The sequence below is a fragment of the Lygodium microphyllum genome, chromosome 9 (genome assembly GCF_053477565.2).
Source record: "Lygodium microphyllum isolate KBCC chromosome 9, Lygodium_microphyllum_v1.1.10, whole genome shotgun sequence".
NCBI lineage: Eukaryota > Viridiplantae > Streptophyta > Polypodiopsida > Schizaeales > Lygodiaceae > Lygodium > Lygodium microphyllum.
In genome coordinates, this window is record NC_141143.1 from 91,720,772 (window position 1) to 91,864,950 (window position 144,179).

Here is a 144,179-nt window from a genome sequence, read left to right on the forward strand (position 1 = left end):
ATGAGGGTTGGTAGAGAGAGAGAGAGAGAGAGAGAGAGAGAGAGAGAGAGAGAGAGAGAGAGAAGTCAAACCTTAGACCACGGAAAGGAGAAACGCAAAAGGCGACGAAGAGACACAACTTGATCATTGCTGGTCCTCTAGGCTCAGAGCCCTCACTTTGGACTCGTCTGACTCCTGTGGCCTGCCTCTTGACTCTCGAAGTGAGGCTTCAAGGCTGGTGGGTTGTGACAACTCGTATTTTATGGATAGAAGTCCGAAGAATATGGACCCAATGAGTCGTGACTGTTCAATGCTCACTGTTCAACCCTGATTCCTGAAGTCAATCTGTGAATAGGGGGGTATTGTTGTTTTCACGCTTTAGGTCAGATGGACTCGCGACCGCCATTCAAGAAGGAAAATAATGCAAAATAATGAAATGATTTTAACCCTTTTCCTAGACCTGAAGGGCGAAGGGCCAAGGTCCAAGTTGTCTCGAGTCTCAACCTACCCCATATGAGTAGACTTCATTTGAAACCTTTACTCAAATTTTTGGGTTTCACTTTGATCCCTTGTCCTCAAATTTCAAGACGTCCAAGGTGGTGGTTTGATTTTGGGCTAAATTCATTGATAAATTTCAAGCTTGCTTGCGTTGCGGGTAAAGTTAGATTGGTTGAGGAATCTTCGAGAAGTTGAGACATTGTTAAAGTAGTCGCCTCGAAGCAAATATACACTCTGACCAGTTTTGTCTGAATTTCGAAATTCTTCGTCCAGGCCCCACGACTACTCCATTTGTTCCCGTTTCCTGTATCAGGTCACACTACGTCTTGCCACGTGTCTCCGGGCCCCACACGGCACTCAGGCGTATTACACCACTCTCCCTTTGGGCCTCACGGGGCGCTCAAGCGTATGCTCTACTCCCCATTTGCGCTCACACTCAAGAAGCTCTACTCATCAACAGCAGTGCTCTCTCTCTCTCTCTCTCAGCACTCGCGTGCATGCTTATATATATCTGTATCTCGCGCACTCGCATGCATACTTATTACACAGTCTGCAACGATGGCATCGCCAAGATGGAAAAACAATACTAGCCATGCCCCCCCTCAGCGACGCTCTGCTCCCCCTCGCGCCCCGGCAGCTACCCGCTCCATGAGACAAGGCAAGGTGTCCTACGTCAACCTTGAAGGAGGCTATGGCTGGTTAACTCCCCTGGAGGAGCAGCAACAGCTCCAAGCTGCAGATCATGGCCCTCACCCGATCAATCCTAGTCCGTCAACACTGAAACTGCAAGAGCTGGATCGCCCTGATCAAGCATGCCATGATGTGCCGCTGCCCCTGCCTCCTGATCGTCGCAGCCCCTCTTATAATCATAACGTCTACTTCAGGTTGCCTCCAGCAGCCACAGCTGCAGATGACGTTGTTGCCAATGCTCATCAGACGGGCGCCCCACCTTCTACCACGCACACGGGCCTGCTGATGCTCAAACCAGGTGATGTCCTTGAATTCATATACAGATCTGGCTGTCATGCGGGGGCTGACAAGCCTCGTGCTGCATTTGCCCGCCTCGTCTCGGCCTCCCATCGGAGCTCCACCGAAATGGCTTCTTACCTCACATTGCTGCTCTGTGTCTGTTTACAGCATTCCCGGCATGATATTGTGCTCCGTGCCCTCACCATGGCTCCTCATCCGCTTCTTCTTGTGCTCAACTACCCCAGTCCCGAGATGAAGATGACCCTTCTCATCCTCAAGCTTGCCACGGCAGTCGTGCAATGGGAGAAGGCCAGCTCCCTCTATTCATCCAAAATAAAAGAGTTCTTTCGGTTCTTTAGTCGAACCCAATTTCCCAGAACGCTCTGTGAAATTGTGGAGAAAGCTAAAGAAGAGATGCATTGCCAACAAGCACCTAATGTTCCTTCTTGGTGGTTCAGAGGGGAGAAAGCTACAAAGAAGCTTGAGCAAGAGTGGGAGAAACCCTTACAAACGCTCTTGGAATCAGCTGAACTAGTTCTCTTGAGACTTCTAAGAGAGCTTCCTGATAATTTATGTTCTTATCTTTCCCTCATTGGAAGTCTTGATATGAAAGAACCAATACGAACAGAACAATCTGGCAGCAAGAAGCTGCCATCATTTGCAATGCAAGTGATCAACACCATAGCACGGAGCTCGGCTGCCAAGCAGGATGATCCAAATGAGAGCTGGGATAAGCTGTCCTTACTGCCTTTGAATTGTGAGATCAAAACTGCATTAGATGGACTTGCTCGTCCCATTACCCTGCCCGTGGCCAAGCTCCAAGAGAGCTATGAATCTGCAGAACAGTACATAGACACCTACTTCCGCCTCTTGCGAGAGGATTCATTTGCTGGCTTAAAGAAAGGCCTCTCCGACTTCAGAAACGGGAGGTTGGATGCACGTGACATGACTGTATGGACTCAAGTGACAATAGTAGGAGTACATTTCAGCAGCTCATCCCCTGGAATGGTGCTAGGCCTTGCTCTGAAGCAGGGCAAAGTTAACAACCAACGTGCAAAGCCACCCCTTGATGGAAGCCTCCTCTGCATATGTGACAGTGGCGGCACTTTTGAAAATCCTATATGGGCTATTTCTAGTAGAAGTGAAAAAACAAAGAAGAGGGGATCAACTGCTCTGTTTGTTGAGATTCTGGAACAGGGAACTACTGACAGTGCCTCTATCTCATGCTGGGCTCGTGTGCTGCAAGCTCCTACAATGGTTGTTGCTGTGTCGCCGGCATATTACAGGGCATATGAGCCAGTTCTAAGGGGCTTGCAACAACTGGACCCTAAAACTTTACCATTCCGAGAAGAGCTAGTGCATGGCAAATCACCAGGAATGGCTCCAAGCTACCTCAATGACAACACATGCTTAGATTGGAGCTGTTTCCCGCATGACACGACTAAGGTGTTTGGAAAGCTGATAGGAGGGGTCACAGAACTCATTTTACCAACCCTTGAAGGATTCCAAACTACTCTGGATGCATCCCAAGTGAAGGCAGTAAACCACATTCTAAGTAATCGCCTGGCAATCATGCAAGGTCCTCCGGGAACAGGTAAGTTGGAGTTTTCTCCTTCATGTTAATGCACACAACATACAGCCTGTTTCTGCCTGGTGATAGCAGGGGTAGCATGAAAATAGGGTTTAAGTTCCGTAGGAATAGGTCAGCTCACTCGGTTTTGCAAAATACTTGAGGTGTGTGAGCTGCCAATAACACAGAGAGAGCAGTCCAAATGCTGACGCTTGGATGAGGATGATGATGCCAGATATGAAGAGCGTTCCCAGGCTGCAAACACAAATACCTGGGATAGAACTGGATGATGCCAGATATGTAGGGGGGGCTAATGCCTAGATGAAGAATGCTGACTCCAAGCAGGAGATGATGACGCCAAGCTGGGAGAAGCTCTCCAAACTGCCAAATGCAGATGCCAAAGTGACTCTAGATGGGGAAGAGGTGATACCTGCTGGTGGAGATGCTCCTGGAGTGCAAAACGTAAGCCTAGAGATCTTGTCACAAGATGTGGGGGAGATGATGCCAGGCTGGGAGATGAAGGAAGGTGGCCACAGACTGCAATGTCCCCTGGTAGGGGTACGAGCAGCAGTGGTGAGGAGAGAGAAGGGCGTTGGAGTGATGAAGAGTGTGTGGAATGAATGAAAGAGATGGATGATAAATGAGGGAAGAGGTAGCCTATATATAGGCCTCAGGTGTTTAGGGTGGTGCCCCACTGTGTGGGCGCCTGATAAAGTGCCTAGAATGAGGGTGCCAGTCCTTTTTGGGGCTGTTAGTGTGAAACCCTATCTGAAGCGAATAAACTGAAGAAGTGGTTTCTCAACATGTAGGAGGGATGATTTTCATGCAACAGAAGAGGGGCGATTCGGGGCTTGATGCTGCTGGTCATTCAGGACATATATGCAAGTGATCAAGACTCAATTTGCGTCCGCATGTGCAAATGAAAGGTCAAAAGTGCTGAAGTTGGAATGGAATTTCGGTAGTAGACCCTAAGTAAGCTCAACTATGGCTACGGCATTTTTGCTTTTCTAATAGTGGACATAGCAAGCAGAAGAATGAAAAGGGGAATGAGGTGTTGAATTAGTGGGTGGCATTGGGTAGGTAGGTGGCTGGCTAGGTACTACATGCAGCATCAAAGTGTTAAGCATCGTGACTCTAGGTGGTTGACCCTTAAACAGTGTTTTGCTAGTGTTTGGTGCATTTTCTGAAATGATGCAGGATGGACCACTAGGCATTCATATATTAGCAAGCTGTATGGCCACTGGAGTGATGTGAGGGGCTTGATATGTGCAGCTTGGATGGGATACATGTCTCATGGATAAGTACCCTTGTGTATGGAGGAGTGGGAAAGTAGAAAATATTTGTGTTAAGGATGGGATTAGTGGGTTTTGTGAATGATTAGGTGATGCACCAAAAGCAAAGATAATCAAAATAAGCATGTGAAAAAGAGGTATTACTTGACCTTCTAACTCTAGATCCACCCCTTCTTACTTTCACATATTGGTATGGGTTTGGGTCTCCTGGTTACTTACACCCATAGCCTGCACAGGAAGGATTAGCAAAATGAAAAACATATGTACCTACCAATTTTGATATGAGTGGATTCATTGGAGATGCCATGTTACCCATGTTGATGTGTCTTGTTTGTGCTAGGAGTTTTGGATTCTTGTCAACTTCAAACTCCAATTGTTGTGTAACTCCCTTCAGATTGTAATCAGTCATAGGGATGGTATTTGGAAGGAATCCAAGGGGTATTAACAAGAAGGGTTCCAAAGCAAAAGATTACTTGGACCTGCTTCTTTTGACAATTTTTGTTGCTGTTGTGACGAGACTAGCCTTGTTCGAATTCGAAGATTTACGATACCACTTCCTTAGAGCCGTTAGTGAGTGGAATGTGAGCATTGATGAGATAAACACTGAGAGGGAATGCTTCCCTAAAGATAGCTGAGAAATCTTGGAAAGTGTTTTCGCATGCTCTTGAATGCCAAGTTTTCTTGATCAAGGCTGAGGTGTTAGTCAAGTGCACCTAGCTTTGATACCATATAAATAAATGCTAGGGCAAACACAAAGAAATGCAGAAAGTACGACAACACAATGAGCATAGTTTGATGAATTCTCAATGAAGATGAATGAGTATATGAGTGTAAATGATACAATGGGTCTCAAAATTTCGTGTCTGAAGGACTAGGGCAGAGGTAAGCTGAGAGTGGTGTTGGAGATGTTGTGAACAGCTCCAAGAGTGTGTGCTTGTGACTGATCTTAAAACGTAGCAATGACGCTCCACTGGGCTGATGATGATGTGGGCAGCAAAGTAGGCAGTGAAATGCAGTTCTTCAGGCAGCAGGGTGTCGTGGATGACTTAGGCAGCAAATGCGAGGCTGGCTGTCTGAAAGCGCAGCCCCACAGGTAGCAAAAGGTGACAATGATGATGATGTCAGCTGGTTGACCTCTTCAGGCAGAAAATGCACACTGCTGGTGTAAAATACAGGTGCAAATTCATTTGGGACAGGCTGGGGTGGTAGCAAAATAGATTGGTGATGATATTCTTGGGCTCACGATGATGGCAGCAGCTGGGCAGAAGCTACACCAGCAGGGCAGACCTCCACCAGGGCTGGCAACCTCCAGAGGGTGGCAATGCAGCAGAATGGCTGGACAGCAGGGCGATGACCTCGAGATGAGTAGGGAGCCACATGGTGGCACAGGGCTGGGGACTTTTAGGCATTTTGGCTGCTGGTAGAAGTAATTGCCTTTTTTGTAAGTAATACATTTTGGGGTTGTTTTCAAGGAGTAAAACTAGGTGTTAATGCACGATAATTTTGTGTCAATGCATGCCTTAATTTTGGTGGCTTAATGCTACCAAGCACATTTCTTTCTAGGTGTTTCTTGACCTCTCCCATTTTCCTTCAAGGAGGAGGATTACCAACACAACAATACCAAGAGTCAAAGTGTGACACTTGTGGGGAATGGAGGGGTGCATAGTGCATGGGTGGCATTCTTGGTAATGAACCACGAGAGTGATATACATCTGGGAATAGCAAAAGTGAGCTAAAGAGGGCCTAAAGATGATTGAAAACTTGAAATAGAATCAGATATCCTATGGTGGCATGGAGGAAAGGTTTGAACACTTTAAAGTGCTATGACCTAGATGAGTGAAAGAATTGGAGAGTTATGGGAGAGAATTGACAATGGAGGGTACCAAACTCATGCTCTGAAAGAAAAGGTATAAATGTATTGGGTTGAGTGCTTTTCCTTATAGAGCTTCCTCTTGTCAAAATGAACTAAGTGACCAGAGAGACGGTAGGGTTTGTGAGGGAAAACACAGTGTGTACGGCAAACACTGAGAGAGAAAAAAAACACAGAAGATGATGAAAGACGAATCATGCTGATGAAGTGAATCTGATACAAGGGTGCCGTAGCACAAAGGAAGCCTTGGAGTGTAGGAAGATCGCTGAAGAAGCCTCCGAGTCTGCAAACGCAAGATGAGGAGGTGTCGCTTGGAGTTGGGAGATTGCTGTCAAAGGGTGAGGAGCCTCTGAATCTGCAAACGCAGGGATGAAGAGTGGTATCTATGAGCAAGGAGATAGTTGATGAAGCCTCCATCTGCAAACGCAAGCCTGATGAGATGACGCCAGGTGGTGAGGATGAGCCAGATGCTGAAAACGCAGATGAAGACAACCTCTAGGAGTGAAACGCCAGCTGTGGAGCGACATCAGAAGGGTGGGAAGCAACCAAGAACCAAACACAAGGTGCAATTGCCTCTAATGAAGGTGACAGCTATTGGAGAGAGACGCTAGATGGTAAGGAACCTCCCTAGTAGCCAAACGCAAGAAGGTGGAGCCTCCAGAAGGGTGGAGGATGATGCTAGATAGGGTGGAGGCTGGCGCCGAGAGAGTGTGGACTCCAAACGCAAAATGTAGGAGCATAGAAGATGCTGTTGCCAACAATGGAGGATGGACACCAGTTGAAGAGGAGCACACTGGCACCATAAATGCAGCCAATTGGAAATGAAGGCTGGCGCTAGGAGAGTGTGGAGATGGTGGTAGGAGAGGAGAGAGGAGATGGAAGAGAGTATCAGAAGACTGACGAAGAGAGAGTGGGAGTGACGGATTGAAGGATTAGCTGTAAGGAATGAATGAGAGAGTGGTCTATAAATAGGCACATTCGGTCTAGGGTGGCGCCCCTTTTTGGGGCTGCAAATCCTAAACGCAAAACACAGAAATGCAAAAATGCAAACTATAGGTGAAGGGTTTCTCAACACCTCTATGCGCATATTGTTATTGACTTGTATCTCCATGATGACTTACAACTAGTTCCTGCATAATAAAAGGACCAACAGTTAGAGAATTGGGCTCATACAATTCAAAAGGACTATACAAATTTGCCTCCTGGCCTGGTTGAGATGAATACTTTGAATTGCAAAGATCGTTGTTCTCCCCCAATTGAGAGATGGCCATCCTTTGCAGTTGGTTGCCACAATTGAGATGCACCTTGTGAAGAAGGAATATGACAATGATGAAGGATGGGCCTTAGGGAATTGTGTCTAGATGATGGAGTGTTGTTCTCCACATCAAAGAGAATAATGTTGCCTCATCACCTTCAATGAAGGAGAGACCTGATTTGACCCTACCGGATCCCAAAATGGAGGTGTTTGAGGAATCATTAGTTAGACAGACTTTGCTTGTGCAAACCTAGCTTCTCATGATAGTCATGCAAGGCACTCTTTAGAAGAGCACTGGTGACATGACTAGGGTTTAGCAAGAGAACATAGAGAGAGTATTAACACAACCAATGCAAAATGATCTCAGACAAGAACACAAATAGAGAAGAATATGGATGCTGAAATGAACGAATGATGCATGAGGGAGAGAGACAATTGTGTGCTCAAGGAGGGGAGGATGCGAAACAGCCACTCTCTCTTGTTAGGGCAGGCTGAGGGGGAGTGTTGAAGAGTGTAGCTCTCTGAGAAACCATCCTGACTTCAGCAAATCACCAGCCTCCATGTAGAGTGATGTCCTGGGGTTGCGAGAGAGCTGTAAACAGCAGCATGCAGCAGTCCATAGATGATGGAGCCTCCAAGAGTGAGCCAGCAGCAGGGCGGCATCTGGATGCAGAAAATACTGCCTTCAAGAGAGTGCAGATTGCAGAGCGGCAGCTGGATGATGGAAATGCAGCCACTAGTGAGCACCAGCTCCAGAGGCTAGGTGGCAGCAGGCAGCATAAAACACAACCGCTGGATGCTTGGAATGTAGGGCAGCACCACAAGGATGAGGGTGCAAGCAGGTGGTCCAAACATTGGTCGCGGAGAAGAAGAGAGATAATGATGATGATGGGAAAAGAGAGCTGGCACTAATGTGGAATCAAGGGATGAAAATGGCGTGCAATGAAGTCCCTTTTTTGTAGAACATTTTGAGTTTTTAGTCTTTTCTAAATTGAATAAATGCTTTTTGGGACTTTTTTAAGTGCTAGAAAAATACCAAAAATAAGAATAGGCTTCTCCAAAAGATTATAGTAGGACCTAGGGGACTGGGTTTGGATCCCTTTGGAGAGAGATCCAAGGATGTTCCCTTTTTCAGATACACCACCAAATTGGATAGGAGGATCTAGATGAGTAGGATTAGAGTGGTGCTAGTTATTGCTTAGCAATAGATTCGATAGGGAATTTGTTAGCATTCATGTTTTTCATGCCTTGTTATCTTTTGCCTATGAGCCTTAGTTTGAGTCAGATGAGGACTTTAGAAGCTTTGATCTGTCTGTTACTTCTTTTGACAGAGGAGGTAGCTCATTCTAGAGCGCTCAATTTATTGCCTTTCAGTGCTTTTTCTCCAGTCAGGATTTTGTGTGCATTTTCCGTGCAGTTACTGCTTTCCACAATTTGTCTATACTTGTCGGACGTTGTCCACCCTTTTTCCGGGTTTCTTTTTTAGCATATCTGGCATTATTACCAAATGTTGGTCAGCCATATTTTTGGCCCTAGATTTTAGGTCAGCCAAAATTTGGGGATATTTGGCTATTTATAGCCTCCCCCACTTAGTTGGCGGATCATTCATCACATCTTCCTCCTTCCCTGGCAGGTGCATACTTTGACTCCGTCATCTTCCTCCGTCCCCAATGCCATCGTTGTCATCGGTTTGATCTGGTGCCCTCATTGACGCTGTGGGTTGCGTGCAAGGACTAATCAGTCTTCTTTTACTTTTCTGTTTGTATTAGCACTCTTTCTTGCTCAACGTAGATTTTATTTTTCTTTTCTTGTAGTCTCTCTCTGTTTCCTTGTCTCTGTGTTTCCGTTCCTTTCCATTGCGTGCTCTCATATGGTATCAAAGCATGGAAATGGATTGATTGATTTTGGATGTGTTGGAAGCATTTCAAAGAGTGTTGGGATGGGTTGAGTATGTTTGAAAAGCTCATTATGGTCATTGTTTGAGAGAGACACAAAGTCCTTGATTCTTACAGAGAAGGCCATCCACATTTACGTTTTGTTGAAAACACAGCTTTCTTCTTGAAGATTACAACTTCTTTGTGCAGGTGACAATAGTTCTCCCCCAAGCGGATTCTCTACATAGACTTCCATGTGATCCTGTAGCCGTTTCCTTCTTTCTCGGGGCTGTCTACCGCCAAAATGCAAATTTTTTGTGGGTGTCTTGCAGGATTTTGAAGATATCTTAGCACCAGTTTCACGGCTTTGATGATACAGATGAGAAGCTTTCTTAGCACTCATCTGAATGGCGGCAAGATTATTGTGTAGATCGTGAAGAACGGAGCCATCGAGCTCGTTTGTTTGGGAACATCTCCTTCCAGTTCTCTCCATCTCTCACAGAAGGCCCGTTCTAATTGCCTTTATATGCCATTCATGGCACCCTCTATATAGCTGTCCGTACTCCCTTCTTTACCCAAAGAGGACTGGCTTGAAGGTTCAAACTACTTGCTTTGGTCGTGCAAGATGGAGTGTATCCTTGATACCTTCGATCTTTAGGAGTTTGTTACCTGCCCTATGCCCCGTCTAGTAGAGGATCCCACCATTGGATCATCGATGGATCGTGCAACCTTATGGAATCAACTCAACTTTGGAGCTTGATCTTTCCTCCTTATGAGCTTATAGGATTCTGTCCTAGTGCATGTGCGCAGGTTGCGAAAAGCAGCAGAAGTATGGACAAAGCTTACTTCTTTGTATTATTAGAAGACATTTGCCCACTAGATTACTCTCGAGTAGAAATTACGGATGCTCACTATTGATGATTCTTTTTCCATGAATGATCATATTAATAGGTTGGAGGATATGATGGATGAGCTTGCATCCCTTGGTAGGATGATCTCTTCGGAGGATATGGCTATGATTCTTTTGACTCCATTGCCATCTTCCCCGTTTGATGTTTTCTACAATAGCCTTCTTACGTTGAGAACCCGTGAAAAGCTTCTATGGGAGGAGCTTGCCCCGCTTGTTTTGGAGCATGACAAGCGTGCTAAAGAGATTGCCAGTGGATCCAACTCCACTAAAGCTTTTGTTACAGGTTCGGAGTGGGGAAGAAGAAGAAAGGAAAGGCGAAGGCTAAATGACAGGAGAGTTTTTCAGGCTCTGACTCCAACTCGGAGAAGCCTAAATGCCCATATTGTGGTAAGGGTGTTGAGCTAAAAATGCATTAGCATGACTTAAATAGCCCCAAAACATACTTAATTAATGAAAAAAATCTATTATTTTAAGAAGAAATGTAATCCTAGAGAGTTATTGTGTCCCACATGCAAAACCTTGATTTGGATGCCCCAAACTTTCTATAAATAAGCATGTAGTCCACAACTCTTCCTCAATCTCGTTTTGTTGCCCACACCCCGTTTGTGGAGGATATCATGCTCAGAGTTTCCACCAGTCACTTACTACCATCTAGTGCTTGATTCTAGCCTTCCTCTTGTCTTTGCAGTTGTCGCCAAGTCCAAGGAGGTGTTGTCTACAGTTACCTGCTATTGTTGCCTATAGTTGGTGGCTATCGCCATTGGCTGTCACCATCTTTTCTGTTCTCTGAATGTTGCATTTTGGTTTTTTGGTTATAGCCTTGACATTCTCTCACCTCTGTTCTTGTGTTTTCATCTCACAGCTGTTGTGTAGGTTCTCTCTTTCCTTAAGTATTTGCGTTTTTAGTCTTTCTCTCTTTTGCATTGCCGTTGGCATTAGATCCAATCTTCCTTGGCTGCTTTTATTGGTGTCCGACACTTAGAGGCTATTCTTTGCTACAATTCTAGATCTGTTTGGGGTACGACACACTCTACAGCTCGTAACCTGTGCCTTGATAGTGTGTTTGTTGCATGAGCACTGTATATTCATTATTCATTCACTTTATTATTCATAGTGTTCACTATCTTTGAGCTATCCTAATCCTAACCCTAACTGTGTTTTGAGTTTATTAGTCTATGCTTTGTTGTACAATTGGTTTCATACTTTTTGCATTTGGGGCATTTTTTCACATGGTATCAAGGCAAGGTACTTTGAGAAACCCTGGTCTTTGATTGGAAAGCCCATTCGCGAAAGTAATAACAACAAAAGGGTTAGATGACTTCAAACACATTTATAACACCGCTCCAATCTTCACAACAAAAATGGACAGAAACAATTAGGAGTGGGCCTCTCAGCTTGCTACTACCTGATTTGATATGGGCGAAGAACCATCGGACTACCATGGAGCCCACAGACCTTCGGGCTATCTCTTTGGGAGTGCATCCCAAACATGCTCGAGTGTGGATTGTTTGGTATCGTAGTTTGTCTCTATGGCATTATCTAGTGCCATCCGATCATTCTGTAGTGTCCTAGCCGACATTTGGACAAGGCTATTGTGTCCCAGTGTCTCCACCTACACCTATGGTATTGTATGGATCTATGTCCATTTCGGTATCTCCGCAGCAATCAGCACTCATTGGACATCAACTTCTTATTTTTGCCTATCTACCTTTACCCCCTCCTGCTTCTTATCCACCACCACCACCATCTTATCTTCCATCTTCATGGACACCTCATGGTTCTAGTTTCTCATCGCCAAGCATGCATTTAATGACAAGGCTCGTTTTAACGGGTCAAACTACACCACTTGGTCAAATTTGATTAGGCATGTCTAGACTCTTAGAACCTATGGGATTTAGTGCAAGGGTTGGAACCCCAACTTGATTCCGCCCTTGTTCCATATGCGGTTGTCCGCTCATGAAAGGCTTGTAATGCCTGTGCTATTGTCGAGCTTATGCAGGGCTTGTTGCTTGAGTTTCACTCTCAGCTTCAGCATTTTGACTTAGCATCCAAGTGTCGGGCACATTTGATTCATCACTATGTGGCTCAGGATAGGACCCGTCGCATCAATTTGGATCATGAGCTTCAAAACTTCAAAATCACAGATAAGGATGACTTGAAAGTCAAGTTGACCGAGTATCAATCTCCTCACTGAGTTCTTAACCACTGGGGCTCCTAAGTCCTTGGATGATCAGGTTACCTTGTTCCTTAACAAGTTGCCAAGAAAATATTTTCATTTTATGTAGCAGGTGAATATCCACTTTTTATGAGTTTGAGTGTCAACTGTTGCCTTATGCACGGTTGTTCGATAAATTTCATAACATGTCCTTGATAGACGAGGTCTTGTTAAATCTTCTCAGAGGGGGCAACATGGCAAGGGCATACAAAACTCAAATCAAAATCAAAATCACAACATGGCTAGTGAATCCCAAGAAACCAATCAACCTACATTTAACTTGGATAGTAGAATATACCTAAAAAGAATAAGTATTGTTAACATTGTCAATAGGCTGGCCATTATGATGACGAGTATTGATCTAAGGCAAGAGACACACAGACAAAATCCAAGAATCAGACATCCGCACCCCAATCGGGTAACCCCCAATAAAGAAAGCAGGGTGGTGGCAACCCTTAGCAGTAGGGGCAGTGGAAAGGCCAGATCCACGTTGCCATTGGTATGTCATCACACTCGGTGAACTACTCAACTCCAAAGGGTTTGTCTGATTGGTCTGCAGAGGCCCATATCGTCTCCTTAGAGACATCAGATGCAAGTCTCGTTCACATCTATGAGTTACCTCCTGATGAGGTGCCTACAGAGGTCCACTTTTATCCCTTTTCGGTCACCCTAGGAGTAGTCAACTCTAGATCCGCCATAATCGTAGCATTGTACATGGTAGTCTCCAAAGGTACTTTTTTCCTATGCTTGCATGTTGGCTTTGCTTGTCTTGCTTGCTTATCCGTCTTGCCTCTCTCCACATACTCTCCATATGATTAGCACCCCTCTCCCCCTTGGGAATCCCTAGGCACTTATCCTAGTAGTGTGTGGGGTTTATTTGCTTGTTGTAAAACTTGTATTTATATTGGTGCTACAGGTCATGGCAATCGAGTAGTAGGTCATTTAATTGAGGGTGGAGTATGTATGTGCAATTATAGGTACAACTCTTAATGAGTTGTATGCACAAGCACAACATGGCAATTTGGTGGATTCATGCAAAGGGAATTCAAGGAACATAATTCATCCATGTGAAATGCAATGATTGGAGCTTGTGCTAGGCATAGTAGTAGCAATTTGGATAGAAATATCTCCATGAAGGTCATGGGTAATCCATCCTTGTTTTCTTATACTTTGGGGCATAGTGACTCAATGGGACGAACATTGATTTAAAACCTTCACTTAATCCTAAATCTTTTGAACAAATTGCACCAAAAGTCCTATTTAAAAAAAAACTAACAAAAAATCACAAAGTCCATTCCTGATTCCATCCGCCCTTGCACGACTTAGTAGGCTCGTGGGTAGCTAACACACACCCTTGGTCCGATGCCTTGGTCTCTTTGGGGTGATTACTTGGGCTCCCTTGGTAAGATAACCATCGCCTCCATAGTCTTGGTAGGTCACTGGAAAGCCGACGTGCACCCTTTGTTTGATGCCTTGGTTGCTTGGGGTGAGACGCCTTGGGGTAAATGAAAATATTCATTAAGGACTTATTTCTCATGGCTCAATTTTGAGCGCGAGAGGGGGTGTTGAGCTAGAAATGCATTAGCCTCACTTAAATAACCCGGAAACATGCTTAATTAATGGAAAAAACCTCTTATTTTAAAAAGAAACGTAATCCTAGAGAGTTATTGTGTCACACATGCTAAACCCTAATTTGGGTGCCCTAAACTTTCTATAAATAGGCATGCAATCCACCACTCTCCCTCAATCTCGTTTTTGCAGGTTTCAGGAGCCGTTCTTTGCTACCCACGCTCCATTTGTGAAGGACATTGCGGTCAAAGCTTCCACTAGCCACCCACTACCATCTAGCACTTGATTCGAGCCTTCCTTGCATGTTTGCAGCTGTTGCTAGGTCCTAGGAGTTGTTGCCTAGAGTTGGTTGTTGTCGCTATCAACTGTCAGTTGTTGCCATCTTCTCTCTTCTTTGAATCCTGCGTTTTGGTTTTTTAGTTTTGTTGCCCTGACATTCTCTCACCTCTGTCTACTCTATTTGCATCTAATAGTTGTGCAAATTTTCTCTCTCCTTAGGTACCTGTGTTTTTAGACTTTTTCTCTCTTGCACCGTGGTTTGCATCAGATCTAGCCTTCCTTGGCTGCATTTGCTAGTATTCGAGACTTGGAGGTTGTTCTTTGCTACAATTCAGGATCTGTTCAGAATATGACACACTCTACAATTCATAACCTTTGCCTTGATCCCACAGATACAAGAGTTCGAGGTTCAGTATTCACTGCATGAGTGGTGTATATTCATTATTCATTCACTTTATTATTTATAGTGTTCACTGTCTCTGAGTTACCCTAACCCTAACCCTAACTGTGTTCTGAGTTTATTAGTTTGTGCTTTGTCGTATGATTGATATTATGTTTTTTGCGTTTAGAGCATTTCTTCGCAAAGGAGGCACATCCAGAGGAGAAATGTTGGAAGAAGTACCCTCACCTTTGTTTGGGAGCAAAGGATGGAGCTAAAACATCCGAGCCTTCTACCTCTACTCTAGCGGTTACCCATGAGTCAATGTTCCTCCATATTGTTGAGTTGGAAGAGCTTTCTTTAGTGGTGGTTGCCTCATCTTTTGAGAGGCAAGATCTATGCCCTTCTGAGGGTTCGGTCATTGTTTGTGACATTTATTGATGCCTAATTGTGGTGTTGGCACTTTGCCTTTGTTTTTTGATCACGCTTTGAGCTCCCTTTCATAGGCCCTTTATGTTCCACACTTGGGCTTTTCACTCCTCTCAGTTTATGGCGTTACTAGGCTTGGTACCTAGGTTATCTTCACCAAGCAAGCCGTTTGTATTGAGGATTCTTCTATAGGGACTGTTATCGCGACAGGTTGGCAAGAGAGTGGGCTTTATAGGCTCTAGTGCTCTTCTCTTATGCAAGGTAATCTGAGGCAATTGTCTATTGCTACACCCATTCCCATTTATGTGCCATCTATTCGACAGGTTTCTTTTCATCCCTCACCATCTCCTCCGATGGTTCTCTTGTACCCCCTATCCCTTTAAGAGGGGGATGCTCTTGGTGATGCGGCCGTGGATTTCCTAGCCCCTAGTGTTTTAGAGGGGGTTTCCCAGGATCGTGAGGAGTTTCTTCATTGGTAATCTACATCGACAGACTTCGTCGACATTGGTATTCCTCTTGCCACCCTAGGATCCGTTTCTTGCTTGGCCTTTTGCCACATCTAGGATTTGAGAGGGGGTGTTTGTCATGTCTTTTCATCTCTTGGAGCCTAAATCTGAGCTAGATGAGGACTTTAGGAGCTTTGATCTGTCTGTCACTTGTTTTGACGGAGAAGGTAGCTCATTCTAAAGCATTCCCTTTATTGCCTTTTAGTGCATTTTCTCTAGTTGGGATTTTGTGTACATTTCTTTGATAGTTATTGTTTTCCATAGTCTACCTACAATTCTCGGACATTGTCCACCCTTTTCAGGAAAATTTCTAAGCATTTTCGACGTTAGTATTAAATGTTGATTGGCCATATTTGTAATGTCTCCGACATTTTTTTAATAAATTAACCCGTCTTTGGCATAACACCTCGCATTTAAACTCCCCTTTGCGCGCGCGAATACTAAGTATGATAGTAACATTAGTTTGTAAGGCTAGTTAGTATTAAGGTTAGAATGTATGTTTTAGTTAATTAAAACAAAAAAGAGAAAATGAAAGAAGAAAATGTACTTGTCTCTCTGTCGCCGCCAGCTCTGGGACTCTCGCCATCTCTCATCGTAACGATCTCCGTCCAACTCATCATCATCATCATCATCACTCACGTCTTTATCCTCGTTCTCATCGTCATCTCGATCTAGCGGCCATGCAAATCAAACAGTTAGCAGGCTGCAAGCATAATAACCTGGAGAGGGAGAGGGAGACCTCACCCCCCTCTCAAGTATATAATATCCCCCCCCTAGCAAAAGAAACGCACCATGATCAAGGCCATCATCATGCCGGCACAGAGAGAGAGAGAGAGAGAGAGAGAGAGAGAGAGAGAGAGAAGCTCTCAAAGAAGGGATTCACCCTCACGGATACAGTCGGCGCCATCATTGCATGCTTCCCCAGGCAGAGAAAGAAAGAAAGAAAGAAAGAAAGAAAGTTATATTAACGTCTACAACAGGCCAAGTTGGCCAATGAGACCAAAATGTTGCATACAAAATGTCTGGGAGATTTCGAAAGTCCCAGTGAAGCTAACATTTATGCTATGTTGAACTAAATTGAGTAGGTACAAAATGATATCTAGACTAGATACAATCTAGAGGTACTCCCAGTGCGGTGTGGAACTACTCTTGGAGTGTTCATCCTAGGATGTCCCGCATGGGTCGGTCTAACATGGAGAGACTAAAGCGGCGGGGCAGGGTCCTCCGATGGCGGCGTAGTATCCCTTGAATCTTCGACATGTGTCTTCTGCCGGGACGGGGGCCAGCGGGGCGTAGGCGCCGAGCTTTGCCTCTCGCTATGGCTATTTCTAAGGTGGTCCCCCGGGGTTGGAGGGCCGGTTGGGCCGGTGGGGGCTCGGTGGTGGGAAGGGTAGCTGGTATTTGGTAGAATTCGTTGAGTGTGCGTTGGTTGGTGGCTCCTTGTCTTTGCTCCGTGGTTCGTAGGAGGTGGTCTTTGTGGGATAGTATTTCCAGTAGAGAGAGAATGAGAGAGAAAGAGAAGGTTCTAGAACCTTCTAAGGACTCCCCCCCCCCCCCCCCCCTTAAGCCTTGTTCTTGCTCATCCTTCCCCCTCAGTTAAACCGCGGGAACATTGCCACTATTCCCTTCAAATTGACGGCTGCCAAATTTCTAGTAAAGCTATGGGGTTCCTTGCAAGGTTTGCACTTTGAGGAAGGAGGACGAGAGCTCGCCCGACGCGATCATGGCATGCAAAAGATGCGCTACTCGAAGTACGAGTGTGGGAGTTGCGAAAGGGGAAAAGAAGCAGACCGAATCAAGTGGAACTGTTAATGTCTCAACACCTGGGGATCAAAATCAGGTTTTCCTAAGACCCGGGATTTATGTGCATAGGTAAATAAACTTGTCAAGACCCTAGACCATGAGAGGAGGCACTACTTCCAATCCAAAACAAGGACAACTAAATTATCGTGGGTAGCTACAATGTATTCTGGGAAAAATACAAACTTGTCTTGCATTGACAAGTTGAGCGGAGACAAAGCCTCTAAGTCCTAGAGAAATCTAGCCTAAATACCTACCAAGGGAGGAAAGTTCCCAAGGGGGAGAGTAAACAAGAGTGTTCACTCATCATAGACTCTTATGGTGCATCTCAAGGAGGAGTAAGCTGTATTCTTAAAAGGAATACAATGACTGTTGGTTCTAATACTTGGATGGTAACCTTTGGATGCTTGAAGTAATGTTCTAGATGTATGTAAAGAGAATAAACTGTATCTTGAGAAGAGTACAGTGGTTGTTACCTCAATTGCTTGGCTTCTGCCTTTGGGATGCCTGGTTTATTTTGGAAGCCATGTTATAAGTTTATGTGAGGGTAGTTGTGGAAAAAGGATGGATTGAGCAAGTTATTGCTGATATAGAAAAAGACATTTTTTCTAAGTAAATGATGTTAGGCTGGTTGTTTCAGCTTTGGTTGATTTCCTAAAGGATACTTAAGGAATGGTTGTGGTTTTGGATGTTAATCCAAGTGGTTTTGCGATTGATAATTTCATGGCGGGGTCTGTGATGACAAATTGCCATGGGGAGAAAAGGATGTTTTCCTAGAAGATGACATTTAGTCTGGTTGCCTTGATTGTGCTTGATTCCTAAAAGGATTAATTAAGGAAGGATTCCTCTAGTCCGACTCCCCCGGCTAGCAGTGATGCCCTATACCAAGGGGGATAATTTTATTTTCCGTACTGAGAGCTTGGACCGAATCCTGCTACGAGAGGTCTCTCCGCAGGGTTTACGTTTAGGAGAGACAGTGCTAAGGGTGCCTGAGGGGACATAGGCTGTAAATCCCTTTCACTGCCTAATCCCCTATGTGACTCAGGATGGGATCCTGAGGCTCTGGATATTAGTTACAGGGCAAAATCTTGGTAGGATAAACCTTCGAGTTTTTATTTCCGGGATACGGAAGGATTATTTCTGCGGAGGCAGAAAGGGACACTTAATTCTCCTGTATGGGCGGGAGACAAACATTAATCTGAAGATAAGTTAAGTAAGTGTTTTATCTTGTCTTCGTGTCTGTGCCCTAAATTACATAAAGGAACCTGTGATTAACGGGTTAATTAAGGAAGCTGCTTTTATGTGTCAAACATAATGTGGTAGGTAATTAGATAACTAAAACAACCCTCGAGGGAAGCGTGGTGGATGTGACCGTCGGGTCCATCCTATGGCAGGGTGGTCTCGGTTAGCCGAGAGCTTTCCTCAATGGAATTTATTTGATGCGAATATTAGATAGACAAGGACCTTAGAACTTGTAAGTTAAAAACTTGATTCATGCCGTTTTAGGGGACCGAAATGGGACTACGCCTTACAGGCAGAGAGGTTGAGCGATGCATCCCTCTCGTTTCCCATTCTCTTTGAACCAAGTGCGGTATAAGTCTGCCTTGGTCCAGTTGTATCCACGCAAAGTGGAGCGGCTGTCGACTGACGCTAGAAGGCTGTTAGGAAGATTCGACTACTAGGAATCCGGACTTCAGGTCGATCCTAGTGGGAACAGCCGGATAAGTTCTGTTGCGAGGCAGACTCAAGAGACCCTAGTTGGCAAACCCCGTGTCATTCCTTGGGAGTGCCGGGTGGCGTATTCTAGATATATCTCTCGATGGACTTCTAAGACGTGTCCTGCAATTTGAGGAGCGGACGCGTTACAATATTTTTTGTTCCAAATTTTAGGTCAGCCAGATTTGGGGATATTTGGCTATTTGTAGCCTCACCCACTCAGTTGGTATATCATTCATCACATCTTTCTCCTTTCTTCGCAGGTGCACACTCTGACTCCGTCATCTTCTTTCGTCTTCGGTGGTGTTGTCATCATCAGCATGATTTGGTGCCCTCATTGATGCTGTGGGCTGCATGCAAGGCTTGATCAGTTTCCATTTGCTTTTCCATTTGTATCAGCATTTTTTCTTGTTCAGTGCAGATTTCATTTCTCTTTTCTTGTAGCCTTTGTATTTCCGTTCCTTTCCGTTGCGCACTCTCATAGAATCTTGTCGATTTTCACGGTTGACTTCTAGAGGAGATTGGGTAATAGCTTTAGACGTAGGAATACTTTGCTCTTTTTGTGGTTTTTTAGCACATTGCAGCTTAGTAGTTCGGCACTTGACTTGGTTATAGCGTGTATCTAGTCTCCTATGTTAGAGATTAAGAGCCAAAGGACACACGACAATACCATTTATGGGACTGCCCTAGGGTCTCAAGATGTTTGCAAGAGATCTCAATATATGGTAGAAGGAAGCAATGTCACAATATAGACGATGGTAGTGATGTGGGGGACTGTAGCTTGGGTCATAGATATAGGCCTAGCTTATGGCTATGAGTGTCACGAGGACATGAAATTTTGTTTGCTTTACTTAACATTTGGATTAATTTTTAATCAAATGTTTAAGTATGTGTTGCACATGTGAAGTGCAACTTTTCTTTTCCCCAAGAAAAGAAATTTCTATTAATAACACCTCGGTGAATGACCTGAGGTAAAATACAAAGTACGAGAAACTTTATGAAGAGTAATTAAGTACATCACAAATACAATGGTTGTGCGAACAATCAATCTGGTGGGCTGTCATGCCAAACCATATGAGGGATAGTATGGAAGAAAGTGCTTGAATCTTGTGTTCGTAGAAAAGCCTCTCTTGGCTTCCTAATCCTCTTAGAGTTGCCTTGCATCCTCTCACATCTCTCACGGAGAGAGTGAACGATCTCTGTCTACATCCTTGATAGAGTATCTATTGTGGATACATCCAAAAGGTCAATAACGTGGTTGCATCTTGCAGTCCGAATATACTAGGCTACGATACTGGCAATCATTTGCCATCTGTGGCAGTGTCCTTGAGTCCACTGTGCCTATGAGGAATTTGGAGTGAGAATCCTACTTAGATGATGTCCAATAATGAGAAAAGAGTAGCTCCCTTGAACATCCTCATGGCAACATGTTGGGCCTCTATTTGTGACCCATGCTTACAACCCCCCAAGTAGCCACTATGGTCTCTGCTAGGCCATGAAATACTATCTTGAGGGCTGTCCTTCAAACCTCATGGGCTCTAGGACAGTCCCATAGGCAATGTCTTTATGTCTCCATTGGATCGTTGCATCTTGCGCATGCTACTGGGTCCTTGCCGTATCCAAGCAATGTATCAACTGCTAGGCTCCTATGAGCTACAAGCCATAGGAAGAGAATATGTTCCTAGGCCTGAAGCTATCATATTGCCTCCTCCAAAAGTCACATAGGAACTCTTCTATGATTCCCTATGGGAGGGATGTTGCTGGTTGTGCTTTGATCTTGCTCATCTGTATTCTCCTTCCTAGCCTGGTAGTGTAGCCAAAGAATGGCACATCGCAAGGTCTATCAAGGAACGGATCCCTCCACACGCACTCTCTTGGAGCCCATTGTAATCTCTTTAGAGGTTTCCTTTGGTAAGCCCAAAGATAGGTGGCTAGGTTTGGGTCAATGTGCCACTCTCTCTCTCTCTCGAAGTGAGCCATTACTCTGATCCTTTGTGTCTGGAGCATCCAATGAATATTGCTTGGTTGAGGTTCTCTTGCTAGAGAGGGCCATCCTCCTCAACCATAAAAGTGAATGTCCTATCTCTACTAGTTGCAAAGACTGGTAGAAGAATGCCCCCTCTGGAGAAGAAACTGATCCAAGTCTAAGAGGTGCTTGTATGTGTTTGCCAATCTGGTGGAACTCCCTTCGTTATGGCCTCAACCATAACTCTAGCTCCCTTGAGCCATTGTAGTCTCTATCTCTGAGCCTCTTGCAGAAGCTCTTGGAATGCAAACCAATCTCCGACTAATACAACAACTTGTAAAGAGAATCTACCCCATGATAAGTATGTTCTTTGTCCAAGAGTGTAACCAGAGTCTAATCTCCAAAGGTGTTTGAAGAGAAGATGCTGCCTTCTCTTTTCTTCGGCTGGTAGATAGCTAGTGAAGCCTTGGTAGTATAGATCTCCAAGCTTTGATAATAGCAGTTGTGAATTTGACCTCAAAGATCCTCTTTAAGTCCTTGGTCGTGATCTCCTAAAAAATCTAGTAGATGTTGGGCTGCCATGGTCCTCCGTATGCAGGTGTCATAGCATGTAGCCTCCTTAGCAGAAATTTCTTCCAAGGCTCCTTACTTGCAAGTAAACCCCCCATCCCTAACAATAAGCTTAGCCATCAAGGCTTTGCTTTGGCTATCTGGGTCTGTCATCCCCAACCCTCCCCTAGATCTAGGCTATATGATGACATACCAAGCAACCTTTGCCCTGGCTTGGGGCTCCCGGCTGGGCTCTCGTCTCCTCCAAACCAAATGAAGTTCCTGATAAGGTGCTACACTTGGCCGATGCATGACTTGGAGAGTGTCCAATAGGAAGCGATGTACCACATAGTCGCAACAAGGACCTAGTTGGAAACCACTACTCTTTGTGCTAGTAAGAGTCTCATTGATCTCGAATAAGAAGCTTCTTTCTTATGCTCAAGAGGAGAGGTACCAACTATTGTTTTGAGGTAATATCAATCCCCACATGGCATCCAAGATATCTCATTGTTGTCCCACAAAGAACCCACGTGAAATCCTCGTGTGGTTTGCCCCTCTAGTTGCCTAGTGTCACATACCCAAAATCCATAGGACTTATGCCAATTAATTAAGGCACCTATTGCTTTATAGAATATCTCAAGTTGACGCAGTCATATGTCTTCTCAAAGTTGAGAAGCAACACAATAAGATGGTTCCTAGATTGAGCCAAACCTTTGGACTCCTAGAAAGTGAAGATGTTGTCCAAGATGCTGTGCTCTTGGACAAAACCTGTCTGTGTGGGGTGGATGATATCTAGCATCAATAAGGCTAATCTGAGACTGATAGGTAGTTCCAAGCAAAGTAATCGGTCTCCATAGTGTGATCTCTAATCTATCTCCACTTCCTTTGGGAATGAGGTCAATCAATCTCTCGAAAAGTCTCTCTCGCATGACTCTTGATGCCATGATCTCCTAGAAAGCTAAGATGAGGCCTACACTAATGAGATCCCAATAGCTCAAAAAGAAGAACTTATCCAATCCAATCTTCTCATGGACACTTGCTTGAGGGCAGTGCCTAAAGCGCCTTTTGCATCTCCTCTGTAAAATGGGCCATCAAGTATTTGCTCATCTTGTTTGTAATCACCTTTTTTGTGCTCTGCCATATTGTCACTCTATCCCTCTCATAGCTTGGGGGCCTAGCAGTGGACCCAAGCAAAGTTGTATAGTATTGTGTAGCTACCAGTCTCACCTCGAAAAGGCCCTATGCAATGGATCCATTTGCTCTCTTGAGTCTTCTAACACCCTTTCTAGAGTATTTTGGACCTGTGGTGCGGAAAAAATATCTGTTAACCATGTCACCAGACTGAGTCCAGAATGAAGCTCTTGCGTGAAATCGATACTTTGATCTGGCTTCCTTCATGGCATCGATCTCTGCTTTGGCAATGTGCTATGAAGGAAGCTAATGATGCTTTGGTAGATCTCTCCTTCTCTAAAAGGACCTCTCCCCTCCTAATAGAAGGAATAATCTCCTGTAAGCTCTCACCCAAGTCGCTAGCTGCTCGTCCAACTGAGAAGGGTCTAGATCTCCATATTTGTGTGACTGACTCTCTAAGATCGTCCTCATAGAACAAGTGCTATGGAATCCTGACACTAGAGTTTTAGTGTGCAAGTGGAATGAGGAATGGTGATGTGGAAAATGATGTGAATGTAGATGGGGATGTAGAGGAGAAGGGTGGGATTGAAATTTGTGGTGTTGGTGAAATAGAAGTGAATGGAATTTCATGTTTAGAAAATTGAAAATGAGATGATGGTGGTTGAAATGATGATGCACCAACTTCATTTTGACTTTGAGAAACAAAGCTTGAAGAAGGAAAATTTGAGTTTTGCCCATACACGCCTCTTCTTGTGTTTATATAAAAATATCTATCCTCTTTAGGACTTAAGAATCAATAAGGACTTTGAAAAATTTCTTTATCTGAGTGTCACCCATTTCATGCTCAAAAGAGAAAACGTTTGAAAAAGATTGAGAAGCAAATGTATGCGTTCTTGGCATAGGAGTAGGTAAAGGAGAGGAGTCTGGAGAAGATAGGCTTATACTCCGTGTTGGTGTTTCCAATAGGATGGCTAGGCCCATGTGGAGGTTCCGCCCTTTCTGCATAATTAGTAGACCGATGCACGAGTTCTAAAGGGAAAAACTCATTTTTACCTTTTAGTTGTTGTTGAGCCCCATTCATAAGAATAAGGTCGCACTCAGCTCATGTGATCTCATAGGGTTAGTAGATACCATGATAATGAGGAGGTAACTCCCAAAGATCCTCTATATGTAGAAGTTATGGATACAGATATGCAAGCTATTGATAAGAAAGAAGACATCGAGGATGTAATCTATGTGCTTAGTAGTATGAGAACCGCAAGGAAGAATATTTGACCAATGAAGCAAAGAAAGGAAGCAATGCTTTTATGGAAGAGCAATACCATCAGAGTGCAATAGAAGTAGTCAAATGTCTCTCCTCTAGTGGGTGAAACTAGCCTTTCTCTCTCGGATAAGGTGGTAAAACTTGATCAAGCACTTATTACAGCAATTAATAATTGATAATTGAGCATAAACTGAAATACACACATTACTTTTACAATCTTTTACAATAGGTACCTTGTTGGTCCCAAAACTGGTGCTCCTTTCAATATTTCTTTAACCTCAATTGCCAATGGATCAATTACAAGACAAGTAATCAGCAACCAATTTGGGCCAATTTCCCTCTGAATTTCACCTAGGACTTGCTCCAAAATTGGACCCCATCTGGCCAAATGTTGCCTCAAATTTACAATGGATGGCTAGGTATCTGAATTCCTTGTCAATTCACAAATTTTAGGTGTTGATTTCAAGTAAGATGCCTTCTTATGATGGCACGGGTCCCAAGTGGCTGGTAAACCCTAATTTTTGCATAAATTTATGGTTTATAGTAGAAATACCTCTGCTGTCCACCAAATATGGCTGAGTTCTTCTAAGAATGGTTGGGAAATGTTGAGATCTCTTTAGAATGGGTTGGAGAAGGTGAGAGAAAGCCAAGATGAGATAAATCTTATTTTCTTCGCGAGAAAAACCCTAAAATCTACATGTTGCCTGCTCTAGCCTGCATTTAATGCAATCAGCTACTGCCAAGCACCTCCAAAATGCTGTCACCTGATTAGCAATATTGTTGCTAGCCCTTGGAAGCTCTCTCTCTCTCTCTCTCTCTCTCCAAGACTGTAAACTAATTGAATGGCTGAGACCTAACCCCCAAAAACGTTTTCTCAATTTGCATGTGCATTTTTGCCAAGTGGAAGTCTTTTAAACCCATTTTTCAACATTACCCGGCTATTTAATTAATTTTTAAAATTAAATAATCTTGAAAATAAATTTCGGCCCTTCTGACCTTGCCCAAAATTAAATATTCCCATCCATAATTAAATTGGCTAGGCCATTTGCAACTTGGAGTGGTCCCCAATCATTGTTCCCTACTGTCACCATTGACACTTATTGGCCAAACAAATGTCCTAGGGTCAAAATTAATACCAACTAACCATCAAAACCCAATTGGCATAACTTATCACAACTTTTGCCTTTGACATCCACTGCATCCTCGAGTTCCTTGGCCTGTTACCATGAAATATCTGCCATGTGCATCGCATGTACTAAACAACCTTGTGCATTTGATTGGTAACTTAATCAAATGTTATCGGCAAGGTTAAAGCATCTCAAAATTTCACATCCTCGTGATAGTCAAAGCCTTGCTTAGAAAGCTATGAAGCCCACTTGTGCTCGGTTCTTGGCATAGGATGTTGTGGAGACTAAAATGGTGAAGTAATGTTCAAAGCCATCTTCCCTTTCTAAATCTATTTCTAATTATGAGCTCTCCGATCAAAAGCCTAGATTTCTTTGAGAGTACCTAGCTCTGATACCATGTAAAGAAATACTCGTCTATAGATAACAAACACAAGCGCACGACAAATCACAGGCTAATAAAGAACACTGTTAGGGTTATGGTAACTCAGAGATGAATACTGAAAAAGATAATGAACGAATGATGAATGAATATATGAATAATGCTCAATGCAGCAAACATACTATGCAAAGGTGAAATACCGAACCTTGAACTTTCGTGTCTCAAGTATTAAGGCAAAGAGTATGAGTAGGAGAGTGTGTTGTGCTTTGATGGATCTCGAAATGCAATAAACAACCTCTAGAGATGTCATGCATAGCAAATGTAGCTCCACTTTGTGTTCCATAGGGCTAACTTCTCCTTTGATGCAGATGCTGGTGTTAACCCCCTAAGATCTTCAAGTATCTTGGGTGCATTTTCGAGTAGTGTGTAACAAATATGTAGGTTCTTCTCAAGGTTCCACAATGCATCAATGACTAATTGCCGTACCATTTGCCATTGTAACATGGTATGCATGGTTGCACATGCCCGATTGCAAAAGTTGACAAGGGTAATATTGTTGCTATTGATGAGTGATATCTGTTCGTCTATGCTAGATGCGATGGCTTCTATCAAGTATATATGGAGTGCTTTGCCTATGTTGAGGGCCATCTTCGCAAATTACAAACTCTCTACAATAGAGAAAAACAAGTGTATAAGCATGGCGGCTAAGGCTTAACCTAGTAACTATAAGTCAAGTTATATCACTTGCATATAAACTTGTGGCGAAGGCTTGAACCTTACTCAAGAAGGCTGGATCAATGTTTGACGGTCACTTGGAGAAGAAAAACAACAAATGTGGCTGAATCTGGTGATGTGGCAGTTGGGCGACAGGTTGGAACAGCAAAACACAGATCTGGTGAGTCATGGTAGTGCTGGTACAGCAAACACAGGGTCTATTGATGATGCCACCAGCTAATGCCAGCACGGAGATGATAAACACAGGCTAGAACATGATCTATGACAATAAAGTGATGATAGCAGGCTGGAAACAGTTGTCAACAGCAGCAGGGGGACCGGACAGCAGGCAATTGATGATGGACAGCAGTGGGGGATTAGGCATTATTTAATAAATTGATGCTTGTCCAATGCCAATTAATATTAGGGCAATTAAATGTCCTAGGAGGGTTAGAACATTAATTGTGAATGGGCACTAGCAAGTTCTTGGGCAGGTTCAAAGGAATAATTAATAGATTTTCAGAAATTAATATCTGAAAATTAATTAATTAATGCTGAAAAATGCAATTAGAAGGCTGCCAACAAGTGTCAAAAGAGAGGCGACTTGTCAAGATTACCCATGCAAACTAGGTGAGGACTATTTGGGGGCTGGTTGAGGGTCATTCCAGCCATTTTGAGGTTGAGAAAGGCAGGAGAAAGGCTGTAGTCTGCAGACCACCTGATTCAGGGCATTTCCCAGCCAGGGGAAGGCAGTCTAGGACTAGGCAAAAGCATCAAGGAGGTGCATAGCTGCTGGCAACAGCATCCAGGGCATCTACAAAATAGAGGACATGGACGGTGAAGAGGGAAAATAGAGACAAAGGAATGGGGGATAGGAAGGAGGCTGGTCATGGCCCACATTTCGGTCTCTATCACAACCTCTTAGGTCTTCACGTCCATCCTCATGATCCACGCTATCATGATTGTCTTTGTGATGATCCGCCCGGTCTCAGTTGTCACTTTGGTGGTCCTTACGGTCTCTATTGTTGAGCTAAAACACACTTTACATCTGATTAACATTTTTAAACAGCCCTAAAACATGCTTAATGAAAAACACACATTTGGTGTGCAGTTTGAGAGAGTTTTAGTAGTCTCTCAAAACCCTAAATTTTGGGGCACCCTTCAACATCTATGAATAGACAGGCTACCCACTATTCAGCCTCATTCTTTCAGTGCAGATTTCAGCCAATAGCCTTCACCCACGTGGCGATCTACCCTTTGTGACTACTGCCACTCCTTCCATAGCTCCTCCAGTGCCTCATGCCTTCTTCCATAGCTGTCCCTCATTGTCTGGTGCCCTCCAACCTATTGCATTTGGTCCCATTAGCCATCGCGAGCGATTATACTATCTTCGACTGCTTGCGTTTGATCCTCATCAGCGAGGTGATAGTTCGTAGTGCCCTTTCTCAGCATCAGGCGACCTTTTGGATCTTGAATTTGGCCTTCCCTTTTGGATGGCAGCTAATTGCGTTCCTCCTCCTCTAGGTGTCCCTTTTATTGCTACGTTTGCAGATTTTTGCTGCCGCCCTCATCATCAAGCATCATCCTTTGTAGTCGCTACAATTCTCTGACACTGGTGATCAATGTTTGGTGTTTCCCGCAGTCCGCACTCCGATTGGTGGTCATCGCACTTGGGATCGGTCTCTAGTGGATGTCACTCTCTAACACTCCATTGCTTTGCCCTTGGGCATTTTGTACACTCTTACATTCATTTATAGCATTCATTCACTTTAGAGTTCCTTCTCTATGTGAGTTTTGAGTTTTTGCATTTTGCATTTTGCATTCAGGGTTTGAGTTTTGCTTGTCACTGTGTGAGTCTTCGTGTTTTAGTCTTGGTCATACATGCTATGTTTCCTCAGTACAAACCCTACCATATGTTCACATCTATTTTATGCTGTTTCCACTTAATTTTGCTAGTTGCATCAGTTTGCCATGTGTATCCTGTAAAACCTGCAAAGAAAGCAAAAGAGAGATGTGAACTGACGTCATCAGCTTCCTTCACTTGGCGAAGAGTTCTGCATATGACCAATCTGACCCGCAGAGGTTGAGGAGAGGGCTGAGGAGGGAGAAAATGTAGCTAGAGATGATAACACAACCGCTGTTAAGGGCTCCATGCATAGCACTTGGCAATGATACCATGTGAGTGAGCAACAAAAGCAAAAGAGCATAGAGAGAAGAAAAGAGCATATTAGAGAAGATGAAATGCAGGAGGAAACCGAAGGAAATCTAAATGCAAAGACAAGTTGCAAACAGTCACCCCCTGCACGTATGTGTGCCATGCCAGTGAGGGTGCTAGTTGATGAGACAGATGATGAAGGTGATGCATGCGATGATTGAGCAAAAGGCTGCAGTTTGACAGCCTTAATAGGCAAAAGATGGAAAAGGGCCAACCTGCTGCCATAAATGCCAGCCGACCTTTTGCCAGCTCAAAATCTGGCCGACCTGATGACCAGCTCGCTCGCAGTAGCTCGGAATTGGCTGCCCATGATGTGACTGATGCAGGCCATGCTGCCACATGTACAAAGATGAAATGCACCTCAGAAATCAGGCTCTGTACATTGTGAACAGGCTGAAAACGGCACTGAATGACAACTGACAACTAATGTATACACATGCAATGGCATGTTAGAGCTCCTCCATCAATTTCAGACTTTGATGGAGATAACAATCATGAGATGATAGCATAACATTGAGAATAATAACGATAATACTGTGTGCTCTTCTGGAAGGCCACAATGGTACAACCAGCAATAAGTTTAGCAAGATGGAGTAAATTTTGGATTCCACATGCATGTCTCTAGGCTATGCTATTCAGTTTAGTCAACCTATCTGTTGATCACATGCAATCAATTGTGCGATTTGGTATGCTGAGTTAGGCAAATCGGTATTTGCTACTGGTTCCTTGGTGGAAAACAGGCTTATTTCAATTCAACCTGCTTCTGCATGCGGACTCCTGTTGAAGAAGTTTAAGGAAAATAAAAGTTGCATTTTGGCACCTTCAAGCATGAGCATAGGTAACATCACATGGTAGCAATTATGACAGCTGAATGAGTCAAACATAACATGCTGGAAGCTGTGGTGATCCAGCAATAAATTCTTTTGTGGACATTGTTGACTGACGTGCCTTTTTAATAATGTCATGTAGGAAAGTCATTTGTCTCAGTGAGGATAATACAGTTGCTACTGTCAGCAAGTACGAAGGACCAGAAGCCTATATTAATAATGACATACAAGAACCAGGCGTTAGACCACATGTTGGAATCTTGTATGCCATTTTGTAATAAGCCTGGGGAACTTGTGCGTGTGGGAGGGAACAGCAAATCTGAGAAACTAATGGACTGCAACCTCCAAACCCTTCTAAAGAAGGTTGATACCATGTTTGCATCAGAACGAGCAAGCAACCGTGAGAAGTTGTCTGAGATAGAAACCAATCTAAGGAAGGCTCTACATGATTTATACAAATCCCGGTCATTCGATGTGGAAGCGCTAATTACGCAACCATCATCATCTGAATTTATACAAAAGCTTCTGCTGAGACAAGAAACACAAAATTGGTCTCCATCAACAGACACCTCGGATGAACAACACAAACATGTATCCAAGGTGCTGAAGCAATGGATGCCAAGGAAACACGTATTTACCTCAATTCAGGATCATCTCTCATTATTAAGGCCTGTCAATAAACAATTTTACAACTTATCCCAGCACTCTGATCTGGGCAGTTCCTTTGAACACAAGGACGACAACTCTGAGGATTCCTCACACAGTGATGATGAGAGGGAAGAGTCAGAAGATCTTTGGCAGGACATCAAATCTGGAAATACTGGACCTAAAACTTGCGATTGGCTTACCAAAGATTTTATGAGCTTTGAAGAGCTTGACCAGGGCATGGATTTACTTCTTCAAGGATTTACTCTGAATAACGTGAGGACCTTTTAGCTACATGTACAGATTATGTGTATTTGACTTCTGAATAACTCTATTATTTTTGGCTACAGTTTGATGCTGCTGGATACTCTTGGCTACTAGAAGCAGACCCATGGCAACTGGCCGAAGAACACCGTTGCATTTTGATCCTGCTTGTAATGCAACAGAACCTTGAAGCAACCACTAAATCATTGCTTGAGAGTAAAGAGGAGTATGATCAGGTTTGCTTGGACAATGCTGAGATGAACAAAAGAAAAAGAGTTGAAGTCTTACAAAATGCTAAAGTAATTGGAATGACTACAACTGTAAGTCCCTCCTCTTAACTGTGAACAGTTTCATTGCCACTGTTTCCATGGCCACAAGTGAAGTCATGAGAGATTCACTAAGCGCATATACTCAGATCTTGAATGTTTTCATGTTGTGGCCCATTGAGGCACCTGTAGCATATGGTGTGTATAAGCAAGCATTGAAGCATCATAGTGTGTAGAGGGATTGCGTACATATCAGTATACATTGCCCTACACTGGGGTCAGTTTTGTGTGATCAGACCGTATCCCAAGGGGGTCATGTCGTATGATCAGTGGGTCCGAATTCAGCAGGTTGATGGGGAAGTAGGGTATACTAAAACCCTCACAGACCCTGCAAACACTATTGAGAAATGCAGGTTATCTGGGGGAATAGAGCGCCAACAAATGAATGTGAGATCCAGCCCGTCAGCAACCAATCTCCAAATGCCACTGTGCAGAATTCTGTCAGGTTGCTTTTATTGTAGCCCAGCACAGAGGCCGGAGTACTTGGGGCATCTGCAATGAAGCTTGGCACTTTAATATAGCTTTTGCTACTCCCACAAGACCTGGCGCAACACAGCTCTTAGGCCATCAGACAAGTTGTACGAAGGCCACTTGGCCCACATGAGATACACACCTCCGAGTGCCCTAGATATGCCAAAGACTCATCCATTAAAAAAGGCTTCAACAAATCCAAGTGCTCTATATTCAAACCCCACGGGGAACTCGTCCAAAAACCCATATGATGAGAGGCATGAGATTTGGTGATGGCAAGCTAGAGTGGGGAAAGGTAATGTGACACCTGACACCAATGGGTAGGAAATGAAGAGGAGTGACCTAATCTTGAGGCTAGCAGTGTAAAAACATAGCAGCCTAAAGAAATATGATGGTGGATATTGAGTTGGTCACCAAGGGGAAGGCCTCCAACGGTAAACCACCAAGGTGAAGTGTGTCCCACCACCAAATTATTGAGCCACCAAAATCAAGACTTGCATTAACTTTTAATGTATGACATTTAATGCCTAATTTTGCTCCTTAAAAAGGGGCCCAAAGCTTCATTTATGTTAAAAGGCTTATTTGTGCAGTAGGACAAATGCCCAAAAATCCCCCATAAACGGTCATGTTCTAGGCATCCCACTCTCTTATTCTCAGATCATTCTCAATTGTTCACTCTTCTTCTTCTCCAACTGTTCCCTTCTTTATCAAACCGGGCTATCCCTTGTACTTGGAGTGGTGGACAGCTGCTGTAGCAGGCAATCCAGCTGTTGCTCAGTCATTCCATGCTGCTGCCCACCTTGGAGAAGGTTTGTTTTGCCCAGTCTGCCTCCAGTCCTTTTGGCATCATTGCCTATCATAGGTGCTGCATTTCAGGCTGCTGTCCATCCTGGAGGCTATCGCCCATCAGTTGCTGCAGTCACCACATCATCAACTTCTGCATTTTCCACTGCTGCTCTTGTTGCAGCCAGTCGCCTACCTTTGGAGTAGTGGCCCACCTTCCTAGCTTCCTAGAGGCTTTCCCAGCCAGTAAACGTCAGTGTTGTGTTGCTGCTGCAGGCCTTGGGGGTCACTTCTCCTTCACCATCAGCTACAGAGGACTGCATTTCACTCCCTTCACTCTCCTATCTACATCTATCTAGTGTCTTCTTTGGCATCCCCTTGCCTGGAGGATTGTGTTTTGCTCCCTCTACAATGCACATTTCTTCTATAGGTGTTGCTGTCTTAGATCACCCAGGATAGTGCAATCATCTTGAGCCACTTTGTCATCATGGAGTCCTTGGCTCACCCCTCAGCCCCGATCCTAGAGACATGGAACCCTAAGGTGCATCATATCATGTTTTGGTTTCATTCATCATTTCTCCATTCTTTGTGTTTCCAAATTTATTCATTGCTAGTGTTTGTCACGATCTTTGTTGTCTCCACTACAAAACCTACTGTTTCTTTACATGGTATAAACTAGAGATGCTCTAAGGACCAAGTATACTCATTTTTGTCAAGAAGACAGGTTGCAGGGAGTGCCAAGACCATTGGAGCTCAGATTCCTACACTTCATTCCACAGCAACATTACAGAAGACTGCACCTTGCTCCCCTTCACCCTGCTATTATAGGTTTTCCATATCGATGTTGTGGCTACTTGCCTCTAAGTTGTAGCATGGGCCACTGTTAACCCCAAGTCAAGAAGGCGGAAGAATGAATGAAAAAGCGAGAAGAAGAGGGAAAACGCAGGCGGCCTCTAAAGCTAAGCTGGGACCAAAAGCGTAATTTTAAATGAAAAGCGCCTCAAAAAACTCCAAAAGTTTGTGTAAAAGATCGCCAGGCTCTCTCCTGTGCCAATTGTAAAGTATTAAACGGGTGTAGGTTAGAGGCACAAGGCTAGAAGGGGGAAATAGACAAAGGACCTTGCCACAATGGCTGGTCATGTAAAAAGGGATGGGCGCCCATGGGGTTTTTAGGGTTTGTATATATAAAGTTCAAAAAGTGAATGGAAGCTCATTCTTTGGTGTATGGCTAACAAGAGCTCCTCTTCTCTTCTTCTTCTCTTCTTGCTTGTGTGTGCTCTTGAGAGAGGGAGTGTGAGTATGAGAGAGAGTGTGTGAGAGCGAGGGATTAAGAGGGTGAAGCTCTTCACCATCTCCTCTTCTCTTCTTCTCTTCTCTTCTCTTCTCTTCTCTTCTCTTCTCTTGTGCGCGCTGCTATGGTGAATGGAGCTTGGAGATGGAGGAGGCTTAAGGATGCTTGAGCTAGCATCTAGGATCGTGGAGCTACCGATGTGTGCGAGAGAGAAGGCAACTCATATCGGCATCAAGGTAAGCTCACTACACTCGTAGGATCGACGGCGCATCGGCTAGGTGAGAGAGAGCCATTAGAGCTCGCTTGGAATGCTTGAAATAATAAGCGGTCAGTGGGTCTTGGAGGTTGAGAGAAAAGCTCCCACATTTTGGTTCCATTGTCGGGACCAACGGATTCAAGCTTGAGCGCTTGAATGCTTGAAATAATAAGCGGTCAGTGGGTCTTGGTAGTTGAGAGAGAAGCTCCCACATTTTGGTTCCGTTGTCGGGACCAACGGATTCAAGCTTGAGCGCTTGCGCGCCTCATATTAAGCATCGAAGTAAGGGATTCATTCCCGAAATGGAGCTTGAGATAGGTAGGAAGGTTGGGTGTTTTGATCTTCAAAACAAGTAAGTATTTTGGGTGGGTTAGTTTGTTTGATGATTGGAAGACATGGAGAAATCATTTCAGTTTGTTGCTTTCAATTCTTGTTGCATTTAGCGTAGGATAGGATTACGAAATCGAAGGGTAGGGTTTGCTGTTGCAAAACAGGGCATAAATTCTGCAAAAAATGACAAAAAGCTTGCTTGGGATGCTTAATGTCGGCAAGTGAGTGATTGGAAGCATCAAAACCTTTCCCAGGAAGGGGTTTAAGAGCCAAGAGGCCAAGGGAGAGCTCATTTGCAACCATTGCAGTGAGAGAGAGAGAGAAAGAGAGAGAGCCCCCGCAAAGATTCGATTCGATCTCGTCATCGGAGAGGCTACCGCTCACCCCAGGTATACCAATCACTTTCCTTGATGGCTTAGTTGGGATCTGGAAGTTTGTGCTTGGAGTGATTGCCCAAATTGTAAGATTTGATCGAAATCGTCGTCGCGCGACATTCGTCGCGCCTTATTCAGCCTGTCCGAGCGGCTGTTGTTAGGTGGAGTCTCAACTCTTGGACCCTGCCATTCGGCCAGCTCGTCCCAGAAATCCTAATCGACCCTTGGTCCATAGTCCATGTGGCCCGTCCGAGTGACGGCACTCGGCCCTTTGATCAACTCGACACTCGATCCAATGTCCACTCGGCCCCATTTACGAGTTCGGCCCTCGGTCCAGGACCCAACTCGGCTCTCGGCCCAACACTTGACTTAGCCCGTCTGAGTGACGCCACTCGGACGCCGATCAACGAAAAACTTTTATACTCGGACCAGTGCGATTCAGCCCGTCCGAGTCACCCACTCGGCCCCTGAAATTCAGACTAGTTGGGCCGAGTGTGTATTTGCCTCGACTTTTCAGAAATTTGACATAACCCTGCTGGAGCTTAGCAACACAAACTGTCGCAAGCCCTCCTAACGCTCAGAACTTGATTCTGGTGCATGGAATAGACAAAATCGTAAGGAGCAGCCGCTTAGCAATTTGAGTGGGCTGTCGCGATACCTAGAAACCTAGAGACCTAAAGGCAACCCGCTGAGCCATAAAACCTTGATTGGACCCAAAAACGGGCAACGCAATGTAACCGAAAAGTCCTAAATCTCGTCAAGACGGCTAGAGAATTGATCGACAAAGCCTATTAGGTCCCAAAACGAAGCGAGGATGTGTAAGACGCTTAGAGATTGTTTACCGCACTCACTTGGAATTTTCGCACTTGAAGTGCACTTAAGGAAAACTGAAAGCTTGATTGAGCACGAGTGCACTGGAAGGAACACACGCACTGAGTGGAGAAGAATCGAAAAATGTATTTAAACAAGTCAAGGAATTCACTTAGATAAGCTACTCAAGGAACCCATGAATAGGAGAGAATCCACAGACAAAGACAAACCATCAACGCGTGAAGTAGGACCAAGCAAGCGACGCAAACAAAGTAGATTTGACAAACCTACTCAACCTGATCGATAGCTTGGTGGAGCATGAGAACTCAACTATGGCAGAAGAAAAGTCAGGTCTAACGAGGAACTCGACTTAGGCGTTTTCCCACAGGCTATTCAGCAACTGGTCAGCACCTACAATGCGCACGCCCGGTATGAGCACCGCGGTCGGACAATAGATGCTATCATCGCTGACTTAGAAGAAGAGAGAAAGCTAGCCCACAAGGCGTTGCAAAGTATAGCCGCATACAATAGAGACCAGCAGGCCAGGAGTCAAAGGCAAAGCGTGGAGTTGCGTGAGGTGCAGCGAGTACTGAACTTAGCCAGCAGAAACCCAATGGATCACGAGAGAGCCCTAGAAGGAGACTTAACACTGAGCGAGCTTCTTATCAAGCGATTGCTAGACAACACCGCAGCAGAGCAAAGTACTGCAACATTGGCAATCTCACTGCTGGCAGGATTAGGAGCAACCCAAGGCTCTAAGAGCCAGTCTAAAATCCCAATAGTCGCAAAGCAGCTCGATAAGTACCAACCCCACGACGATCCATACAGCTTTGTAGAGGAGTTTGAGCAAGTCTGCGAAGACAACGGCCTCAGCGACCTGACTCAACGCTCTCAAGCGTTTGGGCTCTGCTTAGGTGACAAGGGCAAGACTTGGTATACAAGCTTAGATGCCGCAGAGCGAGTAAATTTCAATGGCCTCAAGAATCTCTTAATCAAGAGATTTGCCGAGCCCGGATACTCCGACAATCTGCTAGTATGGCTGATGAATGTCAAGCAGAAAGAGGACATTCGCGATTACGTAACCCACGTGAGGAGCCTCTTCAAGAGAATCCCTACAGGCGAACGACCGACTAAAAAAGCAGTTTCAACCGTGTTCATCAGCGGAATTTGAAACGAGGAACTGTATAAGGCCTTGGTAGCCAACTTGAACTTGCAGCGAGACGTGCTAGCTAGGGTTTTTTAGGAAGCCATCAGAGTTGATGATCAGCTGAAAGAGCAGAGCTCCAGGAGCTCCAACTTAGAAGAAGCTAATTCGCGAAGTTCAGAAAGAGCGTCAGCCTCTGGTGAACGACCAGCTCCATCATCCCAAGATAAGGAGAAAACCACCGAGACAAACCAAGACTTGGTTGATATCAAGATGGAGATAGCTAAGCTGCAAGATATATGGAGACGACCAACACGCCCACACGTCCAATGTGTGTACTGTGGTGGAAACCATTTGCCAGCCGAGTATCAAGACCCTCGGTCGAGACCTTGCGTTAATTGTGGCAAGTTCAGTCACGATATCATGCATTGCAGATTGCCCAGAAGACTTCCGTACTCCCAACCATACGGTCAACCTTACCTAGCAAACAGACTGCAGTCACTCTTCGGAAGGGGAGCCCCATTGGCCCTTCCTGTGCCTAACAACATTAAGCCGGCTGTCCCTAGGGTGGACATAAACCCTACAGGTATACCTAGACCGCCTGGTCCCTATGTGACCCATCCACCGAGTGACGCTCCAATCCACTACATGGAAGAGCCAAATGAGGAAGAGACTTACTTATATCCTTATGTCTCTCACGATGACGAGGGCAACGCAGTCCTTATGGACTATCGACCAGTACCAATGATGGCGTTTGGGAGAGGATGAGATAGAGGCCTAGGAGGGCAGACGCAGAATCCAATCATCTGTTGGACTTATGGTTACCCAGGTCATGTCTCATCACGTTGCCCCGAGAGGGAGCAGCAGAACAGAGACAAAGCTGACCTTAGGTGCGTCGAGTGCGGAATCACCCATCTCTTCGTCGATTGCCCAAAGCGGAAACCTTCTGCAAGTTCAGCCAATGTACCATCTGTTCCATTGGAGCTGTTTGGTGTCGAGAACCTCGATGGGAAGGCCACACCCATCCCGTTGCGGGTCATGACCCGTGCCCAGACAAAGCAGGCCGGCATATCACTACCAGGACCCAGCAACCGTGATGCAGCCTCGATAGGAAAGAAGAGCCGCGGGCGAAGGAAGAAGAGGTCGGAAGCTAAGACTGCACTGAGAATTGAGAGTGCTACAACTTTGCCTCTTGGAAAGAAGGTCAGGACGCAGAGGCAGAAACTTCAGTTTCCAAGACGACCGAAAAGGGAAGTGCCAAGGTAGGGGAATACCCGCATCCAAAGCGCCAACTCGAGGCCATAGAGAAGGTGAAGGACTGGGTGAAAGAGGCCCAAGAGCACTTGAGGGATGTTGAGCCCATCCTAGAGGACGAGATCGATGATCTCCCTAGCATAAGCATGGCGGTCTCACCCCCTCGACCAAAGTCAGGAGATGCAACCGCACTGCAGGCAACACCGCTTAGGCCAAGCCTTGATGCTGCAGGCCCGCAAATCAGTCACAGTCGTTGGCCAGGACTATCCGGTTTAGGAGAGAGACGAGCAGCTGACAGCCTCCTTACCACGCTAGTGTGACCACCCCTGTGACGTTAAGCCTGGGAGACCTGCTTAAGCAACATCCCACCCTATGGTAAGACCTCAAGCAGTGGGTTAAAGGGTCACGAGAACAAGCTGCGGATCTGCATGATCGTGATACAGAAACACAAATACCGAGGCTGCACTCTGTGCCAAAATCCTTGCACGTTAATGCTTTTTGGGAAGGCACCGAGATGCATGCAGTGTTACCAGTCCTAGCCTTAGGTGACACAACGAGAAAGGGGATCGTAGACACGGGATCCGGGGTTAGTATGCTGAGCCGTGCAGTACTACAGACCTGGGGAAACCCACCTGTCGAGACCGCTCGGTTTAATGTCATATTAGCAAACGGCATGAGAGTGAAGCCATTCGGGATACTTAAAAACTGGCCATTCAAAATCGCAGGTGTCGAGTTCTCTGGCGACTTTATAGTCATGAAGGGGGTGGACTACGATATCCTGTTAGGCCGACCTTGGATGCGCAATGCTAGAGTTATCGAAGATTGGGGTAACGGCTTAATCTTCTTAGGCAATAGAACAGAAGCTGTGAGGGTAGAAATGGACACTTGAAAAATCTCACCAGTCGACTTGGATGCCATCTCCGCGATGCTCAAGGATGACCCTCAAGTCAAGAAGTCTTATGGACCCTTGACCAAGTATATCCCATGCCCAGAGGATGAGCGAGATTGGATGCATGTCCTTGCTATAGTCGACCTGCCGTTCTCCGATCAAGAGGCGTATGAGCAAGCCATCAAGATGATGGGCACATTTGACGGCACGCCCTCCGTACTAGTTTGCATGATGGAAGGAACCCTTCTTGGGAGACCTAAGCCCGTCACCTTTCAAGTGCCAAGCAACAAGAGAGAACTCCAGGAGGCTCTGGAATACTTAACGGATAAGCTAGCTGATAATTCAACAACGAACTTCAAACCACTCTAGGATCTCTTAGGCGAATCCAAGTGGCAATGAACCAGGGTGCATGACTTGAACCTTATGTACAACTGGGCCCTAGTCCCTGATCAACAACAAGAAATATACCAAGCCCTAGGAGAGGATGAGCAGTTTGATGCAAAGGACTCTGATAATGAGTACAAAGACTGCCAATCCTTCAGTGATGGAAGTGAGGGTGAGATGGACATGGTAGAATACGACACTGAGGGACATGAAATAGAACAAATACGGGCGGACTCCAAGCCACAAAAGAGGAGTGTCTACAGGATAGAGCGAGGAATTATGCGCATGGATTGTGATCGCACTTGGTTAGAACACGTAGGAGCCATAGGCCTTGAGCAAGCAGGCCTAGCTCAACCAGGAGCGACACCGGTGCTTAGGTCAGAATCACCATCTGAACTGCGACCACCAGGGGAGACCCCCTCTTCTAGCGAAGATGGCGAGTTCGACTCTGAGTCGGACGTAAGCCCGGATAGCGACCCAGAAATACCTAGGCCGCCCAAGACCCGACGCACCAACGGGGACCTGCCCGTCCACCTGAGGCACAGATGATTAAAGTAGAAAAGGACGAAACAACCCAGAGACACACGAACAGATGAACAACGAAAACCGCGGGACCTCCCTAAAAGATTTACGAAATTCAAGAAAGGAGATAGGGTAGTGATCCTGTTGGGTGGCAAACGGCAAGGGCAAACGAGCGAACCAATCGAGGGACCAGCCAGGGTCAAGGAGGTGAACTTAGCCCAGGAAGGGGAGACACCTCGACCAGCCTTCATTACCGATGACTTGACTGAGGAAGAAGAAATGAGTCTTGTCGCTCTCTTGCGAGAGTACATAGACGTATTCGCTTGGTTCTTGGAAGAGCTTAAAGAGGTAGACTAGAGTGTAGTGACTCATAATATACCCATGACACCAGACGCAGCGCCGGTGAAGTAGCGACCGTACCCAATGAATCCAAAGCATGCTCATGCTGTCAAGGAAGAGATTGATAAGCTGATGAGAGCACGATTCATTTATGAAATTGAGCACACGGACTAGGTATCACCAGGAAGGGATTGCAAACAGGCCCAAGCTCTTTTTTTTTTCCCCGAAATGTGTCCCATCCCAAAGCAACCAGGGTATCGGGCAAAGGGTGTGGGCTGCCCAATGACCTATCAAGACTATAGAGGCGATGGCTATATTACCAAGGGAGCCTAAGAGTTTATTCTAGAGAGAATAGAGTATCATACAAAGGGTGCTCGTCGGCTGCGTAATGGTCTACTAAGTCCTAGAAAGGTAGATGGAAACACAATGGACTATCTTTTAATTTTTTGAAGGGCTTTTTTGTGTGTTTTTCAAAAGGTTTATCATGAAGTGAGTGTTTTCTATTGATCGATTAACATTTTCCCAAGGGAGATAGGAATGGTCAGTCCCAAGACCTTCACAAAACAAACCGATCTATCCCAGCTACTATTGGGTGTAGATGACAAAGGAGATAGACTATGTGTGGGAAGCATCTATGGTGGGTATGTGGAGAGGGGAAAAAGAAGTGGAGAAAGCAAGCTAGAAAAGCTAAGCAAGCAAGGGAGATTGCCTTAGAGAGTACCTTGTGCAATGCCATGAATATGGTGGATCCAAAGTCGACCACTCCAAAGACTGAAAAGGGATAAATGTGCACATATGCATGTTTACAATAATAGAATGCCAATGCACTAGAGTTATGCAAGAGGTAATGCAGGTGTGATCATGTTCATGCAAAATGTGATGCAACACTTGCCTAAGTGCCCTTTTACAATCATGGCCATCTTGATGATGTGGATGAAGATACAAAGTACAATACACATAATGTCTAAATTAGAAACTGTAAACGACACCCTGTCACTATTAAGAGAAAAAAGCGGCCCCCTCTCAAACTAGAATGGAAAGCTGGAGGGAAACACTCTCTTCTTGTCAATTTGAAGAAGGTGGGGACGATGTATCCAGGCCGATCCTAGGTAGTAAGTACTGAAGCATCGGTTGATTTATTGCCTTGGTCAATATGTTTGCAAATTTGTCTAATGAAGGCACAAACTCTAGGTGAATGGTGCTTAGCTCAACCTGCTCTCTTGTAAAATGAAAATGGACTCCAACATGTCGTGTCCGAGGTGTGATAATCGAGTTACTAGTTAGTGCAATTCCACTCTGGTTGTTGCAGTAGAGGACAGTCAGTGTAGCATATGGGAATTGAAGTGCTGAGAATACACTCCTCAGGTAGATGGCCTCTATGGAACTATCAAAGAGAGCCCCACACTCAACCTCGGTCATGGAAGCTACCATTGTCTCTTGCTTACGGATGGTTGGCCCCAAGAAATGAGAGTTGTGCTCAATGTAAAGATGTAGCCGCCATGGGAATGTTGGGTGTCCGGATCTCCTACTCAATCATAATATGTGTACCCTTGCAAACATAAACCAGAACCATAAGTCAATCTACAAGAATATGTACACCACAAATATCTTAAAACACAAAGACATGCAATCCAGTGTGACATCCTAGGTATAGTGAAATATTGACTGAGCAAACTAACTCAATATGCTAAATCTGACCTAATATGAATTAACTAAAGGATGTGCTAAGGGGCTGACCTAAGGTATCCTTAGATAAGTGGATAGTTGGATCAAGAGGTGTGGTCATAGGCCATATTTGATCCTATAAATATTGATCCACCAATTGAAGAGCGTACTTCTTTTGTGACTCAAAAATGCATTCTCCAGATCGAACTAGTTCCATCCCCAAAAAGAAATATAACAAACCGAGGTTTGTCATCTCAAATGTAGCACAGAGCTTGGCCTTCGTTTCCGCTATGGCAACAGAATCTGAGCTAGTGATAAGTAATTCATCTTTGTACAACATGATATAGTTGATCTATCTAAAGTCATATTGACATAGAAGTTCGGATCATAAGGGGTAGAATGGTATCTTGGGTTTGAAGGAACTCATCCCTCCTTTGTAACCAAGACAACGGTGCTTGTTAGCCCATACAGAGCTTTTTGCAAGTGAAAAACCTTATCTTTCGTGTCAACAGAAGAAAATCCGGGTGGCTACTCCACATAGACTTCCTTCTCCAGATAACCATTCAAAAAGGCACTCTTGATATCCATTTGATAGATCAGCCAATCGTGATGAGTAGCTAGTGTGACCAACAAATGGAATGATACCAATCACATAGAGATGAAAGATATTCTCCTCAAAACGTTTGTATAGTGGATACAACAGATTGAATTCTTTCTGCTTGACAATTATATCTCTTAAAGGCAACTTGACCATAATTAGCCTCCACAGAAAAAGATTATATTTGATAGAAAAGTAGCCTTCCAAGCATGCAAAGTAAGACTCCTCGGCTTCTTAACCAATAAAGTTTAGTGATACTTTGACTAGAAAGCATGGTTTGGCCTTACCACTCTACCTTGTTGAGGGTTGCCACCACCTTCCCTCCCCTGTTGGGGTTTGTCCGACAAGGGGGCGGGGGTTTTGAGTCTTGGATTTCGGTGTTCTGCCTCTTACCTTTGAATGACACTCATCGTCAAAGTGGCCAACCTTTTGACAATGTTGACAATACTTATTCTTTTTAGGTACATTTTGCCACTCGGGTTTAAGAAAAGATTGGGAACACTAGCTTGATTTTGGGTTTGATTTTTATTTTTGATTTTGATTTGAGTTTTAGTTTTGTTTGCCCTTCCCTTGTTACCCCTTTTGAGAAGAAGCAACGAGAGCTTCCTCTGTAGAGGTCATACTATGAAACTAATCGAATAGCCAAGCGCAATGCAGTAATTGACACTCAAATTCATGGAATGTGAGCATGGTGGGATGTGATATCACCTGTTGCACAAAATGGAAGTATTTCCACAACAACTTGTTAAGGAACAACGTGACTTGATCGTCCGAGGACTTGGGAGCCCCCATGGTAGAGAACTCAGCGAGAAGCCGCTGATACTTAGCCAATTTGACTTTCAAGTCATCCCAATTAGTGATTTAAAAGTTTCAAAGCTCATGGTCCAGATTTATGCAAAGGATCCTATCGTGAGCCACATAGCAATTAATCATGTGTGCCCAAAGCTCTGATGCTAAATCAAAATGTTGAAGTTGAGAATGAAACTCAAGCAAGAAACCCCGCATCAGCTCAACAATAATGGAGGCATCCCTAGCCTTCCATGAGCGGACAACCTCGTATGGAACAAGTGCGGGATCGGGTTGGGGTTTGAACCCCTGCACAATATCCCATGGGTTTTGGGAGTCAAGAACATGTCTCATTAGATGGGACCAAGTAGTGGAGTTAGACTCGTTAAAATGAGGCTTGTCAGTAAAGACATGTTTTGCTGATGAGAAAGAAGAGCCACGAGGTGTTTGATAGGTGGAATAAGGTGGATAAAGAGGTGGTGGAGAGGGATAAGTAGAAGCAAGAGGAGGAGGTGGATAGGCAGAAATAGACTGGAAGTATCCAATGGGTGCCAATTGATGCAGAGACATTGGAAAATGAGTGTTTCCACAAGGTGCTAGTGGAGGTAGAGGCACCAGGACATGTGAGTCCTATCCAAATGTTTGTTGGGACACAGCAAAATAACTAGAAGGTCCACTAGGTAATGCCATAGTGGCAAACCGTGGAATCGATTGATCCACACTTTGTAATGGTTGGGTGACATTCCTAGGTTGTGAAAGTCTCAAAAGTGTGGGGAAGGGAGGACGAGCCTCTATCATAGATGTACCACTCGGTTGGAAAGAAGGAGACCTCAAGGTTGTGCTCAAAGGTGGACCCCTTGATGTGATGTGAGAAGTCATATGATGTGTACTTAATGGAGATGGATAGGAAGGTGCAGTGGAAGTATAGGGTGGGAGATTAAATGGATTGGTTGATGCAGGTGTTGGAAATGATATTGGTTCTTTTTTTCCATTAAATGCTTTAAATGAAAATGAAGATGGTTCACCTACTTCAAAACGACCTTGAGAAGAAAAAATTAAAGCAAAAGAAGGGAGAGAACTTACAGGTGTTTGAATTAATCTTTTGTGCTCATCACCTTTCTTTGAGTTCAAAAACAAAAGTCTATCTTCTTTAGGACTTGTGAACCAATAGCGTGATTGCAGAGTCCCTTCTTCATGAGGATCACATACATCTTGGTGAAAAGAGGAAGTAAACTCAAAAGATGGAGAAGTGTAATTTTGCATACTTGATGTAGGAGTGAATGAAGGTGGAGATGTAAATGGAATAGATAATGAAACTGGTAAAGAGATGAAGGGTTTATACTCCATGCCAGTTTCCATGTTAGGATGGCCAGTCTGTTGTGGAGCTTTCTTCCTTCATGCAAAATCATTAGACGTGTACATTGAATCTAAAGGGGAAAGCTCAAATTTACCTTCAATTTGTTATTGAGCCCAATACATGAGGATGAGATCGTCTTCGTCTCTTGAAATTTTGTAGGGTCTTTGGACTCCATGGTAGACCATTGTCTCTTCGTCCATGTTGGAAGTTGGTAGAGTAGCCTGTGGAATTGACTCCGGCTCATTTCTCGATGGGTTTGGCTTAGGAGAATGAAGCGGTGATGTCATGTTCGAAGTCATCTTGCCCTCCCGTTGTTCTTGCTTCTTGTGAAGGGCTTTTAGATCAAAGGCCTAGGTTTCTTTGAGAAGATCTTAGCTCTTATACCATGTAAAGAAATACCCTAACAGAGAGAGACAAATACAATCATAAGACAAAGCACAAATTGAACAAAACGCAGTTAGGGTTAGGGTAACTCAGAGACAATGAACATAGTGAAGAGTTTGAAATGAATGAATTCAAATAATACAATGCTCATGCAACAAACAAACACACTATGTAGTCAATGAATATTCCCAAACTCTCATGTCTCGAGGACTGAGGCAGAGGTAACGAGGTGGAGAGTGTGTCGTACTCTAATGGATCCTGAAATGCAACAAGGCAGCCTCCAAGGATGTCTCGCAGCAATATACACAACAATGTGGATGCCAAAACAATGACAGATAGGCAGAGGAGAGAGAAAACCGGCAAACACAGCCTCCAGTAGCTGGACAATAAGCATGAAAGCACCAGAACGAGGTAAATGCAGCGTATGGTGTCAAACGCAGCCTCTAGGTGAAGTTGCCAGCTGATGGGGATGTCACAAGGTGCAGCAAACACAGCCAGAAAGCTGCCACCAGCTGCAAACAAAGCCTCTAGATGGCTGGCGACAGCAAGGAATAGCAGCATAAGGCATGAACTGCGAGGTAGAGGCTGGAAATGGACGCCGGATGGGTGATGGCAATGTTGGGCAGCTTCAGCTGAGATGTCCTTCGTGAACGGGGTGTGGGCAACGAAGCTAGAGCACCTGAAACTTGCAAAAATGAGATAAGGCTGAATGGGAGGGCAGACTCTCTATTTATAGAAAATTTGGGGCCTTCTAAATTAGGGTTTACATGTGGGACGTTGAAACTCTCTCAAATTGCTCTTGGTTTAAAAGAATGGTTAAAATTCATTAATTAGCTTGACTTTTGGGGTTGTTTAATAAAAGCTAATGGTAATTTAGCTCGACAGCCATTACAAAAGAAACGTCCGGCCTAGTATAGCCTAGTATAGATAAGCTAGATCAAAGATCCAACAACACACTTGTACCAAGTAGTATCTAGATGCGCGAATCATTGATGGATAGGCAATAGACTGGTAGAAAACTGCAAATGCAGCAAAAGATGATGATGTGCCAGATGGAGAAGGCCCAAAACAGCAAAATGCAGCACTAGGGGACAGCAACTAGCCCAGGCAACAGGAAGAAGGGCAAAAGGCAGCCTTGTAGGAGCTCGCCAATTATAGGCGTCTTTTTAATAAGAGGTTTAATTCATTAATTAATCAAGTTTTGGGGCTGTTTTAATAAAGCTAATGTAGTTTTACCCCAACACCCCTCTTAAGCCCAAAACCAGAACCAGAAAGGGACTATACTTCCCAAGCTCAAAATTTTCTTTTCTTTTCTCCAAGGCATCCCACCCCAAAGTAGACATGGCATCACGTAAAGGATGCACATCGGGCCTTGGCTACCCATTGACCTACCAAGAGTGGCTTATTAGGACTTGAAAAGGGGGATGGAACCAAGGTGGACTTTTCCATTTTTCTTTTTGAAGGCTTTTGATTATTTTGAAATAGATTTATCTTTGAGTGAGGGTTTTCGATTAGTGTTTGTCGTATTGAGTAATTTTTGCATTTTTTGGGGAGAATAAAGGGATTATTAGACCTAAGACCTTTAAAAAAAAAAACAAGCTATCCCAATCACCACCAAGTGTTGATGACAAAGAAATCTATGGAGGGTATGCGGGGGCAATAAAAAAGATAGTGGAAGCAAGTGAGGCAAACTGAGCAAGCAAAGTAAGCAAGGGAGATTGTCATGTGAGTTGTTGCGAATATGATGGATCGAGAGTTGACCACTCCAAAAGATTGAAAAAGGATAAATATGGATAGATGGTTTATAAGATTAGAATGGCAATGCACTCTGGAGTTATGCAAGAGGCAATGCAAATCATCATGCTTATGCAAAATGCTATGCAATAGTGCCACTTGGACAGTGCCCTTGTAGGGGAATTGTTTACTTACCCAAGCACCCTTTTACAATCATGGTCATCTAGAGGATGTGGATCATGATAGAATATACAAAATAATATATGTTTCTAAAGAAATATTGAACCAAAATCCTATCACACTCAAGAGAAGAAGGGTGCCCCCTCTTAATGTGGAAGGGAAAGCCAGAGGGAATCGTCCTCTCCTTGTTAGTTCAAAGTAGTAGGGGAGGATGCACCTAAGCCAATCCTGGGTAGCAAGTATTGAACAATCGGATGACTATCTTGGTCAAAATGTTTGTGAAGTTATCTAATGAAGGCATAGACTCTGGGTGGATGGTGTCTAGCTCAACTTGCTCTCTAGTGAAATGGTAGTGGACTTCAACATCCTTTGTTCGTGGTGTGAAGATCGGATTGCCAATAAGTGCTATAGCAGTTTGGTTATGGCAGTAGATGACAATTGGAGAGTCGCACGGAAAGTGTAGAACTGCCAGTAGTGCCCTCAAGTAGATAGCCTTTGTGGTGCTATCAAAGAGGAGTCGATACTCTATGAAACCAACCTTTCTTGGGTTGTGTTAACCTGATTTAACACCAATCATAATAAGCATAAAATTCACATAAAGTGAACATGCAAATGTTACCACTTAATCTTGGACAATGGACAGTTTGTTGGCCCCAAAATTGACGCCCCTTGCGGTATTTCTTTATCTTATATTGCAAATGAAAGGAGAATAATTGAGATACTTTGCTCTCCTCCGCTAATCCAAGTGTTTCTTGTTGTCAAAACTAATCAGCAAGCCTCGAAACCAATTTTCCCTTGGTTTCTTGGGGATTGGCCTTTACCTCGCTTCTTGAAAGCCAAATTGAGTGTCCCAAATCTGATATTGCTTGGTTGGCCTCGTGAATTTCCTTGAAATTTCTCAATTTCAATTGTTGGAATTCAAGTCCTAGGCCCTCAACTTTGAGCACGCATCTGGAGGCGACTATCAAAACTCTAATATCTGGTTTACATCAAAGATTGACTGAAATCTCTTCCTCTGATGGCTCAAACTGCTAGAAGATGTTGAGATAACTTGAGAGATGGTTGGGGGATGAGAGAGAATGCTATAGAAAGAAATTTTAGAGTTTCACCGTGAGAAACATCGAAAAACTGTTGTTGCCTTGCTCAAACAGCGATGGAAACTGTCATCTACAGCTTAGGACCACTAAAAAGACTACTATCGCCTCTTATATGCTATCACTTGTACCAAAAGAACCTTGGGATGCTATCATCTACTCTTGGAGGGCTCCAAATTGCTATCACTTTATCGTATGATTGATCCATGGTGGCTGCAAATCACATCAAATAGTCTCTTCTCGCTCTCTAACAGCCTTCTCTCTCACAATGGCTAGAATAGATTTCTACTAGCCAAAGATTAGAGCATCTCAAAATTTAACGTCCCTGTGACACTTTGCCTTAGTCGTGGAAGTAGCCACCGTCCCTTGCTTATGGCTTGACCAAGAAGTGGGAATCATGCCTAAAGAAAAGAGGTAGCCTTTGTGAGGATGCCAAGTGTCAAATCTCTAGCCTAATCCAAATCAATGTATTCTTGCAAAATCAAATCATAAGAAAAAGTACACTGAACATATCTCAACACATGCATATAAGTAATTCAATGTGACATGTTTGATATATTGAAATATTGACTAAGTAAATATCTCAACACAAGCATACAAGCTTGACATTGATGCATTGATATATTGTCAATCCAATGTTAGGATCTCCAGTCCATTCCGAATCAGTGTATCCTTGCCTAAGGAAACCATGACTATATATCAAACCATAAGAAAAAGTACATCGAACATATCTCAACACACACATACAAGCAATTCAATGTGACATGTTTGGTGCATTGAAATATTGACGAAGTAAAAAACAGAGCATGCAAGATCTAGCGTAGTATAGTGATACCAGAGAACTTTTTCTACAACAAATCTATAGATATACTCATCGAAGGGTTGATGAGGAGAATCCTTAGATAAGTGAACATTGGGGTCAAGTGGCATGGCCACATGCCATGTTTAATTAGTACAATACTATTTCACTAACTAAAGGACACGCTTTTGTTGTGACACAAAAATATTATTCCCAAATCGAATTACCTCCATTCCAAGAAATAGGATAACTGGCCAAGGTTAGTTATCTCAAATGTGGAACAAAGTTCGGTCTTAATATTTGCTATAGTAGCAAAATTTCAGCTTGTGACAACTAATCATCTATGTACAAAAGAATGTAGCTGATCCCCTCTGAAGTGGTTTTGACATATAAGTTTGGATCATAAGGGGTAGAATGAAATCCCTGAGTCCTAAGAAACTCATCCATCCTATGGAACCATGAATGCAATACTTGCTTCAGCCCATAAAGAGCTTTCCGCAGATGAAAGACCTTATCTTTATAGTCAATAGAAGAAAATTTGGGAGGCTGCTCCACATAGACTTCTCCTCCAAATAATTGTTTAGAAATGCACTTTTTACATCCATCTAATAGATCGACCAACTGTGATGAGTGGCTAGTGCAACCAACAGACGGAATGATGTCAACTGCATAGTGGGAGCAAAGATTTCCTTATAACCTACGCCATGTTTTTGTCAAAAACATTAGACTACAAGGCAAGCCTTGTATTTATCCAAAGTTCCATCAGCTTTCAATTTGGTCCTAAAGATCCACTTGGTTTTGACGACTTTCTTGTGGCTTGGACAATCCATCAAGGTCCAAGTCTCATTTTGATGAATGCTCACAAGCTCCTTTTGTTAGCAATCTAGTCAGCTTGTGTGAGTTTGGACTATGCTTGACCTTACTAGGTATTTTAGGCATTTTATGGTGGTCGTCTTAGTGATTATTGAGGCATTTATTGCTAGCCAACTAGCTACCATATTTGGCATATTTTGGGCTTATTTATTCAGTGGGTCCTCCTCCTCTTCCCATTCAATCATCATCATTCTTTAGGTGGTCTTTCGTTGGAGAGAGGAGCTGGTATCGGTGCCCACACAGCTAGTGACTCACTGTTGTACGCGTCATTCTCGTGTTTGGTATATGGATTTCATTTCTCGAGCACATCTTTGAGTTCTCTTTCTTGGACTATGATGAGGAGTCATTACCGTTGTATTGTATTAGATCACCCATGATCTGAGAGAGGGCATTAGCAATCTAGTCAGGTCTTGTGTGAGTCATGGGCTATGCTTGACATTGCTAGGTAATTTAGGAATTTTCTGGTGGTCATCTTAGTGATTATTTAGGCATTTATTGCTAGCCGAACAACTACCATATTTGGCATATTTTGGGTCTATTTATTCAGTGGCTTCTTCTCCTCCCATTCAATCATCATCATTCTTTAGGTGGTCTTTCGTTGGAGTGAGGAGTCGGTGCTGATGCCCATGCAGCCAATGACTCACTGTTGTATGCATCATTCTCATGTTTGGTATATGGATTCCATTTCCCAAGCACATCTTTGAGTTCTCTTCCTTTGCAGTCAGTGTTATTTTGTTTTCTTTTTCTTCTGTCTTGTGTTTAGCAGTTTATTTCAGTACTTTTCTATGCTTCCCTTGCTGCACCACTTTTGACACCTTTTCCATTCCCTCTCGCATTAAGGATGCTCTAGAGCCTCCCGCCAACTCTTCGGCTCAAAATGCACTATATAATCTACCGTAAAGATAGACACAAAGGAACTAGATTGTGATGAACATGGCATGTTCTATGCTATTCACAAAGCAAAGCTTCCTAAGTGCCTTCGGGTCGAGGCTGTTAACACTTTAGTATACATCCTCAACCGACACCTGATTGTAGTGATTCCTTAGAAAATTCCCTTTAAGGCATTTTTTGGCACTCCGTCTATTATTTTCCACTTCAATGTCTTTGGGTGTCATGCATACATGCACACTCATAATGATAAGATAGGAAATCTCACTCCCGAAGCTAATCTCTTGATTTTTGTAGAGTACTCTTTTGAGGCAAAAGCCTCTAATTTGTTGGATCCTCGAACAACAAACAAGATGATTGTTCACAGATATGTTTTTTATGAGAGGGATATTGTAAATAGCATTGCAACGGTCTCTCAGTCGATCCCTCCTTCCACATCAGAGATAGTGCCATCTAAGATGGTATCTATTACCCGCTCTTGACCCATTTGTAAAGTCTTCAATACCTAGGCCTCTTCTGCGAGACCTATTATCTCACTAGTACCAATAGACCATGTGAGATTCAGGAATCCTTCCACTAGATTCCACTCTAGACGTCCTTAGAAGATTTGCCCAACTTGCTCTTAGACTCTACGCCTCCATTCTCAGAGGGAGAGTTGATAGAGGTGAGCTGGCATGAGATATTGCGCTCTTGTAAAAACTCGGTGAACTCATGGGAGATAAGCTCACCACTAGAATCACTTCTTGTCCAACCTACTTAATGACCAGTCTGATTATGTTCAAGCAACACCCATGAAGAAAAGTAGGTGAATGCATTAGATACGTGCTTTAGAAAATACACCCACATATAGTGAGAAAAATCATTCACTATCAAAAAGAAGTACAGTGCGTCATTAAGGGTAGCAGTGGATATTGGCCCACAAAGATCAACATGGATCAATCTAAGAGATGTCTCAACTCTATGTGTGGTCTGCTGAGGAAAGGGTGTGCAGCACATCCTTATATAGTTATAGGTGTGACAAGCCTTCAACCATCTAACGGCGTGACAGCTCATAGAGCGAGTCATACCCAATGTGTCCTAAGCAATACTGGCGAAGGCGGTCATTGTTCGTAGGCTCCCATGTGGTGGCTAAAGCTTGGAACTAGCAAAACTCTGAGTCCTTAGTGATCTATGTCATCTCCTAGGGAAAGAAACTATGTCATCTCCTAGAGGTTGCTAGGTTGTGCCTTGCCATGAGCAATCACTAAACTAGTTTGAGAGTCTATGGCCTCGGCTGTGGTTGTTGTGAGGAAAACTACTTGCCTCAATCGGCAAAGCTGTTGAACGGATAATAAGTTTACTCCAAGCTTTTAGGGACATAATATACATCATCCAACAAAGCAAGATCTTAGCCCTTGTCAATATCAAACTTAACGCGATCTAGACCATGGATCTTGACTGAGGGGTCGTTCCCACAACGGATATCCTGGTTGCAGGGGCTTAGGAAAGAAAAATGTCTTGGATGGGGGTCACGTGATGGGTGGCTATAACCGGCGTTCCTTTTGTGGATGGGTGGTAAATCCTTGATTACAACTTAATTACAGCAACAAACAATAAATGCAAATCTGAAAATACAAATTTACCTACCGATCTTGGACAATGCACACCCGATTGGCCCCAAAATTGGCGCCCCTTTCGGTATTTCTTTAGCTTTATTGAAGAAGAAGTTGATTTACAATGGGATACTCCCGATCCCCTTCGCAATCCAAACTCCCCTTGACTAGCAAGTCTTTAATCTATTTTGCCCCTTGATTCAGGCACTTAATTGGCCTTCACCCACTTCATAGACGATGGAAATGCCCCAAATTCAATGAGTGGCTAGTCCTCCACTTGAATTTAGCTGAGCAATGAGCATGTTCTTTCAAAGATTAGACTTCAATTTCATATTTGTAATCTTTTAAGTTTTTTAGCAATGGTACCATAGGCATGTTCTTTTAGCTTAGACTTTTAAGTTTAGTTTATTGTTCATTGTTTTATCATTTATGATTTTTGGCATATGTATTATGGATTTTATTATTTATAATTGAATAGCTTACCTCTTGAGCCTTGTAAGTTGCAATTCAATTTCTAATGAGTAGTTTTAGAATAATGCATGATATCTTAAAGTTAAAACTTAAAATGATTTGTCCTTGTGGATTATATACCTTGGTTTTAAGTTTTAACACTCCAGAGTCCACATGGATTATGAGTAAAATATTAATTTTTTTCATGAATTTTGATTTTTTAAATGCCGTTCCCGTTTTCATGTCCCCGTTCCCTAGGTTTGGCGTTCCCGTCCCCGTCCCCGTCCCCGTCCCTGTTCCCCGTTCCCGTTCCCCGTTTCATGTTTCTATGCTTCAACTGCAACCAAAGCCCAAAATGCTTCTTAATGTAGTTATCTTGACTACAGGAGAGAATATCTCATCAAAGTCAACTCCATGTTTCTGCTTGTATCTCTTCGCAACCAATCTTGCTTTGTACTTTGGCGAGGAACCAAAAGTGATCTTCATCTTGTAAACCCATTTGCATGGAAGGGTTTTTTGCCCTTTAGGAAACTGCACCAAGTCCCAAGTGCCATTTTTCTCAAGAGATTTCATCAGTGACAACATGGCTTTATACAATTTCTTGTTGTCCTGTCTGTCCATTGCTTCCTTGAAGCAAGACGGGTCACTACAGTCTGTCAACATGACATAATCAGCCACATTGTTTGTACCAGGAATGAATCTATCATGTTGTCTAGTAGCCTTAGATGATCTCCTAACCCAATGATGATTATTTTGCTGGCTGTTGAGCCTGCAAATTTCCATTTCCAGCTTGCTATCTTGGCATTTCAGCTTGCAAATTTCCATTTTCAAAACTCATGGAGCTCCGAGAGAGACACCAAGGAAAAGGGGTTTCTACTACAAGAAAAACTATCTTGTAACGTCAACAAGCTTTTGTTTCATTCTTTATAGAACCATAATAAGAAAAATAACAAATCTTCACGCAGCATCGTAGTAGATATCTCCCACGGATTTGATAGAATCAACCATAATTTTCAACATCTTCATAGAATCCATCAACACTAACAAGAACACGAGAATACATCACTTTTGAATGGACATAATCATATATGATTCATCTTCATTGTCTTCATAGTTCTCTCTCTCAATCTCTCATAAATAGATACATTGTTTTGATAGAATTGGCTTTGGGCATTTCAACTTGCAAATCAGCATTAACAGCTTGTTGTCCTGGCTGTTCCTGCACATCCAGTGGCTCATCATTATGGGCAATGGTTGGCTGATCATTTTCAACATTATTTTTTGCATTTGCAAGCTCATTTACAGCAGGTATTTGCTGTTGTACAACGGGCACATTTTACTGTCCAAAAGGTATTGCTTCCCGGGATACAACCCTACAAACTTCCTCTGTTCTTTCGGGCTGTTTGTGCATGCGATCTTCCCGGAAGATAACATCATTGCTACGCACTACTTTTCTTTTCTCGGGATCCCATAATCTATAACCCATTTCACCTTCATCACCATATCCTAGGAAGATACATTTACAGGACTTTGGCTCAAGTTTGCTGGGTTCTTTTTTACATATGTGCACAAATGCTTCGCAGCCAAATACTTTCAAGTGTCCATACGAAGGTGGCTTGCCCAACCACGCTTCTTGGGGAACTCCTTATGAGACGTCTGTGCATGTTTACCATAAACACAATGATCACAAGAATAGAAGATTTCAACCAATGCCAAGAATAGAAGTTTTCAGCGAAACAGACTTCTTATGAGACGTCTGTGCATGTTTACCATAAACACAATGATCACAATGCTCAAAATCAGCATAATGAAGACAAGGCAAGTAACCCAAACGAGAAAGCACTTTCATTCCAGATTTGCAATAAATTTTCAGAAGCACTAAATCTTGTGCTACAGTACTCCACAATTGATTACAGCTGTTCCAAGGACAAATACATCGCATTACATGAGAAGTCCCAAATTTTAGCTGCAATTTCTGTTGTACACACACCCATGGGCACAAAATTTGACACACACGGTCAAAAGCCCCAAAATTTTTGTGCTCAAAGTATCAACCATACATCTGCACTATCTTTGACATGCATAGAATAGGCCAATTTTGCCAAAATAGAGCAATTTCAGCAAAACCCCCAAAATTTTCCAAGTGCTAGGTGTCCAAATTGCATGGAATTAAACCCGCATGCACATAAAATGACCAAATGGCGCACAAATTTCGCCCAAACAGCAAAAGCCCCAAATTGCACGGGGTCCAATGTGCATCAATGTCGAGAAGTTGGGTAAATTTCAGCCCAATTTTTGCATGTATATGAAAAGCCCCAATGTTGGAGGCAAAATGTTACAAATTCTTGCAATTTCTGAGACAAATATCACTATTGCGTCTTGCTCGCATCAAATCTAAACAAATCCCCAAAATTTTGAACTGTGCTTACATGCACGAATGCCCATCAATGAGCAAAGGACTTGCTTGCAGGGAACCTTTGAACAATTGAAAATTTTGCAAAAGAAAAGTGACAAATCTGCCCCATTTATAGTCGCCAGCCCGTCGCCTGCTCACATGACTTGCTCGTGACATGGAAAAACGACGTTTTGACTTGCGCCTGACTGCACGAGTGACGTTTTGAAGTATTGACTTGCGCTTGACTGCACAAGTGACGTTTTGACCTGCTCGCGACCTGGAATTGTCGCCTGACTGAAAATGAGAAAGAACATGACGAGTTGACCTACACGGACTCTGAGAAGCGCAAGCACCTTAACCGCAGCTTTGATACCAGTTTGAAGTGAGCGATGCGCAATGGCGATGCAATGTTCGGCGATGAAAATGTCAGGTAGAGAGCAAAACGTGAACAAGAGTAGCGAGTGAGAGTCAAAGAGAGAGATGCACTATGTTCTTGGGTACAATTTGTTGTGTTGTACCTCTTTAGGTTTTAGATAGATGTATATGAAAGTACAAATGTGCTAAGGGTGTGTTCACACCTGTGCATATATAAAAGGCATGATGGCCCTTTATTCCCAACAAGTGCCAAACCTAGTTTGTGTTCTCAAGGACTCAACTCTTGCCTTGAATAAGGATATGCTACACAAAATTTGGCTGTGCTGGGAGTATCAAACGTAGTTTATGTTTTCAATGACTCAACTTTTGTCTTGAAGAAGGATATGCTGCACAAAAGTTTGCTGTGCAATCAGCAAGATCCTATGTCTTTGCAAAACCCCCATCCCATCCAAGGTCATATGAGGATCCAGCGCTAGAAGAACCCCCAAAGTTGTCATCCAATCTTGTAGCGAGGTCCAAAGCAACACATAGCACACAACAGCTTGAAAGCGAGTACAAAATTCATTAGGCATTGATGTAGGGATAATTCTATGAGGAGTCAGACTATTGGGTCGCATAGAATAGACATGCAAGCAATTAGGTGCTACATGTAGTACCAAAGTGTCTGATATGGTGACTATAGGTATGTGTCCTGAAGAAACTGATTGAATAGTGTGTGGTACATGTGCTGAAAAAGTGTAGGATGGCACACTAGCCATAGGAGGGGTGGGAGAGGCTTGATGCATGTTAATGGGATGCCCTTGCATGTAGGCCCCCATTGGTACCATTGTTGTACCGAGACCACCCGATTGTGGGATACAAAGTAGATCTATGGGATACATGCCCATTGGTGTGGTACCCCCAATGTGGTGAATTGTGGAATGGATGAGTTGGTGTATGGAACAGAAGCAAAAGAAATTTATGAAATGGGTGGCATGGGTGGGAATTGAATTGTGAAGAGCGATTTTGTCTTAATGATGATTAAGCACCAAAAGCAAATTCATTGGAATAAGCATGTGATGCAAAGGTATTACCCGACCTTTTACGTCTATAATGACCTCTTCTTGCGTTTACATATTGGTGTGAATTTAGATCTTCATGATAACTTTCACCCATTATCTACATTTCAGGAGGAATGGCAGAAGAACTTGCAAAAGTTGTATTATACATAACCCCATTCACTGTATTTAGTGGATCAAGTGACATTAAATAGCTCAAGTTTCCCAAATTGTTTTGTCCTCTTTCAGTTGGGGGTTTCTGATCTGCACTAACATAGATCTCCGATAACTGACATGCAAACTCCTTTAGATTGTAGGCTCGGTTGATCTACTTGTATGCCACAGGTGATGCGTGAGATGGATTATGAGCATAGGGGCTCACTCCTTGTCATGCTTTCTGTAATCTCTACCTCACAAGCACTTTCTATTCCTCATCAGTGAGCATGTGCATGCTGGTTGTTAGGAGGTCCTTGTTTGGAGAAAGATTCACTCTTTTGTTCTAGGAGTGCATTAAGAGAGTACCCATTCCTTGGACTGATGTCATAGGCTTCGAGTGAGATTGCTTTGCTGATATGGAAGACATCTCTGAAGGTGTTCTTGCATCCTGGAAAGCCAAACTTCATTCTTAACAAGGGGTGAGGATCATTAGCAAGAGCACTCTACTCTAATACCATGTAAATAAATTTTATGGCAAACACAGAAAACGCAAAGTATACAACACCAGTCTATAGAATATTGAATCATAACAAGAATGAAGATGATACCATCAGACGGCTTGGAATCTCCATGTCTCCAGGGATGGGGTAGAAGTGTCTAGAGTGGTCGTCGGAGTTTGTCATACTCGAATGGATCCTGAAATGCAGCAGTAGCAGTCTGATGAAGTCTGATGATGACTCACTGAGTAGTAGCAAATGTGTCTGGAGTGGGTGTCAGAGTGTGCTGTACTCGAATGGATCCCAAATTGCAGCAGTAGCAGTCTAGTGAAGTCTGATGATGACTCAGTGAGCAGTAGCTAGTGTAGGCAGTTATGTAGCAGTAGAATGGAGATCACCTAGGGGTAAGTAATGATGTCAGCAGTCATAGATGCACCAGCAGTCAGGTGACCAGCGGGGCAGCCTCTTTATGCAGAAAATGCGGCTCTTTCTGCTCTGAAATGATGGCAGCATGATAACACTGATAATGGAGGTGAAGGCAGCAGCTGTAGAGGACTGGTGTGGCGATGGGTAGCCTGTGGATCAGGAACTGCAGGGTGCAGCATTTGAATAGTGTCCAAGACCAGCAGGTGGCAGCTGTAGACTGAAAATGGAAGTGCAAAATGGTTGAAAATCAGGTCCCCAGCTGTGTAGGGGCTGTGGACAGCAGGGGCAGCACTCTAAGAAGCTCCACAAACTGAGGTATCTCTGGATAGGGGTGTAGACAGCAGTAAGTGATGAGAGGGCTGAAGGGTAGCTGGCTGAATCCGTGGGATTGAGGATGCACTAACACAAGTCTCCTATTTAAAGAGGATTGGGAGAGTATTTTTCCTACTACCAAAAATAAGCTACTTATTTTTGGTAATTTTGCATTGATTACTTTTTGAGGCTGTTTTAAGGAGACTAAATAGGAGGTTAATGCACCATAATTTTGACTGAGTGCAAATCCTAATGTCAGTTTCTCAAAAATAGGTTGGCTCTCATATAAGCCCAAAGCATTGAGGCTATATCAGCACGACTAGCCAAGCTCTCTAAGAGGGCATATAGGCATACCAGTAGACCAAGATAACAAGCGTAGGTTCCATGAACCCCTTTAGACCCCTGTATATACCACGAATTTTTAAGGTGGCTCTAGCCCCATGTCCTAATCCCCTAAGAAGGCCCTAGGCCAAAAAGTAGGGTTAACTATGTCTATCCAAGATTGATAGATTTTACTTAGATGAGTGGACGTGTGATAGAAAGGCATGGTTGGGATTCTATTAGGCACTAGTTTCTCCAATCATGCACCACTTGTCTAATAGTTGCCAAACGCAAGGAGTGGCAAGGCCACTCTTCAAATAACAGATTCTCTTTTCCAAGAGAAGACAGTAGCTGAGGAGATCAAAGACATATCGTAGAGGCTCAGCGTAGAGTTGGAAAGGCCGTTGGACCACTTAAAACCGACCCATGAGATAGATTTGCTGCAATGATGGTTAGGGCCTTGAAGAGTATGCACTTAGCACTCCGAGAGTCCCTTGCAGCCCCAAAGGAGAGACAAATGTACCCTTTTGTATGGCACCCCTAAGTGACCCTTCATTCTTGTCCTTTGGTGTGTTATAGACTGGGGGACCTTTAGTTCAGGACCAGCTTCTTGATTTGCAGACAATTGACATTTCTGCAGTTCCTTTTGAAATCCATACAGCTGCTCTTTGGGCTTAAAAGGTTGTGTTTGATGCATGTGGACAGGCATTGAGCAAGTTATCCTACCTAAATGAAGCATTCCTTTCACAGATGTTCTGGAGATGCATTCAGTTGGTTTATTTTCTAGATATAGCATTTTCCCCCTTTTATCACTATACAGTCTGACTGGGGAGTAGGATGCAGTTAAATAGGATTAGATGATCCTGTGCAGCTGGTTTCTTACAGGTTTCCTAGAGGAGGATGGCATAGCTTCAAAATGAGGAAGATGCCACTCTTTCTTTGGCAGGTGGCTCATGCACGTTTACCAATTGAGACTTGGCTTGCCAAAGGTGGCCCCCCTCAAGGTATAATAAATGTGTTATCACAAGGCACCACAAAGCAATTGCATTTGGGACTGCCTTGAAATCCACAAGGTTTACTTAACAAGTATGGCTATACATGTTTCTATAAAACAGTGTTTCTAGAGCAGCCAGAAGAGGGGGTACTGAGCATTTTTTCTCTCATTTTCTAGTCTTGGTTTCCTACATGGACTATCATACCCTTTGAGGGGCGTGTGTAGCTTTTCAGACATTTCTAAGTTATAGAAGTATCTTTTCCTAGGGACACAAACAAAGACCTGGGGATCTTTCTGGACAGACATGTAACATAAAAAAACAAAAGACCAGTAGAATGAGACTGCTCTAAGTAGTACTTTAGGCCTCTACTTACAGAATTTCTAATTTCAGTGGTATCTAGTGCAAAGTGTCTGATAAAGCTTGTGCCTCCTATTTTGACCTGCTTTACTTTTGTACAGGGGGCAGCCATGAACCAGGATATTCTTGCTGCAATTCAGCCATCAATCATATTAGTAGAAGAAGCAGCAGAAATTCTGGAGCCTCAGCTAATGGCAATCCTTTCTCCAAGTGTTCGGCATCTCATACTCGTGGGAGACCACAAGCAACTACGACCCTCGGTTAATAGCTACAATTTAGAAACCAGGTATGCTAATAGAAAAGACTGTTTTGCAGGTACATATCGGAATAAACACATAATAAGACAAATGTGTGTCCAGGCATAATTTGGCAGTTTCAATGCTTGAGAGGCTTGCAGAATACAAGAAACTCCCATTTCAAGCACTGGGATATCAGTCTAGGATGCGTCCAGAGTTCCTTCAGATGGTGAAACCCATGTATCCTCATTTGAGAACGAATATAGCAGCAGTTTCAGGCACAAGGAATAACGCTTCAATGTGCATGAAATCAACCATGTATTTCTGGTCTCACTCTTTCGAAGAAGCTACCGATCGCAGCCCCTCTAATGAAGGAGAGGCCTATATGGTAATGGCTTTAGTGAAATGGCTGCTGTCACAAGGACACACCCACAAGGACATAACAGTAATCTGTGCCTATGGAGAACAGGTAATACTTAAGATACCACCTTCCTTACTTCTATAGATCCATGGTTTCAGTACTTGATCTTCATCTTGTAAGATTCAAATACTCTCCTTCTCTTTCCCAAAGCTTTTGCTATTGACTTACAATGAGACCAGTGGGAGTGGACTAAGGATAAGGAGCATGGCCACTTCAATATAGTAGACAGGGCTACAATTCAAAGGAGCTGTACATGCCCATCAATTCCTTGCTCACAGGCAACTGTGCCTCAATGTGTAACTCAGGCCTGTTCTTAAATCCTGCATGTTGCCACAAGCATCAAGCTGCATTTAAATGTGAAAAAAGTAGAATATACTACCTCCAGCACCAATTTGCAGAAGAAGTTTACTGCTATGCACGTCCTGTAGTTGGTGTATGCTGCAATCAGGGCATTCCATGAGACTATATCCTGAACTGGTAGCTTGTCAAATACATCGTAGTATCTAAACATGAAGTGCACAGTGTACATATGCACCAAGTGCTGCCTATGTGCAGATTTCTTTCCAAGCCATGTTTAGTTGCTTCTGAATGTATTTCAATGTCGCTTTCTAAAGCTTGGGTACTGCCACAGGCTTTCAAGATGCAATGAAGATTATAGGAACAAGTGATAACCCCTGTAAGAGCATTTGTTGGAAATAATTGCTTGCTTCTTCAGCAACCCCATGCACAGAGATTTTTGCAATCATTGCAGTCCATGATTCTGCATCATTAGCCAGCATCCATCAAGCACATGGTGTGCTTCTTTAAGCAAGCCACATTCTGCATACATCAGGGTTGTCTCCGTACTTAGCATGGACTGATCCGTACGGTATAGTACGGTACATATCCGTACGATTTAGTATGAAAAAATAGGCACTTTTTGGCCACTCTCCTTCAAGCCTACAACTTTCTTTTTTCCTTTCTCCTTTCTTTTTTTTTTCCCCTTCTTTCTTATTTCTCTCCCCCAAGCCTCTCATCTCCTCTCAAGCCTATTATATCTCTCTCTCTCTCTCTCTCTCTCTCTCTCTCTCTCTCTCTCTCTCTAACCTCTTCCTCTCTCTCAACCATAGTTGCACTACTACCACGTACAAAAGGTTTCATACTATACCATACTTTAGGTATCGTACCTTATGTATCTATACCATAAGATACCAACTTAATGGATACATCTTTTCCCATTTGAACTGCACTTTGGAATGAGCTAAATGCTCCTTATATTAATATGATTCTCCCATGAGATTAGGTTATTTGAGATTCAAACAATTTCTCTCAACCTTCTCTCTTAAAGCCCACAATTCTCTTATTGTATGATCATTCATGTATGATGTATCCACTCCCATCTATGTAGTTGTAAGTTGTAGGTAGCAATAGCGCATGTTGCGTATGCAGCATTAGGTTTTCAGATGTTACCCTCAAGTATTTGTTATGGGAGCACTAGATTGTGCTCGAGAGACTAGACTAGATGCTAGATTTGTTACAAGAATTCTAATTACAAGATAATCCCACGTAGGCACAAGGTACAATGATAACTTAACAAGATATGGAAAATCCCACAACCTGGGTCCGTAGGTATAGACAATAGGACTCCATAGGATATGAAGGATCCCACAATACGGGACTGTAGGTATTTTTTTGCAAATAAAGTGTGGCTAATTATATTACTTAAGAAAAAACCCTGAACATAAATAAGTGCTCATGCTCAACAGACTAGCTGGAGCTGATGCAGAGTCACAAATATATCAAGTATACAAGCCTCTCAAGGCGGTCTAGGGGGGATGGGGGCAAGAAGACATGGAGGGGGGGTGTATCGCCATCTGGGGCTGCCTACCTGCGTCATGAAGAATAGATCCTGGCTGCCCCAAGTGCGCAAGAAGTGCAAACGGAGCTCCTGAGCAGCACGAGACTCGCCCTGCATCTGTTCGCACCGGCCGCGGAGGGAGTGGATGATGGAAGTCCAGAGCTCAGCCAAAGTCGCCTGTATTGAAAGGCTCTCCCTGCCAAAAACCTCTTGATAGCATGCCTTCCAAATGTGCCATCCAATAAGACTCCCTACGATCTCCCATATCTCACAGCGGTTTGCTATGGGCTCCAGTACCTAGCGGTTGGGTAAAGCTTCCATGCCGACCATTGTGCAAGACCCAGCCTCAATGATGAAGATCATGTCTTGCATCCCGGCCTCATACACAAGGTGATAGCCCTTGCTGATATCTTGTCAGCGAAAAGCTTCCCACCAGATACATCCAAGGCTGGGTGCTAGACGGTGGAAAATGCGACATACTCCTCTTCACAAGAGCTATGCCACCTCGCACGACTAAAGACAGTGGGCTGTTGTGGGCAACGTTTACACCCTCCATCCAGCTGCATCTGGGCTAGCCAACTCCCCACCGCTAGTCCTCCATGTGCCAAAAGCCATAGGAAATACAATACTCTCCTCAGCCTCCAGCTATCCCATAGGTGGCGCCAGAAAGTCCGATGGAAGGCATCCGTGATGTAACCGGCCTGTTCACTGGGAAGGGCGGTAGTGTACAACCAAAATACATAAATGCTTTCACCCAATTTACAGTCGTCCACTTTACCTAAACTTAAAGACACATAATCAAAAAGAAATACAGGAAGCTAGAATGCTCCTGTTGCCACACAGACACCCTGTTGGCCCCTAAGTTAGGCGCCCCTTGCGGTATTTCTTTATTTTTAAAAAGAGGGAAAGTACAATGGGCTGTCTTTCACCTATTCTGGGTGAAATTTGACAACATAACAGTACAATTACTGACCCAAAACAAGTTGACCAGGAGGGGAAACTCTGCCCAAGTCTGAAACTTCTGGTCGGAGTGCAGAATTGACCATTTCAGCCTGCTGAAATTACTGGTTCTGACCTGCAACTCTGCTGTAATCACTGGTTCTGACCTGCAATTCTGCTGTAATTACTGGTTCAGACCTGTTCTGAAACCTGATTACAACTCTTACTGTTCCCTGTACTATTCAGCCCTTTGTAATTACTGGTTCAGACCTGTTCTGAAACCTGTTTTCAGTTCATACTGCTCCCTGCACTGTCCTACATCATCTGGGCCGAATGCCCCTTGATTCTGGCATCAATTGGGCTTTGAAATAGCCTCTGAACAGTCCAAAAACAGTACTGATTTAGTGCTGTTCTAGACACCTACTTTGTGAGGTTAACACCCTCACCTGTCCCTGCTGGGAACTGCAAACAACTGCTCCTGTTCCTGGACAAAGGAGGCTTTTGCCTCATGCAAAAACAGCATATTCCACACAGCTGTACTTGAATCAGAAGAAAGGCCCTTGATTCTGCAACATACCCATACTGTCAGGGAGAGAGAGAGAGAGTAGAGAGCAGGCTCAAGCCTCTGTGCATCATTGACAAGGAAGACCAGCTCTCAAGAGCTCTCCATCTGCAGCAATCCTTCTTTCCTTCACAAAATGAGCCTCTCTACCCCAAAAACTGCACGCCAGCCCTCTTTTGAAGAGGTAAGTGCACACGTGTGCGAAGTGGCAGCACTGGAGGATATTTCCCACTCCAGCCTTCCAGTCTAAAATTCTCCATTCTCGGTGCAGAATTTGACCTCGGCACAGACCAAAGGATTGATCCTCGTGCAAAAACGAAGATAATGACGCGAACAGATTCTGAGGTCCAAAAATAGTAACTCCCTAAATTTTAGGAGTTGCTTCCATTGCATCCCACTAGTCTTTTGACCATCTTTACAGACTATAGCTACATTCAAATTTGTAATGTAGCTCAACTGAAAGTGAATTTCCACTGATGGCCCCACATGGACTAATCTCTTGCAGATTTGTCCATCTTCACTTTGAACTAGTCTCTTTCAGGCTAGTTCTTCAACACACTTGCCCATATACACTTTCACAAGTCTCTTCTAGGCTTGTCAATCTACAGTGCCATCAGTCTCTTCTAGACTTGTATTGGACCTTAACTGTCCAATCTTGACTCACTAGACATTCCTGTCCGTTTCACATACTGACCATGCAACTCAGGCATTTGGATTTCAAGCGGGATCCTTCCAGAAAGAAAAACCAAATAAAATATGTAATAAAGAAATCAACAAAAAGGTAATAGTTGTCACAGTCTTGTGACACGTGATGTTGTGCTTCGCCCAGTACCTGCTACACGAAGGCGCCCAGTCCATGTCCTTCTGCATCAGTACATGTGTGCCAATCTTGGTTGTGCACTCTAAGAACCTCAATGGCTCCCGGCAACTGCAGTGGGCGGCCATAGCCACTCTCCAAGGTCCCACTCCAGCTCATCAAGTGGCTTGCTCTCCCATATCCAGAGGCGCCACTCTCGGAACTCCTCCCTGAACACATAAGGGTCCAGATGCCAAGTCTTCCCCTGAAGTCCGACTACACGAATCCTCCTCCAAGGACAATGATCTCCTCATCCTACGCCCCTCTGTCAAGGACTAAACGCCCCCTCTCTTGCACGATGAAGAAAATCCCGTAGGGGGCACCACCTACTATGCCTGTCACTTGTAGGCCTGCCGGTGAAAATCTAGCGGCCCATACCTCGCCAAGCTTTACCGGCTCTCGAATCCGCGGGTCAAGCCACTCCTGAGGTATCGCTGTGTGAATCTTCCTTCTCCTTAGCTCCGCTCCTCTCTAACACCCTGATGCTTGTTGCAACACCTACTAGTCCATGATCATGTACACCTCTTGCCATGTCCTGATACTGTCAGCATGGCCGGCCGCCTAGCCAGCCCATTGGATGTGGGGGCGCTCGCCAATCGGTATCCCATCCCTATCTCTGACCTGGGGATTCCAGACCACTGGTTGGCGGTCTATCTTCTCTTGGCATCCTGGAGGGCTCTCAATTAGGGCCTTACGGAGGCCTTGCCACACACGAAGTAGGTTGCGGAGAAAGGAGGATCTGGAGGGTGTGATCTGTGCCGCCTTGAAGATCCATCTCAAGGATGGCCTCCAATCACCACCAAGCCTTGGTCTGCACTCTTGGAGACCCTCCTGCTGCTGTAGGACCTTCCAAGTCTACCCTCTTATCGTGAGCCCACGGACTACTAGCTTGCCCAACAGGGTCAAGCTCTGGAACTCTGGGTCTATGATCCCAAGCCCTCCCTTAGACCGATGCCGGATGATGGTTGCCCACGCTACCTTGGCCTGAGAATCCCTGGAACCGTCTGAACCGGCCAAGATAAAATTTTGCACTAGGCGGCGAAGCTGAGCTACACAAGACGAGGAAAAACACCAGCATAAGGCGATGTACCATGCCGTCACTAGGAGGACGTGGTTGACCTCCAGGGCTCGACCTGCTAAGGAAAGGCGGGCAGTACTCCAATAGGTCAGCTTCCGCTTGATAGAGTTGAGTACATGAAGAAACTGTTAGGCAGGAGTGATGTCGATTTCCACCTGAAACCACAGGTATCGAACGATCTGTCCTCTGCACACCCATTTGAATTCCAAGTGAACGCCCCACTCCGTGCTAGAGTCCGGGTTCGTAAGAAAACCAACCGACTTCTGCTAGTTGATTTTCGCTTCCTCTCCAATACAAAACACCTCCAGAGCTAGTCTCACTCTCTCCAGCATCAACACATCGTCCTCTATGTATAGTGCATTATCATTTGCATACTTTGAATCTAAAAGCTCTGTCTCCTCCCTCACCGCGAGTCAAGGCCACGTAGCCCGCTCACACGTGACCATAGGAAGTTGGACATTAGTAGGAACAGATACGGGGCCAGAGGACGGCCCGGCCAGACCGATCTCTCCAAGTGAAACTCCTCCCCCCTCCTCAAGATTGGCATTGGCAAGATTGAGGGGCTCTATGGAGAGCCCCTCCTTTTATAGGTGTTGGAGGGTGGCTAAAGGTCTTTTAGAATGTTCCATGATGACATCATCGATGATACAAGCGATGACATGGCACATCTTCTAGAAGATTCTATGATGACATAGCAAAGGTGGGTTCACATGGTTGGCTTGAGGATGTCTTGCTAAGGGTGTGTTCACATGGGGTGTGGATTCATATGGCATGAGCAAGAATTAATCCGTACACTTGATCATAGTATGTCCGTGACATCACCCCCTCCTCTAGTGACTAGTTCCATGAGGAGCGGCTTGGTGGTTTGGTCCAAGTTTTATTGGATTTCTCTTGTGAAATTCTTTTAACTTTAAGAGGTGCTCTTTGGAGATATTTCGTAGGTTCCCAAGTGTGATAATTGATGTCATAGCCTTTCCAGTGATCAAGGTATTCCAATTGATCTTGGGAGATGCTCAAGTCTAAGACACGCTCGACCTCAAAATTCTTCATGATCTTCAATCTAGACAAGTGGTGGGGGATTAGATCTCTCCCTACTCAGTAGTGAGCTATGGTATGCCTCAAGCAAGGAAACATGGAAGATTGGGTGGATCTTTATGGTGTCGGGGAGTTGGAGTCAGTAAGCAAGTGGGTTGATCTGGCCTATGATAGTGAAGGGCCCAAATCTCTGGTGGTCTAACTTGGTGGAGGGCCTTGTTGTTTGGAGGTTATGCCCGAGTAACCATACTTTATCACCGACTTTGTATGCTGAATGTTAGAGATGGTGATGGTTTGCGTAGTGCTCGTATTGATTTTGAGCCTTTTGGATTTGTGCTTGAGTTCTTCATGTATATCTGCTAGGTGTCGAGCTTTATCTCGTGTGGCAGGGTTCTTTACTTGATTGGAGAGATGTACATCTATCCTTGGATACTGACCATAGTTTGCAAAGAAAGAAGCTTGCTTGGTAGATGCATGGATACTATTATTATAAGTAAACTCTACAAAGGACAAGAGCTCAAACCAATCATTCTAATGGCAATTGATGGTACAACGGAGATGTTGTTCCAAGACTTGATTTACCCATTCTGTTTGACAATCAGTCTATGGATGATTGACTGTGGATATCTTAACTTGGACTCCAAGGAGGTTGCAAAGGTTCTTCCAAAAACTAGATATGAATTGGGGATCCCAATCGTTGATGATGCTGTATGGGAGTCTATGTAATCTGAAAATGTATCTAAGGAAGAGTCTAGCGGTACTTGTGCCTCTGATGGTCTTGGTGGTAGGGATGCAATGTGCCATTTTTGTGAACCTATCTACCACAATAAGAATAGAGTCATATTTGTCTGATTTGGAAAGATTTGTTATGAAATCCATGGACAGAAAAGACCCAGGTCGTGCTAGAATGGGCAAGAGTTGTAGGAGGGGTCTTGCTAGAATGGGCAAGAGTTGTAGGAGGCCATGTGGTTTATGACGAGGTACCTTGACCCTATTGCAGGGATCACATGATTTTATATATTGCTTAACTTCTTTCCATATGTGGGGAAACGAAAAATCTCTTGAAGTAAGCTCTAAAGTCTTATTAACTCCAAAGTGTCTTGTTGTTGGGGTGTCATGGCGTTGTTGGAGGATTTGAAGGGAGGCCACGGTTCTTTCAAGGGTCGCCTCTATGGTGCTCAATAGGGCTATAAAGTAGTCTTGCCAAACTATTATGGGAGCACTAGACCGTGCTCGAGAGACTAGACCAGATGCAAGATTTGTTACAAGAATTCTAATTACAAGATAATCCCATGTAGGGGCACAAGGTACAATGATAACTTAACAAGATACGAAAATTCCTACAACCCGGGACCGTAGGTATGGATACAAGATATGAGAATTACACGATATCTCTCGAGAGGATGAACAAGATACAAGACAGAACTAGACAAGATCTCGTACGACGAGATTACAAGACAACGGGAGTATAATGGAAGACAAGACAAGACTAGATACTATGACTAGACAAGAACTAGAACTAAAACTCAAAGTTACTTACTTAGAGGTCTTGACTCTTTGAGCTCCCAAGATTGGCTTTGGCAAGACTGAGGAGCTCAATGGCGAGTCCCTTCACTTATAGGTGTTGGAGGGTGGCTAAAGATCTTCTAGAATGTTCTATGATAACATCATTGATGATACATGCGATGACATGGCATATCTTCTACAAGGTTGTATGATGACATAGCAAGGATGGGTTCGCATGGTTGGCTCGAGGATGTCCTGTTAAGGGTGTGTTTGCATGGGGTGTTGATTTATATGGTATGAGCAAGTACACTTGATCATGGTATGTCTGTGACAGTATTCATCTTATATACTCTAATAGAATTGCTATTTAGACTTGAAATATCTATTCTATTATCCTTAGTCCAAAATAATCAAGTTATTTTTTTTTTCGTACTAATATCGTACCATACCTTATAAAATCTTAAGATACCATTAGTACCTAATTTTATCGTACCATGCCGTATCGTACCTTTCGTAATTGACAACTATGGCATAAATATCCATCAAAGTATTTTCCACGTGAAGGTTCCTTTTCAATCCTCTTTTGGTTGCTTCAATGTGCATTTTTATATCGGGGGGGGGGGGGGGGGGGGGGAGTAGCATATACATGATTGGTTTATGCACTGGAAATCTCAAGGTTGGCCTTTTCATGCGAGACTTAAAGTTGCTTGATGCATCATGATCAGTATGGTTTGGTTTTTTTTGCCCTTACTTCCTTGGACTAAGAAGTCTCTTTTGGAACTCGTTCAACCTATCCGTTTCATGTTGTGAAAAAAAAAGGAATCATTTGGGCTAGGTGTGGATTTCTTGGCAGCATGTCATTACTCCTAAAAGGATGGGGGGAGCAACTTTATTGGATGTTAATTTCCATATGGTTGCTTTGAGATTTGCACTTTTGCAAGCTTTATGTGTGCAAAGTCATCCTTGGACAGATATTACAAAAATTTTCATTGAAAAGACTGGTATCTCGCATGGTTGCATGGTTATTTAAGTTTCTTCCACGAGGTCTATTAAGGTCTCCCAGTCTTTTCACCTTTCTCATTTGATTGCACATCCTAGCAAGAGATTTTACATTTCGCAGTTTGGCGCCCTCTTGATCTTCATAAGGAGGAGAATTCGTTGCAAAGAGAAGTGTTGGCTACCTCCAGGTTGTTGGACTGGCCTGATAAAGACCTACATCGAGATATGTTTAATCTGATGGCTCGCTTGGGGTTGCAGACAGTCCATGATGGTGTCATTCTTGGGCAACCCGTCTTTATTCTTTCCGGTGCATTCGTTAGTACTTTCGGATGTCTCATGGCTATCATGACATTTGGTCATCCTTACAGGAGTAGCTTTTGAGATACTATCCATTCCCTTCATTACAACCCTCATCTCCTTGGCGGGATTGGATGTTTGTGCTACCTGATGATTTTGAGAACATATCAGCTAATCAAATCTATCATCAGATGGTCAAGGTTAAGAGATGGGTCACTAGAAAGGCCAATAAAATATGGCATATTAGGGACAGCAAAAAGAAGTAGAAAGAAAGATTTCTCCAACTCTCGAAGTCTAAGATTCCTTATCAAGGTAAAGTTTTCATATGGAGATTGCTTATTGGGGGTCTTCCAACTGGGGATGTATTGCGTGCTTGCAAGATCTCCTGTGGTTGTTGTGTATTTTGTACTACATGCGATGAGACATCGCTTCATCTCTTTGTCTCTTGCCCTGTTGCTAGACAGATTTGGAGTTTTGTTTCCCGTGTGTGGTTCTCAATGACCGAGCAATAGATATCAGCTTGTTCGTGGATTATGGGAAGAATGCCTTCTATGTTCGCCTTGCAATCAGATCATTTCTTCCTTTTCCATTTCCTTAGATGGACAGCTCTGTCGCATATTTGGCATACTCGAAATGTCTTCATTTTTTAATTATGCCTTAGGTATCCATGGTCATGTGGTCTATATTCGTGGTTTATTGTTATGGCAGAGTTTATTGTTATGGCAGATCTCCTCTATGGTTTCAATTGACCTGGTTCTTCTTGACATTGCTGCTCCTTGGCTGGATATTGTTCACTCCACTCCGGCTATCCTTTCTGTGTGATATTTGTGTGTTATGGTCTTAAGAGGCCTTTCGGCTTAATTTGTGTTTGCTTGGTTTTTCTTAGCTGACCTGATGGTCTGATGTAAATATTGCCATTTAATTCAACTATCTTCACGGAAAAGAAAAGAGAGAGGGAGTAGACAAGGCTTAGTGTCGGAGCATGCACTCAGCCAAACCTCACTCTCACTAACAGGAACAAAAGTACAAGATCATGAAGGCCGGTGACTGCCTAAATAGCTTGTAGGAGGAGAAATAAAGGAGCAGGTCAGCCAGCATAAAACTGGCCAATTGCTGCTGCCGTGTGGGAGTCAGTAGACTGGCTGTCCAACTGCCTGTGCCTGCTGCCCATTGACTGCACACTGCCGTGCTGCCCATCCACTGCCCTGCATGTTGCCTGCCTCCCTAGTGACTGCCCACTTGCCTATGCTTGTGTCTGCCTGCCCGAATACTTCCCAGCTTTCCCACTACCCGTCCAAGAGGTGTATCCTCTAACACTGCCTCTCAGATCTTGGACGAGGTATCAAGCTCAAGGATTTGGAATTCTAATGTAAAGTGGCATGGGGAAGAGCTTTGGTGAAGAGATCTGCCAAGTTATTCTCTATCTTATAGTACTCCACAGTGACTGTGCCATCCGGTATCTTCTCCCATATGTAGTGATATTGGATCTTAATGTGCTTGGTCCATCTGTGAAAGACGAGGTTCCAAAGCAATGGCTATGCAACTTTGGTTGTTATCGGATACGATAGGAGTGGCATGGCTCTAAGGACTGTGAAGAAATGCTAGGGTTTATGTAGAGAAAACACAGAATGTACAACCATGACTAAAAGACAATAACTTAGATAGTGACACAAACCCTAAACGCAAAAACTCAAAATTCAAACTCAAAATGCAAAAACACAAACACAAATAGAGAGAGAAGAGAACTCTGAAGTGAATGAATCAATGATGTAGATGAATGGAAGTGTATAGAATGCTCAAGGGCAGAGTAGTGAATGATGTCGGAGGGTAACGTCCACAGAAAGCGCATCTGGAGTGTTGTAATCACCAGCCGGAGCTGAAAATCGATCACCCAAGGTTGAGGATAGTTTAAGCAGCAGCTGGAATGGAGTGTATTGATGTAGAAATGCTTGTTGGACAGCAAAATGCAGGCTGCCGCAGATGCCAAAAGGGGTACCAATCCGTTACCTAGCTCTAGGGGCTGTAAACATAGGCTGAACAGGTGCAGTCCATGAGATAGCAGCTGGCAACAGCTCAAAAAGTATAAATGCAGCTGCCCGATGGCTCCAAGCAGTAAGGCGGGAGTTGTAGACAGGTCGCAGTCACCAAGGACTGGAGAGCTTGCCACTGGTGGCTGATGGCTGAAAACTGTGTGGAGGAGTGAGACACCTGCACAGAAAAGGATAAGCTGAATGGTGGGCAGCTTGTCTATTTATAAATGCATAAGGATCCTCCTAAATTAGGGTTTTGCTTATGGGACATAGAAACTCTCTAGGACCGTACAATGTTTCATGAAACTTTAGGTAGTTTACATGTTTTGGGACTGTTTGGAACAGCTAATCAGTTCGTAATGTATTTTTAGCCCAATATTCCCTTTCAAGCCCAAAATTGGAACCAAGAAGGGATAGGAAAAAAAGCTCAAGCCCACTTTCACCCCAAGGTGTCCACCCCAAAGTAGCTAGGTAATCGGACAAAGGATGCACGTCGATTGCCCAATGGCCTACCAAGACTACAGAGGCAATGGTTATCTTACCAAGGGAGCCCAAGTGATCTCCCTAGAGAGGCCAAAGCATCGGACAAAGTGTACTCGTCAACTACCCAGTGGCCTGTAAAGAAAATATCCTAACACAGAAGCATAAACAGAAACCGTACGACAAAGCACAGACTGATAAAAGAACACAGTTAGGATTAGGGTTTTAGGGTAACTCAAAGACAATGAACACAGTTAATAAATGAAATGATATGACTACTAATAATACGATGCTCATGCAGCAAACACACTATACAGTGAATGAATACTGAGCCTCGAACTCCTGTATCTCAAGGATCAGGGCAGGGGTAATGAGCAAGAGAGTGTGTCGTACTTCGAACGGATCGCAAATCGCAGCAAGGCAGCCTCCGGATGTCAAACACCAGCAAACGCAGCAGTGAGAAGCTGGATCTGATGCGGACAGCAGTAAGGAGAGAGAAAGACTAAAAACGCAGGCAACAGGTGAGAGAGACTAAAAACGCAGACAAGACAGCTTGTAGGAGAGAGAAGGACTAAAAACGCAGGTAATAAGTGAGAGAAAGACTAAAAACGTAGGCAGGACAGCTTGTAGGAGGGAAAAACTGTAGCGATTGCTGCAAGAGAGAAAAAATTGTCAAGGTGGCAACTGGGGCGTGCAAATGCAGCAATTTGTTAACGTGGCAGGCTGTATGACAGCAATGCAGATGATCAGTAGTCAGTCACCAGGCAGAAACAGCAGCAATTAGAATGTGGAGGGTAGGCGCCAAACTGTAGGGAACAATGATGGACAGCAAGAGCTAAGATGTCCTCTGCGAACGGGGTGTGGGCAGCAAGCTGATAACACCTGAAACCTGTAAAAACGAGATTGGGGGAAGTGTGGAGGGTTGGCTGCCACTTTATAGAAAATTAGGGTTCTAGATTCTCTCCCACTTAACTCTCTCAATCCGCTCCCCGATTTAGGGTTTTTGCTAAAATAAGCCTAAAATAAACATGTTTTGGGGCTGTTTAAGTAGCTAAGAGCAATTCTTAGCACACCACCCCCTCTCAGGCCTAAAATAGGGTGAGAAAAGTAGGCCATTCTAAATTTTGATTTACCCCAAGGCATTCCACCCCAAAGTAGCTAGGCCATCGGACAAAGGATGCACATCGGCTGCCTAGTGGCTTACCAAGACTAAAGAGGCAATGGTTATCTTACCAAGGGAGTCTAAGTGATCACCCCAGAGAGGCCAAGGCATCGGACCAAGGGTGCTCAGCAGCTGCCCAAGGGCCTACCAAGTCCTACAAAGGAAATGGAATCAATGGATTTTATTTTATTTTTTTGAAAATGTTTTGAAAATACATAAGTAATATAGGGGCAGCGGCCGATTAAGTAACAGATAGGAAAAGATAAAGAGAGTTTTAAACCCAAGTTAAGCACAAAACTAGCAAGCCAATCCCTCGCACTCACTAGGATAAGTGCCTAAGGATGAGAACAAGTGTGTGTACGTGCCAATCATGTGGTGAATATATTGAAAGGCAAAAAAAAGGATGGTGGGCTTAGCAAGACAAGCAAAACAAGTAAGCAAGCAAGGGTAGAGAAACTGCCGTTAGCAGAACTGCCATGTGTTATGCTACAAATATGGTGGATGCTAGAATTGACCACTCCAAAAGGCTGAAAAGGGATAAATGCACATAGATGCATGTTTACATGAACAAAATGTCAATGCATGGGGTAATGCAAAGGAAGATGCAAGATGTCATACTCATGCAATATGCTATGCAATGAAGCCACTAGGACAATGCCCTCGTAGGGGAATTGTTCACTTGTCCAAGTGTCCTTTTACAATCAGGTCATCTTGACAGTGCGGATGAAGTTACAAATGCCCATAATACAATACAAAAGAATAAGTAAATGTAATGTCTAAAAACTCTAAGCATCATCACTATCACGATCAAGAGTAGAAACCACCCCCTCTCAAACGGGAAGGGAAAGCAAGAGGGAAGCACCCTCTCCCCGTCAAGTTGAAGAAGTAGGAGAGGATGTATCCAAGCCGATCCTGGGTAGCAGGTACTGAAGAACTGGCTGGTTGACCGCTTTGGTCAAGATATTTGCAAAATTATCTAATCAAGACACAAACTCTAGGCGAATAGTGTCTAGCTGAACTTGCTCTCTGAAAAAGTGGAAGTGGACTCCCACATGTTGTGTCCGTGGTGTGATGATTGGATTGCCCGCAAGGGCAATGGCACTCTGGTTGTCGCAGTAGACAACTGTGGAAGAGTCACATGGAAAATGAAGTGCCGCCAGTAAACTCAGATAGATGGCCTCGGTGGTGCCATCGAAAGAGAGCCTGGTACTCAGCTTCGGCCATGGAAATATCCCTACCTAAATTTGCTTGTCCATCTTTTTGCTCATGAAATATTGGCTGATAATAAAGACAGAAAAATTTGTGTGAATAATTGGGGCATGCACAAGAGAAACAAGCTTGTTCTTAGGGGAAAGCTTACGAGCTTGTCCTAAATGGGCTTAAATTGCAACATACAAAAATGATAAGATACACTTTATACCCAAAAATATTTTTTCCCCTCCTTTTTTGGTAGCACTTTTACTTCCAAGGCTTTAGTGCCAAATACTTTGATGATCTCTCTGCAGTCTTGCATTACTTAAGGAATCGACATGTACTTATTACTAGGTAAAACCAGAAAAGGAAGCTGTTTCCCAAAATATACTGAACTGCAAATGCATAATTGCACATAAATCATATTAAGACTGAGATGTTCACCTATTCTTGTGTGTTCAAACACATGCACACATGTAGGGATACTTCTTGTACCATGTCCCTCCACATACATGCATGTATATGTATAAGCTCATGTATATACATATTCATATACACATCATAGATATATTAAATGCATGCAACTCACAAAGACAACTTAGAAACTTGTGTTTTTGTTATCCAGCATGTCCAAACAATGAAATGTTGTCCATGAAAACTTTTCATGAGGTTTTGCGTTTTGAAGTGAGGGTACTGAACTGAACATTCCATAATCTACCTGCCTGCTCAGGTAGCCAAACTAAGGAAAATGATGCAAGAGGTCAAAGAGGAGGGGAAAGATAACGTTGACGTACAAACAATTGACCGTTTTCAGGTATGACTGGAAAGAGAGCTCAACCAGACAGACATGTTAATTGAAAAGGGACAGCAAGTAAAGTGCTCCCTACACAGTTGTGGGCCTAGCCAGGCCAGCTAGTTGATATTAAAAGGTGCATGCATTTTGGTATTTGAAACTTTTGATCTAGAGTTTTTGAAGGGCACTGCAAGTGCTTTCAAAAAAGAAACTGTGTGCCCCGTAATGAAATGCTTGTGGTAGCTTTTCTCAACTTGTCAGCATTGCTCTTTCATTTGGTTACACTGTATGTATGTTTGCAGGGTTCTGAAAACCAAATCATAATAGCTTCTTTAGTAAGATCCAACTCTGAAAAAAAGATTGGACATCTCTCCGAAAAAAACCGGCTATGCGTGACAGTGTCAAGGGCACGCAGTGGAATTTACTTGTGTGGAGATGCGGATACATTACAATACAGGTCCGCAGACTGGAGAAATTTACTGAATAATTGTTTCAGATCAAGTAACTGCCTGGGTCAAACTATACTTCTAACCTGCCCAAGGCACCCAAAAGACCCTCCTTTCCCTTTAAATTGCAATCAGGCTAAGACTTTCTCTCCAGATCTTTGCAAGAGGCCATGTGCAATACAGCTGCCATGTGGTCATCGGTGTACTGCAACATGCCACACTGGAAATCATGCGGTCTGCAGAGTGGAAATTGAGCACACTTTTCAGGATTGCAAGCACTCCATCACAATACTTTGCTCCCAAGACACATCTAACCTTAAATGTCAAACTGAAATGTGGATCGAACTGCAAAACTGTGGTCACTACAAGAAATGCAGCTGCTGGGAGATTCATCAAAATGTTCCCTCCCTGAGAGAGTGCAAGTTTCCATGTGGGAAAACACGCACCTGTGGTCATCCTTGCAAACTACTTTGTCATCAAGCATGTGAATCTCAAGCTTGTTCCAAATGTACTGAGATAAAAAGAATACAGGAGGCAAAACAGAGAGAACTGAAGAGGAAAGAGATAGAAGATAAGTTCAAAAACATTGATAGCGAGATTGCCAAACTAAAAGCACAAACACACAAAGGTCCGCTATTCATAGATCTGTATCCAGAAGGGGAGACAGCAGCTGAGTACCGCATGGTCCAAGACCGCACTGAGAAATATATTCAACTCGCACATGAGAACCTGCCAGTCGTAACGAAAGTACAGAGAGTTACCAACCCAGAGCTGCAGACGAGATTCCTTGAAGCTCAGAGAGAGTTGGTAGATGCAGTGGCACCCCCACAATTGCTGTTCCATGGCACAGATGATGCAGGAGTAGAAGGCATCACAGCAACAGGTTTCAGACTACCAGCACCAGACAGACAGAACATGTTTGGGAGGGTAAAATATTTAACTCCTTCCTTAAGTCTGCTTGGTATGCAAAGATCTACCTCGCGGTGACTAGGAAATCTGTTCATTCAATGTTTGCAGGGCTGCTACTTTGCAACCGACTCATCCAAAAGTGCACAGGACCTATACACTAAAGGTTCCAAGAAGCTGTTGCTCTGCGAGGTTCTCCTAGGTCGGCCCTGGAGGTATGAGCTTACGCCTAATAGTGGCAATCCATGTTAGAGCATTGCTCATCGTATATAATATATACTCTGTCTTCGAAATGTCTATTCCAGCCTCCACGCAGCTCAACCAGACCTTGATCTCAAGAGAGTTCGTTCTAAGGGGTACGACTCTGTGTTCTCAGTGAGGGGCAGTAGGGGGAGTGGAGGAACTGAATACGATGAGTACATCATCTACAACCCCAACCAGGCGATTCCAAGATACATTGTTCATTATGAGAGCTTGGGTTCCCATACTCGGCTAGAATTCATTCAAAATATCCGATCCAGTGGAGCATTTGGACGCGTGTGCTTGAATGCCTCTCAAACAGGTTATGGAGGCCAGACTGCAGATGAATACCATTTCCGTTTTGCAGAGGCACAGTTCCTGAGGATGTCCTCCGTTCAAGCTCCACAAAAGGTAACTCATATTTACCTCTCCTGTGCTGCATACTGTGATTTTGCTTACCATGCATTTTGTTTGAGCTTTAGTTAGCTCCACATGCACCTCCTGAGATGATAGAACGAAGCAACAAAAGCATGTGTATGTGTGTTGCGCAGTTTGAGCTTTAGCCGATATGCACCTCCTGATACGACAGACTGAAGCAAGAGAGGTGTGTGCTTGAGCTGTAGTTCGTTCCATATGCACCGCCTGAGATGACAGAACGAAGCAACAATGCATCACAAGAGGCTTTAGACAAATTCCACCATCATCGATTACAACAACATCATGAGCTTCTGCCGGTCCTGCTGTGCCTCCCAAGCAGGGGCTCATGAAGTTGAACACCGTAGGAAAACACAAGGCAAAATACCACCTTTTCCCACATGAGAAAATGTCAAAAAGTTCTTTTGCATATGCAGCTTGTGAGATGACAAAATGAAGCAACAACAAAAACTTATGTGAATTTACGCATTTTGAGCTAGCTATAGCTCCGTCTGCACCTCCTGAGATGGCGAAATGACGCAACACAAGCATACTTATATGTATGTGCAGGTGACAAAAGTTGAGTACACTTGGAACCGCGACTTGGAAGAAAAATTCGAGAAGAAGAAGCGACAGTTTCAAAGCGAGAGTAAGCCCACCTCAGAAAGCCTGGTATTCCATGGAACTAAGAGGGACAGCATCGACAAGATAATCAGGGAGGGATTCAAGGTGGGCGGCACAGAAGGGGTACCGATCCGCGTGGGTGCAGTCTACGGGACAGGGATATACACAGCTGCAAACCCTGAGATCTCCATCCCTTATTCTGATAGCTCTGCGATGATGCTCCTGTCAGTGGCCCTGTGTGGCCGGAAAGGTGACGATTACACTCATGGGGCGGCTGAGGATGTCTTTGTGGTCAAGCACCCTCATCAGCTTCTCCCTCGATACATTGTACACTTCAGTAGTCGGAAACCCTAAACCCTGATGGCATGATCCCTCCTGCTACACCCTTCCCATCAGAATCACCAATTCTTGCTGAGATTAAGATTATTGGTGATTAGTAGTCACAGCTAATAACCGTGGATGCCTCAGTGGGGGCTGTGGCGGGCATGGGACATCAGCTCTTTCGGTCACACTTTGGCGTAACGTTCACGCGGTTGGTATTATTGCAAATGTTTAAGGTAGTCTCCATTGCCCACTCAGGAACTAGGTCTACATGTTCAGCTAAGTAGAGGAGCATGAAATTCCATATGCAATTCTTGCATGTTTGTTATATAGCAGTTTTACTGAGGGTTTTTAGATATGTGACGTGTTTTAAAGTGAAGTACATCATTTGTACATAAGATTTAGCGTTGTTTAAATACATGAAGAATTTCGAAAGGAGAATATGTATGCTTATATAGCTCGAGTCAATGATTGTGAGTTTGAACATTCACATTTTTTTACTATATTAAATGAGGTTTCTCTTCTTCAAAAAATAATACTTTTTATATCTTGTTGGATGTCCATATAGGTTGTTGTACCCTGTCATGGTTGCATTTTTCTTACGGATAGTGGCCTACTCAAAATTCTTAGCCTTGTCTATACTATCAACTATTGCTTCTATGTTAACCTCGAACAGCTTGAATTTTTTATGTCTTTCTTTATTTTCTTGTCGAGATTTCTTCGATGTTGCTGATTTTTTTTTTCGATGTTGGTCATTTATCCTATGTACTCCTTGTTGTTTTTCTTGCATCTTACGCTGTAGATGAACTACTTGCTTTTGTGTCTCTACATTGGCGCTTCTAGACTAGCTCGTGGGTTTTGCTTGTTGTAGACGACGGTGCCAGATGATATGGAAGTACTTGAGCTGGTGGCAGGACTTACAGTGGTTGAGGTTGCAAGTTTGGTGCTAGTAGAAGTTTGGTTTCTTCTTGGTTTGCCTCTATCTCTATTTTTGTGAGAAAAGTTGATATTGTTAGTTTTATTTTTTATTTTTTATTTTTTTAAATGTTTGAGAAAAATCCATATTTGAGAACTTGCTTGTTACATAGATTATGTTGCTGAATGGATCAAAGTTGAAACTGTGTTTCTGGGTGTAGGCCTCTCTGCTCAATAGGTATGTGACCTCGATTGTTATTGCAAGATTGTCATGATCGTGATTGTAGTGGATGTTTTTCATGTAATCTTTTAGTATATTTTTACCTTTTTTTTTATAACTTCTATCAACTAGTTGAGCAAGATGTTAAATCCATAATGTAGCAGCTCAATTGGGTATGTTCCGATGTTTGTTCTTGTGTCCAGAAGCGCTTAGGCCATGCTTGTTCGTAGTGGATTGTCAACCACGTCTTCGTATTTAAGTTCGAGTATATCTTTGAGAAATCCTACATGTTAAGTATATGCAAGTTAGTGTTTTTTCAAGTAAAAATGAAGGTTGCGAAGTTTGTAGGAGGTTGTATACCAATTGCAATCTTGTCATCTAATGCAAGACGTCGTTTATTGTCAAGAATTTGAGTGGATGTGACCATCAGTTTGTGGAGGTGGTTGTACATTGCGAAGCCGTTGACGTATGTTGATGGCTTTTGCACAACGATGTTTGTCATTCTCATATTGTTTGTTGTTATGTACCTGTGATTCTATATATTTGTAGGAGGGTTCTCGATCTGGCGTCAGGTGTTCCTATGGTTTTGAATGTATAGTTGGAACATTTACATGCATAGGTTAATGTGGTTAGGTAAAGTAACATATTTGTATTTTTACACATTAGGTATTGTTTAGATTATAGGTACCTCATCTGGAGTGGTCAATGTGGTCAAGGTGAAAGTAATATATTTGCATTTTTACACATTCTAGGTATTGTTTGGATTGTGGGTTTCTCATCCGAAGTCATATTTGGCTTGACGGATGATGCGTATTTGTAAATGAGAAAATGAGGAAAGCACATTAGTATGTTAATAAATCTATTAGTAAGAGAATTAAATCTAAAAAACACATTAGTATATTAATAAACGATGTTTGAAACTTGAGACAGTGTGTCAGGAAAGGTGTCGAAGCGAAGGCAGATGGATTTGGAAGATCGACAATATACAAATTTTTTCTTTCGGTTACACGGGAGAGCATTACGCAGACTAGTTTAGATGTGAATACGCTTCTTATGTGTAAAAGTGCTTTTTGATTGACTGTGGCTCCTTGCGATTTGTGACCAATGATCGCATATGCAAGTGTTAATGAGAACATGGATTTATGGTACTACTTGCTATTTAGTGCCTTACGTTGGTGCTTCTATGTCGTAGGGTGAGGTGTTGGCTCATTGACGAGATCAAGACATAGATTCCTAATATCATTTTGTCATTTGATGTGTCGATATAATTGATCTTATACATCCCACCGTTTACTGCACCTACTATGGTAAGGCCAATGTTATTAGCTATCATTGCAGTCACCCAACTGTTATCTCCTCTATCTCATGGAAGTTCTTGTCATGTAGCCAGGTCTACAATGTTGGCCCATTTGCATTCGTTTGAACTTTGACGGTGTGAATCTGTTCGATTGTGTAGTATTTGTGTAGAATTTACTTGTTGTAGTTGTGAATATATTCATTGTGTGTGCATATGATTGTTGTTTTTAGTCAAAGAAATCTACGTCCTCATTGATTATGCACTGGTGAAAGCATTCATGCATCTCTCACTTTGTTGGACAATGATGCTTGATCACTTGTAGAAAATGTAGGAATGGCAAGTCACGTGTGTCGAACTGAGGTTTGGAGAGTGTTGCTTTCCATGTGCCCAGTACAATGAGAAGGTGATGTGGCATTCGTAGAACTCGATTTGATGGTTACATATAGGTAGTAACTGTGCAAGATCACCAAATAGTATCACGAGCTTCTTGTTGAATAGACTGAATAGCAAGCCAAATTAAACGCCATAATTAAGATTAAAAAGGTTTCAAAGAAATTTTTAAAAAGAAAAAAGATAAGTAAAAAATGATGAGTAGTTGAATGTGTAAAAAAAAGGGATTGTTGCCCTCTTCGCATACAATAGATAGCACATTGTATATGTCAACGCATAAAATCCCAATAATTGTACAATGTATAAAAATATACTTTAAAACATTCAATTTATTTTACATAAAATATTTGTTTCTTAGCTTTGCAAAAGAATATATTCCATTTTTATTGAAAAGAGATTTACCAAAGATTTGTCTCAAACATGCATGTATAAACTTTTATGATGGCAACAAGAATCTAAAATTGTACAAAGCTTTTCGTAGAACATCAAAAAATGCAACTTAGTTTGATTACTTAATATGAAAATGGATTAGCCAGGATCATTCAAGTTTTGAATTGGTCAGTGCCATTAATTTTTTATTACTTGGATTATTATTACCTTATTCTAACGCTAATAGAAATCTATTCACATGTAAGAAATATTATTTATATATTTATATATATATATATATATATATATATATATATATATATATATATATATATATATATATATATATATATATATATATATATATAGCTTTATAACCTATTCATTTAATCATCCATTCAATTTGATAACAATTCTCTCTCTAAATTGTGGAACAATCCCTTGTATATTTTGTTAAGAGAGAGCTTAGAATTTTCACCATTGAAGATAGTATTGTATTATTTTTAATCCTTTATTTTCATTATCAAGGAGTCTCAAAAGTTTAAGCTTGATCCTTGCTAAACAAAGTGTACTTATGGTATGCTTGTGGTCAAGGCTAAGTTACCTGTTCTGCCTCCTCTATATGCTCCAAGCCATCTTCGACCTCCATCCCTTGCAATATCGATCCCTCCATTTACATATTGTTCTCATCTATGTTGGGAACATTGCTTTCATCATATATTCTCACACTCCGAGGAGCTGAAGGCACAACATACCACCATCGAAGTTAGAAAATTAGTTGTTCAAAATCACATATAAGAGATTCAACATTTGTGACATATCTGTATAATTAAAAATAAATAAAAAAATAGTTCATGCACATGTTTAGAATGGATCGGCAAGATAAACATGTCGCATAGATTCGTCCATCTTTTCTCAAAATCTATTTCGAGAAATCCAAATGGACATCGTCAAATGGTTGCCTCAGCTTCTTCCAATAGCATAAGAAGCTTTTGATCATTTTTTAAAGCATCGTTTCTTTGTACGTAGGATTAACATTAGAGGTTGAAGTGTCTTAAAGCCCAAGTATATGATATTGAGAGAAGGCAAGGCAAGGTCTAGCATCCATGCTCTGGTGCGTGAATCAGATGTCGTATGCGTACGTAGCGAGCGCCGAAAGATCCCCAAGAACAAAGAACTCTACTTTTTGCTCAAAAACCAAGAGAGAAGACTTGCACGACATGAAGCAAGAAGACCAATTGGGTACAATCTTCCCCCATGCCTTGTGTGGGTGCTCCACAAAGCATGTATTTAATATATTATTTATCTCCAAGCTAAAAAATAGCCCAAATTTACAATTAGCATACTTTAGCTTTTGTTGCTTTTGTTCAAATAAAGAATAAAGTGGTTGGGCGCTCCAAGAGTTGGGCTGTGTCCAAATACAATGATCAATCATGAATATTTAAATTGTGCGTTCACGCACATACAAAATAATAAATATATGTTAAGAGCTTTAATAAATAAGCATGCCAAAATAAATATTGCCACGCCTAAGATGTGCGTCCATAAAAAATGATAATTTTCTTCTAAATAACTTGAATACATGCTATCGCCCAATGCTTCCCAACGCCACTGCCGCCTGCTCTACACATCCAATTGAAGCATTCACAATGGTTAGAAAATAATAAAATTAAATCGACAAAAGTGAATACCTAGCAGTCTTCAACTACAAAATAAATAAATAGGTTGGAACTCCGTCCTAACCTTAATTTAATACGAGTGTGCACTCTAAACTCATAAACGTCCATTAATTTAAATATGTATTTGGCGGAATCACCTGTGCTATGGAATCATCTACTTGCATATTAAATTAACGAGATGTCCGAAAAGGATAGGTGTTCCCATCGACTTTTCGCACAAGGAATTCACCTTGTGTACGAGCCCTGGCAAATAAATATAATTTTACAAAATCCATTGCAAAACCTCACGGAATCCACTGTAGAATATGTCTCCTAGCATCATGGGATACCAATTGTCCTCAATTGTGATTAGCTCAATGTGGAGCGAGTAGTGAGGGATAAGCACTTAGATCACGAGCATGCATCCGTTGGGCCTCTTAAAAATGATGATTTTTAAATTTTACCAAATATCTAGAATATCTACGGCCAGTTCTAGTGGTTATAACGTCGGTATCTAAAATAGTCTCAGGTTCAAGGACTTCAGTTTCTTCTTTTAACAAAGGAGGATTTTCATAAATGGGGTGGATAGGTAATTGGCCTTTGAAAGGTCGTAAGAAACTGATATGAAAAGTGTTGTGGATTTTCCAATGTTGAGGTAGTTCTAATTTAAAGGCACTGTCATTGATTTTGTGAATGATTTTGAAAGGTCCATAAAATCTAGGAGCTAACTTTACAACAGGGTGTTTCTCAACACTTTGTAGTCTTTGCTTTTCAATTCGTAACCAAACATAATTATCAACTGTAAAATTCATAGCTTTATTTTCTTGTTTGCTTGTTTAGTATATGATTGTTGGGCTTTCGCAATCATATCTTTAACTTCATCGAAAATAGTAGCATGCATGTGGGCAATATCATCAACAGCTTTAACTTTGTTTGACAATGAAGTAAGAGGTGTAGGCAATCTATATCCATAAATGATTTTAAAATGTGCTTTTCGTGTAGCTGTATGTGGTGTGTTATTGTATACAAACTGAAGTAAATGCAAGTGTGTATCCCAGGTTTGTGGTTTTGAAATTGTGTATGCACGTAAAAGATCCAAGATTGTGTTGTTTGTAGTTTCTGTTTGTCCATTTGTTTCAGGATGAAATGCAAATGAAAAATCAATCTTTGTTCTTAAGTTAGCAAAAAAATTAGTCCAAAATTTATTGCAGAATCTAGAATCACGATCAAAAATAATAACTTTTGGTAAATCATGGTTAGTGAAACAGTTTTTAGAAACAATTGAGCAGCTTGAGATGCAGTTAATGTTTTTTTGCATGGAATAAAATATGCATGTTTGCTAAATTGATCTACAATAGTCTAAATCATATTGTGATTAGCTTGAGTGTTAGGCAGACAAGTAATAAAATTCATTGAAATATGCTCCCATGGTCTTTTAGAGATTGGTAAAGGCATTAACAAACCATATTGCTTACCATGGTATCGTTTAACCCTTTGACAAATCAAACACTTGGATATAAAGTTAGAAACATCAGATTTCATCTGTGGCCAATAAAAATCTTCAATAAAAGTATGTAAAGTGGAAATAATACCTATATGGCATTGATATAGGGGACAATGAATTTCGTGCAACACAAATGATCTAAAGGGAACATTTACACATGACATTTTCTCATAAAACATAAATCCATCAGCATAAGTTAATGAATCAATTGGAATCCAGTTATTATTAATTAATTTATTCCAATCAGCTTTTGAAAACTAGGGTCTTGGTCATATGTATCTTTCAGAGGGATAAGAGAATCAAAAGATATCATAGAGATATTATGAATATTTGGTCTTCTACTCAAAGTATCGGCAACAACATTTTCTTTTCTGGGTTGATATTGGATAAGTGGATGAAAACTTTGAATAAAGACAATCCATTTAATGTGTCGATCAGATATTTGTGGGCTGACTAAGGAGATGTTTAATACTTTGTTGGTCAGTTTTAATCATGAATTCAGATCCCATTAAATAGTGTTTCCATTGACATAAAGCTTGTACTACAGCTAGCAATTCTTTATTATAGGTAGAATACTTAAGTTCAGAGGGTTTAAGCTTACAGCTAGAGTAGGCTATAGGATAGGAATCTTGCATAAGGACAGCTCCTATTCCAAATCCACTAGCGTTAGTGACTACTAGGAAAAATGGTCTAGTAAAGTCAGGGAGTTGTAAGACAGGAGCATGAGTTAAAGCATATTTCAGTAAATCAAAAGACTTTTGTTAATTTTCAAACCAATGATACACAATACCTTTCTTTAATAATTTTGTCAAAGGTAATGTAAACAATGAAAAATTTCTCACAAATTTTCTGTAAAAGCTAGCAAGACTTAAGAAAGAACGTAAATCATGCATATTTTTAGGTATCACCAATTCAAAATTGCTTCTATCTTTTTAAGATCAACTTTAATACCTTCAAACGAAACAATAAGTTTTAAGTATTCAATTTGTGTTTGGAAAAATTCACTCTTTTGAGGATTAGCATATAATTGATTCTCTTTCAATAAATTAAAAACCAAAGATAAATGTTCATAATGCTCGTTCTCATTCTTACTGAAAACCAATATGTCATTAAAGATAACAATGACACAATGCTAATGCTTCAAAAATATGTGATTCATCATACAATTGAATATGGTTGGTGTATTAGTCAGACCAAAAGGCATAACAAGGAAATCATAATGTCCAAATTGAGTTCTAAATGCAGTTTTGAAAATGTCAGATGTGTCCAGTTGTACTTGATGGTATCCAGATTTAAGATCTATTTTGCTAAATATTGCAGCTCCTTATCGTTTGTCCACAAGATCGCCTACCCTAGGGATTGGATATCTATTTTTGACAGTGATTTTATTTAGGGTATGATAATTAATGCACATTTTATAAGTGTTGTTTTTCTTTTTAACTAATAGGACAGGTGTACCAAATGGAGAACTACTGGGCCTAATAAGTCCTCAGGTTAACAATTCTTCAACTTGAGTTTGAATTTCTTTCTGTTCAATTTGATTATGTCGATAAGGTGCTTTACATGGTGGTTGAGAACCTGGAATTAAGTCCATTTTATGATCTTTAGGACGTGTGGATGGTAAACCACGTGGTAAGTCAGCAAGCAGAACAGTCTTTTAATTATGAAAGAAATTGTCCATGCCTAGGATGTATCTTATTTTTCTTAACTTCAATTTCATTCACCCAGATTCAATAAGATTTGCTACTTAATCTTAATGTACGTTTAGCTTGTGTATGACTAAGCAATGAAAAATTATCAAAAGTGTGCATACCATGAAATGTGATTTGTTTCCCATGAGAATGAATCTTCATTGAATGCGTGGAATAATCTATATCGGGATTATATTGATGACGCCAAGGTACCCCCAAAATAAGGTCACTAGATTGCAGAGGCACAACTAAGAAATTTCTACGTTTAACATAAAATCGTGTGTACTCCTATCATCATGTAAAACAATCTTTTCTTTACCATGCACAAGATATTTCATCGTTAATAAAGAATGAGGATTTGATATACCTGGTAAAGTATCTGAAGTAGTGTCATTACCGTCATCGTCTTCCATAAAATCTGGCATTTCTTCATGATCTTTATCTTCAGTCACTCTCAAATAGTTTATGTGAACAGTTGGCTTTTTGGATTGACAATTTGCCGCTAGATGTCCAGGTTGATGGCATTTATAACAGACTATGGATTTGGCTTTAGACACATTATTGGTAATAGCAGGAAGTTTACGAATGTTGGGATTTGGTTGAAGAGATGGCTTAGGATTTGGATTTGTGTTTGATGGTAAAGCAGGGGGTCGTGTCCAAGATTTACGGAATGAAGATGTAAAAAAGCGGTTTTGATTGAATCTTAGAAAATTAGAATTGAATTGTTTCGTACCGAAGTTACCATTGTTTGAGAATTGTTGTGGACGGTTCTCTCGTCCTTGAATTTTGTCTTCAGCATCATGGGCCAAGGAAATCGCATCTTCGAGAGTCGTTGACTTGAATATGTTCACTTCCGCATAGAAGTGACCAAGCAAACTAGACATAAACTTGCGCTTATGGGTCACCTCAGGTACATCTTCGAGCATTAGAAGTTGCAATAAAGAATTCCAAAAACACTCGGTATATTGGGAAATAGGCTCGCGATCTCTTTGTTGTTGTAGAAGATCCCATTGTTTGATTGCTTTTTCGTGGAATTGGAGTGGAAGAAAATTCTGCAAAAATTTCTTTGGAAAGTCTCTCAAGTAGTAGGACAATCAATGCTTTTGCAAATAACACTCCACCATAGAGATGCTCTGTTCACTAAATGATTAGTGACACACTTAATTTTGTCTTTTTCGGTATACTGTTTTTCATGGAAACAATAATCAAACTGACTGATAAAAGCAAGTACAGTCTTTCCATCGCATGACCCATTGAAAGTATAAAATTTAATTTTTTTAATTACTTATCTTGGTTTCTTTCCAAATAGATTGCGCTTCAAGTGTCGCATCGATCGTACGTCGTATAATATCTTCAGATTGCAGTCCATCTTGATCGGCAGTAGATCGTTGTAGACTGGCCAATTAAGCTTGCAAAGTTTGACTTGCTCTTCGTTTCTCTTGAAGCTGCATTATAATTAGGTCCAATTTTTGTTCCATCGTTGGTTCTGGTAGATCACCTTCAGCCATAAAATCTTTCATATTTTGATCAGTCATCCTGCAAAATTTCAAACAACCTCACACACTCGAAATCCTGTTAGCGGGATGAGTGTAGCTCAAGTTCGGGTTTACAAGACTTGCTTTTTTCTTAAGCGGTTTTTTATGATATTTCTTCTTCACAGCTACGAAAATTGATATCGGCCTTCTTCCAAGCGGATACTTCATTCGTGTAGACTGCGTATAGCAATCTGTTTGCTGGAATTTGGCTCTGTCAAAGTGCAGGCACGAATAAGGGCTTGTAGAGAGGCTGAAACGAGTTCGGAAGTGATTCAAAGAAGAGCTTAGTGTGAACTTCCTCTATGCAAGCAGGAGATTAAATATTAAATCTTTAAGCCTTAGTAAGACTTAAAGAATTTAAGCTTTAAGTTTTAAAGCTTAACATCAATCGTTTTTTTCCCCACGACGTCAGGACGTGTTGGACGGCGCCGTCGAATGGCAGTTCATCTTGCCGCCACAGCGTCATGAGTTCCCAAAGACTTTTAAGTATTAAGCTTCTTAAGCTTAAGTATTAAGCTTAATTAACCACTAATGCTGAATTCTTTCTGAGAGAAGAAGTAGACTTAGCAAAGGAACTTCCCAGGTGGTCCTCCGCCTCCAGAGAGTGGTCCCTCGCGATCTGACTATGTAGTAGGGGGTTCTTCACCGCCAGAAACGCGTTGGTATTGACGGATTGTCGCAAGACTAATTGTATAGCCCATTTGTTCCAAGAACTTTGCCTTCGCGCAAGATGGTAAGCGATTGGAAGGCCTCGATCTCAGCTTCGCTCTGATACCACTGGTGCGCAAATCGGATGTCGTATGCGTACGAAGCGAGCACCAGAAGGTCCCAAAGAACAAATAACTCTACTTTTTGCTCAAAAACCAAGAAAGAAGACTTGCATGACATGAAGCAAGAAGACTAATTGGATACAATCTCCCCCCATGCCTTGTGTGAGCGCTCCACAAAGCATGTATTTAATATATTATTCATCTCCAAGCTAAAAAATAGCCCAAATTTACAATTAGCACGCTTTAGCTTTTGTGTTTGCTTTTGTCCAAATAAAGAATAAAGCGGTTGGGTGTCCCAAGAGTCGGACTATGCCCAAATACAATGACCAATAATGAATATTTAAATCGTGCGTCCATGCGCATACGAAATAATAAATATATGTCAATCGCTTTAATAAACAAGCACGTCAAAATAAATATTGGCGCCACGCCTAAGACGCGCGCCCATCAAAAATGATATTTTTCTTCTAAATAACTTGAATACACGCTCTCACCCAGTGCTTCCTAGCGCCACCGCCGCCTGCTCTACACATCAACTGAAGCATTCACAATTGTTAGAAAATAATAAAATTAAACCAACAAAAGTGAATACCTAGTAGTCTTCAGCTACAAAATAAATAAATAGGTTGGAGCTCTGTCCTAGCCTTAATTTAATACGAGTGCGCACTTTAAACTCATAAATGTCATGGTAACCCAATTTGGAAAAACTTATAAGAAAGCAACATTGAAACGAAGAAGCACTTTGTAGGTAGAGTAGGAGGGAGCCCACCATGAAGTGGTCAGATGGCCGTGATGAAATATGCATCACTGAGTTCTGGCTCCTAACATACATCACCACTTCCTTCTGGTAGAGCATCATAATCGAAGGGTTCAATCCAATCCTCCAAGGGAGTCATCACAGAGGGAGATTCCCTTGGTGTCTCAATGGATATTTGATGAGCTTCACTTGATATTGAGGAGGTAGGTACCCAAAATCCCATGTCTTTTAGCTTGTGGTCATCATATCCTACATGTTAAAGTAGGGCCAATAACCTTTCTTTAGTGGCCTTGTAGGCCACTAATTCAAATTTTACTCTAAATTCAACCTGTACAAGCTCCTTTGAACTCTCACTTTGCTATTCTGTCATGTGAATGTTTAAAGGGAGATATGTTACCTTTTGTGGTTGAGCTCTCCATATTGTTCTAATTCTTTCATAGGCTTCTTGCTACTTTGGAGTGGCTTCTATGTTGTGTTGTTGAAATGAGGCAAGCATTATAAAAATCATTTTGATTGGTTAGCAATGCTCACTACACAGTTCATGTTGCTTGATTTACCATACAATAGCTATTAATTAAGAGAAAAATAAGAAGAGAACAAATGGCACAAGAGGAGAAATTCAAAACTTGCATGACATAAGAATAGGTACAATTTTTTCCATGCATGGGTGAGCACCTCTTCCATGCATGTATTTATAATATTCAATTAGGCTTTTATGCTTAAGATACATTGAAAGCATTCTTTTGAGTTCTTGCTTTTCCTCTCCTTATACAACTTGCTTTTGTGCAAATAAATCAAACACACCCTATTTTAAATAGCTTTACAATTAAAATAATATTATCTTCTAATAAATATATCAAAATAAATCTATTATGCATGTGCATATACAAAGTCTTTGCACAAATAGATGTATATAAAATATAATATTTTTAATAATATTTTTTCACATTGTGAAGTAAATAAAATTTACGTATTAAAATATACACTCCAAAATAATAATTTCTATTAACTCTATTTAAATATATGCTCATCACCACGCTACAAACTGATTCAAGTTATGTATCCATTTGCTCCTCTTCTAATACAGTGTCTGGATGATGTGTCTTCTTCTTAAGCAAAGAAGAATTCTATTGAGAAAAGAAAAGCTTGTAAATTCTAGAAAACTGTTGACCAAACACTGTACCAGTACGTGTTGGCATAAGAAAGCATAACCATGCACAAAGTTTAATTGTAGCTTTGAAAATGGGAAAGCAGAGTGATAACAAGCTTGCAATTTAGTTGCACACCTTTTTAATACTGGAAGATTCAACTGGAGATGTGAAGCAATTAGTTTGACAAATTCCTCCCACTGATTCAGGTACTTTTCTAGCTTTTCTTGAAGAGTATTGAACACTGCATCAAAGCTCTTTAAGACAACACAAATAAGTATCAAGAAAGACCTGCACAAGGAATAAAAAGAGGCTCAACAGTGTTTGGTTGATTTGCTCCGAGGAAGCACATACTTGAATTATCAAAACACACACACACACACAAATATAGAGGCCATGAGCAAGCAAATTGTACAATTTGGTTAGGAAAAGAAATCGCTCTAGCTAAATCACATCAAATGTGTTGATTGCAAAAACATGGGACTTAATCCAATTTGTAGCCATTAGTTTGTTCTCTAGATGTTTGAGCCTCCTAAAAGCATAAAAATTGTATAAATTATAAGTTCAAAGACCAAATATATGATCCAAACCTAGACATCTATGTATACCACACAAACAAAAATCAAACAAAAACCCACAAATTGGCATTCACATCTAAGAGTCCAGCTAGACATGAGGCGTTGTGTACTCTATAAAAGCATAGCCTTCAGTCTTTTCAGTTTCTTCGTCCTTGGGAATCCAAAGGCCATGCTCTCTAATAACTCCAATTTTACTAAAAATCTTTCGAACCACACCCTCAAGCTTCTCATACTTTTCTCAAAACATTTGGCATTAAGAAAACAGTAGCCACATGCACCTCTTGATCCCAAAATCTTCACCGAGGGGTAAGATAATGTCGTTGAGGTTGACTTGGGAGAAGTCAATGTTAAGTTGGATGCCATCCTTCTGTAGGTCAGGGGCAAGGTGATGGGGAGCTTGCGGCGACTTGGTGAGCTGCACCATAGTCGCAAGCTTGGAGGAACAACATAGAGAGGGGGATGATAGGCCCTCCAACCAATCCTTATATAGACATAAATTCTAAGGAAGAAGAGTTTGAAGCTTGGCTCTCCGAGCAGGTTTTAGATTTACACATTCTTTGTGTTCTTTTTTTTCCTCTAGATTTTCATAATAGTGAAATTATGTGTGAAGCGATTTAGTCATGACACATGGGCAGACCAAATTTCTTGGCGCTCGTTCAGAGCTTTGCAATGGTATCAATTGGGATATCTGACCACTTCTCCATGTTTATTAGTAATCTCTAGGTGTTCTTGGAGAGCCTTGTTAATCTTCTATTATTATTATTATTATTAGAAAGAAGCTTTGGGAGGGAGGACATGTCTCATTCCAAGCCTTCCTTGTGAATGTATTTATGACGCCATGTGTTGGCCTACATGCCCAATTGAGAACACCCACATGCAATGGGTGCTTTCTTCCATTTGTCTCGTATCACATAGGCACAATCCCACGATCGAGAGACCCTGTAGAGGGTATAAAAGAAGGTATGGGGAACACAAAGCTTAAACCTTTCATGGCCCTACCACCTCAATGAAGGGTAACAACCACTATAAAATCTGATACATGACAAACCTATCATTAAGATGGATGTACATGAACATGTACGAATATTAGATTAACTTTAATATTGACATATAGATATTATTATAATGATGTCTATATAAATTACATCAATATAAATATAAATTACGTATTGATATTATCGTAACATAAGTCTTAGCTAAAAATATTGATGTATATATATTTTACTTTTATAATGATGTTTATAAATTGATGTCTATATATAAATGTATATCTAAAATAATGTGTGTGTGTGTGTAATGATATTAGATAAATATAAATAAATAAATAAATAAATATATAATAATAATAGTTATATCATGTGAGGAGTCATCTTTATCTTCATCTTCATCTTCATGATTGAGAGTAATAGTATTAGCAAGATCATCCAGCCCAGATTCTTGTGTGTAATAGCAAGATCATCTTCATGATTGAGAGTAATAGTATTAGCAAGATCATCCAATACAATCTTCATCTTCATCTTCATGATTGAGAGTAATAGTATTAGCAAGATCATCCAGCCCAGATTCTTCATCTGAAGAATCTAGATAGCCTCCATAGATGCCCCTATAGTCATCAGCGAGTTCACAACAATTCTTTTCAATGCCATCTAGATGCCACATAGTCTCCTCCATAGAGGGACTCGAAGTGACCATGCCTTGTGCAAAAGGCTATCTTCCATTTTTCTCCTTTGATCTGTATAAGATTATAAGCCCCTCGTAGATCAAACTTTGTGAAGATCTTGGCTTTTCTAAGGCATTCCAAGAGCTTTGGTATCAATGGCAAAGGGTATCGATTCTTGACTATTATCTTGTTAAGTCCCTGATAATCTACACACATTCGAAGTGACCCAACTTTCTACTTCATGAATAGGATTGGGGCTCCAACAGGAGACTTCGAGTGCCTAATGATCCCCTTGGCTAAGTTCTCATCAATGTTTTATATAGTTCATCTAGTTCATTATGGGATAGCTTGTAGATGGGCCCAAAAGGTGGCTGAGCCTCCTCATGGAGTTCTATAGCATAATCATATGGTTTGTGTTCGAGAAAGAGATCCACATTCTTTTTTTCAAAGATATCTTGGAATTCCTGATACTGGCTTAGTAGCTTGGCTGACTCATCATTACTAGATTCTTGAGCTGGTATATGATATATCATGTAGGTCGGTTCCTGCCTTGCTATGTGCATAAATTTGTCTTGTAGATTTACTGACTTTCCTTGATTTTCATGACATGCAATCTTTTGCTTTACCTAATCAATTTTTGGGTTGTGTTTCTTTAGCCAAGGCATCCCAAGGATGATTGGATTTGTGGTATTGGATATGATATTAAAGAATACACGAGATTTGTGATTGCCAAGAGTTACCATGAGTGGTTGGGTTTCCTTGGTAATAGCTCCAGATGCTAAAGGTCTTCCATCCATGACTTCAGCTATTGTAGGATTGGTCTTTTGGTGTACTGGAAACTTGTATCTATTCACAAAGCCATCATCAATGAAACATGCAAAGGCCCCCGAGTCAATCATGGCTTTGAGGGAAAGGGTCTTTCTCAGCAAGATCATTTGGACTGTGACAATGACAGTTTCCATGGGTGTGGCTGGGATCAAGAGACCCTTTCTTATATCAAGGTCCAATTTTACGATCTCATTTATAACCGGACATCCTCGTTTTCCTACTGGAGGATGGTTGCAACAACTATTGGGATTCTTACCCCCTTATTTGGGCAATGTCTCCAGGGTTTCCACAATGTAGGCATAGATGATTCTCTCTTTGTCTTTGTTTTTCTTATGGGGTCAAGGGCTAGAATTTGGTATTATCTATTTGCATTAGTTTTGGCTTGGTTTCTTCTTTGATTGGGCCTGTGTTCTATTGGTGAGGCCTTAATTCTTTTTGCTTTTCTTGCTTCCTTCTTGAACAATCTATTATTGCACTGGATGGCTTGCATGATATAATTATTGAGTGTTTTTTCCTTAGACCCCATATGGATTGGCTAATAAGATACTCCACATGCCAAGTGAGGCCATAGATTAATTGCCTAAATTCAGATGCATAAGCAGAGGTAGGGCAGCTACCTTGTCGTAGCTTCCGAAGTTTTGTTTCTGCTACTCGACCAGTGTTTGCATCTCCAAATGTGGAAGTGAGCTCGCAAAGAAATGCCTCATAGTTATGAAGTACTGGCATATTCTTTTCCAATATTGGGGTGAACCAAGATAAAGCTTGACCACAAAGTAAAGTCCCAATGAATCCCACCTTGGAAGCAACATCTGGATATCTATTCGATTGCATATGAACATAAAGCTTTACTCGTTGCAGAAATCCCATGAACTTCGAATGGTCACTATTGAACTTTTATGGTGTGCTGATCTTGGGTTTTCTTGTTGGGGTTTGATAAACATGTGGAATCATATGATCACTTCCTCGATTGTTCTACAAGTCTCGAATCTGGTCTTGTATCTCTTGAAGCATAGGGCCTATATGCATAGGGTGTTCTATTTGAAGTTGCACTTCTTGTTCATTTAAGTCTTGAATTTGTTATTAGAGGTTTTGAAGGGAGGGCACGATTCTTTCAAGAGTTGTCTCCATAGTGCTTAGTAGGGCTAGAAATTAGTCTTGCCAAACTGTTATGGGAGCACTAGATTGTGCTCGAGAGACTAGACTAGATGCAAGATTTGTTACAAGAATTTTGATTACAAGATAATCCCACGTAGGGGCACAAGATACAATGATAACTCAACAAGATACAGAAAATGCCACAACCTAGGACCATAGGTATAGACAATATGACTCAATAGGATATGAAGGATCCCACAACCTAGGATCATAGGTATGGATACAAGATATCAGAATTACAAGATCTCCCTCGATGGGGATGAACAAGAGACAAGAAAATACTAGACAAGATCTCGTATTACGAGATTATAAGGTGAAAAGACAACAAGACTATAATGGAAGACATGACAAGACTAGATAAGAACTAGAACTGGAACTCAAAGTTATAGAGATCTCGACTCCTTGAGCTCCCAAGATTGGCATTGGCAAGACCGAGGAGCTCTATGGCGGGTCTCTCCTTTTATAGGTGTTGGAGGGCGGCTAAAGATCTTCTAGAATATTCCATGATAATATCATCGATGATGCAGGCGATGTCATGGCATATCTTCCAGAAGGTTGAATGATGACATGGCAAGGGTGGATTTGCATGGTTGGCTCGAGGATGTCCTATTAAGGGTGTGTTTACATGGGGTGTGGATTCATATGGTATAATCAAGAATTAATCCGTATACTTGATCATGGCATGTCCATGACACTGGCTCAGGGTGGGATGCATTGCTACACCATCGATTACGCATGAGGCATACAACCTTCGCGCAACTGGTAGTGAGGATTACCTCAATGGGTATCAGAAATTGGGTTGCCCTCCTGTATTTATCAATGGAGTGCAAGACAGGGGGGTGAGCATGTGACTAATTTATCCTTTCATCAACTGATAACACATGGGATAGGCCTCTACCATCACCACATGACACGTCACTATCAATTGTGCATTGTCACTAATTTGATTACTTATTATGCATTCTCTATTTAATAAATTTATATCAATAAATTAATGACTCACTTTTCTTCAAGTGTCGATGATGATCTAGCATGGCCATGAGACCATTTAGAGACCAGTATTCCTAGTGCATCACTTCATGGGGTGATCAGAGTACTATGACGGGGATATCTGGTATAGGAAGTATAAGTCATGAAGGGGGACAGAAGTGTCTGCCAAGTGTAAGAGTGTACACAAGAACCAAGGAGTTACAAGTAAATGAAGATGGATTGAGTTTTAAGAAGAGGAAGGGCATTAGCATTGTGTATATATATTTATGTGTGCATCCGAGGATGCCTGGGAATGTTTACTTGTGTGTAATGAGCATTGCATTCATTTGGGGTCATCCTCTCCCTTACAAGTCAAGGTTTAAGGTCTTTTCTTTCATTAAGAAAGACAAGAGAGGTAATTCTCTCACTAAGAAAAAGACGAAAGACGTGATCCTTTGGAAGTGAGGAGAGAATTGATTTTCTCTTTCTAAGGTCTAAAATGACACAATATTTTGTGTGGAATTCAATCTTAAGATTGAGGCCTGATGCAATTTAATGAACTCTCCTTATCTATGGCTCAAGGTGGTTGCATGACCACAAGTTAAGAGTACAGTTTAAAAAGCTATTTTTCTTAAAATAGACATAGTGAATCCATTTTTAAAATATCTTGCGATAGAAAGACGATCTCTAAGAACAGCTCGCACGGGTTATAGGAAACAACGAGATCTACAACTTTCATGTTGGAGGTTTTTTTCATCCAAGCAATGCACAGCGAGGTATCTCGAAATTGGTGTTGCAGAGTAGGTCCTGGAACAACCACATCTTGCATGAAGATCAACCTTTCCAATCTTGGCACTCAAGTCTCTCTCCAAGAAGAGAAGCTCTTGAAAGCCTATAAAAGAGAAGGCTCTCCTTGGGTGTGGGAGAGGTGAAGGAAGCATCACTTTGCATGTATCCAAGAGGAGAAGAGAAGGTGCAAGTGCTACGGAAGCTCTGTTGAAATCAAGTGTTGCGCAAGCTCTACTGAAATCAAGTTCCAAGAGGAGAAGAGAAGGTGCAAGAGCTGCGGAGGCTCTGTTGAAATCAAGTTCCAAGAGGAGAAGAGAAGCTGCAAGTGCTACGGAAGCTTTGCTGAAATCAAGCTCCAAGAGGAGAGCCCTACACAATATGTGTAGGAGAGAAGGAGACTCAAGAAGGATCAAAAGGTGCCAACTTCCAAGTTGTGCAAGTGTTAGTTGGTCGTATACAGTGCAAGAAACCGTGATCTTGTTTCCAAGATCTACAAGTCAGAATTGGTTTATGTGTAACGGAGGAGCTTGCTCCTTGTCAATAATATAACTCCACAAGGGGGGACTGGCCCATTTTCCAGTCCCTAGTGTGTTGTCAATCTCTCTATCTCTCTTTCTCTCTCTCTCTCTCTCTCTCTCTCTCTCTCTACATCTTTCTTTTCTCATCTGTTCTCTCTATGCACCAGCATAATATTCACCATATATATTTTAAGTATATAAGAAAGTTGAGTGTGTATCTCAGATCTTATAACAGTGGTATTAGAGAAGGTCTCTTTGCTTTTCTCAAAGTAAAGGCGATCCTTGTAAGAAGAAGGTAAAGATGGCAACTGATGAAGTGCTTACAAGTGAGCAATTACAAACTCAATTGATAGAGTATCGTAGCTTTTTGGAAATTCTTGAAGTACGTCAATTGATTGACAGCTTAAGGGCAAGGGAAGAAGCTACTTATGAAGGACCGAATCCTCCAAAATATGGCGATACTGGAGGAAACACCATTACACCAATTGATGGTGAAGGTGCAAAACATCCAATTGCTGAGAAGCTTCCTAGAAGGAAGAAGGACTTTTGGGTCATGAAGAGTAAAAAGGACTTTTGGGTCAAGAAGAAGGACTTTTGGGTCAAGAAGAGTAAAAAGACCTCACCTCAAGTGAGGCGGATAAGGAGGGAGCCATCTCCCTTAGCAACTAGCTACTCCCCTGATTACTCAAGTTCCTCCTCCTCCTCATCGTCTTCTAGTTTCTACTCTCTTGGTTCTAAGTCTCGTGTAATCCGCAAACCACAAATGAACAAAGAGGGACCATAAGAGGAGCAAGATTATGAAGACTGAGACTTTCAAGTTTGGGGATAAGACATAAAGTTTGACTCTTACTTTGGTAAGAGAGATTTTGCTAAGGCGTTAGCCTTTGTTAAGCAATTTGAAATTGCTTTTCTGATGGTAATTTCTCAGAAAAGTCCAAGCTTAGGCATGTAGGCATGCACTTGAAAGATACCACTAGAAATTGGTGGTTGACTCTCATTTTGGAGGGAAGGAAACCTACAACTTGGAAAAAGTTCAAGAAGAAGTTTTATGCTTAGTTCTTGCCTCTTGATTTTGAGAATGATGTCAAGAAGGAGTGGGATTGACTAGGCTAGAAAGAGCATGAGAAGGTCACTAGTTATGTGGACAAGTTTTGGTCTACTCTTCTCAAGGTTACTCCTTTCATGGAGATCAGCGATGAAGAGAAGAAAATGAAGTTTGAAGTTGGCCTACTCCCTCATTTACAAAGAACCATGAAGGTATATCCACATGAAACCTTATCTCGCATGATGGAGTAAGCCATCATAGCTGAATGTCTACATACACCTAGTACATCTCGAAACTTGGAGATGAGTTCTTATAGAGCTAGACAAGAGCAGCTCTATGATCAACCAAGAGACATGACTAATCGAAGAAGACCTATCTTTACCCATGACCAATATTCAAAGCTAGAGGGTAACAAGAAGAAGCGCAAGTATCTCTCACCCTTTGAGATACAATTTACAAAGAGGAAGGAAGGTGCTTTCTTTGTGGTGAGTTAGGGCATATGAAGCCTGATTGTCCTCACAAAAGGAAGGAAGCAAATGTGGTTAAAGATCCTCCTCCACCATCCTCAAATTCTATTCCGGATGTGCAAGCTAACACTCATTCAAATGAGAAGAAAAGACAACTCTTAAAGGGTTGGGGGACACTCAACAATCAACGAGTTTGATACTCTTTGATCCAAGGTCCACATATAATTTTGTGTCAGTAGATACTGCTGAAAGGCAAAAAATTCCACTGGATCGATTGGGAACACCAATTGGATTAGGTTTGACATTTGAAGGACTTACAACCAATTCTACTCCTATCTAGGGGAAGTTGAATCTTAGAATTAGGGATTACCATGACTAGGAATCTTTTCTACTTGCACCCATTGGTAACTATGACGTTATCTTAGGTATGTCTTGGCATTAAAAGATTAGATCTCTTCCCGATTTTGTTAACAAGACTCTTGCATTTCAATTCAAGGGTCAGAACATAGTATACATTGCTGATGCTGGAGATTGGCTTGTGCCAATGGTTAGTCATGTTAGCATTTCTAAAGAAATAAAGAAAGCTATTTCTGCGTACATGATTTCTGTGAGAGTCAAAAGAAGCTAATGACTCAAGGGTACTTGATGTCTCTAATGAACACACAATACCAACTAATATTTCTAAGTCTCGGACTTTAAAAGAACCCCTCTCTTTAGTTGATCAAGCCAGACATCATTTTGTTAAACAATATGAAGATTGTTTTAGTGATTCACTCCTAGAGAGTAACCTCCTAAGTGGCCGGAAGATCACCCAATTGATCTTATCCTAGGCAGTTCACCACTTAACCAACCGGCTTATCGAGTAAGTGCATGTCAGCAAGAGGAGATCCTAAAACAAGTAAATGAACTGTTGGAAAAAGGGTTAGTTCAAATAGAAAAGACCTTAAACCTTGACTTGTAAGGGAGAAGATGACCCCAAATAAATGCAATGCTCATTACACACAAGTAAACGTTCCCAGGCGTCCCCAAATGCACACATAAATACATATACACAATGCTAATGCACTTCCTCTTCTTAGAACTCAATCCATCTTCATTTATGTGTAACTCCTTGGTTCTTGTATACACTCTTACACTTGGTAGACACTTCTTTTCCCCTTTATAACTTGTACTGCCTATACCAGATATCCCTGTCACAATGCTCTGATCACCCCATTAAGTGATGCATTAGGAATACTGGTCTCTAAATGGTCTCATGGCCATGCTAGATCATCATCAACACTTAAAGAAGAGCGAGTCATTAATTTATTGACATAAATTTATTAAATAGAGAATGTATAATAAGCATTCAATTTAGTGACATCCCTTTGGCTTCTAAATAGTTGATTTCAACTGTAGAGGGGATACATAGTCCTTAAGAAGATCTAGAAAGTCTTGTAGTTCTCAAATAATTCTTAAACTTAACTAGATACTTCCGTAATACCTTACTTGACCTTAGAGTATTGTCTTGATGGTGTAAAATTCCTTCAACTCAAGGTGGTTGCATGACCACAAGTTAAGAGTACATTTTAAAAAGCTATTTTTCTTAAAATAGACATGGTGAATCCATTTTTAAAATATCTTGCGATAGAAAGATGATATCTAAAAATGGCCCGCGAGGGTTATAGGAAACAACGAGATCTACAACTTTTGTGCCAAACATTTTTTTCATCCAAGCAACGCACAGAGAGATATCTCAAAATTGGTGATGTAAAGTAGGTCCTAGAATAGCCACAACTTGCATGAAGATCAAGCTTTCCAATCTTGGCACTCAAGTCTCTCTCCAAGAAGAGAAACTCTTGAAAGTCTATAAAAGAGAAGGCTCTCCTTGGGTGTGGGAGAGGTGAAGGAAGCATCGCTTTGCATGCATCCAAGAGGAGAAGAGAAGGTGCAAGTGCTACGGAAGCTCTGCTAAAATCAAGTGTTGCGCAAGCTCTACTGAAATCAAGTTCCAAGAGGAGAAGAGAAGGTGCAAGAGCTGAGGAAGCTCTACTGAAATCAAGCCCGAAGAGGAGAAGTGAAGCTGCAAGTGCTGTGGAAGCTCTGCTAAAATCAAGCCCTAAGAGGAGAGCCCTACGCATATTGTGTAGGAGAGAAAGAGACTCAAGAAGGATCAAAAGGTGCCAACTTCCAAGTTGTGCAAGTGTTAGCCGCGGTCGTATACATCTTTCTTTTCTCTCATCTGTTCTCTCTTTGCGCCAGCATAATATTCACCATATATATTTTAAGTATATATGAAAGTTGAGTGTGTATCTCAGATCTTATAACATGCATACTGGCATACTTCCTTTGCATCATTCTCCTTGTCGATTCCTCAGCCGAGTGCAAGACATGGGTTCTTCCTCCTTCCCCTTTGAGTGTTGTGAGCTGTGGGGTGAGCGATTGATCTATCATTCTTATATGAGCACTTGTTGAGCTAAGTGTTCTATTCTTCGGTACCAATAACTTCACCATTCTTCATCGACATCATTACCTCCTTGGGTGTTGTTCTATGGTCCCTGCCGCCATGCTGGATGCATGCTATGGCGAGTTGTGGTACCTCTTGCAGATAACTCTAACTCCCCATGCATCAATGACGATTCACATCGACCAATTGAATGGGCAAAGTGTTTCTAATCCTACCTCTTGTGTTTATATATGAGTGTGATATGTTTTAAGTGTGGAGATGCAAGATATGGGTCATGGTCAAGTGCTAGGCTCTGGTTGATTAAACACACCAATCCTTGAGGTTTCAAGTCATCCCTGCACGTCTTATTTGCATATATTCATGAACACACTGCTATTTGATCCTTAAACGATATCATATTTCATTTATGCCTTGTTGAGACCCCTTCCTCCCCCACCCTTCCTATTTTACCCTATTCTTGCGGTCTTTCCTTGCCTTTTGGCCTTTTTTATTATTTTACTGATCTTCCGTGTGAATGCACTCTCCAGTCATCAAAATTGGATTTTGACCTTATAGCCCTATTCATCCCTTCGCATTGGCCACTTTTCCTTTTACCACCCTTTGTTTCGAGCAATGATTCATCAATCATTCATTTTTGAAAAATTTTATACGCATTGGATGTGTTTCCATGCGAATGCATCTTTCTAGCATCAAAACTGCAATTTGATGTGATAATCCTGATCTTCCCTTCCTCTAGGACATTTTTCCCTTTTACAACCCATCTTTCTGATGCACGGATTGGATGTTATTTATCTTTGCATATTTAAGGGTCTTTTCATACATGATTTTGCTATTTTTCCATGTGAACGCCCTCTTTTCTCGTTAGAATAGCGTCCTACTTAGATAGACTTGACCTCTAGTCCCATTGGCCATTTTTCCTTTTTTCTCCCTCTCGTTCTAACCCACACATTTTTTGTTATTACTTTTTAATTGTGTTTTCCTCTGTATTTTTTGCTCTTTTTTCATGTGAATGTGCCTTTCTTCCACGAGAATCACGTTCTGACCTATCGACCATGTTGAACACTACCCTTTGATATTTTTCCTTATTATTACTTGTTTTGACTGCTGGGTTGTCTCAAAATAATTTTTGTTCCAAATTTTATGTGCGTTTTTATCAAATTTTCCATGTGAATGCCCCATTTTTCATCAGATCCGTGTTTTGGCTTGATGGCCCTATTCGTTTTTGGGTGCATTTTTTCCAATTTTTCCATGTAAATGCATGTTTCTCTTGTCAAACATCACGTTGTGTCTTGCCCACTTTTCGTTTTCATCGCATTTCAATCCGAGGCGGCCTGTATCTTTTTGAAATAACTTTTTCGTGCATTTTTCGTCTCATTATGTCTGTGCGTCCACGTGAATGCTTGGTTTTCATCTTGCCTTGTGCATTGTCCAGTCGTCGCACTGTTGATGATGTTCTCTTGCCATGCCAACTGTGTCCATCACGGTTAATTTTTTTGACCCCCACCCTGTGATGGTGTTTAGGACAAGGGGTAGCCCGTGTGTTATTATTATTATATATTTTTAAAATCCCTCCCCTCACCCTTCCCTCGATGTTACCCCCCTACACCCCCTCTCTCTCCCTCCCTCCCTCGTTCTTGTTTTTTCATTTCTCTCTCCTTTCCCCCTCACACTCTCTCCCCACCATCCCTCCTCTCCCTCCCTTCTTCTTGCTCCTTCCCCTCTCTCCTCTCTTCTCTTCTCCCTCTCCTTTCCTTCCCTTCCACCTTGTGGCGGCCACCTCCTCTTGCCCGCTAGTTGGCGCCGCACCTGTCACCACCCCACGGGCCGCCTCGTCCAGTGTCGTGCACCGGCCGTTATTGTCCCCCCTAGCCCTCACCACCTTCCCCCTCCCACTGCCTGTCTGCGCGCCTATTGGTCGCTACCCCTCCTCACCTCCTTTGTTCGCCCACCCCTGCGGTACCTACCCCCCTTTACACTGTCCCCTGGGTGCCACCTCTCCACCCATGGCCTAATGTTGGATGCTTTTGCCTGCCCCGTGGCTTTCTTTCGCCCCTGGTGGATGATTTCAACCGTGCCCCGCACCCCCCCTTTCACTCGTGCCCCCTCCCCTGTCTTTTGCATGGCTGGCCACCCCATTTGGCTCTACCCACTGTCTCTTTGACCCTATCCCCCATCTTTAACCCCCCCACATTTATTCCCCCACCCACCCTCTTGGTCCCCCCACCTCCTTACCCCCTATCCCCTTGCTTCCTTAACCCCCTTTTGTCCACCCCACTTACCCATCCTTGCCCACCCTTTCCCCATGTGACCCCCTATCCACCCCTTCTTCCCCCCACCTAAGACCTTGTTCCCCCACTCAACCCTCCTTTCCCCCCATCCGCCCACCTTATTTTTTGCATGTCCCCCCAACCTTCCTACACACATTTTTTTTCCTTACCCCCTTTCCTACCTGCCACACCTCACCATTTGATACGACGTGCATGTGGCTGTTGATTTTGGGTTTTCTTCATGTCGTATGTGTGCGTGAGCTTTTTCGTAGACATGCAGGCGTCTTTCTTCACTGCGTCCATGCATGAGGATGCCCATAGGGTCTCCGTCATGCCGAGGTGTTGTTGTTGTCCACATGCAGTGTCGCGGATCCCGGTAGATGCATTTTTGCAATTTTAAATTGTACAAAAACACATAAAAATTTGAATCAAATAAAAAAATAAAGAAATTTCTATTTTTTAAACAAATTCACCTACATTTTTTCTTACACTTCTCAATTAAAAATTTCCAATAAAAAATAGAAAAAAGTTAGAAAACCTTAAAAAAACTCAAAATACCATTAAAAATCCATAATTTTTTTGAAAATAGTTGAAAGTTTCCTAAAAATCTTACAAAATCCAAAAATTTTCCATGACTTACTTGTAACATTTTTATTGTTGTTTGCACTCACATAAAATTTGAAAATACATTGAATAAAAATTAGAAAAATATCTTTAAAAATCCAAAACATATCTATAAAACATAAAAGAAATACATGTGATCTTAATGGTATTTGTCGTATTTTTTTCCTCATGCTATAAATTTTCAGTTTGGTGAGATTATCTTTTGGATTCCTTTAAGGTTAGTTTTATCTTTCCCTGTTGATTTTGGCGTGCCAATTCAGATTAGGGTGCATTCATACACCCTACAAGTATTGAAATTTTTATTTTCCTTTTACTACATCCCAACCACATTCAATGGTTAAAAGGAACACGTTGATCACTTTTTCCACATGCACTATGCTCCACACATCAATTTAATTAAAATAAAATCAACCGACCGTTCACATTGCACATGCTTCATGCGCTAAACATGCACCATTTTTAATTTGTAATAAAATGAACCACGTCACTCTTGCACGTGTTGGTAACAAAGACGCTACACACACAATAAATTGGACTAAAATTAACTTGCATTTAGAGATCCATGGAGTTGGGATCAAAGTCCGGGTTCGTTGAAAGTACCGTAAAATATAATAAATTTTCTTAAAGACTAAAATAAACCACAATTTTTAAAAGGTTCATTAGCTATTAAAAATTTCATCCATTGTTAATAACTGCTAAAATCCACCTTCTCTTAACCGTAAATCCATCCTCACTGCACATCTCTCATCTAATTAATGAATGTGATACATGGGAAAGAGGGAGACACAGTTGATTCATTAGTCCATGTTGAGTCCTAGTTCAGTTGTGTCAAGCGTGGTGTCATTTGTGGTATTCCTTTTATTTTGGTGGTCATGATGATGTGGTTTGGGGTACGGTATGTATATTTCTTTTTATTTTCTTGCTTGATAGGGGGATCATGGTGCCTGATTGTTGCATTTCATGAAGCTATCAGTCGCATGTGTGGTAGGTCATGCCAAATTTTTTCTAGGATGTGGTTTGTTTGGGGTGGTCATCTGTGTTGTGGACAAATTGATCCTCAGTTAAGATCTTATTGGTTCTTTGTTTCCTTATTTTGTAGACCACTTTTGTGTCTGTTTGTGGTGTGTGTTTTGTGTTTTCTATCTGAATGGCACCTCGCACTCCTCCTCCTATCCACCAATATGTTCCATTGGTTAGTCGAGATTATTCTCAACTGACGACATCAAACCTTATTACTAGGACTGGGCTCTCCATTTTGTGGCTCTCTCCATGCCACTTATTCCTAATGATCCCATCCTTTGTGATGAATTTTTAACCTTGTACATCAAGTAGACTGGCCCTGCTCGAGGCAACACTGTTTGAATGACACCTTGAGGATTGGGGAAGGCTTTCTCTCTTCCCTATTATGGGGAATCCTTTCCACCAGCCCGCCAGCTCTTTTTCAATGCTGATATTATGAAGCTCTTACACAAACAAACTAAATAATTATTGGATGCCAAAAGGGTCATCACCACCTCTGGGGTTTTTGTCTCCATGATATCTGATCCTGAAATAGATATGTTAGTTCCTTCAGGACAGGTCTATGCCTGCCAAGACTCCATCCAATTATATGTCTAAGAAACTATTCATTGCTTCCAAAATGGTGCTCAAGGGCATAACCATTGACTGGAGTTCCTGACTCTCCTGGCTAAAATGGATCAACATTTCATTAGGGTGACTAGGGGTAATGTGACTAATGTCACATATGGCTCTTATTTGTATGTTTTCTTGACATATTCTACTCCTGCCAGAGAAATTCCACGAGCTCCTGATAACCCTCCAATGGTTCCCCCTCCTTCTATTGAGGATTCTAAGTCTATTCCTAAAGATAATGACTCTCCTTCTCTTGTGGTTGTTCAGAGAAATCACTTAAAGTGAGTAGCAAAAACAATTCCTGCTTTCGTTCCTCTAGTATTGATCCATGCTACATCAAGTAGTTTGGACAGCTCCAAATTTATTCAGGGCACGGAGAGATAGTAGTTTGGACATTCCAATTCCCTCTCTGTAGCTTCGCCTAGTTTCAAGAGACCTTATACCTTTCCTCTGTAAGGATATTCAGAGTTCTATAGAGATTTTAGGTACAACTTGTGTTCAACAAGTATATTCTTCTTTTCATGAGGAGATGCAATACTCCAAGGACGAGTTAAATATGGTTACCATTGAGCTTGCTTCATCTAAGGAGACTCTTTCTGACCTTTTCAAGCAGATGGAGTCACATACTAAGTTTATAGAAGCCCTATTGCCAATGAGGCTAAGGACCATCTTTTTAGGAGATCTAGGAGCTTAAAGCTTTAATGGCTGCCCATACATTGGAATTACAATAAGCCAGTTGTATAGTTGAGTATCAGAATAACAAGATTGAGGAGTTAAAAGAACAATTGGCTTAGCTACGCTCCATTCCTTCATGTCCTAATGTACCATCAATACCATCTTTGTTAGCTATGGACTTGGTTGCTCTTCATCGTCAAGCTACTTTATGTCCATTGTTCCAAGCTAAAGTGGAAAGACTTAGACTTCAGTCCAAAAATGGATCTTCTATGGTCTTCTTTTGAGCAATTTTTGGAATATATCCTATCATATCATTCCTTCTTTGTACACTATTAGCACAATAGAAGCTGGTTTTTTACATGAAGTTGTCCACTATGAACTTGTCTCCCCCTAGAGGATGGATGGGGTGGTTCTTGGTCTTTAGATCTTTTAACAGAAGTTGCAAGAATGGTTTTTGTTGATTTGGTCATACCAGACATAATGTTGATATCTTATATGTACCTTAGAGGTGATCTCTTGATTCTTGATGATGAGGATATATCTTGGGATGTGGGAGATGTGATCTTGCAAGTTGTTCTTTATGTTAGACATTTGGAGTTGTAGATGGATGAGATGTCTCAAGCCTATCCTTCTAAAGTGGATGCATGTCACGAGATGTCTTGGCATTCCATAATTGAGTCTATGGTGCTGAATTAGAGACAATTGAAAGCTCCTGCATGATTAAAAACTGCTAATCAACCAAGGGAGGATCTTTTAGCCTATATTTCTAATCAGTTTCCTTTTGATACCTCTGTCTTTGAAGCTTATAATTGCCACTCTGTTCTAGGTCCATTAGTGTCTTCCCTTACTTATTATCAATAGATGGCCCACATATTGGATTCTTATCTCTCCCTACTAAAAATGACTCCCCATGTCATTTCTCCTCTACTTTGCCAATCATAAGATGCTCCTCAAATTCCTATTTTTACTCATTGCCCCTTTATTGTTGATCGTGTTTTCTCTCCTACTCCTCCTTGTCCTATAACATCTATTACGCTCCTTTCCAATTTTCCAGCCTATTTCCTAAACCCTTTCCTATCTGATCTAGTAAAATTACTTGAATCTTTGTTGTTAGTCCTTTCTTCTTTTTATGATTTTGCCTATGCATCACTTCATCCCTTGGTACTTGTTCCACTTCCTTCTTCTACCTCTTTTATTTCTAGCCCCGGTTGGTAGCCACTCTGGTTTTGATCTATAGATACAAAGATGACAAGGGTGGAGCCAGATGGATTCATCGATAGGATCTTATATTAACTGGCCTATAATTCCAAGGATTGATAGACTCCTATCCAAGCATAACAAAATTGTTTGCAGTTTGCTTAGATTAATCATCAATTTATTGATTCTCTAGTTAGATTTACTACTCACTTTGCTTAGTACCTAGCATACATGTATCGACACTCTCATGACGATAAGAAGCAAGTCCCAAAGCCTTGCTTGAATGCCAATGTGGATATTGATCACCACCAATTAGATATCTTGTACTTTCATGCCCTTTTTCTTCCAAGTAGATATCTTGTCCTTATGGAGAGGATGTGCTGTTTGCAATTTTTTCAAAATCATCTGAAGATATTTGTAGATGAATCTCTTTCTATGGATGGGTTCCGAAATCATCATGCCTTTAAAAGGGAACATCTTCATTGATGATTTCTTTTATGGATGTACTTGGTGGATTGCTTTTTTAATGAAATCTCTCTTCCACTCTCCCCTAATGGGGTGTCATTCAAATTTGTTTATGTGCATGTTATGTGTGTTAGTGTATGGATATGTTTACTTTGTGTTTATTTGGCGATTTGGTTCGAGAAAATGGGACGGAATTGAAGATGTTGATTTTATGGATTTGGATCAAGTTTTGAAGACTTGTGAAGGACTAGAAGAACTTCTTATATCCTTTACTCATTTATTAAAACATGCTTGTTGGTGTGACAAGATAGATTTTCTTATAGTAGATTTCCCATTTTTCTTGCTGTTCCTCTTGGGGCTCCAGGAAGTAAGGGACATGCTTGTTACAAGTAGAGGGTTTAAAAAGAGAAATCAAGCTCGCGTGGTAAGAAAAGGCTCTGCTTGTGTTTATAAAGAGAAAAACTTGATGATTTGTGTTGAGATTATGACACCTAAGAATTTTGTTGTTGATATGGATGCACAAAGAAATTATTTGTGCTAAAAACCACTTGTGTTGATGCATTTTTCTCAATGGGACTACTCATGTTACTTTTTTACATTTTTAAATATTCTAAAAACTACATGAGATCCATTTTATCTAGGAACCTTTTTGTAAGTTTCCAACATTAGTCAATAGTGATTAGCTCGCACTTGGAGGCTTCTAGATTACTTTCACATTTGGATTTACATAGATTTTGACATATTTTTTATCTTGGAGATTTTTAAATCTGGTTTATGCTTATCTTGCAGTGATTATGAGGATTGAAATTGATTTGCAAAGGTAGTTTGCATATAGTTTATATCCGATGGCTATTTTATGCTCAAAAGATAGTTGGAATACTTGGGCAAGGTTATCAAAAAATATTCAAAGTGCTAAGATATCCTCTTTACATTATTTTTATGTTGATTTGATATTTGGATAATCGTTGTTTGGCTTTGAGGACACTCTCTTTGCAGTTTGTTGATCTACTACCTTAGTATTTTTAGTATGCAAACATACTTTTGTCATTATGGCTTCTTCAAGTTCAAATAAATTAATATTGAAAAGCTTGATCAAACAAACTTTTCATGTTGGAAAGAGCAAGTATGCAATGTAGTGGTCCAAAAAAGGTAGATGAAGTCGATTGAATGTAGTGCGATTAAGCTGGAGGACATGGATCTAGATGGGTGTGAGAAATTTGATAAGCTGGCATACTCCACTATTATGTTGACACTCTCAAAGTTTGTGTATTTTTATGTGAAAGACACAACATGTGCATATGGTATATGGAAAAAGCTTGGTCACCTATATGAGAAAGAAAGTGCAACCTTACATACTTATTGACTTCAAAAACTCATTGGTCTCCATATGGAAGAGGGGGCCTTGATATCTAGTCACCTTAATGAGTTCATACTCTTTTTAGCTAATTGACATCTCAAAAGATTATCTTTTATGATTTAATAAAGGCCATGTTCTTGTTGGTCACTTTGCTTGAGAGTTGGAATATTTTTAAGACTGCCATTAATAACTTTGTACCCACAAGTAGTCTTATAATTGCTAATGTTGAGAGTAGTTTGCTTACTAAGGAGGTGAACATAAAGAATAAGGTAGGGTCAAAGAGCATCCATGCAGTTATGGTGAGAGGAGGGTAGAATGCCAAGGGAAACTCTCATGAGAGAGGTGAATCAAAGAGTAAGTTATACAACAAAAGGATGTAAAATGCTTCTTTCATAACAAGAAGGGACACATAAAAAAGGGGTGCTACAAGTGGAAGAACAAGTAAACAAAAAAAAAGTAAAATGATGATGATAGCAAAAAGGAAGAGAAAAGTAAGGTAAATATAGAGGAGATAAATGCATACAGTAGTGACAATGGTGGTGTTTTGTATCTATCCTCTTTGAATGATGCATTCTAGGTCACCATGGATAATGATATATCTCAAAATTGGCTTTTGAATTTTGGAGCATCATTTTATATTACCCCACATAGGGAGCGGTTCTCTACTTATGATACTAGAAAGAGAGGATGTATTCATCTTAGAAATAAATATATATGCAACATTGTTGGCATTGGGATTATACACTTGTCATTGTGCTAAATGGTTCTTTTTTTGTCTTATGAATTGCATAACATATTTCAAACTTAGTAAAAGGTTTAATCAGTTTAGGACAGATTGGTGATTATGATTATAGAGTGATGTACGTGTGAAAGATTTGTAAGGGATCTCTTGTTGTGGCTAAATGATCGAAATTAGGTACTCTTTATCATTTCCATGTTTTCGATATAAAAAAGATTGTGTTGTAGATGTCTCACTAAATACCCATTTATTTCTTTATGGCATTGCTATTTGGGACATATATCAATCATTGGAATAAAAGATTTGTGCCATTTGGAGCATATGTCAATCGTTGGAGTGAAAGCTTTATGCCATTTGAACTATCTTTCTTATCTAAAATTTTTAAATCTTGGTTTTTATGATCATTGTCTTTTTGGAAAGAAAACTAAAATGTCGTATAAGAGAGATAGTGAAAGTAGAAGACCAAAATTTCTTAATTTGGTTTATAGTGATTTGTATGGGCCAATGCCCATAGTTTCATTAGGTAGAACGTTGTATTTTGTCACTTTTATAGATGATGCTGGGACTTGCATGAGGATATTTACATGCAACAATCTGAGGGATTTGTTGTGGAAGGTAAGGAGTAATTGGTGTGTAAGTTGAATAAGAGCTTATATGGTTTGAAATAGGCTTCCAAGAAATGGTAGCATAAGTTTGATGCCTTTATGTAGTCTCAAGGGTACACTAGAAGTGAGATTGATTATTGCCTATATACTAAGAAGGCTCAAGTTGATAGCTTTATGATCCTGATTCTTTGTGGATGACATGCTAATTTTTGGGAGGTTAGTCATAGATGTGGATGATTTAACAAAAAGGCTACATGAAACCTTTGATATGAAGGACTTTAGAAATGCTAGTCATATTCTTGGTATTTGTATTATGCTCTATCAAGACAAAAACAAACACTATTTGTCTCACAAGGAATACATTAGAAGATATTAGATCATTTCAATATGGAGAAGGGGTGGACTTTAAGTGGGAGGTTGTTGGGGAAAAAGCCAATGGCCAATAGCTAGGAAAGCACCCCTTATAAATGTACACATTGTACAATTATATATATGTGAAGATAACAAAGAATAAGGGTACCATTTATTTTTATACCCACATAACTCTGTGTTCACTCTCGCAACCCTCTTGTACTCCATAACTTCTACCTTGCATCCCAATGTTGCTTCTCTCTCTTTTTGTGAATGGTAATGTTGGTTCAATAAGCTCTTAGTGCTTTGTGGATCAACTTTGGATTTTCTCTTCCAAAAGATAGTGAGCCTTGACCAATGTTGCTAGTTTAGATAGAATCATATGTACTCCTTGAATTATATAATTTGTAATTGCAATTGTCTGACCATGTAGCATACTGACATAGACACCAATTAATCTAGTACTTTCTAGAAACTTGTAGAAGATTAGAGTTTTAGAAGATTCTAAGAAGGTTCTAAAGATCCCTTGGATGATTCTAGAGGCACTTATACCAGTATTTACATCAATATTCGCTTGTATCATCACTTACGTTAGCATACTTATGTCATTAATGATATCATCATGCTTATGTCAACTTTTTATGTCATCTCATATATACAAGCTTCCCCTTGACCTCTTTGATTGTAGTATAAATAGGACTCTTGGATTAGAAGCCCTTCAATCTTGCCGACTCTAGTTGTGAGGCTCTTGTGAAGTAAATATCTAGTTCTAGTTCAAGCCTTGTATCTCTAGTTCTTGTTATGGACCATTGCTATGCTATTTGGGAAGAAGCTTGAAAACATCACTTGTTAAAAATTATAGTTTAGTCTAAAACTCTACGTTTCTTGATTGGTTATAAGTTGTGATAGAACCCACATTGGAAAGAGAACCTTGAGATGTTTTGTGATGTATGATGTAGCTATTATTTATGTTCAAAGTATACATATTATAATATGAAACAATTTACATTCAATTTTCTCTTATTACTCAAAAGGAATGATACATGATCCATGATCACTCTTCTATTCATTGAAATTGATAGCTATATAGTTGTAATGAGTTCTATTCCAACACAAGTTGAACACAAGTTTGTGCTATGGCAACTTTGTGAACTTTTTAATTGTGGTTGCATTCTTTGTGTCGAGGGCCAATTGGAGCTAGTATGGGAGGAAGGATTTTACTTAATATCATTGTTTTCACGAGCCATGAATGTTGGATTTAACAGAACACCTATTGTTTCAAGCATTTTGAGCAACATGGCTATGGCTACCTCTCATATAACCATTGTAAGCTTTCCAAACAAATGTAGTGAACTCTTTGATTTACCTTCTCATTGTAGTCTATCTACAAAAGGCTCATCAATAGCCCCACAATCCTTGCAATGTATCTCAAGCAAGTTCCAACTTCCTTTCTTTGATTGCACAAGCTCTGCAAAGAAGAAGAAGAGGAAGCAAGAGCTTCTCCACACTAGTCCCTCGCTCTACCTCACGCGCGCGCGCGCACACACACACACACACACACACACACACACACACACACACACACACACACACACACACACACACACACACACACACACACACACACACACACACACACACACACACACACACAAGAAAGAATGATGCAAGAAGCAAGAAGAGAGTTCTTAAGATTGTACCATAAGAATGAGCTTGTCCATTCACTTTCTAGTTTTATATACATGGCCTCGATTTTTTGGACACCCTCTTATTGAATTATCTTAGACCAGCCTTCTCTTACCTTGCACACACTACACTATTTACATTTTACAACCATTTTTTGACTTGCTTGGCCTTGGACTTTACAATTTGCACCAGGAGTGAGTCCATTAGTGGTCTTATACAAAAATAATTCCAAGTAATTCTCTAGTAAAAAAATTGCATGCACTAAATCTTTGCTCCATTTTTGCATCTCTTGTGCTTCTTTATTTAAATTTTTTTTAAACCTTACCTACCTAAAAGGGGTTAACAATACCCCTCCTAGAGTTGTACCAATCCCATGGCACTTTGTAGTTTGGTGGAATCTATGTGTAGCCAATGTCAGTTGGAGGTGTAGAGGGTAACACACTAGTATCGTTTTCTTTAGGCCACTATTGGTGGGCAAAGATATAGTCTTTGGATGCTAGCTTGTTGTCGAGGTAAAGAAGAGAAAGACTAGAATAATGTGGACCACTGATGTTGCTGGTTTAGTTGAGTTGCTCTTCAAGATGAGTTCTCACTATAGAAGAATGTGTGCACTTCCTAAGGGGATGTCTACCTTACGATGCTGTGATTGTTGTGCTTGTACAAGTGCAACTAGGAGATGGGTCACAAGATTGGAGTGTTATCCCACAATTGAGGACCTAGTTGGTGCTAGGGAAGGTGCAGTGCAAAGGTTAGGGTGATAGGTCTACATATGTTATTGGGATGTCCTGCCCTTGAGGTACACGAGTCTATGAAGTGGAGAAGGGCTTAGGGACTAAGGCCCCCTAGGTGCAATGATTGTGTGTGAGCTCTCTTTCCGTTTCTTTTTTTTCTACCTTTTTTAAAGTAAACAAAAGTATACAAATAAATGACGAGAACTTCATTGTGGCTCTCTTTGATTTCTTGATGGTGCTTGAGTGATGGCCATAACGATATTTCTAAGCATGCCTTGCTAATCATGTAGGTTTTCAGCACGAACCTCACTACCAGGGGCGTTGATGGAAGAAAGGGGTGGCTAAAACTAGAGAATTGACTGACATTCATGTTCTCTAGTAGTTCAGAGCAATAAACTAGTACTAGTGTAGCATGAAGGAGCAACCTTACCATGGCATACATATCTATGCCCGCAGTCACATCAAAGAATAATGGGTGTAGATCCTCCTCTTTTGCTACCTTATTTTGGTTGAGTAGTTAAAGAAGAAACCTTGAATAATTACATGTGGTAATTAAAGAGGGGTATGGGAAGGCTGAGAAATCCTCCATGAACCATTTGAAGAAGGAATCAAGTCCTCTTAGAACTTGAGATTGTCTTTTGGATTTTCCGCATTGACATTGCATATTAAAGGAAAATTGTATCTGCATGCTTTTTAGAGTCATAGTTAACTTCGTGCCTTCTAGAATAAGATATGTAGGTGGGATTCCCTCGCTTGAAAGGTAGTGAGGCACAAAAGGCTACCCATGTTTCCATGTTGTCATCTGAGATGTTCCTTCTCCAGGTTGGCTAAGATTTGTAACCCTTTACAATCTTCGACACCTCAAATATGTTGTCATGCCAATAATCTGCTAATTCTCACTACCACAATTTAGGGTTTTGAATATTTTGCTCTAGCCATTTCTTCTTGAGTCTTAATGATATTTGAATTACTTTTTGCATAATTGTTAATGGTAGCATCTTTTTGAGCCTATAGGAGAAGCTAAATGCAAATTGTATAAGAATTTCTTAAGCTTCCCATAGTTTCCAAGTTGTGAGCTCCCTATTCCAACTAATCAAGATGTACTCCCCTCTTTGCAAGAAGGTATATCTATTACTAGTTAAGACATGGGAATGAGTTTTCTTCTACTTTTCTCCACTCTCTTCCTTCTTCTTTGCATGGCTTTCGTGATAATTTGCAAAGGGATGGGTGTCCTTTTCATCTCTATGGTGGTTTCTGGTTATGGGGATAGTGGTTGCTCATGTTCTTCCCATTTGTGTTCTATCTCACATGTAAGGGGCAATGATGATGGTTCTTCTATGGTTTGGGCAGGTTCTTCAGTGATGATCATCATAATCATCCTTAGCTCATCGCTTGAGAGTCCCATTTCTCTAAACCTTTGCACCTAGTTTTCCCTTGTAATATTGTACTCCCACTAGGGAATTATCATCTCTAGACTGTGTTTGAGTTCTTGCTTAGTGAGTTGCAGCTTCTTCTTGAGATTGTCCATTGTGTGATCCCCTCATGTGGCTTCCACACTTTAAGCATCATGTTAATGAAGCTTTGATGTTGATGAGCCTACATTACTGCCTCTATAGCTTTAGCTATTTTCATTGCCAAGTTTTTTTCATGCTCACTTGCATTAAATGGGCGACCATATTTCATAGTTGCATACACATTCTTCTCCTCCCATTGATTCACCTTCTCGCTTGCCAACTCTAGCCCTTGGTTTTGCCACTTAGCAAGGGCTTCTAGTGTGGTTTACTATTCTTGCCAAGTTTGGGTTAGCATGTTTCTTTGTTGCACTTCATAATTGCTTTTTGAGTTGGCCGTAGTTATGTATGAAATTTTGGATCTCATTCTCCAACTCCATGAGCTATTTGGCTTTCTGATAGACCTCCTTTTTTGCTCACTTTTATTCTTCAATCTCCTTTACTCATTGTCCTTGGAAGTGCTTCATCTCCTCCCATGCTGCTCAATCCTTGACCATCTCACCTATGACAGGCTCCCCAAGCTAGCATTCTTCCAACAACCAACCATTGACCAGTGCCTAAAAGATGACACCTAGGGCCATGACCAATCATGTGAAAGCTCCAAAAGACCACCATTCAAATCCTCCCATGAGGTCAGGTAATGGTATCTACTATGTATATAGTACCAAACCCAAACCACCCCTAGGATTGCATCCCTCATATGGCCGTTTATAGTCAAACTTGCTACAGACATGGCTACGGATATTGGTGAAATTCTTGCATCCCTCATATGGCCGTTTATAGTCAAACTTGCTACAGACATGGCTACGGATATTGGTGAAATTCTTGCTAATAGCATTTGATGCCATGATAATACTTTTACTTTGTATTCATGTGGCTATGAATGTCTAGACCTAGGACTTCTGAATGATGATATAGTTACAACTATCAGGACCCTTCCTTGCTCATGGAAAGAATATGAATTCATTTTCACAAAACACCCAACCATCTTGAAAGAACTAATAGCTACTCAAGTGTCTAGAGAGAAAACTCTTAAGGGACATTTGATTACATCCTTTAAACATAGTTGTGTGGAGACCACATGAGGATCTAGAGGAATTAGATAATATTTCCAAGTCTAAGTCCCTCTTTCTGTAGAAGTGGTTCACCCTATGAGCCCAATGGGAAAGGATTGGTTGCTAGATCATGACTAATGTTGAGCAATGGAGAGCAATATTAACTATTGAATATGACCTAGCTATGTTGCTCCTACAATGTTTCGAGTGCTTGCTCTCACTCGCGATAGACCCTTGGAGGACCATATCATGTTCCACCCTTATTTGGACTAGATTTTAACTGAGGAAGAACTTCATGTGGCTAGTCGCATAGGCTTAGGGAATTTACTCACTAATGTACTCACCTACATAACACATGTAGGCATCAAGCCATGTGATATGGATCACTATGGAACAATGGAATACAACCCTCACTTCTACAAATGGTCCACTACAGTGAGAGCCTAACACCAACAACATCACTACAACCTTGTATATAAGTCCACTTAATTTAGGAAATCCTCAAATTATTTTTAATGAGCTTGGTTATTCATCTTTTATTTAATTACTTATTTTTTAAATAAAAAGAGGGACCAAGATCTTCACATCACAGATGACTTCTCCATATCCCAATAACCCCTTGCAAAGCTAGGAAGCATTGTAAGCTTTTAGGGAAGGGAGGGGAAAAAAGAAAAGAAGAATAATCACAACTCGCATCGAAGATTTGCACATCTAGGGCACATGCACCTTAAGTTTACAAATAATGTAACTCTTTGACTAATGGATCTTATCATTCTGATCATGTTTTCTCGATTTTACAAACACATTAAAACAATGGCTAGAGCTAGTGAGAAGGTTGTTCACAAAAAGCATAGAAAAACATAGATTCCCTTTAGTGAGGAAGAGCAGGCAAAGCACAACATGAATTCTAGCATACTGAGGCATGTAAATCTAAGGTATGTGCGGATCCAAAACCTAAGCCAAGTCTTAGAAAGTGAAAAAGAAGCTTAAGAGTTGGTGGAGCTGTGCTCTCTTGAAAAGTATGTTGAGAAGTTTAGGGGAAGAGTGAACCACTAGAAGTGCATGGTAGATGGATTGGGATAATCACCAAGGAGAAAGTGAAGGCCTATCAGCAACAGTAGATAGGAGTGCTCCTATGCTCAAAGATTGTACATAGGGGCCTAAACTTTCTAGAGCCCCATTAGAGGGTAACTAGGGAAAGAGTAGACGAGGTCCAAGTTTAGATTTTCCAAATAGGAAATGTGCGATGATGGCATCAAAATTGAAGAAATTCTTGACCTGGCCCTAAGGATGCAGATTAAATTGATGCAAACTCTATTCTCCAACACGAAACACAACTATACCATGAATAGAATTCACTTGGGGTTGTTTGAAGTCCTTATGATAGGGTATGTGGAAAAACTGGACCTTAATGCCTATATGAGGAGTATGGTACATGTAGTAACCAAGGCCATAAAATCAAATGCTCAGGATCCAAAGGAATCTGGGAAACTCACAGTTGGAAGCAGGAACCCTGTTAACCCTAGTGCAAAGAAATCAAAAAGAAAATAAAAAAAGGACATAGAGAAAAGAGAAAAAATGTGTCTTGGTTGAAGAAATAGGAGGAGAAAAGGCCAGAAGCATAAGGACAATCTTAAAAGTTTAGGGTGAGCACAAAAGAGGAAAGGTGCATTTTAAATGCAAAGGTGCACCCTAAATTTTTGCAAGAGTGTCGGGCTCCCTCCTATGCAATTTGTAAATGTAGATATGCATGGGTGAAGGCACAATGTGAGGAAGTGAGTGTGTAAGGGTGAGGGACCATGGTGGAGAAACTCTCCATCTTCTTCTCCCTTCTTCTCTTTTCTTTTCTCTTCTCTTATCTTGCACATGCAGTTATGGAGCTTGGAGCTTGAGGATTGAGTTTGCTTGAGGTTGCACCTTGGATCATAGAGCTACCAGAGAGCTTATGGGAGGAGGCAACTCAATTGAGCATAAAGGTAAACTCACTGCACTCATAGGTGTGAGAGCGCATATGGCTATGTGAGAGGTAGCCATTGCACTTGGCTTGAAACGCTTGAAGCAATAAGTGGTCCATGGGTCTTGGAGGTTGAGCGAGAGCTCCCACATTTTAGTTCCATTGCCGGGACAAATGGATTCCTTGAGTGCTTACATGCTCTGAATCAAGCTTTGAAGTAGGGTTTTCCCCGAATAACCGGTGCTTGAGATAGGTAAGAAGTGAGGGAGTTGAAGAGGTATTCGATCTCCTTTGCAAGTAAATTTTTTGGATTTTTTGTATTTAGGTGAGGCAATAATAAGGAAAATAGAGAAATACATACTAGGGTTTTCTACTTTTTAACACGACATAAGTTAGTCCACCTACCCAAGTTATGGGATATCTATCTAATCATCTTTCTAGTTAGCATGTTCGCACTATGGACCTCTTGTATATTATGTATTATACTCTCTCTTTATTCTTCATAGATTGCCATAATGGAGAGGAAGGAGAAGAAGAAAGACTAGGGTTTTTAGCTTTATATCTTATGTGTAGTCTTTGTGTATTGTGTGTATTATAAGAGCTCAAGCTCAAATGTGTGCTCAAATCATCCCAGTAGTTCTCACATCAATGCTATATCATCCCCAAGTATTTGGCATCCATACATGTGCAGATAGACATCCCGAGAAGCATGTACAAGCTTCAAACACTGAAGTAGATCCTCTCATATTTGTATGATAGTAGGTATGCTACTGTATACAATAAAGAGCAAAGAGTATGGAGCTCAAATAGCGCTTAAAATCACAAGAAAAATGTTGAAAAAGAGTCCACAAAGGTTGCCAAGGGATGGGACCAATGCCTTCAACTGGAAGAGGTGGGATGAAGCAAGAGAAAGAGTAGGATAGCCAAGCACAAATCACGTTGGCTATCCTTGCTCATGTGGCTACTACTACCAATGATGATGGAGCTCCTGAAACACTCTAAGGTGCTCGAGTAGGCCAAATGATGCCCTAGAACAAGCCTGAAGAGGGGAGAAGAATCTGAGTAAGCTCAATGCATACTTTGGGTTGAAGAACAAGCCTAAAGAGGGGAGAAGAAGCTCAATGCATACCTTGGGTTGAAGAATCCATGGCTACCCTTAAAGAAGAACTACTATAGGTATTCAAATGGAAGCTGATGGTTTGGGCTTGAGTTTTTGGGAAAGAAGAACTACTGTAGGTATTCAAATGGAAGCCGATGGGTCAAGATTGAGCTTTTGGGGAAGATGGCTTTGATATTAGTTGAAGGGAGTGAGCTCGAAGTGGAAGCATGCGAGTATAAGTAAGAGCTATGGTGGAAGGAGCAAGAGCAAGAGAGAGAGATGTGGAAACTCCAACACTTCACAATGTGTGACTGGCCTTCCCTTTATTCAATTGTCACTGAAAGAATAAAGAATGAAGTGACAATGATAGGTGCCCACTACTTGCTATGTAGTGTATAGGTATGCAGGTACTATTAGTGTAGTAATACACAAGCGGCTAGGCACATGCACCTTTACCTCCAATAAGAAGAAGATAGAGATGGAGAAGAGCTTCTTCCAATGGTCTAACACTCTCCCTCCCTCACACACACACACACACACACACACACACACACTCTCTCTCTCTCTCTCATTCTCTCTCTCCAAAATACAAAAGAGAAAAAAGTAGAAGCAAGAGAAGGGCTCTCTCAAATTTGAACATACAATAATGAGGTCCTCCATTCACTTTATTGTTAATTAATAAAATGCAATTTGAAAAAATGATCATTTTCAAAATAATTCTGGCATTTCAATTTTCATAATTCCACTTTGGCTTAACTTTTACATCCCTCTTTCTTTAAGGTTAACATTACTCCCCTCTTAGAAGAGTGCTAGTCCCATAGCACTCATTATTTTAGGTAGCATACTTTAGCTTTCACTGAGGACATGGCATGTTTGGGATGTCAGGATGTGCTTGGAGTAGGGGTAATTGTTGAAGAGGAATGTTGTTTTGCACTTAATGGTCAATGATTAAATTGGTGGTTGGTGACAAAGTTGTTGAAGAGTTCATAATTAAATGTTGTTGCACTTAACTTGGTGGTTCTCTTGTTGGGTTAGTTTGACTGGCCACTAGATTGGGTTTCAAGTCATAGAGGATGGAAGGCTTGTTATTGAGGGATACATGATGGTTTAGGATTCTCTATATGTTTCGTTTCTACAATGGAAAACCTCACATGCCTTCTCTCCCTAGGGGAAGTGCTATAATATTTTTACACACTATATTTTGTTGGTTTGGCTTTCCTTTGTCCTTGGAGTTGCCGATTGGTTGTGCAATGGTCAGTGGCTTTGACAGTACCTTCTCTTGCACAATCAGGGCTTTATTAGTAAAACTGGGGATTGTAAGGCATGAGTTGAGATGCTTGCTTTTTTTTGGTACTCAATGTAGTAGAAGGGATACAATAAAGTACTCATTGGTGGCATTGCAGGCTCCTTTTTCTTGTACATAGTATCACAAGTTTAAAGGGTTCTTTCTTTGCAAGTTTAGGGGTCTTAAATTGTGATTTTTCAATTTGTGGTGGTTGTTGGTGGTGGTCGGTGAGGAAGGTTATCCATGTAGCTTGGGGAGAAATAAATGGTCTTTGGCCTTGGTAGCCATATCCATCTATTGCTAGCATAATAATCTTGGGTGTGTAATAAGGTATTGGGGACTCATCGTGGCTTATTGATGATCTTTCTTCACTATCAATGGCATCTCAATCTTGCATTATGGAAACTAGATGACATCAATTCTTTTGCAAGAGGAGTAGTCTCATTACTCTTATGTTTTGCTTTGGGAATCCACTTCCTTGTGGTTTTCTTAGGTGTGAGTACTTTGCTTAGTGGTACTTGTTAGCCCTTTTGAGTTTTGAGCAAATCTTTGAGCAAGGCCTTAAGCCCCTCCCTAAAGGTGGCATTGATATTGTTAAAGACATTGATGGCAAATCCTACTTTATGGAAACAAGGTTGCCCTTAATAAAAGCTATGATTATCTTTGCGTCAGGTGCATTGAATGTCATAATTGACATTACACTTGGTATGTGTCTTGAATGTCTGACTCGATAGGGTTTCTTTCCCAAATCCTTCACACTTTGATAGTACATAGAAAATCATAGGGAGGCTTTTAGTTTTGATGCTCAACACTACATTGCACTTCTCTAATAAGTTATAATGTTTTTTCCTATATGGGTTGATTTTAATAGTGGTAGGGATCGATCCATGTTGCTCTTGATCTTTCTCCAATGATTGCATGTTATGATATTATGATTAGCTCTCTTATCTATTAGAGCATCAATAGTGTGCTCTATTTGCATGATGATTTCGATCTTAAGATAAGCTGGTGTTACTAGTTCTTCATCTTTGGGATCAATTTTGGTGATTTTCACTACATGTACACTAATTAGTGGTAGTAGCATGGACTACCTCAAGAAGAATAAATCCCAAATCCTATGTGCTAAAGAAGAAGTTATCTTCTAGGACTTAGAAGGCAACATTATGGAGACTAAAGCAAAATCTAAAAGGACTAGAGTCCAGTTAGCTAAATCCGAAAGGAGCTAAGAAAAGGATAAATAGTCTATATGATGAGACTAAATAAGGTTGAGAAGTCCAAGGAAGACGTGCTACCTTCATGGATAATTGATATTGACAATGTCTTTTAAGAAGAGCTAATACAACTACCCCCAAACTGAGAAGTTGATCATAGAGTTGATTCTTGGAGCCAAACCTATATCCAAGAGATTGTATACCTAAAGCCATTGAGCTTAAAGAACAACTGAGGTAGCTAATGAAACAAGGCTTTATTCACTCAAGTATTTCTCCTTAGGGAGCACCTGCCCCTTTTACACATGCATCTAAACATCATTCTATCACTAGAAATTTTCTATTTTTTGAGAAAAACGTAATGAAAATACTTGTTTAATTATAAAAAACATATAAAATAGAAAACAAAAAAAAGAAAGTCCAAATTAAGGTGAGTCTAGTTATTTTTAGATACTAGCATAGACTTATATTGAGGGACTAATCATCCGCAATGTAGGTGCTTCTCCTCAACCTATTTCCAACCCATAGGTGCCATTAGGATATCAATGATATCACTAATCCTCAAGTGAGAGAACAGAAAAAGGAGGTAGATGCACCACCATCATATCTCCTGCAACATCACCATCTAAAGTTATAGCCACGTACATGTCGTATTGCTTGTTGAAGCTCCACCTAGCTTGTTGAGGCTCAACCTAGCCAGAAGCACTAAGGTTGTTGCCATCATCGTCGTGTTGTTTGCAACAATCACTTGTAGAAAAGGTACTACATGACCAATAGCAAAGTATGCCACTCGTGCCTCCCCCACAATACGACTAGCTAGCACCATACACAATGGTTCTTACATAGAACAATTAGACACAGCATACAACAAGGCTAGATACGACCAGCAGGCACAATACACAATCACTACAATATACAACTGATTGCATGGAAGAGGTGTGACCTAACATACAAGTTGGCATGTACAATTGACAGCAGTGGTATATTACAAGCAACTTTAGATTAGGTTGGATCATCACATGCTTGACATGGGACCTTTGCATGAGTGTCGATACAACGAGCAGTTGGCCGTGAGATCCTCACGCTTCTTGCATCACAACTCGAGTTGCATGAACGTTGCGGGCTGTCAATCCTCACGCGACTGACGGCAATTACAAGAACGACAGCAATGAGCTCCCCTCGAGTGGCATGCCCGTCACAACATAACTGGCAAAAGATGCCATTATACGGCGTAGCTGCTGCAACCATTTTTTTAGCCCCATCTCCCTCCCACCACAATAATTGGAGCAATGGGAGGACACTCCACCAGTTGACAAGTTACATTGCCTAACCCTTCAAGCAATGCTATTGTGAACCCCCTAGCCCCCCTTCCCTCGCTAATTCCACACCTACTTACCTTTGTGAGCATCTTACCAAACCTTAGTTTGCAAATCTCACCTCAACCTGAGATGCCTAGTAGTAATTGAATACCGGTGTCAAAGGGGATATGTGTCAATCCACAAACCACATGGGTTTCAGAAAAAGATCAAAACACAAAGAAGATAAAAAGATTCCAAAAAGATTTTGTGTATTGCTCTTGAAAGACTTTGCACAACTACAGCTTCACCCTCAGGTTACAAACACTACACGTGTAGGTCGATTGCTTAGACTAAGCTCTTTTAGGAAGAGAACTTGGACACTCTATGCAGCCAAAAATAATTCTACCATAGTAGCACAATGAGAAAAAATGCTAATTTGATAGCTTAAAGCATCCACCGATATTAGGCAAGTAGAAGCCTTATGCAAGAAACGCTGTATCAAAACCCTAGACAACAATCCCGAGCTTCTTGCAACTTGTTTTCTCCCTAGCTTTTTTATCCAAACTCACAATATGGTCGTCCAAGTACTCAAATCAATAGAAATACACTAGATTCACAAGCATTCATGGGTAGAATTGTGAAAATCGTCCCATATGTAATGCGGTAGCCATTACCTCACCCCAAAGGGAATGGGAGAGACTCCTATGCTTGGACCATTTCAAGCGTAGTCTGATTGGGGCACTCCACTATACCGTTCTTGGATGGTGTGTTGAAAGTATGTTAAAACAAAACTTACTATCATGGTTTGCTTGTACACCACACACTTTGAAGGACATTTGCATTTTCGCAAACACCTCCCACTTGCAGAAGTGGGAGCATGCCTTGCTCTTGTACTCCAAGAAGTAGGGCCACATATAATGGCTAAAATCATCAACAATTAGCATGAGATACTTGGCCTTCCCAAGGGAGGCCGTGGCCATAGGTTCACAAAGGTCGGTGTGAACCAATTTGAGCAGTGCCAAAGCCCTTTGAGTAGCAGCCTATGGATGAGGTTGTCTATGCTGCTGGGAGGGAAATTTGGAAGTCCCTCCACTATCTTCCATTGAGTAGTAGCCTATGGATGAGGTTGTCTATGTTGTTGGGAGGGAAATCTGGAAGTCCCTCCACTATCTTCCATTTGCTCCCTCTCTCAATCCCCCCCCCCTCTCTCTATGTCTCTTTGTCTCTTTGTCTCTTTGTCTCTTTGTGTGTGTGTGTTCCTCTCCCTTTTGCCCAACCTCTCACGACCTACCTCTCTCTCCCACAAACTTGAGCAGAGCTCAAGGAAGTGAGAAGATGGGTGAGAGGTGCCTTGTAGCCCAAGATAGAATCACCAAGAAGAGAGTAAGCTATGTCTCTCACCCTTAAGCTTCTTTCCAAGCATGCATGGAGCAACATAGAGTAGGTGTTTCATAGAAGAAAGAGCAACATAGAAGGTTACGAGAACCAAGAGAAAAAGATAAGCCTTTTGGTTTTGAATACTTTGGAATGTATCACACTAAGGTTTCTCACCTTAATGGGCAGGGCCTTTTGTAGGTGCCCGATGCCTGTGATTTTGCTTATGCTTGTCCTTGGAGTTCCTGATGACACTTTAGGCTATCTATTTAAAAACTTCATGACTCACTCCATTCATGTGCTTTTAAATGTGCATTAATTTTGATTTACGAATTGCATAGGAGAGAGCCTAGTGCTCAAAAAATAATAAAAACATTTATCACTGGTGACAACTTGATTTTGCAAATTTAGTGCATTTATGAGATTTTAGTATTCTTTGACCTTTTTTATCAGCTTTTGTGTCCTATGCTCTTCAATTTTTGAATTAAATCAATTTTATTGGCCTCCTTGCTCTTGCTTCTTTGCTCTTTGATTTGTTTAGGGTTAACATTAGCCCCCTCACTGTTGCATGACACTAGGAAGGATGCTTGAGACTTGCATGGAAAGGTGGAAGGTTGGGCAAGAGGTCATGCAATAATGAGGGATAGGTGGAAGGTGATTGTTCTTGTTGGTTGCTCTTCAAGATACAAGCATGGAAAATTGTGCACAATGGGTCATGTATAAGTGGGTGAAAGGTGTGATTGGGAGATGGATTTGCACTAGGAAAGCCAAGGCTTCTTAGGTCTATCCCACACTTGAGTTACCCAATCAATGAGGGGTTATTGTGCCATGATGTCATGTTCAAGGTGACATGTTTGCCACTTTCTAGGGACATCTTTCCATTGAGGACCCTAAACTTGGTGTGGGAAAAAGGGCTAGGGGGTTGAAGGTGGAGCCAATCAACCGAAATCACTAGATGCATTCAACTTTAGGGCCCTTAGATAAAAGGGGATCTTTTTTGTGTGGGTATAATTATCCATTTTGTTTTCTCTATCCTAACTGGTAGGTGGAGTAGCTTGAGAGAACACTCTATGTATGCCTTGCTCATGGGTAACTCTTCATTGAAGCTCGAGTCGCTATTGGAGTAGTGGGTAAAAATGGGTGATTGCAGCTAGTGACGCAACTTTTGTTCATGTCCTCCAGAAGTTTGAGGCAGAATGTTAGTAGTATGGTGGCACATAGAGGATGAACCTAACCATGGAGTACTTGTGTATTCCTATATTGACATAAAAAAATAAGAGGTCTAACCCCTCCTCCTCTATAGCTCTCTTTTGGTTCAATAACAATATCAACAGCTTTGAGTAATTGTAGGTAATGATGAAGGTTGGATCCAGGCAGTCTACGAAGGCATCCACAAATCGTGTGAAAGATGGAACCAAATCTTATTCTTGGAACTTGAGGTAATTTTTTGGCTCAATGGCGTTGATGTTATAGATGAGTAGGAAGTCATACCTACTGTGGAGGTCAAGGTTGAAATCCAATCCATATCTTTCTGGATAGGGCAAGTAGATGGGGTTTCCCTTTTCTTCGAGCATGGCACTACAAAATGCTAGCCATGCATTGTTGTTAATTTCCAAGATGGCCTTTCTCCAGCTTGGCTATGCCTCAAAGATCTGCACTATTTGGGTATTTTTCCAACCTTGTTGTACCAATAGTCCTCTTCTTCTTGTTGCCATAGGTTTGGGTTTTGATCTTCTGATCTATCCATATCTGGGCCAAGGCATCCTTTATGTCAGTTATGTGTTGCATCATTGTCGTGGGTAGCACCAATGTGAGTTTTCCATACATTTTGAAATTGAAGGATATGGGTGAGGCTTGAGTCTCCCATCTCCCTAAGGCAACAACTTTCTCCTCCCAGTGGATAGCCATGACGTCTTTTTCCTTTTGGAATGGTATGGGGGGTTGCCTTTCGCCATTCCTTCAAATTTTCCACTTCCTCCATCATTTTTTGCTTTGGATCTCTATAGGTATCATATGAATGGACTATGCCAATGATTGTCTCATAGTTGGCTAGTCTTGATGAGCTGTGTCCCTAAGATCTAACATGTCATACTCTTCTGCCCCTAGTGGCAGTGGTGATACTAGTGGTTTTTTGGGATCCATGAATCATATCTTGATAACCACTTCAATCGGGTCCCCTCTTCCTTTAGTTGCTACACTACCTCCTCTCATAAGGGCTCATTTTCCAGTTGATGTGGTAGGGGATCTATTCTAATGTGGAAAGCTTCTCTAGCTACCTAGAGTTTTCTTTTTACCTCCTCCACATTGTCTTCTTCACTTGGGTTTGTGATGTTTATCATTGTGCATGTGAAGCTTCGATGTTGAATCCTTAAGAGCTCTTCTACTACTTTGGCCCTATCCAATGCCAACATCTTTTCTAGGCACACTCTAACTAATTTGTAGTCGTGGATCATTTATATGTCTCTTTCATCCATTTGGTCGACCTTTCTCTTTGCTTGCTCTAGCCCTTTATCTTGGTATTTGGTCAATGCTTCAAGGGATGCAATGTGTTATTTCTTGAGGTGCTATAACTCCTTGTTTTCCTTGGCTAGTTCCTCCACTCATTGTTTGTGATGTTGTACATTTCCTTTTTCCTATTTCCAATGTTCTATTACCTTTAGTAGTTGTAGATGATTTTTAGCTACCTCTTTTGTATCTTCTTCCAACTTCTTAATTTGTAGAGCTTGACTACATAACTCTTCTTTCCAACTTGCTATAGTCTTCTATGTTTCCTTGTGTTGAGCCTCTAACCTTTCTCTATTCTCCTTTTCCTACTAGTACTAAAGTAGCATCTCATTGGACTTGTCACTCTCATTGCTTTTATTCACCAGGATGGCCATTTTTAGCCTTAGATAATACACATACTTGGTATGTTGTCTTTAGTTTTTCCTCTAGTGGATTTGTGAAAGCTCTTGCTTAACCACCAAGACCCACGGACTGCTTATTGCTTCAACCGTTTCAAGCCAAGTGCAATGGCTACCTCTCACATAGTTGTGCGTGCTTTCATAGCTATGAGTATAGTGAGCTTACCTTCATGCTCAATCGAGTTGCCTCCTCCCACAAGCTATTTGGTAGCTCCACGATCCAAGGTGCAACCTCAAGCAATGTTGATCCTCAAGCTCCAAGCTACAAGCTCTATAGCCGCACATGTAAAATAAGAGAAGAGAAGAGAAAAGAGAAGAAGGGAGGAGAAGATGTATAGCTTCTTCACCATGGTCCCTCACCCTCGCACACTCACTTTCTCACTTCCTCACTCCCTCACACTCCCTCTCTCAAGCACAAGCTCAAGCAAGCAAGAACAAAAAGAAGAAGAGAGCTAGTTTAGACCACACACAAGAATGAGCTTCTTCATTCACTTTTTGCCTTTTATACAAAACTCTAATCCCCTTTGGGCACCCATCCCTTTTTTACATGCCCGACCATTTTATCCCAGGTCCTCTTTTTTGATTCCTTTCCTATTTGCATTGTGCATTCACCCATGCTCTCTACATTTACAAAAATTGCACAGGAGGGAGCCTATCGCTCTCTTACAAAAATTTAGAGTCCACCTTTGCATTTAAAATGTGACTTTTCTCTTTTGCACTTGCCTTGAACTTTTAAGGTTGTCATTGTGCTTTTGGCATTTTCTCCTCCCATTTCTTCAGTCGGGCCGTCTTTTTCCGCTTTGCACTGTGTATTCTTTTTTTTTTCTTTCTTTACACTGGGGTTAACATTACCTTCCTCCTAACCGAGTGCCAGTCCCATGGCACTTGCAGGAACTATTGTTGATGAGGGCTTGGGTGGTTGAAGGGTTGCCATGTGGGTTAGTGATGGGCTTTGTGGAGATTGGATGGGGAGAATAAGCATCACAAAATGGATGTGAGATTATGGAGGCTGAGTAGATTGAGTGGGTGGTGGTGGCCCTTGAAGTTAGTGGTCAATCGCTGTCGAATGTACCCGAAAAGAAAAAGGGAGTGCACTATCTAGGGGATGTGCTTACCTCAATGTGTAATTTTTTTACATGGGAGGTGCTGTGGGTGTGACTTAGGGAGACAGGTCTAACCGTAGGGAAGTGCAAACTCCCTAGGTGTGTCCTACTTTTGATGTGCCCTAAGTGTGAAGTGGGGGGATAGGGAGGGCTAGGGGGTTGGGCCGATCGAGGCCACCAAATGTATCTAGCTTGAGGACCCTAGGTGTAGTACTTGTGGCATTCTGATGTTGGGGGAGGGGGTAAGGTGGAAAAGAAAACATAACTTGAACTTCAAAACTTCAAATCAAATTTCAAAATAAAAGAATGTTCAAAATAAAAAAAGGATGAATAAAGGGAACTTGTACTTTAAGAAAATCTTTTATGGAATTAGTGCTTGGAATGTGTGGATTGCTAGAAGTATAAAAAGTATCCATTCCTTATTGGAACACCGCACCATTCCATAATGCTCGATCTTAAACTTTTCCTTTGTTGCAAAAGGTGCTCTTACAAAGGAGCTAATTGTAAGGTGTTGTGCCATAACAAGAACTCAAGATGGCAGGCCAACTCTCATTTGCAGAGGAAGAGCACAACAAGTACTGATTGGCCACTAAAATGCAAGTCTACAACTAGCTAAAGTACTGTAGTGTCAAAAATTTGGGAGAGTTGGTGAACAAGGAAAGCACAATGAGACATAGTTGACTAGTGCAATCTCCACATATGCATAGAGAAGGTTGGCAAGAAGTTTTGATCATGGCAAGTGCACGGAATTCTTGAGAACTTGTGACATCCAAAGAAACAGTGGCACGATGTCCATCACGCAAAGCAAAACCTTTAGAAGGGTGAAAGCTGCCCTTAATCCAGAAATTATGGAGAAGGCACTAGGATTAGCAAAGAAGCTCGAAAAGAGGCCAAAGAGGGATGTGTATGGGATGCTAGGGAGATGGACAAAAAGAAGGTTTACACTAATGATGGAATTAGCCTAGCTAATATTCTAGATCCCACCATTTGTCTACAGGCTAAAATACTCCACACCCTTTTCTCAAGTCAGAGATATAATACTCTGATGAACAGAATAGGTGTACCATTGCTGGAGAGCCTTGTAGACCAACACCTTGGATGAGATAAATTGGAATGCCTATGTCCCGAAAAAGATAGTACAGGCATCAGCAAAGGTACTAGCTAAAGGGAGGTGAGCCTTGAAGTGGAAGCACAAGTGGGAGCAAGAGCAAGAGAGAGAGAGACACACACAATGTGGAAACTCCAATAGTCACAATGTGTGACCAGCCTTCCCTTTATTCAAATGTCACTGAAAGAATAAAGAATAAAGTGACAGTGATGGGTGCCTATCGCCTGCAGTGTACATGCGTAGGTATTGTCAGTGTAGTAATACACGGGCGGCTAGGCAAAGGCAGGCACCTTTACCCCCAACAACCTTCCACTTAAAGGTAAATCTGCCTCAGTGAGAAATGAAAATAAAAAAGAAAAGACAATACAACATATACATAGATACAATAGGATGAGGAAAGATGTCATCTCATCCAGTGAGAAATGAAAATAAAAAAGAAAAGACAATACAACATATACATAGATACAATAGGATGAGGAAAGATGTCATCTCATCCAACACCTGTCAACCTCCTAAGGAAGGCAAAGCGCTCTGTAGAGAGGCTTTTCATGAGCAAGTCTATAGGATTTTGGTCAGTTGAGATCTTGACAAGGTCAATAGACCTATCCTTTATGACCTCACGAATGAAGTGTTACCTCACCTCAATGTGTTTCGTCTTCACATGGAAGATTAGATTCTTGGCTAGAAAAATAGCACTTATAAAAACTGAATTAGGGATAGCACCCTGGACATCCATGAAACATCACCTCCATCAAAAGTGAACACATAGCCAAAAGTGGACTTGCTACTATCTACATTCCTGTATAGTTAGAGTCGGTGTATCCCATGACTCCTATATCCTGTTTGCCATAACATATGCACATATCAGCAGTGCCCTTCAGGTACCTCATCATACCCTTTACGACATCTCAATGCCTCTTTCCAGGTGTAGCCATATAACATGCCATAATACCAACTGAAAATGCAATATTTGGATGGGTGGCTATCATGGCATACATAAGACTACCCACTATGGATGCATAGGGAATCTTGGCCATCTCGACTCTTTGCTTATCTGTTTGCAGACAATCGACCTGTGATACCTACACATGAGAAGGCAATGGACAGCCAATAGGCTTCACATCCTATATACGAAAGTGCTCAAGGACTTTATGGAGGTAAGAGGGCTTTGCCTTGCAAGTGGGTGTATAAGTTGAAAAGTACCCCTAGACACCCCATGCCGGCATACAAGGCCAGATTGGTAGCAAAGGGTTTTAAGCAAGAGCATGATGTTGACTTTCATGAGGTCTTTTCTCCTTTGGTTAAGATAACCACCCTACGCTTAGTCTTGGATTTGGCTGCCTAGCATGACTTGGACTTGTATTAGTTGGATGTCAAGATGGCAAACTGGAAATCCAAACCACTAGAAGGTGATCTGTTTATGACATGCACAGCTGTACTAACTGCCTCAACCCAACCAAATCCCACATATGATTCTTATGCAACGAGACAATCTCAGACTGCATAGCCCTCTCCCAAGAGTGACTATCACCCCTGCACATAGCCTCATCATAGGTGAGAGGCTCTCCTACATCTCTAACCAAGACATAATTTATGGAGGGCTTATAGCGGCCAAGAGATCATCTATCTTTATCAAAATGCCTCAATGCAGGCTGTGCTGCTTGTCTAACATCCTATCTAATATCTTGTCTAATATCCTGGCCATGAGGTTCGGCTGTTGGTACAGGCTCTCTAGCTGGTTGTGCGGGAGTAGGGGGACTCCTCTTGACAGATAACCCTGCGTAGTATCTCAACAACTTTCTGAGGCTGTATATGCATTTTGTCCTCATGGAACAGAACATCATGGTTGCGGATCACTTTTTGCATCTGCGGATCCCAAAGATCATATCTCATCTCACCTGCATCTCCATAGCCAAGGAAAATCCATTTCACACTTTTAGGATCCAGCTTATTGCATTTGTCTTTGGGCACATGGTAGAAGGCTTCACATCCAAAGACATGGAAATGAGCATATGAGGGAGGCTTTCTTGTCCATACCTCCTCTGCAACACCTGGAAGTCAATACCACTGCAAGGTGACATGTTAATGAGATGTACGGTAGTAGAGACTACCTCAGCTTTGAGCAACCCCAACCTTTATTAGGTCCTATCAGTTAGGTACACACTTAGCTTGGCTTACTCTTTGAGTTCTTTATGATGCCAGGGCTTATATCCTTCTATTGACATCGATTGCTTTGAAACATTTGGGTGTTTGGCTCATGGTTCTTGGCTCCTACAATGTTTGTTACATACCCACTTTATGCAAGATGGTCTAACCTAGCGGTCATACTTGACTTTGGATCACTGTTAGCTCATTATTTGCTCTCTTTTCCTCGATCAGCTTGGATGTCATGTTGGATCAATTGGATTTGTTGGTCCATCTCTTCAAGCATAGCCTTAGAAGCCTCTACTTTGAGAGTGGGATCTAAGAAGTTTAGAGGTACATATGCAAACTTCTTACCAGTGAGTGAAGTGTTGATTATCCCAAGTTTTTGTAATTTTCTTTTTAAAAAGGATCAATTGATTTTTGAAGTATTTGAGATCATCATCATTCCACTCAATTTTATCATAATAAAAGAATACTTTGTCTAGTGTTTTCCAAACATTGACTTTTCTATTCCGAGCTTGTCCATTATCCGCATGATCCTTAACTGCATTATGTAGGCACTTCCATTGATTGCATCTAATAATTGAGCCACCATTCCTAGAGTTTATCTTACCAAGTCTTCTATGAAAGTCTAGGAACCTTCTAGCCTTCACTCCACCAATAGATGGATTTTTTGGGACACAATTGCCATCCTTGGACTTTTGAAGATCTGGTTCAATAACAACATTACCACCATGAAAACCAATTGCAGATAAGACTTTTTCAATATTTGTTATAGCATCTATTCTAGCTGATAATGGCTTTAACTTCCATGCAAATCCTATATAAAGATGAACAAGCTTTTCAATTATCCTACAAAGCGCATGAAGTGTATAGACATGGGCATTAACTAAAGGCATATCTAGGAATGGCTTAACTCTGGATCCTCGTTGTGCCTAGAGGGAGCTCTATTCCAATTGCTTGGGTTCAACTCTATCGTTGGGAACATGCAATATAGGCAAGGAGATCTAGAGTTGGCTCCCTTTAATACATTGTACATACATTTAAGTATCTTTAAGTCACCAGCTATGTGCTACTCAATCTTATAGTTTCAAATCCTTCAATAAATAACTATTCTCCTGCTTGTTGTCTCTTAATAACATCAAGTATTGGTGTCCGATGAAAAACCCAATATAATATATCAAAATCCTATGTATCTACTTCAAATGCTCCTAGCCACCAAATGTGTACCGATTGAAAACTAAATGTTATTGAGTGATTGCAATGATTTGATGAAAGTGCTCTATTAATCAAGGTAATAGAGACCCTCTCTAGAATCTCACTTTCATCAAGTTTAACCACAAATCTAGCCACTCATTGTGTCTCTTCTAGTGACAAGTCGTAGAATCTAATCATTAAACATTATAAGGTGGGCAAGTCAAGGAAAATATTGTTAAATTTATTGAATACAACTTCATTTTTCTTGCCCTTGAAGCTAGCCTTGATATGGAAATGCTCACCCCACAATCTCCATCACTTTGTTATTTACTCTCTGTCTAATAGTTCTAACCATAGATGTCCTTGGAAGTATGCAATTACATACTTGTCCTTGCTCCATATTTGACTGTAAAAGCTAAAAAAGTTGTATGTAAGCATCTCGATTGATACCAATATTATCTAGTGTCTTCTGCACTAACTCGATATCCAAACAATTGTAATTTATAAATGACTCCAAGCATTATTTCTTTGTCTTTTTAATTTTTTTTTCTCCAAAATATCTTTTGAAACCCTCAAACGAACAAGGTGGAAAATCCAAAAAATCTAAAGGAGAAGACAAGGCTAAGGAAAAAGTGAAATGGAGGATGAAGGCGTGCCAAAGAAGAATCCGGAAACACAAGAAGTACAAAATAGTCCCAAATCAAAGAGAAAGACACACAAGAGAAAGCACAAGTCAATACTTTTGTAAAAGAGTGCAAGGCGCACCAGGATTTATTTTACGAGTGCCGGGCTCTCACCCGTGCAAATTGTAAAGGTAGATGGGCGGTGGAAAGGAAGCTACGAAAATAGGAGGACAATGGGAAAAAGGACCTAGGCCACGGCCAGCCATGTAAAAAAGGGGATAAGGGGATGGCTGCCCAAAAGGGATTTAGGGTTTTATATATAAAGTTGAAAAGTGAATGAGAAGCTCATTCTTGTGTGTGGACAAAAGTAGCTCTCCTCTTTTTCTCTTCTCTTCTCTTCTCTTGCTCGCAACAATGGAGTTTGGAGCTTGGAGCTTGAGGATGGAGCTTGCTTGAAGCTCGCGCTTGGATCATGGAGCTACTGGAGTGCTCGGGAGAGGAGGCAACTTGATCGGGCATGGAGATAAGCTCACTACACTCGTAGAGATGAATGGCACATCGGCTATGTGAGAGGTAGCCATTAGTGCTCGGCTTGGAACGCTTGAACAATAAGCAAATTGTGGGTCTTGGCAGTTGAGCTTGTGCTCTTCGTCTCTACATTTTGGTTCCATCGCCAAGACCAACGGATTCAAGCCTTGAGTGATTATGCGCTTCGAATTGAGCATTGAAGTAGGATTTTCCTCAAACCGGTGCTTGAGGTAGATAGGTAGGAAGCATGGGAGTTTGAAGAGGTATTCGATCTCCTTAATAAGTAGGTTTTTGGTTTTTGGATTTGGAAAGGTAAGTTAGAGTAATGTAGGTGTTTGCTTTGTGATTTGGATGCATTAGGGTAGGAAAAAAACACACAAAAACAAAGGAAAATAAGCAATGACTTGGCCCTCAGCCGTTTGGCCCAAACCCATTCAGACAAACCACTTTGCCCTCGGCTTGCTGATCGATTTGGCCCACCATCATTTGGCCATTCGGCCCTTGGACAACCACATTCAGACTAGCCAAATTTTCCATTCAAGCCAGTTGCATTTGGCCCTCGACCATTTGAACGAGGCCGAATGGGACATTCAGCTTGTGCAATTTGGACCTGTTGGGTCAAATTTGGATTTTTTCACATTTTTTAACTTGTAGACCCTGAAACTGACCTAGAGACCATATAGAGCCAAAAGCACATTATAGATCTATCACTAGGCTAAGATCGAGTAAGTAGTTCAAAACTTGGCTACAAACGGTCCTTCCAATCGTGCATGGTATTTAGTGTAATGGCTGTGCAGGCCAGGGGGATTGCCCCCCCCCCTTCCCCCCCCGAACCCCCACAAAGGGGGCTCTGTCCCCTCCACACCTCCCCCAAGTAAGTTGGAGAGAAAACACGTGCCGCGGCAGGTCCTCCAAATTAGATCCTAATGTAGTGATGGCTTTGCACAAGCATAGAATCTCACTTGCAAAACAACAACCTAAAGCCCATATCGGAAGAAAGACAAACATAGACCCTAGAACCTCAATGGGCCAATCTAGCTAACAAGGGAAAAAAGGCCACACCACAAAAGCATGTATATATTGCATTTAGACTGTATCTAGTCAAAGTGAAATGGAACGACATCAAGCTACAACTGGGAGGATGACTAGACATGACAGTCCTGATGATAGATGCACCTTGAATGACATTGCATAGAAAACCCAAGACATTAGTAGAGAATCCACATCTAGTTGTGCAGTTGGGGACTCAAAGGCATATATCAAAAGGCTTGAATTTATAAGCCAAAGACCTGGAAGATGAAGACATGGTACTGCCTGCTTATCTTAGAATCAAGCTTACCTAAAAAAGAGAGCATAGTATTAATGCTCTCATCAATAAAGGAGCAAATTTTAATATCTTGACCTATGAAGCATGGACCCTACTAGGCCAACCAGAGCTCACACCGACTAATGCAACTCTTAGTCCTTACGGGAGAAACCCACAAGCACTTATAGGGAAGTGCAAAATCCTTGTAACTATTAAGACTGAAAGCTTGCCTATCCTATTCCATGTTCTTCCAAATCGTGCTAATTGTGGAAAGGAAACCCTCCTAGGAAGACCCTTCAAAAGGGTAACGAAGTGTGAGGCTGATTATGTAGCACACAGAGGATACACTTGGCACTACCGGGTGTGAGGATAATCACAACCTTTAGTAAGGGTGACCTCATCAAACCTTGAGGGAAAGACAATGAACATTTTGACATGCTAAGCAAGCCTAGTGATGAGAGCAAGGACTTGTTGAAAGAGTTGATACAAGTGCATGTTGAATAGCGAGAACCAGTGAGCAAGGCCATGCTTGAAACAAGAAGGTCAGGAGACAATGCCAAGGACAAGATTTGGACTTACAAATATCGTAGAAGACCACAAAAGAAGCCCAAGCCTTATAGACGAAGGTATCGATGGAGAGTCAATACAACACTGCGATGGACATCCAAAGCGTTGCTACGTGCTCAAGGGTATTACACAGGTAACATATGGATTTGGATACCAAAACCCCCTACTAAACCACCTCTGTCAGTTGAAGGCCATGACATATCAAGAGCAAAGAAGCATAGAAGGAAATCTAAACAAAAAAAAAGTCTCGAGTCAAAAACGTTGGAGTGACCAAGCCCCTCACGATTAAAATCAAGAAACCAAACGGGATTATTCAAAGGGTAGATCCTCAACCTAGTATGCTTAACAAACGGATATAAGATGTAACTGTTGAGTGTGAACAAAAGCCACTAGTGCCCAAGGAGCCTTTGACTTCCCAAGAGGATAATGAGCACCACAGGTGCAATGTTGCTCATGATAAGGCTAGTTACTCAATAAAGCAAATGGTAGAGTCGTCTAATAGCCATTAGCAAATCTTTCAGCCCAGTGCCAATCCACCTAAGAGTCCTAAGACTCCTACACCTTCTTTCTCTAAATAGACACATGAAGCACAATAGCAATCCTCAAGTGCAGGTGCTCAATCCCAATCTCTATCTCCATCTAAGCTTCCAAATGTCCAAGAGTTGGGACATGACACCACCCTTAGCTCTTAGCCTAAGGATAGACCTGTGTAATCCATCATGACTAGCTCAATTGATGCTCGATCTGCACAAGTGAATGCGCAAAGGGCAAAAAAAGACATGGCCACTTCTGATCTGCTCAAGGACTTGACACCGCAGTCTACCAATAGTGGCCAGTCCGCTGAACTAGCCATTACTACTTCCAATCAGGAATCACAACAGTCATAGCCTTTGGTTGTGACGATGCCCCTTGTAGAATGTGTCCTTAGAAATTCACCTATGGAAGAGGCATTGCAACCAATATCCTTGACACCTCCAATACTTGCGAAGCACCTAAAGCCTAGCCCTGACGAGAAATCTCTTGAAGATTTGGCTAAGGAGATGGGACATCTGACCAACGAATCAGAGATGAAGTGCCTAATGAAGCTTGATCACAAGTTGATAGCCATCACACATGCGTACGTCCATGTGGACATTGGAAGGCCAACACGAGAGCATGCAAAGCTCATAGCCAAACCCCTCACTTGGGACGAGCAACAACATGTTTGCTCCCGCTATGTAGCTATTGCTAAAGAAGTTATAAAGGATATCCCAAAGGCCATAACTTAGAGAATTGTGCTTGATACACTCACTCTATACTACTCAATGTGAGACAAATAAGGAAAAGCTCAAAGCAATCAAACAAAAAGGGAAAGGACAAGGTATTTTTGTGCAAAAATGGTACTCCAATCAAATTTATGTAGCCAAAATTGGCCATCGACTAATGACACTCACTGAGCAAAGGAAAGCCCTTTGGACATCAATACACGATCCCACGTATGTTGCCCCGACCTCATTACGAGTGTTGGCAGTGGTCCATGAGGTCCAGCTTTCTGCCGCCGCTGTCCAAAAATATCCCTTGTACGATAAACTACTTCTAGAAGAAGATCTACATGTGGCCATTAGGCTAGGAGTAGGGAGCACGGTTCTTGATGTTAGCGCATATGTCTTCTACCTCACTCAAAACCCTGCAATCCTAGATCTCTATGCTTCCTAGTACAACCCTGACTTCTTCAGTTAGTTTCGTCCAAGCCTATGTGGTAGGAATCCTAAATTGTCTCTTAATTCTACACTAGATTCACCCAGACCTCCTGAGCGAGAGAAAAACAACTCTAAACACAACACCCACTCTGATAAGAAGCAATGGAGGCATGTTCCAATGGGTAAGGACAAGAGTCTAGAGCAAACACTCGACCAGGAGCAATTGCCAATACAATTGGATGAGGGGCTAAACACTAGAGAATTAAATGAAGAGCTAGACTCTCCAAGAAGAGAGGCAGTTGTACCCTCACAGCCTCACAAGGTTGTCCAGAAAGCCGCAGCTACATCCCATGGGGACACACTAGAGAAAGAGAGGATTGAGGCCCAACCAAGATTATCAATGGCTGACTTAGTTTAGGGTCCAGAATCTTTAAATGATACACCTCAATTGCCCAAGAAAAAGAGGAGAAAACAACAAAAACAATGGCACTTACAAGTGATTGTTGACGCTAAGAAGATTGAGACCACAAGTGCTAAAGAGCTGAGGAATAAAGCATCGAGTCCATCCACCAATGAACCCATTGCCAACTCTCCTCACAACGATGAAACCTCAAACACTTCTGCCTGTTCTGAAAAATCAAAGCAACCATTACCATCAGTGGTTGCTTGCAATACTCAATCCACCGATAAAACAGAACTCACATTGACCAATCAAGAGTGGATACAACACTGTCACAACAAGGTGACAAGACTATACCAGTCACATTCAAGGAGAACCATGACAGAATAGCAACAAAAGCCTCAGGAGAAACATGAAAAACCCAAGGATATAAGCAATTTTAGCATTGACCAATCTTGCTCATCTTGGCTTGACCCCCTGGCTATGCTAAAGCCTAGAGAAACTCCTAGAACCTTGCATGAGATAGCAACCAAGAAAGCCTTCATAGAACATAGAAGTGTCATAGAGTGCTTGATTGAGTTGGATGCTAAACTCAAATTATTCGCATGTGTCTATGTCCTTACAAACATGGGTACATTCCCTAGGGAGCAGCTTGAAGTATACTTGCCATGTCCTCTATCATGGGAAGATCAAGAATATCTTAACGACCACTATGACATGCTCCTACATGAGCGCATGCAACTCATCTCTCACGAGGAGGCTGACAAACTATGCTTAATTGTGACATTTAAGGAAGTGCTTTGCTAACCAAATCTCTTAGAGATAAAGCAACTAAAGCGACAATCAGAGGGTCGAAGTCAATTTGAAAAATGTTGGATTGAAAACCTGGTTACAATGACTGAATTGGGAGCCCAGATTATGACAGTCTCAAAGGAGCATTTGGCCAAATGATGGTCTCAATGAGACCCAACCTATGTTGCACCAACTTCCTTTCGAGTACTGACTGCCATTCGGGCTATGGACTTAGATGGAACTATCTAAGAGAACTCTTTGGTTGATAAGATTCTCACTGAGGAGGAGCTACATATTGCGAGTAGACTCAGACAAGGTACCATGGTACTCAATGTTGCAAAATATCTATTGATATTGAGTAGGTTGCCATGAGCACTGGATGCGTGTGCCACACTCCAGTAAAATCCTGAGTTCTACAACTGGTTCTGATCTTCATGAAGTGACATGGATTCATAAATTGTACATAAATAAACGGTGAGTTTTGTGACTGTGTATAAATAATACCAAAACACACAAGCAATGATAGTCAAGCATAGGAAGAAGATTTTGGGTTTGACAGGCTAAGCTCCCCAGGTCCTCCCCTCACCACATGTCTAAAAGTCTGGTGACCATTTTCGCTTCCAGGTGGAGGGCATGTAGCCCTCATTACCATCATTAGAAGACCTGGCCAATACCTTTGAGGGCGCAGATGGGGTGCCATCCCCTCCTACAGGTTTTTTTCCTTTTTTATCTATTCTTTTGGGGATGAGCCCTACTCCATTCCATCACGACTAGTCCACACAACTCGACATGAGTGAAGATATGCTATTGGCTAGAATCCATCCCACACTTGAGGCAGGATGAGTATCATCACTAGGGCCATCCCTTTATAGCAAATACTGCATGCCTCTCCTCAGCTCTCCTCATCATATGCACATGTTAACCCATTGTGTACTCTCTCTCATGCGAATAGCTCTTCCTGCCTCGGGGTCTAACCCTTGATTCACATTTTGTAGGTTCCAAGGAATGCTCGGAGGGTAGAGAACCCTAAATTGCAGACCTTCCCCAAACACTCGGGCACTAGATGCTCGAAAGAGGAAAAATAAGCAAAAATCAAGAATGAAATTGTTGAACTGTTTTAGAGCATTCTTGATACATCAACGGCCAAGGATTACACCATTTGGGTTCCAGTCGATGTCTCCCCTGCCTTGCCTAATAGGAGCTCACCACCAGCAATGCCCCAGTCGTTTGGTCATACGAACTCACTTGCCTCATACAAATATAATACCCCCTATTTTGTATGAGATGCTTATCAAGTGCTATCTTGCCATGATTTTTTGTCTTTAGGTAGTTAAAAGGGACATGTTTCCCAACTATACAAACTTGCCCTATCTACTTTTAATACATTTCACATCTTTAACGAAAAAGATAATCAAGCACAGGTGATATGCATCGAAGTCAATACCATGGGATTCAGATATGTGATGTCTCTTTGCATTGCACATGCTTATTACAGTTGAAACATATGACTTGCATGTACTCTCACGAGTTGTTAAGTTGATACAGGAGGACACATGTATCTGTGTACGAAAGAGTTCAATGTCCAAGTTACCATAAGACCACCAACCCCACAAAGAGCCATTACAGAAAAGCAACAGAAATACCAAGAACTAAGAACCATGACAGAAGCCCCACTACTGGAAGAGAAAATCACCCTTACAGAATGCCCACATTGCATTTGAGCATGGCCAAAAGCATAATTATTGGCTACTCTCTCTTCCTTGGCCAAACTCTACATTTGGCTCACTGTAGTTGCTACCTCAATTGTACCAATATCTCACATATTACAAAGAGGTTTGCAAAATCTCAAGTGTCTCTTCATCTCAACAAGTATTCCTCTAATATTGAGACTAGTAACACAATCATCATTGTAATATCCATTTTCGCAGCCTTTGGATCTCGACATTTCCCAATCCAAATGAAAGGATGATAGCCTCAACATATTGCAATGATTGTATTCATGTTATTAAAGAAAAAGCACTCACAATCACAACATAGCGTCTAGGGGTCCTCAAATTAGGCACATCTAGTAACATTGGTCGGCTTGCTCCGTCCCTAGCTCCTAGCCCCTTACACACCCCCCACAATTGTTCAGGGCCCATCAAGGGAAGGATATACCTACGGAGCTTGTCTCGCTTATGGTTAGACCTGTCACCTTGACCCATTTGCACGATTCTTTTTTCCCACTCCATCGCAGTACCATTGCAATCAATAGTGGTAAGCAAGGTAGAAAGACCATGGAAAGTACACCATGCTCTTCGAACAACATAACTAGCTACTAGCTACCAAAAGTTAAGGTGTCAATAAGCTCAATTATGCTACATCGTGTTGTCAAAATCACAGATGATGCCTCAAAAAACCTTCGTGTGTACTTCTCCTCAACATTAACAATTTTTTCCACCCCATTGAACCCTTGCTTCATCCACACATTGATACAAGGAACCGGACTAGCAGTCTTCTAACTATGTAATATCTAAGTATGCACGAGCACTCACATAATATCTGAACCATAACCTATACATAATTTGGGTCCTCAAGTGTAGGCCATTACTCTCAGCTTGCTTAGAGTTCAACCTGTCTCCCAAACTAATCAAACTACATCTTGTGCACACAATACGAAGACTAGCACCACCCCTAGGGAGGGACCATGTGAGAGGTTTTCAATTGCAGGCATTGATGACTCCAACGAAAACACCAACAGCTCTTCATCACCACTCAACTCTGAACTCTCGTCCTTTCTCATCATGCAAGCCCATCAAAGAACCGTCATGTATGGAATCCCCACAAACCAACACTTGTGCTAGCCCTTCGTGTGACTCCCAATAACAAACAGCCCTCTCCCCAACTCCAACAACCTGACCACCAGCCACCCAGGGAACCAACATGCCCCAAACAACATTCATCCGCACCGCTATCAAAAATCCTCCAAGGTAAACCATAGATGCTCCTTCTACCCACATCTTTGGTGCATGCCAAAGGCTGCTACCTATGACGGTGAGTGCCATAGGACTGTCACTCGTCTAAGAGGGGGGTAATGTTAACCCTCAAACAAACAAGGTGGAAAATCTAAAGTAGAAGATAAGTCTAAGGCAAAAGTGAAATGGAGAACGAAGGCGCGTCGCCAAAGAAGAATTCAAAAACACAAGAAGTGTAAAATAGTCCCAAAGCAAGGAGAAAGACGCACAAGAAAAAGCACAAGTCAATAATTTTTTAAAAGAGCACAAGGCGCACCAGGATTTATTTTATGAGTGTCAGGCTCTCACCCATGCAAATTGTAAAGGTAGATAGGCGGTGGAAAGGAAGCTAGGAAGATAGGAGGACAATGGGAAAAATGGCCTAGGCCATGTCCAACCATGTGAAAAAAGAGATAAGGGGATGACTGCCCAAAAGGGAAAAATGGCCTAGGCCATGTCCAGCCATGTGAAAAAGGGGATAAGGGGATGACTGGCCAAAAGGGATTTAGGGTTTTGTATATAAAGTTGAAAAGTGAATGAGAAGCCCATTCTTGTGTGTGGTCAAAAGTAGTTCTCTTCTTCTTCTTCTTCTTCTTCTTCTTGCTTGCTTGCTTGAGCTTGTGCTTGAGAGAGGGAGTGTGAGGGAGTGAGTGTGAGAGTAAGGGATTGTGGTGGTGGAGAAGCTCTCCATCTTCTCCTCTCTTCTTCTTCTTCTTCTTCTTCTTCTTCTTCTTCTTCTTCTTCTTCTTCTCGTGGAAATGGAGCTTGGAGCGTGGAGCTTGCTTGAAGCTTGCACTTGGATCATGGAGCTACCAGAGTGCTCAAGAGAGGAGACAACTCGATCGAGCATCGAGGTAAGCTCACTACACTCGTAGAGATGGATGGTGCATCGACTATGTGAGAGGTAGCCATTAGTGCTCGGCTTGGAAAGCTTGAATAATGAGCGATCCGTGGGTCTTGGTGGTCATGTTGGCCTCTACAGATGCTTTCAAAGAATCTCTTTCACTCACATTCACTTGAAGAAGAGATCTAAAAAAAATCAAAATCACAAATCAATACAATTAATTATAAACAAAGTCATATTTAATATTTTTAAAGTGAAAAAAAAAGTACATTGATGCTTGGATTCTTTTACTACAACCACCTCCTCCTCATCTGAGACTCTTAATATTTCTAAGAGTCTTTTGTCGATTTTGAAGGCCTAAAATAGTTTACTTTCATTGATAAGATTTGATGCGTTTCTCCAATGAATGAATCCTCTGTTGATAGCCCTCTAGCTTCTACAGTAACTCATTGTTATGTTTTGATAAAATATGGTTCTCCAATTTGAGGACATCCTTTTTTGCAACCAAGTTAAGTGTATAACCTAGAAACCCATTATAACCATCACTAATGAACCTCAATAATGAGGAGCTATCATAGAAAGACGGAGTCCTATTTTTGCTAGGATCTTTGGGATATAACCTGCTATCTAACCAAAAATCAAGATTCTTCTTTCCTTCAAACTTGAGTATATATTTCGTAGACTCTGTAAAGATAATGGGTTTTGTTCCCTTCCTTATTGGTTCATACTCACTATCCAACTCAATATGAAGATGATAGAGATGTATTTTACTAGAGCTACAGAGATCATTGGATAATTGATCCATAGCTAAGGATGAGATTAGAAGATTGGATTGAAAACTATGTGAATTAGAAACAAGAAGCAAAACGAAGAAGAAACTAGTAAGGCTGGGAAAGAAAAAAGAGAGTGTTTTAATGAGGATGAGTAAGATCTTCATTTTGACACTCTTTATCACCTTTATGGCAGTCTAGATTTCTAAGTTTGATGTGACCACGATAATATCACAACAATGACTTATTAATAATTTTTGTATATTTACCAAAATATAAAAGTTTTTAAAAATCTAAAAAATGATTTTAGTTTTAAAAATATTTTCTCTCTAAGATCACTTACAGGGCATTTTCGAGACCTCAAAACTCCCCTAATGAGGTCAAGAAAACCTTTGAGAGAAAGGAGTATGCCTTTGAAACACTATACCGTTGTGACTAGTCTCCCAAGGTGTGACACTTAGGAATCGTAAGTTCAGTCCCACAACATAACTCAAGGGTCTAATGGGTATAGCATTCGACACTAACTTAGGCACGAGGGATCTATAGCTTGCTCAATGAAAAAAGGCCCATGGTGTTGAGCTAAAAAATGCATTAGCTTTACTTAAATAGCCCCAAAACATGCTCAATTAAGGAAGAAACCTTGTTTATTTAAAAAGAAATGCATTTCTAGAGAGTGTCTATATCCCATAAACACAAACCCACTTAGGAGGGCCCAAACTTTTTATAAATATGTATACTGCTCTCCATTCAACCTTAATCTCATTTTGACATGTTTTAGGTATTTTCAGCTTGTTGTGCCCATATCTTGTTCGCAGAGGACATTGCAATCCAAGCTGTCCATTTCAGTCTTCACTCATATTGCACCTGTTTTCAATCCTCCCTCATCATCAGTTTGTTGATGTTTCCAGCTAGGTGAGTGCTGTTGTCCTTCATCCAGTTATCATACAGCCTACCACATCAGCATATTGCTGCATTTGCAAGCTCCAATTGCCGCCCTACATATTTTCTCTCTCCTCCAACTGCCACCATCATCTTCTTAGCTTGTCGTTGTTGTTTTCTCTCTTGCAGCTTGCATTTGTTGTTCTCTCTCCTACTATCTGTAGTCATTATTTTCTCTCTTATCATTTGTGTTTTTAGTCTTTGTCCTCGCTTGTGTTTTTAGTATTTCTCTCTCCTCACATGTGGTCAGTATCAGATTTAACCTTCCTTGGCTACATTTGTTGGTGTTAGACACTCAGAGGCTGCCTTGTTGTGATTTGGGATCTGTTCAGAGAACAACACACTCTCTAGCTCATTACCCTTGTTTGATCCTTGGGATATAGGAGTTCAAGATACAATATTCATTCGCTACATAGTGTATTTGCTGCATGAACATTGTATAGTCAACAGTCATATCATTTCATTCATTCTTTGTGCTCATTGTCTCTGAGTTACCCTAACCCTAACTGTGTTTTTCTATCAATATCTGATTTGTCGTACGATGTTATTTTTGTTTCTATGTTAGGATATTTTTTCACATGGTAGCACTCAAATCTATAAGTAGTACAAGTATAAGAAGCCTAGTCCTTGTATTAGACTATATCCACCTCGAATTCGATGCAATACCCACATCTAATTTGATGCCGAATTCAACACCACATCAGATTCGATGCCAAAATGAAAAAAAGATCACTACTGAAGTTCAATGTCAAATTTAAAGAGGGAGACTTGTTGCTTTCAACACTTGACATTCGATGCTATTTTCTTTTCCTTTCCCTTCCTCGAACAATCACAATTCGATTATATGCTTTCAATGCGCTTTTTCTCTTTACAAGTGCAGCTATGTGATGTTTTGTCATGATCTTTTTTGTACTTTTTTGGATTAAAGAAGGAAAACATAAGCGTACACCCAAAATTGAAGAAAAGCCTTTAAAAAAAGCTTAAACGTTTGAAAGCTTTTAGGCTTTTCAAGTTTATAAATTACAAAAGCTTTAAAAAGCTTAAAGAAGAGCTTTAAATATTGGGAAGCCTTAAGTCTATATAAAGGGAGGAGAGTGTAGTATGTGTCATTCTCTTCATTACGAAATTCGTCTCTTATTTGAGGAGAGAGGAAGGTCATACGCAAGTGCGTGGAGATGCGTACATCAGTTCCTCGGTCATGGCGTTTGCAAGCTAAAATGTTAGATTCAAATCTTCGTCATTCATTCTTTTTAGGATTAGTTTAAATAATTTTGTTCTTTGTCTTTTTAGTTTATTAAGGTTAGATTCAAATCTTCGTCATTCGTCCTTTTTAGGATTAATAAATAGTAGTGAACAATGAAATAAATGATATTTTGAACATATAGCAAAAACAAAAATATAACGAACTTTTGAATGTACTGAAAAAATAAAAAATAAAAAAATTTAATAAAT

At 41.6% G+C, this 144,179-nt stretch overlaps 1 protein-coding gene and 1 long non-coding RNA gene across 4 annotated transcripts; both read left to right on the top strand.

Annotated features, from left to right (window-relative positions):
- The first annotated feature begins 902 nt into the window (after nucleotides 1-902).
- Nucleotides 903-77,041, top strand: LOC148031292 (uncharacterized). 3 transcript variants are annotated; one of them, XM_087684813.1, is made up of 11 exons: nucleotides 1,327-1,465; nucleotides 1,615-3,040; nucleotides 29,425-30,203; nucleotides 30,278-30,511; nucleotides 58,737-58,921; nucleotides 58,995-59,340; nucleotides 73,995-74,078; nucleotides 74,360-75,430; nucleotides 75,521-75,624; nucleotides 75,715-76,060; nucleotides 76,634-77,041. In XM_087684813.1, exons 2-11 carry the CDS (start codon nucleotides 1,651-1,653, stop codon nucleotides 77,039-77,041), a joined length of 4,947 nt encoding a protein of 1,648 aa, XP_087540939.1. In that variant the 5' UTR covers nucleotides 1,327-1,465; nucleotides 1,615-1,650. The 3 variants fall into 3 exon arrangements, with proteins under 3 accessions (XP_087540938.1, XP_087540937.1, XP_087540939.1); XM_087684812.1 differs by lacking the exon at nucleotides 76,634-77,041 and adding an exon at nucleotides 76,201-76,622 and having other exon boundaries at nucleotides 903-3,040; XM_087684811.1 differs by having other exon boundaries at nucleotides 906-3,040.
- Nucleotides 77,042-77,928: 887 nt separating this feature from the next.
- Nucleotides 77,929-78,577, top strand: LOC148031293 (uncharacterized). Its single transcript, XR_015691986.1, has 3 exons — nucleotides 77,929-77,979; nucleotides 78,097-78,161; nucleotides 78,347-78,577. It is a non-coding gene; the product is annotated as an uncharacterized LOC148031293 (long non-coding RNA).
- The last annotated feature ends 65,602 nt before the right edge of the window (nucleotides 78,578-144,179 follow it).

What these genes read in the sequence shown, in the direction of transcription:
- LOC148031292 (XM_087684811.1), top strand. Translation starts at nt 1,036, where the DNA reads ATGGCATCGCCAAGATGGAAAAACAATACTAGCCATGCCCCCCCTCAG. An exon ending in AGCTACAATTTAGAAACCAG is followed by an intron (nt 58,922 to 58,994) that starts GTATGCTAATAG and finishes ATGTGTGTCCAG; the next exon opens with GCATAATTTGGCAGTTTCAA. An exon ending in TCTGTGCCTATGGAGAACAG is followed by an intron (nt 59,341 to 73,994) that starts GTAATACTTAAG and finishes CTGCCTGCTCAG; the next exon opens with GTAGCCAAACTAAGGAAAAT.